At 33.9% G+C, this 123,347-nt stretch overlaps 13 protein-coding genes and 2 pseudogenes across 16 annotated transcripts; 6 read left to right on the top strand and 9 right to left on the bottom strand.

Moving 5' to 3' along the window:
- The first annotated feature begins 5,482 nt into the window (after window positions 1–5,482).
- On the top strand, window positions 5,483–7,303 carry LOC145580611 (AT-hook motif nuclear-localized protein 23 pseudogene; annotated as a pseudogene).
- A 9,578-nt stretch (window positions 7,304–16,881) lies between these two features.
- LOC145567150 (auxin-responsive protein SAUR78-like) lies at window positions 16,882–17,307 on the bottom strand. Its single transcript, XM_081626388.1, has one exon. The coding sequence runs from the start codon at window positions 17,305–17,307 to the stop codon at window positions 16,882–16,884; it is 426 nt and encodes a 141-aa protein (XP_081482514.1).
- A 6,196-nt stretch (window positions 17,308–23,503) lies between these two features.
- LOC145580595 (AT-hook motif nuclear-localized protein 8-like) lies at window positions 23,504–30,436 on the bottom strand. Its single transcript, XM_081637760.1, has 5 exons — window positions 29,521–30,436; window positions 29,362–29,414; window positions 27,270–27,401; window positions 25,085–25,246; window positions 23,504–24,173 (listed from the first exon to the last, which is right to left on the bottom strand). Exons 1-5 carry the CDS (start codon window positions 30,206–30,208, stop codon window positions 23,895–23,897), a joined length of 1,314 nt encoding a protein of 437 aa, XP_081493886.1. The 5' UTR covers window positions 30,209–30,436; the 3' UTR covers window positions 23,504–23,894.
- A 3,595-nt stretch (window positions 30,437–34,031) lies between these two features.
- LOC145580578 (AP-2 complex subunit mu) lies at window positions 34,032–42,210 on the top strand. The gene is made up of 13 exons (XM_081637759.1): window positions 34,032–34,397; window positions 36,138–36,315; window positions 36,815–36,905; window positions 37,584–37,678; window positions 37,825–37,914; window positions 37,996–38,044; window positions 38,151–38,289; window positions 39,745–39,861; window positions 40,313–40,403; window positions 40,488–40,630; window positions 41,239–41,353; window positions 41,630–41,674; window positions 41,758–42,210. Exons 1-13 carry the CDS (start codon window positions 34,315–34,317, stop codon window positions 41,836–41,838), a joined length of 1,317 nt encoding a protein of 438 aa, XP_081493885.1. The 5' UTR covers window positions 34,032–34,314; the 3' UTR covers window positions 41,839–42,210.
- Window positions 42,211–43,820: 1,610 nt separating this feature from the next.
- LOC145580562 (uncharacterized) lies at window positions 43,821–48,585 on the top strand. The gene is made up of 2 exons (XM_081637758.1): window positions 43,821–44,285; window positions 47,829–48,585. The coding sequence occupies exons 1-2, from the start codon at window positions 44,037–44,039 to the stop codon at window positions 48,063–48,065; spliced, it is 486 nt and encodes a 161-aa protein (XP_081493884.1). The 5' UTR covers window positions 43,821–44,036; the 3' UTR covers window positions 48,066–48,585.
- Window positions 48,586–48,794: 209 nt separating this feature from the next.
- On the bottom strand, window positions 48,795–49,806 carry LOC145580546 (uncharacterized). The gene is made up of 2 exons (XM_081637757.1): window positions 49,590–49,806; window positions 48,795–49,254 (listed from the first exon to the last, which is right to left on the bottom strand). Exons 1-2 carry the CDS (start codon window positions 49,674–49,676, stop codon window positions 48,940–48,942), a joined length of 402 nt encoding a protein of 133 aa, XP_081493883.1. The 5' UTR covers window positions 49,677–49,806; the 3' UTR covers window positions 48,795–48,939.
- Window positions 49,807–50,152: 346 nt separating this feature from the next.
- Window positions 50,153–55,745, bottom strand: LOC145580530 (ruvB-like protein 1). Its single transcript, XM_081637756.1, has 12 exons — window positions 55,510–55,745; window positions 54,843–55,031; window positions 54,569–54,700; window positions 54,228–54,377; window positions 53,811–53,966; window positions 52,178–52,312; window positions 51,908–51,973; window positions 51,707–51,813; window positions 50,964–51,063; window positions 50,754–50,845; window positions 50,595–50,664; window positions 50,153–50,502 (listed from the first exon to the last, which is right to left on the bottom strand). The coding sequence occupies exons 1-12, from the start codon at window positions 55,588–55,590 to the stop codon at window positions 50,413–50,415; spliced, it is 1,368 nt and encodes a 455-aa protein (XP_081493882.1). The 5' UTR covers window positions 55,591–55,745; the 3' UTR covers window positions 50,153–50,412.
- A 1,551-nt stretch (window positions 55,746–57,296) lies between these two features.
- Window positions 57,297–61,946, top strand: LOC145580514 (ferredoxin C 2, chloroplastic-like). Its single transcript, XM_081637755.1, has 6 exons — window positions 57,297–57,588; window positions 57,690–57,753; window positions 60,418–60,506; window positions 61,083–61,151; window positions 61,399–61,443; window positions 61,581–61,946. The coding sequence occupies exons 1-6, from the start codon at window positions 57,367–57,369 to the stop codon at window positions 61,623–61,625; spliced, it is 534 nt and encodes a 177-aa protein (XP_081493881.1). The 5' UTR covers window positions 57,297–57,366; the 3' UTR covers window positions 61,626–61,946.
- A 1,921-nt stretch (window positions 61,947–63,867) lies between these two features.
- On the bottom strand, window positions 63,868–65,989 carry LOC145580498 (cytochrome P450 710A11-like). The gene has a single exon (XM_081637754.1). The coding sequence runs from the start codon at window positions 65,674–65,676 to the stop codon at window positions 64,129–64,131; it is 1,548 nt and encodes a 515-aa protein (XP_081493880.1). The 5' UTR covers window positions 65,677–65,989; the 3' UTR covers window positions 63,868–64,128.
- A 3,629-nt stretch (window positions 65,990–69,618) lies between these two features.
- LOC145593857 (protein LSD1-like) lies at window positions 69,619–74,053 on the bottom strand. Of its 3 annotated transcripts, none has more exons than XM_081650224.1 (6): window positions 73,883–74,053; window positions 73,234–73,412; window positions 72,792–72,905; window positions 71,849–71,962; window positions 71,624–71,733; window positions 69,619–70,068 (listed from the first exon to the last, which is right to left on the bottom strand). In XM_081650224.1, exons 2-6 carry the CDS (start codon window positions 73,295–73,297, stop codon window positions 70,018–70,020), a joined length of 453 nt encoding a protein of 150 aa, XP_081506350.1. In that variant the 5' UTR covers window positions 73,298–73,412; window positions 73,883–74,053; the 3' UTR covers window positions 69,619–70,017. The 3 variants fall into 3 exon arrangements, 2 of the variants coding, with proteins under 2 accessions (XP_081506350.1, XP_081506357.1); XM_081650231.1 differs by having other exon boundaries at window positions 73,234–73,409; XR_014102809.1 differs by lacking the exon at window positions 69,619–70,068 and adding an exon at window positions 70,075–71,474 and having other exon boundaries at window positions 71,510–71,733.
- A 7,661-nt stretch (window positions 74,054–81,714) lies between these two features.
- On the bottom strand, window positions 81,715–87,339 carry LOC145580482 (protein phosphatase EYA-like). Its single transcript, XM_081637753.1, has 6 exons — window positions 87,202–87,339; window positions 85,887–86,178; window positions 85,575–85,742; window positions 85,244–85,337; window positions 83,820–83,981; window positions 81,715–82,133 (listed from the first exon to the last, which is right to left on the bottom strand). Exons 2-6 carry the CDS (start codon window positions 86,136–86,138, stop codon window positions 81,853–81,855), a joined length of 957 nt encoding a protein of 318 aa, XP_081493879.1. The 5' UTR covers window positions 86,139–86,178; window positions 87,202–87,339; the 3' UTR covers window positions 81,715–81,852.
- A 1,198-nt stretch (window positions 87,340–88,537) lies between these two features.
- LOC145580455 (uncharacterized) lies at window positions 88,538–90,736 on the bottom strand. Of its 2 annotated transcripts, none has more exons than XM_081637751.1 (3): window positions 90,108–90,736; window positions 88,926–89,842; window positions 88,538–88,835 (listed from the first exon to the last, which is right to left on the bottom strand). In XM_081637751.1, the coding sequence occupies exons 1-3, from the start codon at window positions 90,370–90,372 to the stop codon at window positions 88,695–88,697; spliced, it is 1,323 nt and encodes a 440-aa protein (XP_081493877.1). In that variant the 5' UTR covers window positions 90,373–90,736; the 3' UTR covers window positions 88,538–88,694. The 2 variants fall into 2 exon arrangements, with proteins under 2 accessions (XP_081493877.1, XP_081493878.1); XM_081637752.1 differs by having other exon boundaries at window positions 88,926–89,839.
- Window positions 90,737–98,386: 7,650 nt separating this feature from the next.
- On the top strand, window positions 98,387–101,858 carry LOC145567140 (disease resistance protein RGA2-like; annotated as a pseudogene).
- A 4,770-nt stretch (window positions 101,859–106,628) lies between these two features.
- Window positions 106,629–113,003, top strand: LOC145593846 (pyruvate kinase isozyme G, chloroplastic-like). Its single transcript, XM_081650218.1, has 12 exons — window positions 106,629–107,082; window positions 107,359–107,622; window positions 108,544–108,709; window positions 109,535–109,669; window positions 109,761–109,871; window positions 109,965–110,053; window positions 110,168–110,230; window positions 110,729–110,904; window positions 111,039–111,144; window positions 111,488–111,636; window positions 112,386–112,494; window positions 112,581–113,003. Exons 1-12 carry the CDS (start codon window positions 106,834–106,836, stop codon window positions 112,692–112,694), a joined length of 1,731 nt encoding a protein of 576 aa, XP_081506344.1. The 5' UTR covers window positions 106,629–106,833; the 3' UTR covers window positions 112,695–113,003.
- Window positions 113,004–113,672: 669 nt separating this feature from the next.
- LOC145593840 (protein NRT1/ PTR FAMILY 7.3-like) lies at window positions 113,673–120,951 on the bottom strand. Its single transcript, XM_081650211.1, has 5 exons — window positions 120,801–120,951; window positions 120,106–120,223; window positions 115,822–116,039; window positions 115,023–115,582; window positions 113,673–114,880 (listed from the first exon to the last, which is right to left on the bottom strand). Exons 1-5 carry the CDS (start codon window positions 120,945–120,947, stop codon window positions 114,004–114,006), a joined length of 1,920 nt encoding a protein of 639 aa, XP_081506337.1. The 5' UTR covers window positions 120,948–120,951; the 3' UTR covers window positions 113,673–114,003.
- Between the last annotated feature and the right edge of the window lie 2,396 nt (window positions 120,952–123,347).

Genomic DNA, 123,347 nt, shown 5'->3' with positions numbered 1-123,347 from the left:
CAACAACATCAAAGAATTTGGTAACAATGAATATGATGCATTCGACACATACTCATTGATTCCATTGTTTTGAGTTTTTGTTAAGTGTTTTGGATATTATTCTTAATTATTTGCAAATATATTCTCCGTGGAATCGACCCCTAGCTACTTTCACTAATTACAAGTTAGTAGTTTTAGGGTAATTATTATAAATTTGTCAAATACCCGTCGATAAGGCATTATATCATCTATGCTAGGTGTACACGGATGTATAATAAAAATTTCAAACGTTCATTCATTTACGTTGTACGAAGTATATTTTTTTATTATAAATTTTTTTTTGTTAAATTTATCATTTTGAATGTATGACCATTTATAATTATTGTTTGGAGAGCTATGATTTCTTTTGCATGCAAAGTCATAATTCATCTAAAATCATGATTAAAAATTCTTGTACAATGATTTAAGTTGAGAAATAGTTAATACTCCATAAAAGTTTTATAAAAAAGTTGTAAGCATCATGTCAATAGGTCAAAGCAAAACAAAATCTAAAAAATACGAATCAGAAACGTCAAATCTTCTTAGAAAAATGCCAGTGAAAAAAGAGAGACATGTATAATTATATGTTAAATATAAGAAAAAAATAATGGGGTTTGAATTTCTTGTCTGTATCCAATCAACATTATCCTAGGTCTCACGTAACATTTGCTTTGAGCTCAATTTAATGATGTATTTATATAATATGATATCATATTATATTATATTAATCTATCCCATTACCTTTTTTTAATTTATTTTTGAAAATTATTATAATTTTCTACTACGTATGCTATTTTAAAAATTAAAAAGGAGACAAAAGGGAATTTAGAAGATTATATTGGACCAATCTAATGAAGAAATGGACAAATATTTGTGTATGAAAATATTAACAGGAGCGGACAATATATTGCCTAGTCATAAGGAGATGTGGGTCCATATTTTGCTAGGGACCCCACCCCTTGTTTGGAGGTCACTCCTAATAACTACGGAGTTCCAAGATTGGCCTTGCTTTACAAATAAGTACTCTTACCTCTTTAAATAGTTAAATTAAAAGTTCCATAAAATGTACAAATGGGTGAACAATTAGTACAATAATTAGATTATACGGTAGAGTAGAGGTATATGCACAATAGTAGAGGTATATTGTGCGTCTCTGCATCCAATTAATATCAATTATAAAATCAAAGAACATAAAGAGTAAAACAAATTAATATAGACTCTAATGAATAAAATGGTCCAATGAATATGACATCATCTTAATTTTAGCATTTTTGTTCATTGGGATTAATATTCATGTTCTTTTATTTTAGACTTGATATTCAACGAATTCACAATGTGCATTGTGCATATGCGTCCATCATCTTATTTAACCAATGTATAAGGATTAAAATTTAGCTTTTGACTAAGTGTTGTGTTGCATTATCAATGATTTTAAGTACTAACGTAATTGAAAGTAATAATTTGTTTCATTCAATAAATACTCTAGATAATCTTAGTGAGGGGATTTTTTTTAAGATGAGTATATTATAGCAATAAGACCTTTTATTTTCTTATCTATATCCTTCAAATAATGGTTGATGAAAGAATATTTCCCAAGATTGAACTTGGTTCTAACCATATAACTATGTAAGAAGTATATTGCTAAGATAGTTTCCAAAAATTATAGTGTTTTTATATACTCAATTGTTGAGTCATATTAATCATATAATGATTGGATTTTTTTATTTTTATTTTTTTAAATGATGAATACTGAGTACAATATACAAAGTACTATTCATTAACAATATAGAATGACATATTAGGTTTTTTTTAAGGTAATTAAGGTATAAGAGTAGTATGTAAAGTTTAATTTATTTTACAACGTAGGAAGTAGGAGTATCAGTGTATCACTAATGTAGAAATCACAATAAACATAAAATATATAGCATTCTGAAATCAAATCTCAAATGACACCCAAAATTTTAAGTGGCAATATAATTCAGCAAAGTACAAGGATTATTTATTTTCATATAGCCAAGCTCCAATCCATATACGGAGTATATACTTATCCGTAGTAATTAACAAAATCATCAATGTGTATATAGTAAATAAACCAAGAAAGTACATCCCATTAATTGACAGGTATCTCAAATTTAATAGTGTATGGATTTGTTCTCTTCAACTTATTTTAGATACTTATTACTTCTTCAGTTTTTAAACAAGTGTTTCATTTCTCTATGCACGGAATTCTAGGAGAAATTGGAGAAAATAATAAAATATGGCGGTAGTGGGGGTAGGTGGAAGAATAAAAAATTGTAAAAAAAAAAAAAAGTAGTTGAGAAATTGGAAGAGTGAGAATATGAAATTAATAAAATATGATTTATGTTGGCTCCATTAGTTGAGAGAAATTAATTAAATAATGTAAAAGCTTTCCAAATAAAGAAATAGAGCAAGTATTTAAAAACGACCGAAAATGAAAAGTGGAGCAAGTATTTAAAAACGGATGAATTCCTTAATAAATTCTTAGCAGATTAGACCAAATTAGAAAAAATCAGGCAGATTAGATCAGAATTTATTTATATTATCATTTGCTTATCGTTAAATATCGTTAATCGCGTATTAAAAAATTATAAAAATTACATATTTGAAAAGTTAATAATGAGACGAATTTAAAAAGATCCCTTTTAATACTCCATAATGTTTTTTTTTTCTAATATATAAATTAGTATTAAAATGCGGTTAAAATTTAGTCAAATTGTTAAATAAGATCAGATCGGACCAAATAATAAAAATTTAGATTAGATTAAATCAGACCTTAATAAATCAGACCATATCTACTAGTTTAAGGTAAGGATAAAACGTCCCCGTGTGTGTATTTTTTGCTACAACGGGTACAAACTTTAAAAAAGTAGGTTATTCTTAAATTTTCTAGTCACGGAATTAAATATGATGCATTTCTACTGTCGCATCAGAAATACTCCGTATTACATAGGAGAAAGGACAAATTAATGTTTTGTCAAAAAAAAAAAGGACAAATTAATGTTTAAGGGTTTTTTACCTATGAAAATCAATTTTCCCACCCACTGCTCAGAGTAGTGACATGACATTTAATTAATATATGAGTCATTCATTTATTTAAAGTCCTGTTAGGATTTTCTGCTACTCAGAGTTTTATTATGGCTCTGTCTTTCTTTTTTTTAAGTTGACCAATCCCATCTTCTTCTCTAGATTGACTCACCTTTGTCTTCACAATTTTTCTTTTTTATTTTTAAGTACGTACTGTTTGATTTTTTTGCTTAATTTAAGAGCCGAAAAAGGTTACATATTTAATTAGTGTAACCAACATTATTAAGATGAAAGGATTGAATCTAGCTATTGTATATTTTACTCATAGTTGGAGCTATACTATTATATAATACGATAAGTTAGGGCTAGAAAGAGTATATGATCTTTCCTGAAATACTCTCAATTTTCTATTTTGCATTTTCTCTTAGTAAATAACATGAATGATTCAATTCATCTACACAATTAAAAAATTTAGTGCTACTAGTAACAAACAATTATTTAATGACTAGTATAATATCATCAACGTCTTGTAAGTCTATCTTGATCATATTAAAATTAACTGGTATTATGATTTCTCCGTATCTTTGTCAATGTTACTCTCTGCTAAACTTGAGACAGACATTCTCCTAGACATGATTTAATTGCCACTAACATAATCTTGCATGAGTTTGCACAACATTAAAATCACTTCCTTGTTTAAAAATAGTTATACATTGACCTATTCCCTTAGCTTATACGGAATAGTATTTTGGTTTTACACAAATGAAGTATATTCAATTAATGTAACATTGGCATTTGGTGAATTCAAATTACAAATGTTCATCCTTGCAGAAATTATGCTATTCACATTGACTTTGACCAAACTGAAAGTTAGAATTGCATGCAACCAAGTTTTAGTGATGCTTTAAATGACTTATTAGGTTTTTCAAAAGTTAGTTATATATGAGTAGTACACAAAGTGAAGCTTAGCTTGAATTGGGCTTAACTTAATTAAGTAACTAAGTAAGTAATAAGGCATATCAAGTAGCCTCAGCTCATACTTCCACATTTTCTGCTATGAGTCAAAGCTAAGGTTTTTTAATTATTGATAGACAAACTACATGATCATACCAATCCACGTTTCCTTAAATAATTAATTTCAGCAAACACTAGAGTTAATTAACTACCTTATTAGTTTCAGCTACTACCTTTTTCGTTTTGATTAACTTGTCACTCTCAATCTTATTTCAGTTAGCATTGTCTAGCATAGCCAAAGTGTCTAGCCTTATTAGCCAGCCCCAATTTCCATTTATAGCTACTTTTCAAGATCTTATTCTTATCAAATTAAATCTTAAGCTCAAAATCTCCTTTTATCGCACTTCATATATCACAAATAGTGAGAACTCAAGCCTAGTCATACTTTCAAAGTCATCTTATTAAGGGCTTGTTCACATTATTTATTGAACTTAGTTGAACTGAACTGAATTGAACTGATTAGAGCTGAACTGAACTGAATTTAACTAAACTGAACTGAATAGAGCTGAAATGAATATTTTGTGAGAGAAGAAAATTAGAAGCTGAATTGAACTGATTGGAGCTGAACTGAACTAAACTGAATAGAGCTGAAATGAATATTTTATAAAAGAAGGAAATTAGAAGCTGAATTGAACTGATTGGAGTTGAACTGAATTGAAATTAAGCTGAAGTGAACAGGCCGTAACAACATTGACATGGCTTAACAAATTCCTAAATCTCCATTGGAACCTCTCCTGATATAACCCAAGTACCCAACACATAAAAGGATAACATCAAGCAACCAACTAACCAAAAAGTAGAAAGCTCAACTTCTAGATACCAAGATTAATACTTTACATTACCAAGTAACAAAGTGAAAACTTGATCAACCCCTAACCCAAAAGGAGTTAGATATATATATATATTCCACTTAGTTAATCTAGATTATTGAATGAAATGTATTATTCTTTTTAGGTACATAAGCTAATTGCGATAAAATGAAGTATTTAATACGAGTAGCTACAAACACACAACGTGAGTACAAGATAAACTACAAAGTACGTATATCTTAAAAACAATCTTATCTACCGATACAACTTTCTTTATAATCCGTTATTACTAAAACAACTATTTTCATTAATTATAAAGAAATTTTCTTTATAGTATTCATTTTTTCATATGAAAATAACTAATAATGAATTAAAATACAAACTTAAAAAAAAAAAAAACTATAAGGCCCAAATAGAAGTTCATACTTGAAGAAAGACTACGAAGAACGACTACGCGCTTCTAACACGCGTTGATCCATTGGTAAGAACATTAAACCATAAAATAATGATAAAATTAAAGTAACAAAAGAAATTAAAAAACAAAATAATATAATAATTCTTTTAATAAAACAGAAGCTTTAATTTATAATTTGATGTATATTTAAACTTTTAGAGGGGGATGGTGTATCTGTATGAGAGAAATGACTGCGTCTCTATCTTTCTCTCTCTAAAAAAACTTTCTCTCTCCTCTTTTCCAGCTTAGCTTCTTCCTTTCTCTGTACTCTTACCTCTAATTTTTCTTCTATTTTAATTTTCTTTGTTTTAATTTTTCTTTTTATATAAACTTCGACTTCTGGAGCTCTCCTTTTCCTTTCTTCATAAAATATTCTTCAATCTTAAAAATAATCCCCAACCCACAAAAACAAACATTTTATTTTTATAAAAAATAGAACTGTTCTTCCATCTATCCTCTTGTCTAGGCTATTATAATTTTTTTTATAAGTTAAGTTTACTTTAATTTATTAAAAAAAATTCAAGTCCTAGTACAATTAAGTTATTATTGTGTGTGTTATTGAATGCTGTTGTTGGAATGGCTGGCTTAGATTTAGGCACAGCGAATCGTTATGTTCATCAACTTCATCATCAGGGTCATCACCGGCCCGACCTCCACTTACAGCAGAGGTCGGACCCGTCTGAAGAAGACGATAACAATAACAACAACAACAATATTGATCATGATGACCACGACCACCATGGGTTAGACCTAGTCAACGTTTCCGGGGGAGGCTCAGGGCAATCTGGCCCTGGAGACGTGGTAGGTCGTCGACCCAGGGGTAGACCCCCCGGGTCGAAGAATAAACCTAAACCTCCAGTGATAATAACTCGGGAGAGTGCTAACACTCTACGAGCTCATATCCTGGAGGTAGCTAGTGGTTGTGATATATTCGACTGCGTTGCCTCCTACGCTCGTAGGAGACAACGCGGGATCTGTGTCCTCAGCGGAACTGGGACAGTTACAAATGTTAGTCTCCGCCAACCCGGGGGAGGAGGCGGGACTAGTGCTTCAGCTGTTGTTACACTACACGGTCGGTTCGAGATCCTTTCGCTCTCCGGCTCGTTCTTACCACCACCTGCCCCACCTGGAGCCACCAGCCTAACCATATTCTTGGCTGGTGGTCAGGGGCAGGTGGTCGGGGGGAACGTAGTCGGTGAGCTCGTAGCTGCGGGTCCCGTTATCGTGATCGCCGCCTCATTCACCAACGTCGCTTACGAGCGGCTGCCGTTGGAAGAGGAGGAATCAGCAGCAGGTGGTGGAGGTGGGGCCCTCCAGATGCAAACCGGACCAGCCGGTGGAAACGGGGCCCAGTTTCCAGACCCATCTTCAGGGTTACCTTTCTTAAATTTGCCCCTGAATATGCAAAACTGCCAGTTGCCGGTTGATGGATGGGCAGCTGCTAATAACAATTCAGCTGGTAGACCTCCATTTGGATAATACTACAAATTAATTCAAATTAATCAAACTCAAAACAGCAGTATCAACACCAGAAGCACCTTGTTTTTTTTTTTTTTTTTTTTTCACCTTTTTTTTCTTTTTAGTTTAGAAAGTTGAATTAATTAGCTAGTGTACTTCAACTCAAACTCCATCCATTCCCAGCCATTTGATGTTGATGACAACAACAACGAAGACGATGATGAATGATGATCAAACGGCTGTAAATTCTCGCCTTCGCAACGGCGACATTTGAAGAATCCATCAGCAGGTCAGCCAACAATAATAATAATCCATGGTACTATCATGTAACTCTTTGTACTTTTTTTTTTTTCTTTGTATTTTGGAAATTCTGGAAATAGTCTCTCTCTTTCTTAAGCTCCATTTTTCTTGTATGTTTGATGAAGGAATCAGCTTGTTTGTTTATGTCCATCTTAATTATTATTATTATTTCGGTGAGAATTAAAAAGAAATTGATGTGTGAGGATTGTTGACACAGTTGTAGATGAATCTTAATTTCGATAATTAATATTCATACATACATGTTTTTCTTAATAGCTAATTAATTAGTCTTTACCAATCCACAATCATCCATAACAAAATATATAATCCCTGTTCCTATTGTTAACTAACCAATATATATACATATATAACTTCATTATCTAATCATAATATATAGTTTTTAATGAAATCTTGTATAGTTTAAGAACATGTTCCTTCATATTATATATATGATGAATATTTGGGAAATGAAATCATTACAATTTACAAACATACATCATGTGCATCAACTTTAATTTTATTTTATATATTTTTTTTAAAAAATATTTGCATTGTTTTCAGGGAGAAGTAATAAATACTATAGTAGAGAGTTATATAAAAACAATGGGAAAACAAAATTGGGTTTACTTCTCAGTAAGAAGGATTCTTCTTGTCCTACCAAAAACATAAACATTCACAAGTTTTCACTAAAATTGTTAAGAATTATTTTCTGTTACTTAATTTTTCTCCTGTTTTTTCTACAATTTGGGAACTGTCAATTCTTCTAGAACTTCTGCTCCTCTTCTTTATCCCATTTTTATTTTTATTTTTCTAATTATAATTGCCATTTTTTAGGCAAAGTAATAAAATTATACTTCTATTTTAAGGGGAAGACATATGAGAAAAAATCTATTTTTGTTTACTCTTTTTAGCAAAAATTTTAGGGCTTTTTATAGTTATGTTTTGATTTTTGAAGCATGTGGTTTGTATAATTCTTTGGACTCATATGCATCCATAAATAAAATTGTACTCGCTCTGTCCTTAAATAATAGATCATCTTTATATGATTGAAAATTTCAATAATATGGGTTGAAAATTCGTGATTATCCATTACTAAGTAATAATTTGTATATTTTACAAAGCTAACCAACATTTAACTACATTATTATCGTTATGTGTTGACTTCATTATATTGGATCTATTTTATAGATGTACTGTAAGGTACTTTAATTTGAAGTTTTCTGTGATTTTCCTGAATTAATTAACTACTTCAAGTGTTTTCAATCTAGCTGCTTTACATGTTCTGGATATATACTTGAAATATAAAATATTTTTTGTTATAATGAATTAGATTTAGTACAATCAAAATAATTTATGTTTACATGGATGCTTAATTATATATAGATTACTACAGTAGAACATTATCTTATCTTTCAGCTTACTAGTTTGATACTATTTTATAGAGAAGTTCTATAAATATAAATTAATATGATCTTATTTAATTTTTTTTTCTAATTCCACCTTTTTGTTTTTAAATGGCAGCAACATTTGATAAAAAAAAAGTGTCATATTGTATATTACTAGTACTTATAAATTTCATGCTTAATTATTAAGAAGTAGCTAATGCTTAATATATATGTCTTCCCTATTAAATATTTTCAATCTTTGCCCTATATTTTTTATTTTGTGTTTCGATTTATTGATTCAAAAGACTAATTTAAAACAATGGTTTCGCGAATTTAATTGCATATTTATATCCAAGTTGCCGTCGGATGCGCTAACATGAGGGATTGAGGGAGTTGTTTAATAACTAGCTCCTTTGTCCTTGGCTCCATATCCATGCTAATTGTCAGTTAATTATTTATTAATTATCTTGTTCATCAACTAATCCAGCCAATGTATGGCCGAAACGAATAAACAACATGTCTCTCCGGTATCTCCGATCGATGAAATCGAGTCAATTAGCCAAGAGTAAACTTCCAAAGCAATGATTTATATCCGTTAACTATTGATTTAGCTCAATATATTAAGAAAGCTTTTGCTTAAGTATGGTCACAAATAATTGACATTTAACACCTTAAACTTAATTATTTATGGATGAACTTTACCTTTTGTTTGGTTACATTGATTGTGAAATGACCTAATTTATTTAATTATATTGTTGTAATAAGGTCGATTGTAATGTTCTAATTATATGTAGTGAATATGGAAGTATGATGTATGTCATGGATGAATTAATGTTATCAATAACCTTAATGTGGTTTTTTAATAGAAATTTGTGATCTTACGTATGATCAATCATACAAATTAAGATTCTTTAAGATTTATTTGATGAAATATATGTTTTTATGTATGATATCAAGGTCCACTGAATTAAAGCAAGTTAGGGTTCAATGCTAGGGTAAGCAATGCAAGGGATATATAACTCAAAGCTAGGGACAATATATAATGGAGCAATCTTTTGAGATAGATGTGATGTGATGTGATTGTGTATTTTTTGTCATTTATATATGTTGGAATCATGTACGATGTATTATATCATCAAATGCATCCATGTACTATGTACCTTTGTTTAATTAGCTAGACTAATATTATCAACACAACAATTAATTTTGAATGGGGATATTATAGAAGTTAGCATCTTGAACTGAATTAACATATATCAAACTATGTGATTAACATGTCGATGATCTTGACTAAAGTTATAAGGCAATATATATGTTGTGTGTGCTCGACGTGTTTTCCTAACATATAAATAAATATTCAATAAGTAGAAATAAAGTTTTACATTTTTTTTTAGAGAGCCACAAGGGCGGGGAATGAGAATCGATCCCAAGATCTCTTGGAATAACATATGTGAAATAAGTTTATTAAAACGGGAGTCTAAGTAGCTTTAATATTACAATTTAAAATAAACAACTTCTTCCTAAAAAGAGTAAAACATGTATTTGGACTTTTTGTGAAAACTACCTTATACATTTCATTTTTTATAAATTAAAAAAATGTTGTAAGAAATTACCTTATAAACACTAAATGTTGTAAGAAACAACCTTATAAAACATTTAATGTTGTAAGAAGCTACCTTTTTGTCGGATTATTGCATTGAATAAGGGATGTTTAATTGTTTAATGACCCATATATTTTCAATCAATTAATTTTTCTCCTTTTCCCCTCCAATTTCTCCATAGCCCCCCTTATAACCCCTAATTCCCCTTCTTTTACATTGTTAAATCAAACACATGGTAGAAACTTTTTTTTTTAAAAAAAATGGTAGCAACTTACAACATTTAATTTTTATTAGTTTCTTACAACAAATTTTTTATAAGGAAGTCCTTTATTAAGATATTTTGCATTTATAATAAGACTCAAGAAATACTTTTCTACTGTCAAACAAACAAACAAAAAAAGAAAAAAAAAATTCTGAGCTCATGTGATTTAACAGATGATCATATTGGATTGAATCTAGTGAAAAACTGAAAATACATGCATATATTATCTCACCCTCTTCATTTGGCAATCTTAATAGTTTATGGTTTATTATGCTTTATGGTATGGTCAAGCTGCAATTTTCTCAGGTGTGAATAGTGAAGTTTTATAATTTTAATTTTCTCCCTACCAACTACAAATTGTTCTCTAGATCGAATCCAATCTTTTGTTTCAAACCGTCGATAAGAAGATATCAAAAGCATATAAATGTGCATTTCGAATTCTATTGCAGATATATTTTCCGAGATATTAGAGTATGTTTGATAGAGTTTGTTTATGGTAAATACGTTTATCTTAGGACTGTTTCCTAATTCTAGGTTACCAAAGATAAGGTAACTCTAAGAATAGTTTGTACTCTATATATGTTTTTTCCGTGATTAATGAGAATTAAGCCGAGTATTCACAAAGTTTAGCATGGTATCGGAGCATCTCAAAGTTTAGCAAATTATGTAGTTTACTAGTTTGTACTCTATATATAGTTTTTCCATAATGATTAATGAGCTGAGAATTAAGCAGAGTATTCACAAAGTTCAGAAAATTCCTCTTAGAAATGTAATTTGAAGAAACTTATAATAAGTTAATGAGCTCCTTAAATATATTTTAGTACATGCAAAAGTAAACATAGGAAGCATAATATTCATCACAAGCAATGCAAGGAGAAAGGAGGGGCGATATCTAGACCTATAGATATTGTAGGTTTCAAATTAGAAGACAAGATCTAATTACTTAGTTATAATATCATTGTTATGTATATTATATAATAGATTTTGGTTTAAAGATTCAATCAATTGACCACATTTGTACACTTTCACTCTTTCAGAAGGATTAGGTTTCTTTTAAAATTTGGATTAAAGTGATGAGGATGGCTTTGCTTCATTAGAGGAAAAAGAACAAATTAAAACTTGATTAAATTCTTAAGAATATAGCTAGCTAGGCTAAAAGAGTGAGATGATAATAATTTAATTTAATGACTGTTTAATTGATACCTTGATAGTATTGCACGGAAGTAAAGCATGTTAATGAGTTATTTCAAACTTTGATGTGTAAACACAATTCAGATATACTACTACTTACCATATAAGCCATGGCGCCGTGCATAAGTGTTTTCAAAAATAGGTTTGCTATCTTTAAGTTTCTAAAATAGAATTCATAGAGGATTTAGGCATCTATATATAGTAGCCAAAACCAATACATTTAATTATTTGAAAGTTTGTTGAGATTTGCTTTGCTGAATTTGGGCTCTTTTCTTGCTTTTGCACCAATTCATAATACAAAGTGGTAATTTACTTGGGACTTTCACGAAAATAATAAGCTAATGTTGTTATAGATTTCATGATCATTACCCGTTACCTCTATATAAATTTGTTCCACTAATTTATTTTTAATAAAATGATACATGAATATCTTAGTAATGGACCATACAATAATTATTTAAAATATGTTGACCTAGTGATTCAATTTTCTTAAATTTATTTGGTTGTTAAAGCTAAATATAACTTATTAGTGAAATAATGTAAAATGATGATGAGAGAGAGAGATGTAAAATGATTATTGGAAGGTAAAGTGGAATTAAGAAAAGGTAGTTAGGACATTAAGATATTAGCTTACCAACTTCAAATATGATAAAGCAAAGAAACAACGAATAATGAAAGGCAAACTTGGAATAGAGAATATGTTGACTAAGTCTTGTGTTCTTACAATATTAGATTAAGACATCTATTATATGCATGTTTACACACATTATTTGGACAATAATAATAATGCTGTTATGTTTATCCAAGTTGTCAACAAGTAAACTAATATAATGGTTATACCAAGAAACATCTAAAACTATGTATTATACTAATATAAATAATAAAATTAATATATAAGGAGGAGTCATGTTCATCATGAGCTACATAAGCTAGCTAATGAAATTTTAGCAACTCCGATCCTCCAACCTAAACTTTATGCAAAACATGTTTAATTATACACTAAATATCATTGTGTACAGTAAATGATGATGTTGGCAACAATAATGAAGCCAACTTGTAATTAAGACCCCTTTAATTAATTTAATTTATACTTTTTTTTGCTTTTTGTTAATGGACTTCCTCAATTGATGAACTAGATTAAAGTTACAAATCACAATATTTTTTTTAAATTTCTCCTAACCCCTTTACGCTGTTAAGATCTTCTCATTTGCATTTTGCATGATGCATACCTTTTGACCAATAATATTATCGATCTGTTAATTAATATATTAAAAATATAAATTAAAACAAATTTTAATAAAATCCAGCATGGTAAATAGAAATAGAAATATGAATACACAAATATGGTAATGAGATGAGAAAGTAACATAAACTAACATATGGTCACCATTTTCTAGTAACATAACAAAGTAAATGAAAAGTTTAGTTATCATGTCTCATAAAAGGCAAGGTATGTGTTGAAGAGTACAATTGATGTAACCAGGTTATGTCAATCAAACAGTAGGCATCATGGTATGATGAGAATGATTAGTACATTTTTTACAATATTCATTATGATCATGAGCTAGTATAAAGCGTGAGTAGTAGTATTGAAGAAGCTTCGAATTAATTGAGAGACATAAATTAAAGAAGTTAACTTTCTCTGCATTTGAGAGGAATAAGAACAACATGCTAACTCTACTTGTACTTCAATCTTTCTTTCATTCTTATAACTTTTTTGGTACTTCTTTTCTAGGGCATATACTCTAAAATCTCCTTTCTTATTCATTGGGGGAGTTGGGTGGCAACCTAGTAGGACATGGTAGTTTAAGAGTGTAGACCGATCATCGAATCATTTTGGTCTTCAGAAAGATATGATTAGTAGTGATGTAAAAAAGATTCGATCATAAGCCTTAGCTAGCTTGTACATTTGTTATTTATTAAGATCGAGTTTAGGCATGATTAGTGAAATTAGTTTTTGTGCAAGATAAATATAACAGCCTATTTATTGTAGAAGCTATTGGATCTTTTACTCTTGTAAGTATTGAGATACTGGCTGTTAAAGGTTAATCAATTGCCAAAGTCATTTGATGTATACATACTTATTATAGGTTAGTTTTTGCACAACATAAACTGGATTTATTTTATTATTATTATTATTATTATTATTATTATTATTATTATTATTATTATTATTATTATTATTATTATTTTAACAAGAACATAAACTAAATGTTAAAATAGTGATTAAAGCTAAATATAATACACCGTAGCTTTTACTAACCACTGCTTTAAAGCTAGCTAGTTATATTGATTTTTTATATTGAAACATCAATGTACTACTACTACTACCCTTCACTACTACTACCTCTGGTCCAATTTACTTGCAACACAAGAATATTTTATGTCTCACAAATAATACCCTTTGTTGCGAGTAAATTGGACCGGAGGTAGTATATCAAACAACACGCACTATTAACACGCTCTTGACCAACTAAGTTAGTTAGCATTCGTTAACACTATCATATGATGCAACTAGAGTTGCAGAGCCTAAATAGAAGTTTACACGTACAATGGTGCTTTATTTCCAATTGGGCTGGGCATACGACTAGTTGCATAGGGTCTCTCACCTTGATAACTATTGTGCAGAGTTTACTGTTAAGTTGAGTTCAAGGTCGAACCATCACAACGCTCTCCAATTCCATCTGTGAAATCTACACACTATTAACACCCCCCATCTTTGATTATTAACACAAAAAGTGTAATAACTAACAACATAAATAAACACAATCATCCCCAAAAACCTAGCTATAAAGCGTTTTCTGAACATGAAAGTAGAGGTGTCAAAACCACACTAACCTGACCCGATTCAATCCAAAATCGACCTGAAAAATATCCAATTCAGATTAAGACTCACGTAGACATAATAATTTAACATCACTTTCTTTAAGAACAAATCCATGCTAGCTATGTTTCAAATACAGTAATGGTCTAATGGACTTGGGGTTGATTACATGTAATATAATAAGTTAAAGCTGTCTTGGATAAAGGTTAAAAAAGAATATAACTAAGAGCCCAAATATATGAAGGTCGTGAGGGTTTGAGATACATAGGGCCTTAGCCCAACATAAAGCCCACTAATGGAAGTTCTACTTTTTTCCACATGACAGAAAATAGTAAATGCCATTGTTACTTGCTAGGACGAAAATTCATAAAGGCCTTGGGATGTAAATATTAGGAAATTTTCACATTTGCTACCACTAAAAACACCACGCTTCACATTTGCTACCTGTTTAATTTATTTTTTTTTATTTTTTTACTATCACCTAAAATAGAGTTTGTTAAAAATCACTACCACGTGCCTTATTCTGTTACTATTTCCGTTAGTGGGCCCACTCCACCGTTTAGCCACCCCTCCAACCACCTTGCAGCCACCCCTCCTCCTCACTGCCACCCCTCACCTCCCCCTTCCCCTGCCGGCGCCGGCGCCGCCGCGCGAACCCACCCCCTCCCTTTCCCCCACCCTATGCGCATCCAATCCCCCTTTTCCCTTTCCCGTTCTTGAGCTCCGACCCCCACCCCGAACGAAAACCACCCCCTTTCCCCTTCCCTCCACCGGAAATCGGCCCCCCTCCCCTGAATCCCCCACCGAAATCGACCCTCTCCCCTTCCCCTACCCTTTTCGGCCGTCCCTAACCCGAAACCACCACCCCAAAACCACCCTAAACGAATTAGGATTAGGATTGTCAATTTTGGGTGGTCTGGGTTTGGGGGTGTCGGCTTAGGATTAGGATTGTCAATTTTGGGTGGGGAAAAGGGAGGGGGTGAGGTCGCGGCGCCGACCGAATCTTTAGGCGCCGGCCGCCGGAAGGGGAGAGGGGGAAGGTGGAAGATTAGGGGAGGGAGAGGGTGGCAGATTAGGGGAGGGGGTGGGTGGGGTTGCTGGTTTTTTTTAAATTTTTTAAAAATCTTTTTTATTTTATTTATTTATTTTTTTTAAATAAACGGATTCCGTTAAGTGGTAGTGATTTTTAACAAAGTCTGATTTAGGTGGTAGCAAAGTGAAAAATAAATTTAAATAGGTAGCAAATCTGAAGCGGGGCGTTTTAGGTAGTAGCAAATGTTAAAATTTCCTAAATATTACATGCAATTGGAAATTTCTGTAAGGAAATATCTCTATATTTATTTTCATCTTCTTTTGCAGGTTATTTTTTTAATATGGATCTTGTGGGATATTGTTGAATTTTACTTATACAAAACTAAAGTTTATATGTATAGTTGATTAGTCAATGTGTGACGTGTTTATTGTTTGTGAACACATGCTAAGTTACAAAAATATACTTGTATGTTTATCCCTTCAAGTAAATAATATTTTAATATTGTGTAAGCTTATAAATAAATAAATAAAAAGTTTAAATAACGGTGAACTCTTGTAGGACATATATAAACATAAAATTACCTCAACTATGTATTGCTTTCCAAACAATGTGATTTTATTTTTGTTATCAAATTGAATGTACCCAAATATTACTTGTACATTGATAAAGTGCATTCTAATTTTTTTTTTTTGTAGCTAAGCGTTTGTATCCCAATTCTTTCTATTCTTTAGTTTGTAGCTAAGCGTTTGTATCCCAATTCTTTCTATTCTTTAGTTACAAATTACAAACAAACAACGACAATCTTAGGGTTCGTTTGACATCGTTGTGGTTTTCTGTTTTTTGGTTTTCAAACTCATACGATATATGTCATATAATAAAACAAAAATTAGACAAACCCATTAAAATCATGATAATATTGAAAACTTACAACAGAAAAGTAGAAACACCTTTTTCTTGTTTCCTGTTTTTGGTTTTTTATTTTCAAAAAAACAGAAAACTAAAAACAAAAAATAATGTCAAACAAGCCCTTAACTTTCAAGCCGTCATTGCGAATGAGCATAACAGTCAGTTTTAGGAATATTTTTCCATATGTTTTAGGTGAAATGTTTATTTATACGGCTGAGTTTCTTATTACGGATTGTCTATTTGTTTGAGTGTGTGAAAGTATGTATTTTTAAATCAATGAAAGTCCTTATATCATAATACTTTAAGAATGGAGGGATCGGATTAATTTTAAAATAAATAATAAAGTATACGGAGTACTAAAATTCCAAATACTCAATACTTGTTTTTATTTAATCACAAGGTATACACAATTATGACAAGAAATATATATTAATCACAAGTAATTCAATAATATTCTCAAGATTAATCAAACTTGTTGAGATTAAAGCTGCCTACCCCAAGTTAATTAAGTAGTTAAGTATATATCATACGTAGTATAAGTATATCAATATATATAGTTAATCTACATGCATACATATGTATTAATAATCTTGAGCATAAAATTCTATAATCTCCTTAACGTTAAGCTTGAAAAAAGAGGAGCAATCATTATACATCAACCAAAGCATATGCTCAAACAATATAGCATCCACATCAACAAAAATCACCCTTTTTGTTGTTATAATACCATCCATATAATTCTCCAACTCCCTCTTATTATTCTTATGATCATGTTTATGATGATGACCTTGCATAGCTAACTCAATCAAAACTCGAAACGGGCTCTCTTGTAACACAAATGGATCCACCAAGAATTGCCTTCTTTCTCTTCCAACCACCACCGTGACCAAATCATTATCGGATAGCATAGCATCATCATCCAAGGACCGGTAGCCTAGTCTCGAGCTCGAGTACCTCCCGGAGCATCGCCTCACTAGAACCGAAACTGGCATAACCAAGCAGTCCATAATAACGATCGAGGATAAGGAAAGACGATGCTAAATTTTAAGATTAAAGGATAACTATTATATGTAGGTTCAATTCGTGTATTGATAGAGAATATACGCAGATATAGTAATGATGGAAGAATTGGTAGTGGTGGTATATGTGGTAATGAAGGAGTCAAATGACCAAAAGTGGTGTATTTATGTACATTGTGAAAGTAGTTTGCTTGTTGGATTGAATCATTTAAACGCGGGAGAGAAAATGACATATTGAGGTGCTAGTGTGCTACAAATTGGCCTACCAACGGTTAGTATAATGACTAAATATATGTGTGATGCTGTGTTCCGCGTGTGACCTTGGATATGCAATGCAACTGTATAACTCCGTGTCTACAAATTATTAGGTTATTTCATATTTCATAGAGCATATAAACCGATCATGTACTTCAACCATAAGCTTAATCTTTTGGTTGAGTTAGTCCTTTAATATATGATATTAGAGCTAGAGCTATCAATTCGGGTAAACGGGTCGGGTTAGGGTCGGATAAGAGTGGTCGGGTCAACTCGGGTCGGGTCAATTCGGATTAATTCTTTAACATATGCGGGTCGGGTTTGGGTTGGGTCATGCTTGAGTCAGGTCACGTCGGGTCATATTTCTTATCGGGTTAATAACAGGCCGGGTTACATTCGGGTCGGGTGAACAATAGGTCGGGTTTAATTCGGGTTAAAACGGGTTAGGGTAATTTTTGGGTTCGAGTCGGGTTCGGTTAAGTCAATAATTTGCGGGTTAGAATCAGGTCGGGTCATTCTCGGATTTGAGTCGGGTTCGGTTCAAGTCAATAATTTGCGGGTTATAATCAGGTCGGGTCATTTTCAAGTCGGGTCATTCTCGGGTTCAGTTCAAGTCAATAATTTGCAGGTTATAATCAGGTTGGGTCATTTCCAAATCGGGTCATTCTCGGATTCAAGTCGGGTTATGTTCAATTCAATAATTTGCAGGTTACAATCAATCAAATCGGGTCATTTCCAAGTCAGGTCATATTTGGGTTCAACTAACTATAAATAGATAATTATCATCTTTATCAAGCTAATTATTTCCTTTGACTATAATATATATGGCAATATACTAGAGAACTATACTCTATTATTTAGGAAGATAATTATCTCCTTTGACCATGTATACAACAAATATATACTATATTTAACTCTTGAATTTGAGGATGATGCACCTTTCTTTTGTTGGCTTGGACCGACTTGGTCTCCCTAGACAAAATACTTTGATCAACAATAATAAGGTGGTCTAAATTGCATTTAAGGTGATTTGAAATCGGGTCATCAGGAACAATTTGGATTCAATTTAGGTCGGGTCAATAACAATTCGTGTTAATTTCGAGTCTGGTTAGTTACAGAATGGGTTGAATTTTTGGGTCGGGTAAGTAATAAGTTTGGTAAAATTTGGATCGGGTCAATAACAAGTCGAGTTGAATTTGGGTCAGGTCAATAACAAGTCCTGTTGATTTCAGGTCGGGTTTGTATGTAACGGGTTGGGTTAAATTCGGGTCAGGTTCGAAACATGTTGGGTTGAATTTAGGTCAGGTTAGTAACAAGTCAGGTTAAATTCGGGTTTTAAAGGGTTAAAACGGTTTGGGTCAATTTCGGTGCAAGTTACTTAAATTGTCCGTTTAAAGGCAAATTGGATGGTTCCACCAACCCAATTGGACTCCCGGAGGATATTACGGACCATAGTAAAAATTTCGGCAATTTTTAATTTCGAGCGAAAAAAAGTCAAAAAAATCCAAAATAGAAGGCTAATATCCACGCTTTTTGAGAAATTTGGGAGGTTTCGAGGCCCGGTGTCGAAAAGTCTTAAACTTCTATGGGATACATCTCGGGGTCATATAATGCCGTTAGGAACCATTTATGATCATTATTTAATTTGTTGTCATAAATGTTCGTGGTAGGCTTGAATTAATGAAATCGGTGCAAGTTGTAAACCGGTAAATTGGGCGTTTAAAGGCAAATTGGATGGTTCCACCCACCCAAATGGACTCCCAGAGGGTATTAGGGACCATGGTAAACAATTTGGCATTTTTTATTTCCGGACAAAAAAAAAGTCAAAAAAAATTCAAAATTGAAGGCTAATATCCACGCTTTTTGAGAAATTTAGGAGGTTTCATGGCCCGATATAGAAAAGTCTTGATATTTTAGGGGATACATCTCGGGGTCATATAATGCCGTTTGGAACCATATATGATCATTATTATGTGTTGTCATAAATGTTCGTAGTACGCTTGAATTAATGAAATCCGTACAAGTTGTAAATCGGTAAATTGGTCATTTAAAGGCAAATTGGATGGTTCCACCAACCCAATCGGACTCCCGGAGGGTATTGGGGACCATGGTAAACATTTCGGAAATTTTTATTTTCGGGCGAAAAAAGTCAAAAAAAATTCAAAATTGAAGGTTTTTTGAGAAATTTTGTAGGTTTCGGGGCCCGGTGTAGAAAAGTTTTGATTTTTTAGGGGATACATCTCGGGGTCATATAATGCTGTTTAGAACCATATATGATCATTATATGTTGTCATAAATGTTCGTAGTAGGCTTAAATTAATGAAATCCGTGCAAGTTGTAAATCGGTAAATTGGCCGTTTAAAGGCAAATTGGATGGTTCCACCAACCCAATTGGACCTTCGGAGGATATTAGGGACCATGGTAAACATTTCGGCAATTTTTATTTTCGGGCGAAAAAAAGTCAAAAAATTCCAAAATAGAAGGCTAATATCCACGCTTTTTGAGAAATTTAGGAGGTTTCGGGGCCCGGTGTCGAAAAGTCTTGAAATTCTATGGGGTACATCTCGGGGTCATATAATGCCGTTTGGAACCATTTATGATCATTATTTGTTGTCATAAATGTTCGTGGTAGGCTTGACTTAATAAAATCGGTGCAAGTTGTAAACTGGTAAATTGGGCGTTTAAAGGCAAATTGGATGGTTCCACCCACCCAATTGGACTCCGGGAAGGTATTAGGGACCATGGTAAACATTTTGGCAATTTTTATTAACGGGTGAAGAAAAGTATAAAAATTCCAAAATTGAAGGCTACTTGTTTTTTTAGAAATTTTAGAGGTTTCGGGGCCCAGTGTTGAAATACCTTTAGATTTTAGGGGATACATCTCGAGGTCATATAATGTCGTTTGGAACCATATATGATCATTATATGTTGTCATAAATGTTTGTGATAGGCCTGAGTTAATGAAATAGGCGCAAGTTGTAAACCGGTAAATTGGCCGTTTAAAGGCAAATTGGATGTTTCCACCCACCAAATTGGACTCCCGGAGAATGTTAGATACCATGGTAAACATTTCGGCAATTTTTATTTCCGGGCGAAAAAAGTCAATAAATTCAAATTTTGAAGGCTATATCCATGCGTTTTGAGAATTTTTGGAGTCTTCGGGGCCCGGTGTCGAAAAGTCTTGTAATTTAAGGGAATACATCTCGGGGTCATGTAATGTCGTTTGGAACCATATATGATCATTATTTGTTGTCATAGATGTTCGTGGTAGGCTTAAATTAATGGAATTGGTGCAAGTTGTAAACCGGTAAATTGGTCGTTTAAAGGCAAATTGGATGGTTCCACCCATCCAATTGGACTCCCGGAGGATGTTAGATACCATGGTAAACATGTCGGCAATTTTTATTCCAAGTTGAAAAAAAAGTCAAAAAAAACTCCAAAATTGAAGGCTAATATCCACGGTTTTTGAAAATTTTTGGAGGTTTCGGCCTTAGAGCAGGGGTGGATGAGATTCGAACTCATGATCTTTGTGTCACGCTTGCTCTAATACCATGTTAAAAGACCAAATCAATAAAAGCTTAACTTGATAATTGAAGCCCAAGATCAGTTTATATACTTTATCAATATTCTTGTTAATTTTTATGAGTAATGTAATTAGAATACAAACTTTCCGAGACTAAATAAATACATACGGATCGGAGTAGTAAATATGTTTGATTTGTCTTGATATATAGATTTAAAAAGTAGTAATTTTTTTTTTTAAAAAAAAGTATTACAATTACATATTTAAAAATATCTATGCTTAAAAAGTGTATTGAATGATTTACACAAAAATAAGTACTACGTAAGTAGGAATAACTAAAAGAAACGAGGAATACAATGATTTGTTTTTCAATTTTGTGTTTGGTACATGCACATTAGGTCACTTCCAAGAAAAGAGTCGTTGAAGAAATTGCTAGATAATGGAAGGTACTACTCCATATGAATGATATGATTGATATTCCTTTTCAGACGTTGCATTTTCAACCAAAGTTAGTTGTTTTTTTTCGTTTGGTTGGTTATGATACAGGTATGTGATGATGAAGAAACTCTTAGAGTAGACTACGGTCACTCTAAGAGGTTCGGTAACTTTCACTAACCTCTTGGAGAAGTTAAATAATGGCCCAAGGCGGTGATTTCTTGAAGAATTTGTAGTAGTGGGTACATCACGGGATCTAATTAAGGCGTTACATAATATTTAAAAATAGTCTATCAGTCATTTAATTACTAGTTTATAAGAGTAGATGATTTCAACTTGCTAAGTTGTCTTTCGTGATCTCATAGGATAAATAAATATCAATAGTTGTCAACCTTATCGGTTTAGGAAATATTCAAATGTTCCAAATTCAAAGGTATGTTAAATAAGGTGCTTTATACATACTTAACATAGTTGATTTTCAAGAAGGTAATGGAAAGAAACCTACTTCAAAAAGGGTAGAGGAGAAAAACCTTCCAAAATTGATCCATCAAGGTGTTTCCTTATCCACGAATAGACAATCTCATACGTATGACGTTACTCATTAATATAAAGTATTATTGTATTTTATACATGCATTTTTGGCATGCTTAAATATAATACAACTCCTAATTAAAGTATAAGCTAACTAATTGTCCACATTGATGATTTTGGTAGGTTAGGTGGTAAGGCATTTTCCATTCCCGGTCTTAGATTAAATCTTCCTAAACCCTCTCCGCCATACAATTTTTGAACATGTACTCTTAGACACAGGTTAGGCAAACCGTTTTTGAATTAACAATCCGGCGATCCCACCTTGCTATAGACATGGTTGAGTTGGTTGTTACATATAATGAAAAGGTTAATAATGGTCAATTAATCATGGTCTCAACCATAAATTGAGTTGGCTTGATTATGCATGTCAATGTCACACTTTAGGCACTTAGCTTGAGACAAACAAGCTAAGCTAAGCTAAGGTAGTTGATAAATCACCTACAAACATACAAATACTAATATTGTACGCGTTATGACAGCTTAGCCGACCAAGGTCACCAACGAAGCCCAATTATCATCAAATTCTCTGTTAATTAGGTATTATGTAAGGTCAAAAAATATATATATCTGTTCTTGAGTTTTTGTCAAGTTAAACTTCATCTTGACCTTCGTATATCTTTTCATGATTTCTCTATGTTCAAACAAATAAGTTGACTTGTCCCTTTCTATATGTATATTCTACTTCACAGTTTGGTACATAAATATACGTTGATTCTAAGCTAATATTAGGAATAATTTGACAGTGTTCACAACAGAAAGGAGGGGGAAAAAAAAAATTCAGATTTACATGGTCTCCTCAATTTGTTTTTTCATTTTCAATAGTAGCATTTTAAATTTTAATGATTATCAATGTAAAAATTTGATCATTAATAGAGATAGAATAAATAGAGAGATGATGAATTTAGACGGTGATCTATAGGGTACGAGTGTACGACAGGGCGGTTGCACCCTCATTTCGGGGTAAAACGGACACGGTGTGGTGATGGGCAACTATCAATCCCCAAAATGAGTAAATTTGAGAGAGAATGTCAACCAAGATTTGATCAAAGTTGTGTACACCACTACACCCCTCATTTACAAGTATGCCCAAAAATCCTAATTATAGCCCACGGTCCATTCACTAATTCAGAACATGGCAACTTGCCAACATGTCTTTAACAATGAAATAGACATCTTTTGCAACTTGTATACTATTATCATCATTTTTAATGGTTGTCATCTAGACTAATGGGACTTTTTGGCAGATCTTTACATAATTCTTTTCATTTCAAAAGTGATTTTGGTGGGTCTATAACACCCAAAAAAAATGAAAACAATAAGAATAATGTAAAGGTCTTGACCTTTGAGGGATCGCAATTGGGACCTGATAACACTTGCACAAAACATCCAACACTCCAAATCAAATTCAACTTTGAAACCCATGTTACACAAAATCATTCCTAACAAAAGTTCTACATTTCGAGTCAGGAACCCATGGTGGCATCAGATTGGATAACATAAATTCGATCTCATACTGATGACTATGTGCAAACGATGCCAAAGTGGGTGTGAAAAACTCAGCTTTAACACCAGGGTGATAATTTCATTTACCTACAATGAAAGGGGGAAAGGGAGGGAGGGGGAGAAGACACGAAATCACCTAAATATAATTAACAGATAAAAGAAGACGGAGTTAAAGCCAGTAAGAAAAGCTAATCTAGGATATATGCTTTAGACTCTGCCTGTTAGAATCTGAAATCAGCCATGGAACACCAAGAAGACAATCAGCGCTCTAGTTTTGAAGCATCTTTGAACCGGAGTTAGGCCCCCAGCCCATAGGTGTATACATTTGCATATTATGCATGGGATGATTGGAATTGCCATAGGATCCCATCGTCCTGTCAATGTGATTACTACCATTCTCCTCAGATCCATCACTTGACACCTCCTGTGAGGGGGGACTTTCAGCAGCCGGTAGTGCTGGTGCAGCAAAGTTCAACACATTAGCGTGAGGAACTGAGGGCATGTACTTTGTCTTTTTCCCATTTGCAATGAAGCTACCGACAATTATCTGACAACAGCTTTCGAGTTAGGATGCATAAAAAATGAATTTCTCCAAATGGTTGAAAACATACGAACACAAAAGAAATGGTATATCACTATTATTTAAACACACCCCCGCTGGATGTTGACAAACACAAAATTTCTGAAGTTGAGCTGACAGAAGATGCGTCTACAAGAATCACTCCCCTCAAAGAAAAGATAAGTATAAAAGGGGATATATCTGACACAGCATATCAATTGGTATACTATTGCAACCTAGCATGGCAAGATAGGCAAACTACTTGGTCCTACAATATGCTGTTTAGCAGTCACCACAACTTTATGAGAGAGTGCAACTGTTACATAATAATTATAGGCATTGTCAAACTTCTTGCACTGAGGCAAATCACATATGGAAAAGAAGATATCAAGACATTATTCCTCTACAAGAGTACAGAATTACAAAAGGAAAATTTGAACCAAAAGGTGCTTGAATATAGATTAGGTTTATAAGTTTAACTAATACTTCGTATCATCTTCAAGCATTGAACTAAACTTCACATGGTAAGAAGAATGTGAATATAACCATGTAGCCACAAGGTACAAATCACACACAAGGCACAAGCAAAAGGCCGAATAATATACACGGGAATGCACACCTTCCGTTTCATAATAAATGCCTCAGTTTGACTTTTGCATACAACACTTGTACCAATGTTTGTGGTTCATATAAGATCAGATGTGAGTACTTGTTAGAATCGTCTTAGAGTATAGTTTCTGAATATCAATTTTTACTCATCTATTCTTGTTAATAATTAAAGATATTATTGTTTAAACTTCTGCATAGGCATATGCGCCAGTCAAACTTGGGGACTTATTTAAAAAAGAGTGAGGTGGAGGAACAATGAACATGACAGAGATATAAAAGAATGTGGATACCTGAACAGGAGAGGCAGCCATCAGCATCCCGGCAACACTACCACCTAACACTCGGCCATCTGAGCCAGCAAGAGATACACTCAAGCCACCTGATCGCACTTGGCCACCAGTATTCTCTGAGAACAGGAATGAACCTGACAGAGAAATAATTTCAAACCGTCCCTGCAACACATGTATCACAACTACATCAGTAAGAGAAATAGAAAATGCACCCCAAAACAAGCAGTAAATTACCTGCATAAAGTGTGAGAATATCAATCCTATCTAAACCATGTAAAAATTTTCCCATGAGAGGAGTCTAAACAGTGTAATTAAGTGCAAAATAATCAGTATCAAAAGAACATACAAAGACATTTAAATCAAGAACCCAGAAGATAATCAATATGAAGATCTTCAAGCAGGTCTGGATGTCTATGATGAGCTGAAAACCAGTTTTTACATACTCATAAATCTAAGTAAAATGGGGCGATATGCATTAAATAATTGTAAATTTCTGCTAACCATGAGTTAGCAGTAATCAAAGTTAAACCATGAATTTGAGTAATTTAACAAAAATTGTAATCAAGAGTGTAAATTAGTGTTGATTCATGAATTTGAATAATACAACAGAAACTGAAGAGAACCAACATCAAAGCCTTAAGAATGAAGGAGAGGAAAAAGAAGAAAATGGAAAAAATATCCACGTGCCTGACTGATCAGTGATCACTCGACACCTAAAATGCTAAAAAATGTGTTTGGACATCCAAGATTTACATGGTAGGGAAATTATGTCAAAAAACCTCTTCATTGCAGCAATTATTTTCTTTTCAGCCCATTAAGCACAAGTTAAAAATTAAAAAAAAAATTAAAAAAAAAATCTACACATAAAAATCTGTAAAAGCTACAAAAGATACTAAGCATAAAACTCTCAAGATACAAGAAGAAAATGTCTTGACCACAGAGGTATTTTATCCCAAAATAAAACACTTATGCGTGGATCATGTAGAGATATAAATGCTTCTAAATACATTTAACTTAAAAGAAAAAAGGTACAGCAACATATATCCATGCAGCAAAATACCAGAAACAACGTAAATTCACTTTGCATATCAGTTCACAATCAATCCATGATTAATGTTTTGGGTTTCCAAGAAGGTTCCATAAGAGATAAGAAGAAAAATAGGACATTTCAATTCAATCTCTGTTTACTAGCTTCATTGTAAAATTCCATCCCTTAAAAAGAGTTAATGGACCCTTATATAGTTGTCAACGTTCGTCCTTACTACAATTTTTACCAAAGTTCATCTCAATGTATTAGATATACAACATCCAAAGTGAGCAAAAAGAAAAGAAAGGAGACCAAAGTTTTACTTCTTTAAATTCAAAAGGCCAACCAAGAGCCACTCTGCAACAAACTTTCTACATTGTACCTGAATTCAAATAGATCCCACACACATAAAAAGACCTCCATAGAACATAAAAACCTTAAACTTGAGAATACAAGATTACAAGACACTCAACATTGACCAAGGGAATACTCAAGCAAAGCTCCAGAAAGAGACAAATTTTGATTAAAAGCCATCTTCCTCTATAAATTACCCCAAAATCAAAGAAAAACTGCAAGAGGGACTGGAAGAGGAAAAGGGAAAATATATCGTATATAAAAAAAACTACTCTGTATCAAGAATGCTAACTTGCTAAATGAGGAGCATAAACCTTGGCATAAAAATGATAGACAAAAAAGAATATTTCAAATGCATTCGAGACCAATATGAACATGCCACAACAATGTATCAGAAATAGAAGATAGAAGTTCAGCACAGGTATATGAACAAGATGTAACAAAATTCAATCGAGGAACCAAACTTTTTCATGACTATCTGTAGGGAAGGATATGAAGGGAAAAAGTACAGTCAACTCAAACTATGTTTGAGCATATGAAGTCTCTATCTTCCAGTCAGACCACAAGAACAGAATAGGTATGCTTACTAAAGTCTAAGATACTACAAAATACCAACACTTTCTGATAATTTACTTCAAAGTTCAAAATTAAAAACTTTAAGCACGTTCGTTAAGAACCACAAGAGGTCAAAGTTTCACATAGGAGCCATATGACAGCTACTTAAAATGAGAAGAAATATGTTACAACATGGAAGAGATAAGATTTTTAAAAAAGGGGAAGAAAAAAAAAAGGGTCAGTGCACACCTCATAGTTCACAACACCTCCAGACATTGCAGGTTGTCGAAGGCTCACATTGCAAACGGAGCCATTAGCAGAAAGCACACAAACTGTACGTGGTCCCTGCTTGGAAAAGGCTACAATCTTGGATGCAATATCCTGTGATTGAAAAATAACAAAAATGGTACAATAAATATATAGTGCCAAAGATAAGCATTGCTTCTATTCATGCAATAGTCCATTTTGGACAAACCAAATCCATAAGTTACTGTGGCTTCCGCAGAGTGAAGCAACCTAAAATCATCATTACTTCTGTAGCAGCTGTTTTCTATGAAAGAGCAAACATGCTTAAAAGATGCCATCCAACCAACATAAATTTTCATGTGAATGTTGCAGAAGAATACATGTAGTCATTAAAGTTTGTGTCCTTGCAAAATTGAGTAAATTACAGATAACAAACCATGAACATAATCACAGATTTAAATAGACTGGTCACTGGTGTACTAGAATTAGTACATTGAGTACAAAATTCAGCTAATGTCTTGGTTTTATTATGCTTATCCTAATGTTGCTCTTCTTAAAATAAAGTAAAATGGAAAAGACTCAACAGGAACACCTTTTAGTAGCAATGCATTATTGGCATATTGGCATAGAGTGATAGTCAGCATTTAGGACAACCAATTTAAGACACCAATATAGAGAGAGAACAAACGCTATTAAACAATGTGGACATTTAGAAGAACTGAACAACCAGCCAGTATAAGCTCAATTCATAGATAGACAGTTGGACACAGCAAAAAGAGAGCACCTAAAGAATAACCCATTCAATGAAGCTATCTTTGACTATACAGCATTGTCTGCACATTAGAAATCAACACATAATCTTAATGAGCTCATAATTTAATCTAGTAAATTCACATCTAATGCAGAAGTTTTCAGAATTTTCCAAACAGCCCATAATTTTCAGCCTAATAACCCAAAATAAATGGTACCTTTACCATTTTTTAAGAAGGCCCATTGGAAAGACTTGCTTGGAAGGCAAATTTCTGGATAGTATCGAGTTTCTAAATACCAAGCCACCAATTCATTTATCATTACAGGACGTGGAACTTGGTATATACACACACTTTTAAACATGCAAAAGAAAATAAATAGTACATATAGCATCAATATCAGCATTATCTTAATTCACTATGTCTCTAAAAAAAGGTCTGACCTAGGGCAAGGAAAGGTAACTTAAGTCTACACAGCTTTTTCACCTTATATTTTGAAACAAAGGGAGTAGGAAGTACAAAACAATGCTATAAACCCCAAACAAAAACATTTTAATCACATATCCTCAAACACAATAAATAACCAATTTGAATACACAATGACATGATATGGGGTAGGAAAGACTAGTAAATAATATTCTACCTCCAACCCTTTGTCCCATCAAGGATCACTCAATTTCCATTTTAGTAAGTCCCAAACTTCCAAAGGATTGCCCAATTCCTTTGAAGGTCTTCCACTCAATTAAAACTATGAGCATTTCTCTCTTTCTTTCTTTTTTTTTTAAAAAAAACTCTTTCAATGTCCGCATTCTCTCTCGTCAAAAAAGAATGAAAAAAAAAATAGAAAAACTAATAATTTTATTAGTTTTTCTATCTTCACTCAATGGGCCAACAAACTACATTTCCTTAATCTATGTGCCCAAATGAAATAGGCAATTTTTTTGTGGAATGGAAAGAGTAGTATATAAAATGTTTTCAATATACACTTTGAATGTATGAAATTTGAAGCAGACTAAGGAAGGCTTTAAACATAGCAATTAAACTAAAGTAAGATTCCAACAATTAAGCCTTATACATTCAGTACATACTTTTTAAATGAGAAATAGCACAGATTTATAATTAGATATTGTGACATTTCCGTGCACATAAATCACTATCATTTCCATATAGCATTAATTAACTCAAACTAAGTGAGCCATTGGCATTTAATATGATCATAAAGGGCACAAGATGCATAGAAAACAAGAGTAAGTATACCATGATTAACAACACATTTAACAATCAACAATTCAGATCACAATTCAATAATCACACCCAAATTACCATTTATCAAGTGTCACACATACCTCCCCGGAGTTCACCAAGATAACGTGCGGCGTAAAACCAACCCCACAGTTACCTGCCCAGAAGCAAAAACAAAGGATCAAACAAGTGACAATCATCAAAATCTCACATTAACAATACCACATTATATCAGCAAAAACTCAAAACTAACAAGAACGCACCTAAAGCATCCAATTGCTTCTTACTAGACCCGGGGGGCCGGCCACGATGCCGCTTAGACGGATTATCCGAGGACGGAGCAGTCCCACTCGAATCCGCCTGCCCCCCACCACCTCCACCAGCAGCAACACCACCTCCACTTCCCATAACAGAAGAAGACATTGGAGTAGGAGCCAATCCCAAAGCAATGTTACTCCCCCCACCATCAGGGGAGTACTTTCTTGGTCTACCCCTTTTCTTCTTCTGCGAACCAGACGAATTCGGATCAACCCCGAACCCAGATTGCCTCATGCCAGAAGACCCATCTCCAGAATAAGGTGAATTTAGGGGTTCAAGACTAGTACCAGGGTTCTTCGAAGGAGGTGGGGTAGTTGTAACAACTTGTGAATTGAACGGAAACCTGTTGTTTTGCATCATAGAAGAAGATGAATTTGGGGTTGCGATCATTTGAGGTGGGGGTTGGTTTGAATTGGGACTTTGATAAGAATTCGAAGATGGGTGGTGATGATGTTGTTGATGGTGTTGCATCATCAACCCAGGTGGTGGTTGCGGCGGCGGCTGATGATGGTGATGCTGGTGGTGCTGGTGATGCTGCTGGTGATGCTGCTGGTGGTGCTGCTGCTGATGCGCCGCTTGCTGGTGGTGTTGATGGTGGTGGGAAGGTGGAGCAGAGGGCCCACGAGGCTCCATTTTTGTACAATAAACCTTGCTACAATCAAAGATACAGCCGCAAAAATCACGGATTTTTGGTGGGTTTTTGAAGATAACTGAGATTACCCAGAAAAAAGAAGAAGAAATTGAAGAAATTCAGGTGGGGTGGGGGAGAATTTGGGGAAAAGGGGAAGTCGAAATTTTGGAATTTATTAGTGTGCTACTGCTATCTGTGAAAAAAAGGGTTTTTGGATATTTAGGATTTTAGGGTTTTATATGTTGCTTTTTTTTTTTTTTTTTGGGTTTCTCTCTATCTTTTTCTTTTGCGTGCTTTTCTTTTCCTATTTCTTTCCCACCGTCTTTTTTTACTTTTTTTTTTTTATTGGTCCCACTTAATTGATTTAAATTTTCTGATTTTACGGAGTAGTTTTTTATACGGGGTATCTCATATTGTATAATTCATACGTTATAGAGTACAGAGTATTGTATAAGTTGATATGTTGGTTTGCTCGAATCGGCTAATAAAAGTTATTTAAATTTGTAAATTGTATGTTTTTGGTGAAGAGAATTTGTAAATTATATGCGATAGCCTCTTGTCATCAATAAGCAATTAGTACAAAATCAAGCATTTAATATAACAACGGCCATAAATGAAGCAAACTTGAAAAATATTAAATATTTGCACTTAATATAACTATTAGTCAGTATCTCTTTAAAGTATCATTGTATTCAATGTACTTACATTAGGTAAGGAGAAGATGTCTTATCAAACCATAATCTCACACAAAGTCAAATAAATTCAAATTAGTGAGCAAGACTTGTTATGAGTGTGGAGGGAATCTTCACCCCTAAGAGCAACTCCGATGGTTGCTTTTAGGGACTAGCTTGCAATTTTAATAATTTTTAAGCTAATAGCCAAACCATTGGAGAGTAGTTAAATCAAGCTATTTGTTGCTCCAATGGTTAAGCTAGTTGTAAATTAATTTATTTTTAAATTAATAATATTTTTTATCTAATAAATATTTTCCAAGCTAATTAGCTCTACAAAGCTAATTTGTTTGCCAAAGCTAATCAACAAGATGTGCAACAATGGTGTAGCTACTAGCTGAAGATTTTTAATATTTGCAAGCTAGTCCATTTTCCCAACCATTGGAGTTGCTCTTAGCTTAGCTAAGCTAATTAACTTAGAAATTAATTGTCTCTAATAAAAGACTAATTATTTAAAAAATAAAGCTGAAAAATCTAAATGCTAATTAGCTTAACCATTGTGGCATAAATTAGCTAGAAAGAAGAATAACTTTGCAATCCTAGGTGGCATGGCAAGCTAATTTGGCAATTAGTTTGCTGTTGGAGTTGCTCTAAGGTGTCCACGAAGGTATAAGATACAATTTTACTATTAGACCAAGTACTATATATGTTACTAGAAAGACGAAATATTCTAACATTATGATCGTGAATTCATTCTTCAAATGTATTATATGTTACTCTAATGATAAATAGACCTCTTTTAGTTTTAAAGAGGAATTGTCTATATTGTTGCAAATTCATTTTTTTAAGTGTTTAGAGAAAGGGCGGGGGTGAAAATCGATCCCAATATCTTCTGAATTGGGAAGAAAGCTTTAACCACTTGAGCCCTCGGCCTCAAAAATGTACTTGTAAGATATATACAATAGTAAATAGGAATAAAAAAAATGGGACCTTCATGCTCAAATTCCGATTCAAGCAGTCAATTATTTAGTACCTACATAATAGCAGGAACTACTTCATAACCGTTAGAAGGGCTCATTCAAGACTTATTCAATCTAGCGCTCAACGAAAACAAGAGTTGTGATTTCAATGACCAGAGATAAATGAGGATGTATAGCTCAAAGACACGAAAACGAAATTTGTCAATTTGGATCAACCTTTAAAAGGGCTCACTCAGGACTAGCTCAAACAATTGCTCAACAAAAAACCAAAGTTGTGATGTTATCTCCCGATAAGATAGAGTTAGAATATTGAAGTTTTAAATCATACTTGTCATTTTTTTTACCAATTTGTTGTTATTTATTTATTTTTTTACCAATCTAATCAATTACCCAACGGAATACAACATTTTAAATACGTTTTCATTATACACTAACACAAAGTTGTGAAGAAAGAGTTAAAATATTGAAGTTTTAAATCATACTTATTAAATTTTTTTGGGAAATTCTCTTTGGTAACACTCAATTTTCACTTTTTTTCTTTGGTAAATTAGATAAAAAGTTATTATCAGTGGTAATCTTGTATTATAGCTATTATATTAATTATATCATTAATGACATTAAACCCAATTATTAAACTAACAATTGTTAACCATGGTTAACAATAGATGGAGTTACACAAATACCCTCGAAAAATTTCCCAAACCACCCTAACTAACAGCTCCCTTTTAATAACCCAAAGCTGACACATTTCCACCACCGTGGCCGTCATCATCACCATCATCTTCTTGACTTTAAAGCTTCAACAATGGCGAAATTCCAACATAGAAAAAACAAATGGAGTTCGAAAGGCAAAAAATAAGAAACAAGCACTTATGAAGAACCACAACCCCCTTTCCTAGCAGGCATTTTCATGATAATGAAGAACAATCCAACGATGAAGCCGGAAAACACCACCATAGCAACAAACTCCTACCTCGACCGTCTATTTTCGTCTTTTATCTCGGCGGCCCACCCTCCCTCCTTTCTCTTTGTCCCTCAATTTCCCTTCATCTCCTCCAATTAGGATTAGAACTTAACGCCATTATCATAATTTGGAGGAGAAATTGCAGAAATTAAAAAATTGCAGAAGAAATCAGGCTTTTGGAGGGTCAAATTGGGGAGATTCAGCCAAATTCAGCGGATGTCGTTTGAGGAGGATAGATTGATCAAGGATTTGAGGGATTGTTTGGGGAGGGGGTACAATGGTGGTTCAGGGGGAGGGAGAGGTGCGACAGGGGTGGGGGAGGCCGGCACACGGTGAGGGAGGCGCAGGGCGCGGGCGCCGGCGTGGGTGGGGGCGATGGAGAAGCTGCCGCAACGTTCCAGCCAGTGTAGGAAGTAGCAGCAAGTATTGGTTGGCCTTGTGGTTGCCAGACTAAAATAAAAACGTACCTAACCTTGTCCGATGTATCAGAGTGGCGGCGTTAAAATATGCAAGTTCTCCGAGAAATGCTGGCCGTCAACGAGCGAAGGTGGCAATTGGGTGGCGATTGAGAAAGGTGAGGAAGATGAGGAGGAAGAAAGAGGGGAATATGAAATGATTGAGGGTATTTTAGGAATTTGAGTGTATAAAGTGAGGATATTTTAGGAACTTTTATTTTTTTTAATTAAAAAAAGGGTAATGCTATACATAGCCCTTAGGGCTATATATAAGCATTGAATTTACTCTTGGAAAATGTATAAAGTTAGGAATTCATGACAAAAACACGCGTAAATCGGTGTAATTAGTGTGTTTTTGTCATGATTTTCTAAATTTAAACAATTTTCAAGAGTAAATTAAATGCTTATATGTAGCCCTTAGGGCTATGTATAGCATTTTCCTTAAAAAAATATTAACCACGGTTAAGAATTAAGTAAATCGTTTCATTAAGTTTACCATTGAAAAATTATAACTAATTAAAGTTTACCAAGGATAATAAGAATATTTACAATTTACCACTGACAAAAATAAAAACTATAGTGTTACCAATGAGAATTTTCCAATTTTTTTTACCAAATTGTCTCAATTTTTTTTTTTTTTTTTTTTACCAATCTGATCAATTGTTATGTACTCTGTAGAATACTACATTTTAAATATGTCTGCATTATACACTAGCACTACACCAACCCCTTTGTGAGTTGTGATTGAAACTTCTATTTTCTCCTTGTTTACCTCTTTTTTGTATTACTATGACCTTTCTGTATTTCTGACCTTTTTCTCATTCTCCAGCTCAATTTAATCATAAAAATGTTCTTACAATTACCCAAAAAATGCAAATTTCAAATTTAACTAATTCTTCAAAATTGAATCGATAATCGGTACTTGAATTTTGGGGGATTGGAAACCCTAGATCTCGGCTACATTTCTGCGACCGATTTTTCGAAGTTCATTTTAGGGTTTGATTATTCTTGGTGAACTTTAGATCCACTGGTTCAAATATGCCGGTGGCAGCTTCTGCAATCTACTTCTTGAATCTTCGTGGTGATGTTCTTATCAATCGCCTCTATCGCGACGATGTCGGGTAATTTTTCTATCGATTTCTATCTATTTGCGTTGATTGAATGTGATTATGATGTTGAATTTGTGTATTTGGTGATATTTGAAGTTAAATTTGACTCATATGTGATTTTGTTCAACTTAATTGGTGGATTAGTTCGATTGTTAGTTTAATTGCTTGAATTGTTGCTCCTTTTTGGGTGATTTATGCCGGTGATGGTGTTGATCTACTTGATTTCGAGTGATGGATGTGATTTTACCGATTTAGAAGCTGAAATTACAAATTTAGATTGCTGTTTAGTAATTGCATGGAGTTGTTGAATAAAACAATAGGATTGTATCAAAGTGGATGTGAATGTACATGCTTTGTCTGTTGATGGTGACCTGACCTGGGCTGGCAGTACCGCATATTAATTCGAGACAATGCCGATCAATGAATCGAGTTTTGTTTAGGAGTTGCTTATTTGTTGCTGGGTAGCTATCAATGGATACGTACAGAACCGGGCTGTCTGTTTTAAAAGCTCCTTCATGTGCTTTGTACTTGAGCTAATGATGCCATGACGGAGTGTTTAGGAGTGAAAGATTGGAAGTTTTGGAGTGATGAGAGCTGGAGAATATGAGTACTGTAGTAAAATTTTGAATCAGAGCAGACAAACTTGCTCATATCTCTCATTAGTACCAGTCTGACTCATGACGTCATGTAGGCATTCTGCATTGTTATCCTGTGTCAAGTTTAAGACTAAATCATACTTCATAGTAGTGACTGAGAGGGTGTGCCTGGTTTGGAAGAAATGCAGAGTAGTATTTCAGTGAGGAGGGGGGATGTAGGTTCGTAAGTGTTGGTTGAAATGGGGGTAAAAATGAAGTAAATTAAGCTGCTTTCCCAATAGGGTAACTAGTAGCGTCAACTCTTAAGAGTAAATATACTGCCTGTTACCCTCTGTCCTCTCTAGCTTCGTCATACCATCACTTCCATGATCAATAAACCTTCCTCTACCACAACCGTTTTCACCCCAGGCCCATCACCAATCTTACACCTCTGACCTCACATCTTTCTGATCTATGTCCCTCCCTCCCCCCCCCTTCCCCCCTCTTTCTTCAATAGGTTTGAGATCTAATTATGGTGTTCAAGGCCGTGGTAATCTTTTTTCACCTTCCTCTTCATTCCTAACAATTATTTTCTTAATTGATAAAAGGGTTGAAATAAAAAGGTAAGTGGAGATATATTTCTATCAAGGATGGAGTTGGTGTTGTGGAGGAGAAAGAAAGAGAGGAGTCAGGGAGAATATATTACTATGGGAATCATTTCAAACGTGGATAAAAGAGGAATTATATACCTTGGGTTAATGCCCCCCCCCAACCCAAACTTATACTTTCAATCTAGGCATGCTTTTGGTGTTTAATCTGTCTGTAACCTCAACAGCTGTTTTAGTTGGTCTACATAAAGTGTGATACCTGAAAATTATGGTTTATGTTACTCAATTTCGAAATCTGCAATCTGGTTTATGAACCATCGAACCTTGTAGTTTGATGTATGATTTGCATCTAAAATATTATTGTGTGTCACTGTGAATTCTTACCCCACCCCCTCTTCCCAAAATATTGTTGATTACTACAAGACTCGAGAGATAATGGAATAAATAAGTGTTACTTGATAAATTGGAGTATGCAAACTCACTATTGCCCTGAAGAGTGAGGCTTTTGCATTGTTTCTCCTTGATGCATTTTGTGAATGACTATGAACTGTTTTTCTTTTTTATAACAGGGGCAACATGGTTGATGCATTTCGGATGCATATTATGCAAACGAAGGAACTTGGTACTTGTCCTGTGAGGCAAATAGGAGGCTGCTCCTTCCTTTATATGAGAATCAGCAACGTGTACATTGTAATTGTTGTCAGCAGCAATGCTAATGTTGCTTGTGCTTTCAAGTTTGTTGTTGAGGTAATTCTTTGTTATTTTTGGGATTGAGTTCCTCTCTGATGATGGATTTTCAAAGAGTTGTCCTTCGTATATCACTCTCCTCTTTTATTTGATTTCTACCATCTCTCTTCCGTAATTATCTGTCCAGTCAGCGTTCCTGAAGCTGCTACTAACTCAACGGCATCATCATGAATCATAGTTCACTTACTTCATTCTGATTGTTAATAGATTCAGATTTATCCTGAAAACACCAGCTGCCTCTGATTGGTTGAAAAAATCATGAATTCTGATTGTATATAGATTCAGGCTTACTCATAAAATTAGTCATGCTATCTCACAAGTCAAATTTAGCATTTAACTTGACCCTTCATCTTGTTAGCTAGATGCTATGATTAGTTGAAGTAGGAAGCTACTTTGAGAAACAAGCAAAATACTAAATAAGATGAAGATTTGGCTTAATAGCTCGTTCAGTAATTTGAGTGATAAAGTTGGCTAATCATGAAATTTCAACTCTTCGCAGGCTGTGAATCTTTTCAAATCATACTTTGGCGGTCAATTTGATGAAGATGCTATTCGTAATAATTTTGTCCTCATATACGAGTTGCTAGATGGTATGTAATGCATATTATGTAATTTATTTTTACAGACCTTTCTGAATTTATTCTTATTGTTTGTTGTGTCTAACACATGAATTATGTATGTTATCATGCAGTATGTATTTCTACTGCCAAAAATGATATAGTAGTGAACTAGTGATTAGGCGTGAATGTAAAACAAGAACCATGTATAGTTAGTAATTAAAAATAGATGTAAAGTTGGTCTTCTTTTATTTTCCATTTTTTTTGGGGAAAGGGGTAGGGAGTGTAGAAGTTGTGGATTCTATTCATAGATGTATCATCTTGAAATATTGTGGGGGCACTGTTTTTCATGCTATAGTCGATGACTTCATAGAAACTAGAATGGCAAGATTTAGCAGTGATCATGAATATGATTATAGCTACTTTCTTACCAAGCTAATAATAAGAGCAGCGGTGTATTGCACAGGTTCTCATAAGTATCTTAGCAAATCAACTTAAGCATGGTGGATGGTGGGATGCATGTTGTAGATATGAATGCATTCCTGTGCTCATATATCTGACTTTATACACTGATTTGCTCATTGAATTTTGCAAAATTATCTTACCTTATGCTGTCTTTTTATGGTGTTGCCGTCACCTGTTCTTATATTTCACAAGCCATTGTACAAAATTCATTTATATTATTATGTTCTGTTATTTTCTAAATTGCAGAAATTATGGATTTTGGTTACCCACAAAATCTTTCGCCTGAAATTTTGAAGCTTTACATCACTCAGGAGGGAGTACGTTCACCCTTCTCATCGAAGGTATGTATTTTATCTGTTTGATAATATTATTTGATAGCTATGTTTGACTTTTGCCTTTGACAAAGGCTTATAAAGATTTCCGGATGTTATGTTAATTTTTATTTTTCTTGTTTGATCTTTGTTTCCTGTTGTTTCCATAAATCTAGCCTGCCGATAAACCAGTGCCAAATGCAACGTTGCAAGTTACAGGTGCTGTCGGCTGGAGAAGAGAAGGTCTCATGTACAAAAAGAATGAGGTGATATAAGTTTGTCTTGTCAGTGTGTTAGATATCACAAATTTAGTCTATTGTTTAATTATTTTTAGCATTCCCCTGCAGGTGTTCCTAGATATTGTGGAAAGTGTCAATCTTCTTATGTCTTCGAAAGGTGGGTCAGGGTCCCCCCACTCTTCCTTTTATGTGCATATGTGGGATTGGGGTTTTTGACAGTGTCTGAATATGTAGTGTTTTGTAATCCTTATTGATTTTTACAGGTAGTGTGCTGCGTTGTGATGTTACTGGAAAGATTCTTATGAAGTGTTTTCTCTCTGGAATGCCTGATTTGAAGCTGGGATTAAATGATAAAATTGGTCTTGAAAAGGAGTCCCAGTTGAAAGCACGTCCCGCAAAAAGGTAGCTTCTGTCAATCAGTCTTCTTTCTTATCATTTGTCTGCCTGAGATTACAGTTAATTTTTCACTCTTATTAACAATCTACTGTATTAATTTTGTTTTACACCTTGACCAATCTTATGCTAGTTTTGTCTCTTGTTAGAAATAGATGTTACAACATACCATATTTGCCATGAAATTTTATTACTTTGGTCTTTTTTATTTACTATTCACAAATTCTACTTTAAATAGTTTTTGTGATTTATAAATATTGATAACACATAGTCATGTGGGATAATGTTAGAATCGTCTTAATGTATATTTTCATAATATTAGCTTTTTATAATTTTTACTTGTGATAATTAGAGATTTAATTGTTGAACCTGTGTGTCGGCAAACTTGATGAAAGAAACTTTGTCATTTAAAAAAGAATGGAGGAAGTACTATATTTTCTTAATGTGCCAATTTGCCATTGCCCTAGATCATCATCCCTCCACTTTGCTTACTATATACGCAGTGCGCCAATGCTGGGTTAGATTAGGTCTTGAGAATCATGACTTCTGAAAATTGCTAGCAAGGTCACCAACTTGTTCAAAGTCATATCCAAGCACTAGTATATGTAACTTGAGGAGTAAGTCAAAACCAAAGCTTCTAGGATAAAATTTTGTATTTAGATCTAGGGAAAAAAATTCAAATTTTGGTCCTAATGCAGTTACTGTAAATGCTGATTGGAAAGTTACAAATCATAACATAACTGAAACTATAAAGCTGAAATGATTTAAAATTACCGCCAATTCAGCCAAAGAAAAGCTTTGGTATTGGAAATCCTTCTCCCATCAACATCAGTAAAGTATGTTAGTTCTTCACAAAATTTGCAAGATCCATTTGCATGTATGCATAGTTTGAAATACGTTTTTATGAATGTGCTATATAATACATGTACTTTCTTGCCTAATGTCAGCAACATATATGTTTTTACACTGTTCCTTCATGTGATTTTAGAAGCGTTCCTTTGCTCGTTCTTCTTATAGCTCTTGCATAAGCTTTGGTCCTACTCATAGCTCTTGTGTATTAAAATTTTGATTTATGGGCAGATAATTATCAACTAGTCTTGCTTTTTTGTTGTACAAACTGGGTCTTCTTAAGGTGTAATTGCACATTTGTACATATATTGTTATGGGAGAGCATTGTGTATGGCTGAGTGTCCTGTAGGCATAATCCTACAGTAAATATGTAGCATAACAGTTATGATAGTATGATATTCATGTCTGTCGCACCATGTTGAACAATTGAATCCACATGGGTAGAAGTGTTTATTTGTACCTCAAAGCTCTAGGTCAAGCCCTATTTATTACGAAGTACTTATTAAGCCTTGCTTGTGAGCTCTTATCACAGTACAGGTTTCATAATTCACATGGTTCCGCTCAGATTTAGCTGTAGTTAACTTCTTATATCCTTGTTATGCTTCCTTTTTTCAGTGGGAAGACTATTGAGCTGGATGATGTAACCTTCCACCAATGTGTTAATTTGACGAGGTTCAACTCAGAGAAGACTGTCAGTTTTGTCCCTCCAGATGGTGAATTTGAATTAATGAAGTAAGCCTCACTGCTATTTTAATGAATAGGCTTTTTGGCTAATGTTTGGCTGGTGTGAAATATCTGATGCTGTTTCTTTGTTTGAATTAATGAAGTTTACCGGGTGATCAATTTAAAGAATTAATGATGCAGTCTCTTTATTTGAAGCAGCTTCTTGTCTTTTTTGTTGTTGAATGACACTTGAATCTAATATTATGATGTCTGCCATGATTTTGTTCCCTTAAAGTTTGTGGTTCAATTGATTATAACATTTTGTGTTTATCTAGTTTTTAAAACACCAGGATGCATGATTTGTTGTATATATTGTTCTATTTATGCTCCGGGCTCTCTGGTTCACTCTGTCTTTTGTCCTCTGCGTAAAGTTGTCCTGAAATTTTCATCTGGAATTTCATCTAGTCGTCAGCTTTCGCAAATCTTACTTTTATAATATTCTCTGCTCCTGATATTTCAGGTATCGTATAACTGAGGGTGTGAACCTGCCTTTTCGAGTATTGCCAACAATCAAGGAATTGGGTAGGACACGAATGGAAGTGAACGTCAAGGTTTGTACAGTTTCTCTTGTGAAGCCAAGCATCAATCTTATTATATGTTTTTTGTGACATCTGCTTATAAGTCTTAGTTATCAGGTTAAGAGTGTCTTCGGAGCAAAGATGTTTGCTCTTGGAGTCGTGATTAAAATACCAGTTCCCAAGCAAACTGCTAAAACAAGTTTCCAAGTGACATCTGGTAGAGCTAAGTATAATCCAAGCATCGATAGCTTGGTTTGGAAGTGAGTTTCTTCCTGCCACTTTTTCAATTTTACCTTGTTGATTAGTGCTTCTACCCCCGTATCTGTTTGCATATTGCACGTGCTTTTGTACAGCATATTATCTTTGTTCCTCAACACATGAGAGTTGAATACCTTTAAGGACGTCTTCTGACCTGGAAGTGGTCTTAGATTTTGGATATTGAAAGTGGGGTTGCTGAAACAGCAATATAGGAGTGGAGTGCTACAGACTTTCTGTAATTGTGGTTTTTATAGACTTTATGTAATTGTGCTACAGACTTAGTGACCTTATGTGTTATTATATCATTTATCATATCTTTAACAGCTATGCTAATAATTGCTGTCTCACAAATCTTTTCAATGAGCTCGTGAGTATTTTCTTAACGCATTATAGGCCAATGATACCTTGTTGTTTGGTACCAGATAATACTATGATATAGGTTCGTAAATGTGGGAGGATATTCTTAGTCAGTAAATCCAATGTTTAACTTTTAATTTATTATTGTTCAATTTTTTAAAATTGGGCGTGTTTTGTTATATGTCTCCCCTTTTTGATGCGCCTCCTTGACTTTTCTGGCTGCTCTGTAATAACTCTTGAATTTTGATAACAGAATAAGAAAGTTTCCTGGCCAGACGGAGTCAACCTTAAGTGCTGAGGTAGAGTTGATTTCAACTATGGGTGAGAAAAAGTCCTCAACAAGGCCACCAATTCAAATGGAATTCCAGGTATCTCATAAACTGTTGCAATGTTGCTGGATGTACATTTTTTCTATTTTAAGTAATGGTCTTAGATTACATGTCTTTTTTTTTTCCCCCTGAAATTATGGTGATATTTAGGTTCAAATTAGATAACTAAGTGTTCATCTTTGACTTCATTCATGCTAAACATACAATGTGTGAAGCATGTGCACAGTACTACAGTATATGACTTCATTCTGCACTTAGTGTGGATTGAGAACTAAAATCATTTTACCTGGTTTGGTGTAAATTTTTTTTTGTCAGGTTCCTATGTTCACAGCATCAGGGTTACGTGTTCGTTTTCTTAAGGTATTTTACTTTGATCAAGTCATTCTGCCCTATCATTAATGATCTGTCAATTTTTTTTTTCTCACTTCATCCTGTCTCTGCAGGTGTGGGAGAAAAGTGGGTACAATACTGTTGAATGGGTTCGCTACATAACAAAAGCTGGTTCCTATGAGGTTAGGTGTTAAATTCAATGGAAGTTGGCAGTAGGACTTGGCAAAAGGAGATTTTTTTTCTTTGAGCGCTTTGTAGAGATTTTCAGGAGTTTAGCAGCTGGATGTTCTGAATTAATTCATGGTAACAGTAACTCTCAAGTTCATGTTACCCCTTGTCTGGCTAATCTTCTGCGCGTTGCTCTCCGGGAATGCTTATTATGTTGCCTCTTTGCATCATCGTCAAATCCTTTCCCCCCTGTATTTTTAGTAATTCAGTCTTTGATAGCATAGTATGTTGATATGATTATTTGCATTTTATAGTGTGGAAATGTTGTCTTTTATGTAAAGAATAATCTTCAGATTTATGGTACGTGAAGTGCAGAGTTTTGAATTTGTATCTGTGTACGCGATTCTCTCCACATTGAATTTGATTGCTTAATATCATTTTGAGGTTCAGATTTATGCTGTGTGCAGATATTCTGTTTCACTGAGGGACCGTTTTTGGTTAGTATTGTACTGCTGTGTTTAATATTTGCAGTTTTCTTGTATTGTTTTTATCCAGCTGCAATATAAATAGTTTGGACTATCTAATGGAATTACAACTTTTTTTCCTTTCAATTTCAGAAGTTGCACGAAATTCCTCGCTGACCTCTTTGTCTCTCTTTTCAATAGTATGCCCCAATGTTGGAGAAATAATTATCAGAAAAAACTCCTTTTAATTGATCCTAGAAAAGTTGCGTGTCATAGTTAAGAAAATTGAAATCTAATTAAGTTTTGATTTTAATTGTGATTATGGTACAATCTCAAAAAACTCGGTTCAAGTTGGAATCCATTTCTGTTGTAGGAAAGGAAGATCAAAGGATATTAGATAAATTCCGCACAGATATATTCATGTTACACCAGGCATTGATTATTAGGCGAAATCTCTTTGTATTTTGAAAAATCTTTCGGTTTAGCATTTATGCATATTCGCATTAGGTATGTGATTAGGGATGTCAATGGGGCGGGGCGGATGTTGGCCTTCCCATCCCCACCCCCACCCCCACCTAATATTTTCATCCCCATCCCCACCCTCGCGGCGGGTCCAATTTTCATCCCCATCCCCGCCCCACCGGGTACAACTCCAAAACCATCCCCGCCCCACCCCCCACTTGGATATCCATCCCCGCCCCACCTCCCACTTGGATATCCATCCCCACCAAAGAACCGCCTAATCCCCACCCAAAATCCACCTAATATCCGTATCTCAAATACACAATCTTACATAATTAATACGAATTATAAAATAAAACATTCTATACACATTTTTGTGTTATAATATGTGTCGTACAAAGTATTATAATTAATATTGTATTTTATGTAATTATTTTGTAGAATAAAAGTATGTAATTTTGCTTTAAAAGATATATAGTTGTGGGTATGAGGTGGGGATGGGGCGGGTACGAAGTAGGGCGGGGCGGGGATGGGGCGTGTACAACTTAAAATCCACCCCCGCCCCATCACCCATGGCGGGTATGGTTTTTATCCCCATCCCCGCCCCACCACCCGCCAAATCGAGACCCATCCCCGCCCCATTGGGGTGAGGATGGGGCGGGTCTCCTACTTGACCGGCCCCACTGACATCCCTATATGTGATCTTAAAATGGTGTGTTGCCGTATTGGTGAAATTCGCAATAATTATATAATACACCGCATAATAAGAACTAACAATTTAAGAGATGATAAAGAATGGATGTGCTTTTAACAATCATCCTATACACGCGTGCAATTGTACCGTAAGCTTCTACTAGACTACTACTAGTTTAGATATCAGATACAAAGTAGTTCAGAATTCAGATTACATACAAAGCTCCAAATTATCGTTGTTCAACAAAGATGCAATGTATAAGTGTAATTAGGAAGAATAAAAGCCAATTTGTTGCATGATTACTTAAAAGTACATTTGAAAGTGTGTAATCCATAAATTAAATTTTTAATAATCCCCAAACCCAAAGAGGCAAAGATTATAAAAAGCAACAAACTAAAGACAAACCAACACACAAAACTCACAAAATCCCCTTTTTAAAGCATTCATTCAATCAAATAACCCCCAAATTCAATCACCTTCACTCTTTCTCTCTCCTCTCGATCCATTGAAATTCCCCTAAATTCTTGTTACCCAGAAAAATTCTCTTCAATATCTCGCCATTTTCGCCGTTGCCGGCACCTCTGCGACCTTCTCTCTCTTTTAAATGAGGTTCTTTAAGAGGATCGCCGGATTTCTAGGGTTTACGAAGGATGAAGGGCATGAATCCATGGAAGAAGATGATGATGCTAATAATATTCCGAATAATTCTGAGGATATTCGCCGCAATCGGATGAATGTTGACCCAGTTCATACTGGCCCTCGTAGAGGATTCAGTGTTCCAGTTCAAGTTCCTGTTGAACGTCCTGTTGTGGGTCCTATTTTGGTCCCTTGCAATGGCGATGGTGGAGTTCAGGTCACCAATTTCATCTCTTTTTTGCTAATCTATTTTGGGTTTTGTAATTCTATTGAGCAAATTTGTGATCAGTATAATATTATGTGTTATGTTTGCTTATTTGATGGTGTGAAATTATTGTAGAATTTGTCAAAATGTATCTTTAGAGCAGCATGTTTATGACATTGTGTAAGCAATGGATTAGAATTAGCTGGGAAGCTATGAAATTTGACAACTTTAGTGTCCTTTCGATTAATATAGTGATTTAGAGTTGCTGCTGATAGTAGAGTGACTTGCATATTTAGTAATAAAGAGTTATAAAGTTGGATGGTTTGACTTGGGTTAATCTTCTGTTCTCCTATATAAAATGATTCCTAGCTTTTCCTGGATCTTTTGAGTAATAGAGTACAGGAAATCTCTTTGATCATGAATCATTAGTAGTTTGTGGGGTTTGCAAGCAGTGTCCTTAGGGTGCTTTATTTGAACGATATTCAACCGAGTTTGGAAAGCTATTTTTTTCCCCGCATGGAATGGTTGAAGGATGTGGGTGTGTGGATTTTGGGCAGTTTAGTTGTTGAAGGCATTTGGTGCAAACATAATACATGCTTTCTAAAATGCTTATTTCTCTTCTTTTTGTTGACTATATTGTTTTGAAAGAAAATTTATGCTATCTGTGTGATGACCTAGTTGAACCGTTGAACTTTTCTTGGAGATTAACTTTGGTGAAGAAGTATCGGCCAATCACCTCGATTTTTTGTCAATTGGTGTTGTGGTGCGTAAGTTTAGTTTTGGTTAGAACTTAGAAGTATCTGGGTTTTCCTTCATAAAGTGAATATGCTATGGTTATTGATGAGGACTGGCTTTTTTCTTTTAAGGATTGCTTCTAACTTTCTTTTACTCTCTCTTGAGGGTATGAGCACATGAACCTAGAGTTAGTTTCTGCTTTATATGGTTCTATCTTTGATTATGGACCTTGTCATGCACTCATTATAAGCGTACAACTTTAATTCATTGAGAATTTTGTTGTTAATTTTAAGCACTTTGGTATGATCTAGAGTTTTTTCAATACTACTTTGTAGGTAAGATTGTGCATGATTTCACATGCTGAGGACTATAGTTATTAGGTTTTTGTTGCCTTGGGATTTACTATACAGTTGTAATTATTTTTATCCCTTAAAGCCTTGTCAACCTACTTTAGACTTAGATTGGTGCTTTTATATCTAACTTTTTTGAAATTAGGAATTCTGTATATGCTTAATTTTTGACATAAATCATTGGGATATGTTTGAGGAACTGTTCATCATCTGATGATTGCCATTCTCTATTTTGAAATATCTCATATTTGAAGTTTTAATCATAATTTTTATTGGTAGATAATTGCCTAAGCTTAGTCAACCTATCCTAATTCCTAGATTTGAATAGTTTTGTTATTCTGTACCCCCTGAGAATTTAGAGTTAGAACTGTTTATCTCATTTGCTGCACCTCTTTTTTTTTTTTTCTTTCTTTCTAAAGTCATCTCAAGATATTGGTATATATGTGGGGAACTGTCCATCATCAAATGCCTGTTATATTCTGTTTTGGGACTTCTCATGGAGTCATAGTTGTTGCTAAATTTGTCTAAGGATGTAGTCTAATCCTATCTTCTATTGCAGCATTTTGGCTTTTCTTTTTGTGCTTTAGAAAGTTGTGAAGATTTGAGTACAATTATACTTCTTTCCCTTAATTGCTTTGATTACTGATATTTTGACTTGTACTATAGAATTTTTTTTAAAAGCACAACTTCCCTCCTATACCTATCTTTATCCTGAAACTATTCAATAATTGTAGCTACATACTTAGTAATTGGTTAATTTTCTTGATAAATGACTGCATTAGAAACTAAGGTGTAGTTAGTGTGATACATGGCTAAAGGTCTGCAAACATTTATCTGTGTTTGGTCTGGTTCGTAATGTACATGTCATCACCTACAGGTTTAAGAACTGCTCCTGAGTATATTGCACTCAAGTCTGAACATAGGATTGTGAATTGAGATAGAGCACAATGAGGGTTGAGATTGTGGCAGAGTAGTGCCAATTGAACAAATTTTGTTTGTGGGAAATTGGTCATTTGATGAATGGATGTCGTGTATATCTGAATTGGCTTTACTTTTTATTTTTATCTTATCTGCCTGCTTCAGTAAATTTCCTAAGGGGTTTATTTCTTCCTATGTAGTAGTTAGTTGCCCTCTTTTTTTGTATGAAAGGTATTTCAGCATTGATTGTTTTATCTAATGCATATTTTTTTGTTGAAAAATTAATTCAGATGAGTTTTGGTTGGGCCCAATAAGCTCTGAGTCAATACATATAAAGGTTACCAATATCATTTTAGAATTAACAGTAAGTTCAATTCAGATAATTAGATTTTAGGACTAAGTGAATAACAAACTCTATCAGATCAATGTTTTGCCTTGCTTGACGGGTGGCTTTTTCATTTTTTCTTCTGGCTGTGCTTTTTGCACCCTTGCCGAAACCGTTGCATGATTGAGTTCAACTTATAGTTCATTATGAGAAGTGTATATTTTCTCAGGATCTTTCCCATTCTTTTGTGGGCAAGTTGTAGCAGGCATTTAGACACCATAAACTTGAGGGAGTGTATTGGAAAATAGCAGGAGTGCAGGACCATCATGTCTTGAGAGAGAGGGGTCATTTGCCACAGCAGTGTAATACGCCTGCAAATTTGTTAAGTGTTTTCCGTAGATGAAACTTAAATTTGCCGAGCTAAGTATAATTTGCTGTATATACATGACAGCAAGTTGTCATTCATCTTATATCTCCCTTACTTTCTTGGGTTGTCAGGGCAGTAGATGCAGGGAAAGCTTTCTGTACCTTTTGGAGAATAAAATATTGAATTGGCAGTTCTTATTGTAGACCTCACTTAGATGTGTTATTTTACATATAACTGAGCTGCTTGTCCGAGTTCTTTTAAATTATTGGCATAGAATCTTGCATTAATAGCTTAGCATTACTTCAACCCTTTAGAGGCTTTCAAACTGTACCCCTGGTGATGTCTGATGAGGTTTTCACCCAGGGTGGATGCCCGATAGGGCAGACAATCATTTTATGTAGTCCATTTTAAACTATTGTGTGTTTCTTGGTAGCTGTTTTAGCTGTGGAGCAATATTTTATAAGAGCATACTACTCTTTGTACTTTGCCCTTGGTAGGTGCTGTTATCACACAGTATGAGTGTACGACTATCATATAATCCTAAGTAGTACCTGAGCCAAATAGTATAAATCTTTACATAACTACACTCTATACTCCAATGCTTAAGAGATTTGACCAACAATATAGTAGCATTTATTAAATAATTTAAGCATAAACAAAATATGTAGATGACAGAACTTGCACCAATGACTTGTTTTATTGCTTGTACAATGTATAAATTTATTGAAAGATGTCCTCAGTTGTTTGGATTTTGGTTTATTTACTGTATATAGACAGATATAACTACGCTATTATATCAAAATGTCTGCATTTCCAGCTCCTTCAAGTTCTTATACTAACAGGTTTAACTGTAATCACAGGGTCTTAAATGGTATGCAGAACGTCTGAGAATAGATGAAGATGGGGATGTAGCGGATGAATTTTTCAATGAAGTTTCACGAGAAACATCACACGCCATGCAAGATCAGTCGAAATCATTCCCAAGGTATCAAGTGAAGGCCAATGTAAGACATGCGAAAGTTAAAAATCAGCAAATGACTCCTGATGGTAAGTTTCAACAATTGGTGGACTTTCAAGGTCAGTTGCAGTGGGTCTAGAGTTAAACAGGGTACTTGATCTCACTTGATGCGGAGAAGATAGATGGAGGTAAAATAGAGCTTATAACTTAACTGAAGAAACTGCTTTCTGCTGATAAAGAAGCCGAAATGTTGCCTCATACTCAACAGATGTTTCCCTGCTATTTAGCTGTATGTTTCCTTTTTTTTTCAGTGAGTTTGTGATTATATATAACTGGCGTTAGCGTGTGCCTTATCGTGTAGAAACATTGTAGGCTGGCTGGGCTGGTTAGTGAGATTGATCTGCTTAAACTTATTACGCGTATACATTCTGTTTTCGCCAATCTTGTAAGATTATTGGTCTTTGAAACGTAGATTAGTGTAAGAAACCAAAAGTCTACCCTTTCACTGCATAGAAAAGCTCAGCAATTACACACATTTTGTGATACTCCAGTTAACTAGTGCTTTCTTTTTCTTTTTGGGCGAATAAATGTAAGCATTTGATTTAGAAATTGTCTTCATTGAAAATTTATTCTTACGGCTGCAACTTTGCAGTTTCCTATTTTCATTCTATGCTTGCCTATTATTCTTGTTCATTGTTCGGATAATTGAATGCGTAGGTCCATCATCGGGAGCAGTTGGGTTCGTGCACGAACGTACTCTTAATTGTAATTTGCATTTTGTTTGTTGGAGGCGTTATCATGTAATCTAAACATTTATGCTATGACTGAATTCTAACAAGATGCAAAAGAACTTCTAATAACCCTTGAATTAAACAAAGGCATAAAACCTGCGTATTATATATGAACATTCTCCAAACATTCTTACAACACACTGCTACTGTAATAGAAGATTAAACCATCCTACAAACGTCAAAGAAAGAACGCGAAATGGGATTTTAAACAAGCCATCCAGCTTAGAGATGCTTATTGTAGTGTGGAGGTTGAACATGGTCATGAGTAGTAGTAGTTGTGGTTCTGGTTCCGGGTATATTGCCAGCTGCTCCATAAGCCTGCTGATTGCCAATTTTAACAGGTATATGGTCAGCACCAGTAACTATGCCAGTTCCAGGCATATGGTAATGATGTCCTAGTTGTTTTGCATCTAGTTTCTCTGCTGTGTGCTTCGCTTTTGAGTTGTGCAGATCCGCCTTGGCTTCTGCCTCCTTCACTTTCCTCAACTCCGTCGCTATATCTTTCTCCTCCTTCGTCCTCGCTGTTGCCTGCTGTGCCTGCCAATTCAATATCCAGGTTAGATTTCATAAGTTTGAGTAGTACATACGGGTGAAAGTTTTTTTTTTTTCAATTCCAAGATCTCCTGAAACCGGGAGGCAGCTATCCCTCACTCGGTGGAAGTTAAAACTACTTAGGATCATGTCAGAAACCAGAAATTGGAAACAAATTTAACAAGATTTCACGTAACTATGTTTTGATTTGTTAATTAGTTGGATTTCATTTGGCATTTGCCATGGAATTTTACAAGATTTCAAATGGGACAAACAAAAGGAAACTTTCGTTTATTGGTAATCGTAAAACTCAAATGTTGCAATTAAAAAAGAACGGATACCTCTTCTTCAACTTTGGCCTTGGCAACCTGTATCTTCTCTTTGGCAGCGCTGGCCATGTTGCTAACCTTATGCTTTGCTGATTGCATCTTCACAGATTTCTTGCTTTTCAAATCAAAATAAAATTAACTGCAATATTGAGTTTGATAATGCTTGTCGTTGGATCTCAATTAAAAGTTTGATATATAAACGAGATAACTATCAACTGAAGACAATCTAAAGGACACTAATATACTTTTTATAGAAGATGAAATTTGTGCGGTTCATGCCACGTGTTGGACATGCAGGCTATATAGGTGGTGTTTAACTTGATGAATGAATGAAAGATAAGTTAAATCAATCTGTCATCGATCCTTTGATAGGTTTTATCACATGTCTATTTAGATGGAAGTTTTAGTACATATCTTTGAAAGGCGGTTTAACAGGATGGTCTGAATCTTAGCCAGTTTTAATAATTTCAGATAAGTGAAAATAAAGCGAATTTAACACACCTTAGTGTCAACAGTTTTTTCTGCCCTCATATATATGCACAAAAAGCTCTCAATATCAATTTCAGTACAAACAATTTAAAAGGTCTGGAATCAACCCATGATTATATGCACTGTTTAACCATCAATGGCATGAGATTGTTTGATTTTGATACATGATGCAACATGCCCTAAGTACAGCTCCTACAAGGCAAAAATGCAGTACTGCTCCGAGTGAATCGCAGTGCATATAATTTGCACACCAAAGAAATTAATCATTCAACAAGTCACCCGCCCTCCCAGATCTGAAATATACATTCCAGAGCTAAACTACAGAAATCTAATGGCTTCAAATGCATCATGAAATATATCTGTCCTGTTGCTCCTGCAGAAGCTTTGCTGAAGACTTGGCATCCAGATACAATGAATCGCCTTCCTCAATATCCGCCTAAAAGTTGCACAAATAGTATTGTAAGTACGTGTAACCAGGAAATTTATAAAAGTTACTTGAAATATAAAGGTATTGGAAAGCTGGTATACCTTGCATATATTTTCTCGGCCATTCATCCGGGCAATCACACTTGCTGGTGATAACAGCTGAACTGCATGTCTGTTGAGCCACAGGGCAGAGTTGGTCACACTTGAGATTCGAGAGTGAAAATAAAAGTATATATAAAAGAAGAGAGTAGAAAAGCAAACCTCAAAGATGCTCGCTGCCCTATCTCACCCAAGTAAGCTAGACCTTCTTCTTCTACAACCAGTTCCTCCACTTGAGCACGGATTGCTAAAATCTGGTAAATGGAAACACCAGGAACAAAATACAAAATCAGAGAAAGCAAAATTTGATTGAATGATAAAAATTAGTGATTTGTGCAAAGAGCAATTAAGTACGGATGAAGATTACAGGACCTGGATCATCTCAGCAGGACCGTAAGTTTCTGTTCGTATTATCAATAGCCGGTCTAACAAGTCTACAGGTATTCCATGAGGACTCTTCATTGTTGTTCCTCTGTTTGAAAAAATAAAACCCAGTCAAATCCAAAACAACACAATCCAATTGCTTAATCTTTGTTACAAATCTCTTCACTAAATTTCTTGAAGACAGTATGAAGCAGCACAAGGAGTAAACAAGGCATGACAACCTTATGATAAAACAAATGTTTCCAAAATATCTTTAGGCAGTGCACAAGCTTGTCAACGTTAACAACTTCTGACACCAAAACCAAAAAAATAGGTAATCAGGTACATGTATATCCCATCCTTTCTTGCAAGATTAGGCAAATACGGCAAGTTTCAACATTTATATTCTCTTTTACCAACAAGATGAGCGATTCACTCAATTGGATATATGCCTGAATTTCTCTCATATGGGCAGCATGTGTGTATGAGTGTATCTTTATTAAAGGCAAAAGCAAATCAAAGATTTGTTTTCAGAGCATTAGGACAAGCAAGTCAGAGAAACAAGTGAAATTGTTGCTCACTATGGAGTATGGACTAACTTGGAGGAACCCCGGAAAATTGACAGCCTATGTTCTTAGACAATGTCATAGCATAACACAGTAGTTTACAAATCCTCAATCTTCACAAATTATGCAAAAAATTCTTCACAGATTTCTAGATTTTCCCAGGCATTTGTACTTTAAGATGCATACCTCACATCACATACTCCTCTATTTGTTGCAAAGATCACTATTGGGGATAACGAGCTTTCCAATGCTCGATTCAAATATGAAAAGCATTCGATATCCAGCATGTGCACCTGTCAAGATATCTGTCAAAATCATGGGATACAAATATACAATACAATTGAATTCTGCACAAATCAAGCTATAAGAAAATTTCAAAATAAGCACCTCATCAATAAATAACACTCCAGGTACAAGCTCCGCAATACCTTCATCAATATATCGATTAACAACCTGACAAGGAAGAACTAAGAAATTAAGTCTTCGGTGGAAAATTTTAGATTTAAAAATTCAGCTATACATTAAAATTTATAGGGACATATGCCATAGAATCTAGAAGCACTTACAAAAATATAAAAAATAAAATAGCATTATTATTGCACAGAATTACAAGTATATGAACACAAGACTACAATATAAGCATACAAAAGCTAGTACCTTATTAATTTCTTGACGTAGCTTATCTGTGATTTCTGTTTTCCTAGGCTTCATCATCTGGCCCATCAGAGATAATATGTCTTGTCCACCTTGTGGCCTAGCATTTGCTGCATCAAGATCATGCAGGGTAACATCCTGGCAGGGAAACAAAATTAAGCAAAATGTCACCAAGAACATCCAGCCTATGCAAACCAAGAGAATCTTGGGAAAAGTCTATTAGGATTTTGCAGGCATCATTCTCTTTATGAAGTAAAAAAAATTTATTGTATGGAAATGAAATTTGAACAACAATTTGGGAACATTCCAGAAAGGAAAATTTGATAATTTATACAGGACAGAAGAGTTCACTAATATTACTATCGTAGCATAGTAACAACTCATCATTCATTTTTTTTTTTTTACAGCAGTTCATCAATTTTACAGCAATAATAACAACAGCCCAGTCAAATGAATAAACAATAGCTGGAAGATTAAAGATTAATCTATGGGGGATTTCCGACAGGACTGGGCTGATTTGTAATTAGTTTCTTCATGCTTCTGTACGAGAATACCTTGTCCTCTTGCGATACTTCTCTCTTTATTGTAGTAAAATACAAGTATAAGTAAATAAACAATATAATTCCTTGTTGTTTCAAACTCATATATTCTTCCCTCCAGTTAACGGGAGAGAAGTCCCCCTTCACCAACGTTTCATTTTGTTCTTATTTGCATTTTTCCTAGTCTCCTGCACCTACCCTCTCTTGTGCCCTATTATTCTATCAGATCACCATCTCTCATTTCTCACTCTCAAAAGGGCTAGGGGTAATTATTATCCTTTGGTCTTTTCTATCACTTAGGGTTTCCCATTTGCTGTGACACCAAGAATTTTATACTACTTCTGTTTCATAATTTTTGCAACTTTGGAATATTTTATATCTCACAAATAATACCCCAAAGTTGCAAAAAATATGAAACATAGGTAGTACATATTTCAGTTGGGGTGATGGTGTACGCAATGGTGCTTAGAACAATGATTCAAATCCTTTTAATGATCCTCATATAAGACTTGCTTAGAGCAATGACTCAAATCCATTTAATGATCCTCATATAAGACTTGCTTCCTTGATGAAATTGAGATATTCCTTTTTTTTTTTTCTTTTTTTTTTTGTTGGGGGTGGGGGGCGGCGAAAACATTTCTCCTAGTCAGGCAGACATCAAAATTTGTCTCAACTCTCAATGAAGACATCTCCTATCTTAAAATCAATCCTAGGAAGTAATCATTCTTAGAGGAGAAGCATTGAAACACTGTAAACACAGAAACAGAATCTAGGCTATACAATAGGTTTTCACAAAGATCCAAAATGAAAAAACCTTGAAAAAACTTTTAAAGCCTCATTACATTTAAATCTACTCAAATACCGCATTACAGAAATGCATAATATGTTAATTACGTTGTTATGTATGTGTAATGTGTATGGACCAGGAAAGTTAAACATGTCCCAATTTCACAACTACAGTAAGGACACATTTCACTTCAGTTCTTATAGATCCATTTTGCATTGCCATCGTATCATACAGCTTACGGGTTATGACTTATGACACAGGACTACAAGGAATAAACAGCGGAATCAGAAGCAACCATCACATCACAAACCTGTACAATCTCCTTTTTTTTATGAACTTCTCCTTTAGGAAGTGGGACATACTCCTCTGCCTCAAGGTCAAATTCTGTGGCAAAAGCATCACTTCTCCCCACTCTCTTAACCGCCCCACTGTTCGCTTCAATATAAATAACATCACCGACAGCCACCTGCATCCACAAACAGATATAAGAGATCCAGGTGAGTATTAATCAAAGACAACAAGCAGTGTAGTTTTGCTTAAACCAGTACAGCAATACTCTGCATCTTCTCAACCTCCTCCCCTCTTCCTAAAATTAAACAATTAAAGAGCTAACAAGATTCTCCTTTTTGACTGAGGTTACGGAAGAAATGGAGTATAGAGAAGAACACGCAAAATGACAACATAGACAAGATATGGCAGAATATCCATGAACAAGAGATGGATATACCTTTTCCTTTATCAAAGCATCGTAGATAGTTGGATCCAGCTTCAATTGCTTGGTTCCTTTTACAGTTTTCAGCCCAATGATTACATGACTGATGCTCTTACCATAGCCACCAGTCACACTTTCAGTTTCTTCCGGGGAGAGTTCAGTCACCTAAAATGCAAGTAGGTGAAGTGTAAGAGAATCTCAAACAAATAATTTATCTCAAGAAGTTGAGCATTCACGCCTGGACTATTATATATATTTATGAACGAATGTGAACACAGCAGATACAACCATAAAATCATCACGATAGAAGCTAAAAGTTGAACCAAAATAGAGCTACACTACAAATCAAGACTCACTTCTCCTTCATAAACCTCCTTGTTTTCCTTGATACGTAAACCAATGGCTCTCCTAAAGTTCTCCATTAGGACCTCAGTCTTCTTCACTTCTGATGAGTAAACTTCTGACCCAACCATAGGGCAGAATGGAACCTGCAAGTCAGATATAAACCAAACGATATAATTGTAATGCTTAGCTAGGCCAATTTTCAGAAATTACACATCTACATCCACATTAAAAATGAATCAAATTCTAAACACCCATATGACTGAACTCAGCAATATATGAAATTACCTTGCTCCCAAGTTCCTGAGATATACCAAGGGCCAATGCAGTTTTCCCAGTACCCGGAGGACCAGCAAAAAGCAAAGCTCGACCGGCCATTTTCTTTTGTCGTATCATATCAACTACGAGCCCTCCTGCTTCTCTTGCCTGTGCCTGACCCACAAAGCCAGCAGCCAGCGGAACTGCATTCCCATTGGCCTATACAAAAGATGTTAAACATCCCATTACTCCAACACTAAAAGCACAACACTATACTCATATAAGCTCGTAAAGGAAGCGCAACTGATAATGAACTAACAGATGCTCAAACAAACTTTGCAATAAGCAATTAAGCTCGAATTTCTTAATTTACACATTATCCCCCCTTCCCAGTTTTCATAGACAGCAAATTTGTAAACTTTTTCCTTATTTTGCTTAAATTCAAATGTTTCTTGGTGTAACTAAAAACTTGGTTCAACAATCAGACCATCTAATACAAGAATTAGCGAATAAAAATTAAAAGGACATTAAACCCTGAAAGCAAAAACTGAAGAACTAAAACCCTAAACCCTAAAAACCCCGCCCTAATTCAAATTTTGGAAAAAAAAAAAATGAAGATAAAAAGGGGGAAAAAAACCCATTAAAAAGTATCGAATTCACAGATTGGAAAAGGTTAGGGAAGAGAGAGAAAACGTACATCGAGGCCAAGGCCTTTAATGTGGGTATGAGTGGCAATCCGCTGCTTCTTAGTAGTAGACTGAACCTCTTCTATCTTCATTTTCGACTGCGCCGTTAACCTTCAATACTGCGGCGGCGGTGATGGCGGTTTGGAAGGTTAAGCTCGCCGGAAAAGAGAGAAATGTCAGATTGTCTGAGTTTGTGAGAGGCGTAAGAGGAAAAGAAGAGAAGAGGGAATTTTAGATTTTTTACTTTTTTTTTTTCCTCTTCTTTTTGGTTATGGGCAACAACAAATCCACATTTTTGGGCCTTTATGTTTTTTTTTTTTTTTTTTTTTTTTGGACTCTTGCTCCTTCCATTTTTTTATTTTATTTTTTAAAGAAAATTATAATAATTTTTTTTTTAATGTGTTTGTCCCTTTATATTTTTGTAAATAAACTTTTAGGACTTGTTCTGATTTACTAAAAATAACTAAATTGATTGGGGCTGAACTTAACTGAATAAAGATAAAATGAATTATTTATGAGAGAAGGAAATTAGGAGCTGAACTGAGCTGATTGACTCATTGGAGTTGAATTGAATTAAACTGTAATTAAGCTAAAAAAACAAGTCCTTAGAGGGCGTTTGGTTCAAAATTAGAATAATTAAAATGGAATGGATAGGAGTTATAGGAAATAAATAAGAGGGGATAAAGGAATCATTTAACTATTATCTTTTTATTTGTTGGTTTGATCATGAAAAGAGATCTTATAACTTACTCCCTTTGTTTGTGTTTGAGGAGGGTTAGGGTATTTGTTACCCTAAATCTTTGAGAGGTAACTATTATCATCAGGTAATGATAATTGTTATCAAGCCTTCTAACCAAAACTCTCGGTAACGGCATCAGTTTAATCGAATCCGTTTCCAATATAAAAAAAATACACTAATCAAACAAATTATTATTGATGTATACTCGTTAAATATACTCGTATTATCTCTGTTGCATAGTGATTGTCATAGTTAAATTTGGCATACATATTAATGCATGAATTCAACCATGTATAATTAAACATTATCCAGCAAAGTTTTGTAGAGTTGATAGGGAGCTCACTTTGTTAAGATCATGAGTTAAAACCCTACTAAATACAAAATATTTGATAGTAGGGGATTCCTTTACCTTTCCCTATACTTACGTCCTAATCAACTTCTTTTATTTCTTGGTCCCCTTTCCCTCTAGGTTTTTGTAAACTAAACTTTGATGGCTCTGCTTTACATAACTCGGCGACGGCCAGTGTGGTCCTTCGTGACCACCTATGTAACAACATAGCTAGTCGCACTTATAATTTGGGCTCTTGTCCGACCTTCTTGGCTGAAGCTATTGCTCTTCGTAATAGTTTTATTTTAGCAAGAAACCATAACATCTCCTATATTTTCATTGAAGGAGAAAATGTAACTTTATTAATATTTTGCAAGGAAAATTCTGCTGCCCTTGGAAGTTGCTTCTGCTCATGGATGACATCAAAAGGATTCTAAAGTCTTTCTCAGCTTTTGATTCTCAGCACATCTATTGTGAAGGAAATCGAGTTGCAGATTATGTTGCCTCTCTAAGCTATTCTATCCCGACCCATCAAGATATCGACCCCTTTATGGATGTAAATTTTCTTATTTTTTACTTTTTAATTTTCCTGTATCTTACTTAAAAAAAAAAAAAAAATCAATCAACATTCTTAAGTTGGATAAAAAATTGGGCACTAGCGGACCAGCCCATACAACAGCCCAAATATTAATTTTAAGTTTTTGGTACCAAAAAAAAAAAAAAAAAAAAAAAAAAAAAAAAGATAGAGAATCCGTTACAGTTATCTTAGCGCAATCGTTCACCCACACATTTGAAAAAGAGATGGAACTTCAAGCTCTACTTCCCAGTTTCCGGGTCCCACTTCACCGGAAACCGGCATTCCACCACCAATTCTCTCGCTTTCGCCGCCTCAATACGACGTCGGAACTTCAATCGCCGCCGCAAGTCAACGGAAGAAGTTCAACTTCTGCGTCAATTCCGACTCACAAAATCACCGTCCATGACCGGCAACGTGGATTAACTCACGAGTTCTTAGTTCCCGAGGTAGTTCACTTACTTAAAAATCCATTATCAACAAAATTGAAGTAAAAAAATAAAATTATTATTATTGGATTTATATTTATTCTGTGAATTTAATTTTGCAGGATCAATATATATTGCATACTGCAGAAGATCAGGATATTAAGCTTCCCTTCGCTTGCAGGCACGGTATTGTGTTTTATTCTTTTTAAAAGAATTTTGTCTGATTTTTTAATTGCTTGAATTTGTAGGAATTATCATTAATTAATGCAGTAATTGTGATGAAATGTTGCAACTTTTAGGTTATTTCACCAATTTTGAGTAAAATAAATAAATTATATTGTTCATAGTTAGGAGCTTTCATGTGATTCTCTGGAAATGAGTGTGAAGTTGTGAACTATATGAAGCTATTAAGAACATTCGGCCTAATTGCCTGACACTTTGTTTGGATAGGAAGAAATGGAAGGAAAAGAAGAGAAGAGAAATGGAGGGGGACAAAATATCTTGTTTGGGTAAAAGATTGGGGGAAGGAAGGGGAAGGAGAGGGAGGGATCCATTTTCCCTTTCTTTATAATAACCCTAATCTCTCCAAAATTGGAGAGATTTGGAGGGAAAATGGAGCTCACCTCCCCCTCCCTTTCTTTTCCCTCCCCTTCCTCCATTTTCCCTCCCCTTCTTTTCCTTCCTTCTTTGCTATCCAAACAAAGCGTAAAGTAAACATTAGTCATGTGATTTTGTCACAAGTACCATTCAAGTCTTATACTTGGTAATTAGCCCTTGAGTTGAGCACGCGCTGTAATTCTGTTTATGTGTATCAGTGTATGTCATACTGGGATAAATTGTCTTTGACATAAGCTGCTGTTAAATTTTGCTTTGGTTTGATGAAGTAATGAATTACGTGTCGTTTCAGTTGAGAACTTGAGACCTCAGGAGAGAAACACACACACACACACACACACACACACACATCCAACGACTTGTTGCCAATAAATTAACACTTTCGTCACACTTGTGGGAATTGTCTTGTCCGGTTGATTGGACATTAAGATCGTGTTTGGTAAAGAGACTATTGGAAATTTTTTAGCTTATTGAGCACTTTTAGGGGGCGTTTCGTATAAATTCCGTAAACGGAATGGAAAGGATTTATATAAGTAAGGGTTTCTCAAAAAAAAAAAAAAAAAGTAAGGGAAAGGGTAATGATACACGTTACATTTGATATATGTTTGGTATCTTTATAAAATGGAAACAAATTGAGGAGTTTATGATTGAGGAGGGAAACACATTTTGTTTCCACTAGTTGGATAAGGGTAACAATTTGGGGGATTTTGTTACCCTTTGGAAACGGTATTTGTTACTTATAGCTCATACCAAACTAATAGAAACGGAAACACTTATTTGTTTACGTTTCGTATGTTACAAATTTTCATACCAAACACCCCCTTAGAGGTTTGACCATTTTAAAAAGCTAAATTGGGTGTTTGGTAAATAGTTTATTATGAGAGATTTTTGGGCTCACAAAGCTCTTTTAGATAAAGCTCATTATAAGAGTTTTTTAAAATTAGCTTATTGAACTATTGGCTTTTTGGGTATTTAATACACTGAAACAGCTAACAATAAACAATTATATACCAAACTCTTTTACACAATAAGTTATTTTCAACCTACTAGAGTGCTAGTCAAATAAGTTTATATAACTAGCTAGTCAAACCAGTTACTATATTAATCAACTATATATTAATCACCTAACAACTAGTTACCAAACAAGGTTTAAAGCTAGTTGAGCATTTGACAAAGTTGGTAAATAAGGCTTTATAGTTGTTGATTTATTCCATGCCAAATGCATGTAATAAACTGTTTGTCATGGAGATTTTACGGTAAATAATTCATCAAATATATAAACTTTACTCATTTTAAGATCATACTTCATTACTATTTGTGCATTACTAATCTTCATTGGATGGGCAACCTCCATTGTGGCAATGTAATGTTCAATAAAAAAAACCATGTTGTAGCATAAAAAATGTGTGTGCCGTGTTGGATTGCAGACTAATAGGGAATCTATAAAAGCAAGGAGTCAAAATGCAACTATTCTTGTATTCTTCTATGCAAATGTTTAAAGGCCATCTACTAGAAGAAGTTTATGTAGTTGTTACTACTTAATCAATGAACTAGGCTATGTGAACAAGGGAGTGTTAACAGTACTTCCACTTTTTATGCTTCCCTAAGGTTAAGTTATTGTTCTCATTTTACATTTTTGTTTGCCTTGCAAAACCTTCAATTTAATTGAGATCTATCCTTTCCTTATTAAGTACAGAGTACTGTGTATCTTTTAAGGTTAAGCACATATGTTAAGAATTTTTTAGTTGTTGCTGCATGAATTTGTGACTAGTTAGTAATGTCACACAGTAATTTGAATTGAAAACATTTTATGCGTTGATATTTTAAAAGATAAAACATAAAAATAAGAAAATCCAAAAACTAGTTAAGTGAATAGGTAATTAAAGATGGAGGGAGGAATGTCTTGGTCATTGTACTCAACATATTTTTTTTGAGCAAGCCTTGAATAAAACTAGTGAACTGTAAGATCAAGATGATATTTAAATGAGGTATGGAAATATGTGTGACCTCACAGTCCTATATAAGACTGGCTGAAGACTATAAATGAAGCAGGTAGCACTACTTGAGGTGCCTAATTATAGTTTGATCTTATACAAGAATCCTTTCTTATTCTATATATATAGGATTAGATTATAGTAGAAGGGGTTTACAGTTTATACACACTTGTCTGTTGTAATCTCAGTTATTGTAGCCCTTGCTACTGACAAGCACATTTATCAAATACTTCTGTTGCAGGTTGTTGTACTAGCTGTGCTGTCCGTGTCAAATCTGGACAACTCCGTCAACCTGAGGCACTTGGAATATCTGCTGAATTAAAATCTCAGGTAGTATGTCAAGCTAAGACAAGTTTATTGCTGTACACTTGTATATGTGTCTGTGTGGATTTTCACGTCAACATCGCTGGACTGAATACATTGAACCCATGACAAGCTGTAGGCTTTCTATATAAGTGGAAATATAGTAGGTGAAAAACTTATATATTGAAGGTGTTATATATCTAGTAAAACCGTAAAATGATTGTCTGGGTATAAGTTTGACTTGGAGATAAGGATCCTTTGACTGATAAGAAGCCATAAAATTACTATATGAAAGAATCTCAATCAATTTCTGAATAGTTGCTTTCAATCATATTCTGATGGCTTTGTGAGAAGCAGGGTTGATACTGGATAGGATATATTATACTTATTTTTGACTCAATGAATTCAGCTAGTATATCATTTTTTAGCTTAGGACAGATATAGTATTAGAAACTCCAAGCTTAACTCTTAACTTCCTGATTGAATTTATGAGGCTACATTAGAATTATGTGACAAACCTGTCAGTAACTTGTGTGTTACAGTTATTTAGCCGAAAGAATGAGTTGCTTTTGGATTGTTCATACTTTCCTCCTTTTGTCACAGGGCTATGCACTACTGTGTGTGGGCTTCCCATCATCCGATCTTGAAGTAGAAACACAGGACGAGGATGAGGTAATGGGCAATATTTCAGGAAGGCTATACTTTCCATTCTTTGTCCTTCCCTTTCTCACTTGTAATTGTTCTTTTTTTCTTGTAACTATCCATTTTACTTCCACATTCCTCACCCACTTGTACTATTTTATATGTAAACCAAGTGTTAACAGGGATGTTTATATTTTGTATTGGTAGCTTTAGGCTTCATGCTTGTTCTTGGTAATTACTGAGACAGATTGGACTGAAATATATATCATAATTGCAGGTATATTGGCTTCAGTTTGGGAGATATTTTGCCCGTGGTCCAATTGTAAGTTGTCAAATGTAATCCATTATTACATTGTTGTATACTTGGGGGTGTGGTGGGGTAGAGATGTAAAGCCATAATGGTGGTAGTGATCCTCAACTTTCTACAGCTCGATAATGCTCCTCGTGAATCATGTGCAGGAAAGGGATGATTATGCATTGGAGTTGGCCTTGGCTGATGAATAGAAGGGGTCCTAGTCTCCTCTGGGCTGTCGACATTCCTCAAGTATTAATTCCCTTATCAGCTTGCAGGTGTGTGATATCATCTGACCATCAGTTCAGCAAGTTCACATAAATGCTTAGAGACTTCATACTATCAATATTGTATGCGTGTAATGATAAGGAGTTCATGTCTTGCTGTCTCCAGTGCATAAAAGAAAATCGATAGTTAGAAGTACTTTTCTCACAACAGATTATTCTGATGTAATCCATGTGTAACTTATAAGTGCATGTTCTGCTCTTATTAAAGTGCTTAATGACAATCGTAATTACAATTGTTCAGATTTGCATCACATTGTTTTATTTCGTACTCATCTCTATGTTTTCTTTTGTTTGTCCCATTTTGGAATCTTGAAATATTCTGATGGAAATAGATTCTACGAGTAGTAATTTATTACGTATTACATAGTAAACAAAAATATAGATACTAGCGTTTCCTATGCTGCATCGCAAATCATAAACACGTCTAAATATTGTACTCCCTCCCTATTTTTTTTTTTTCCTTTCCATTTGAAATCTCAATGTTACAGTAGTAAAGGAATTGGGAGGACTAGGAACATCATTCCCTTCCTTCTTTTTATCCTTCAGTCCCTCCTTAAATTGCACCTAGTCTTGAAATGGATGTAAATTGTTGGAGATCACAGTGGTGACATTAGTAGAGACATTGTTCTCTCTATGGAAGAGTGAGTCCTCTCCATGGAAAAGTTGCATTTAAAATTGCTTCAGAAGACACTTCCTCATTCAAACACTTGGCGTCTTAAGCCTCTTCTCAAACTTATGAAGATTGTACTTGCTGCATAAATTAAATCTTTCATAGTCTCTCCTCGAACTTATTCATCTCCTTCGAACTAAAAGATTTTCTATAACGCTTTCACGTATTTCTGGGATCAAATTCCAGCACAAAAGACCAGACCTCCATTACTAGAGCAAACATGTCAAGCTTATATACTCCAGAACACAAAGCAAGGTTAAACTTTAGGGAAGTGGCAAGCTCACAGAAAAAGGTTTCCTTATCCTTACTACCCAATAAAGCAAAACATAAGATTTTGGTGGTTCTAATATAAAATGACAAAGTTTTATCAAACATATTTGCTTAGAAAATAGATTACTTTCATCTTTCAGATTCATGCACCATAGGTAAAATTTCTTCAGGACCCTAAAATGCATAATAAGATCTAGCACATCATTCAACTCCTCTTCACCCCTATCACCTTCTATAGGGAACATGATTAGAGAATATTTAAAACCAGAAGGATCCAAAATTACCAAATAATTTCGAATTCTAACCCCTAAGATATTTAAGCCCCAAACTACAGAAAAAGAATAGAGATTAGCATTGGTGTCAAATACTCTGTATGTAATTTCTAGGCACAGACACACGGCCAAGCCACTAGTACGTAAGGCTTGACGTTGCCCTGCCCATAGAATGACATGTATAATAATTTTAAAAAATTAATTGAAAACTAAAATGACACGACTTTAATTAAAGAATGGTCTTATTCATGTTAAAGCTACAAGTCTACGACTATTTCCATAATGAATAAATGATGTTACTTGTACACTTATACTACGTATAAACTATGATACATAGACACATAGCATATAGGTATATATGTAACAACTACAGAGTATTTAATTACATAAAGTACAATTGTACAATCACAATCCTCTATCATCACACAATCATTCACCATTCACACTTGTAAAGTACTCCGTAGTAAGAAGATATGGTTGTCAAAAAGAAAATGAACTTTTCAAAAAAGTGAGAGTAATGCCAATTAAGTGCCATATGTACTGAAAAGGACTGAACCACTAAATAAATGTTATAAATAACTAAAATGACTTGGCGGGAGATACCAAATAATTTTATTACATTATTAACATTTTTTTAAAAAAAAATTGCCCCCAAAAAACAGCAATATCAATCAATCAATCAATCAATCAAAGCCTTAATCCCAAAAGTGGGGTCGGCTTTCCTCACTCCTTCCAACCAAGTCATTTTTGGTCTCCCTCTTCCTCGTTTAATCCCTCCATGATCCCACTCTTCCACTCTTCGCACCGGTGCACCCACGGGTCTCCGTCTTACATGTCCAAACCAACGCAGACGATTTTCCCTTAATTTATCTGCAATGTCTGCCACACCTACAATAACAGAGGGAAAAAAATAAAAAGAAAAGCAAAGAGCACTCTTTAAAAAAGCAAAATGACATACACCAAAAGACATCCCAACTGTTCCAAATAATATAAAAAAGTAAAAAAAAAAAAAAATTACAAAAAGTCATTTACAGTCTCAATAATAATATTTTTACACATTAATAATCAATTTAAATGCTAAATAGTACTTGACTATTATTATGTAGAGACTGAATCTAATGACATAATGTTCTAGAATTATCTAAAAAAAACATTGAATCTTCCAAAAAAATAATCAAGGAAAAAAGAATCACACGAGGGTAATAATGTCCATTCACTAGTCTTGGTCAAGGGAGAGGGAAAGTGTAGGGAACTTGGAACACCTTTTAGAGAGAGAAACCAAACAATCATCCTTAGGGCAAATAGTGGGACAGAAATTGAGACCATCGCAGCCGTCTGTACGGTGTCGTTTAAAGTCCATCAACGTGGCGAACATCGCGATGAACACCACGAGCAAGTTGAGCGCGTACTTTTGCCCAACGCATTGGTGAGCCCCCGCGCCAAACACTAAAAAATTCCTCTTGAATAGCTGCTCTTCCCTCCTTTCTTCGTTGTAGAAGCGGTCCGGGTCAAACCGGTCCGCTTCGGAAAACCCTTGAAAGGAAGACTCGTAAACAGATGGAAAGACGATTGTACCCTTAGGAATAGTATATTCCTCCGATATATGAAACTCCTCACACGCCACGTGTGGCACGAGCGTAGCGGGGGCGCGGTACCTGACAACCTCACGCGCCACCGCTTGCGTGTATTTCATTGAAATTAACTGATCTGGCGTAATAAACGAATTCAATTCAATATTCCATATTGACTCAACTTCTTCTCGGACCTTCTTGAGAACCTCCGGGTGTGAATCCAGCAATGCGACGGCCCACAATAGCGACGACGTCGACGCATCTTGCGCCGCGAATAAAAAATCAAACACATGAGCACCGATCTCACGGTTGCTGCAATTCGGCGGCGGAGATTGCGACGGCTGTTCCATTTCTCTCTCCTCCCTCACCATCTCCTGCATCCAAAAATCAATCAAACACTCAGGCTCTTCGTTCTTCTCCATCTTCTTCTTACTCTCCTCGACACAACCCGTAAGCGTTTCGACGAGTCGATCCACCGCGAGCCTCGCGTTTCGAAACGCGAAACCCGGGAAATCAAGTGGCAGAGCGATAACACCAACATTGAAGTAGTTATAATCAACCTTAAACCTCTCACGCGCTTCTTTCTTTAAATACGGCCCCGCGAAAACATTCTGAGAAGTTTCTAGATTCATTTCTCTCGCCAACAGTCGCAGCCCAACCGGACAATGCGACTGATTTTCACTCCAATTTATCAAATGCTTGAGTATAACTACCTGCTGGATATTCGAGTAGGTAGCCAGCGCTTTCGGGGTGAAGTTTGGAGCTATCCGACGTCGAAGATCTTTGTGTTCTTGACCGTATAAATAGATCATGTTGTGCTCGCCAAATAGCTTCTTCCCAAATGGATGGCCTACTAGCTGGAATGCATTAGGCCGGACATTGGCGAATATCTTGTGACTCATCTCGGAGTTTCGAATGAAAACGATGAACTTTCCGATTATGTAATTGACGGATATTCCGAGAGGGGTTGATTTGGCGTAGTCCGCTTGCTCGTCCCAGAATTTCTCCGGATCCCGAACTAACCCGACGACATTACCGAGAAATGGGAGCACCAGGGTTGGCCCTGGTAACCTTGATTTCTTTCTCAAGTAGACGATTTGCTCGATTAGAATTATTAATGCGAGTAATGTTGCCAAATATGGAGCCGCCAACCTAAGAACACCCCAAATTTCAGATAAAATGTGGTAGTTCATGGCGGCGTGGGAAGAAGATGATGATAATATGTAAAAGACCAGCAAATTTATTTTGGTTGTTGGGTTAAAAAGGTTTAGCTTTAGCCGTTTGGATACGGGTTTTTACTTATTAGGGCGTGTTCGACAACAATTTTTTTTGTGGGACAGTGTTGGGTGTTGTGGACGGTTTTGAGAGGAGAAAAACAAGGAGAAGGGTGTTAGAAATATTTTTGATTCAAATAGAGAATGTGAATTTGGGGGAGCACTTTTCATTTATTTATAATTATGAAAATAAAAAAAGTTTAATTTAGGAATTTGGACCTTTCTCCTTCTCTCACTAAAGCTGTGGGAAGATGAAGGAGGATTAAGGAGAGAGAAAGTCAGAAGTTTTGAGCTGGAAACGTTTTTCAATGGAATGCCAAAGAAGAATGGTGACTTGACCGACCTTAATTAATTATTATAATTAAGGAATAAATATACACAAGCCTTCCTTTCGTTTGCTGGCACGGGCGCACGGTATTATTTTTGTTTAATTGCTTGATTTAATATGAGTATGAATTTATTAACATTGTTATGTACTACGAAGTATTTTGTAATCCATTTCATGTGTGTTATATTGGAATTAATAATCTTTGACATATGATTTTAGCTGTTCACTTACATTTGATTTGATGTCGTAATTAAGATTTTGTTCGAGTTAAAATCAACCTCATACGGCTCACAGAGTCATAGTACAAATGAGAATCGTCATTGACAGTGAATGATCACATTTCTTGTTGAAATTCTTGTTTTATTGTTTGGACATTAGAGATTATTGTCAAACATTTTATTAAGTCAAAAGAGGAAAGGTTTATAGATTTTTATTACGGAGTATTATGTTTTGTAAATGTCAAATGCGTGAAATTAAGTGCTTGTCGTGGAATTATATGGTACGGAGTAAGGGTCTGTTCTCTTACGTTGAAATTCAACTCAGTTCAGTTCAGCACAGTTCAGCTCAGCTCAGTTCAATTCAGTTCAGTTTAGCTCCTAATTTCCTTCTCTTATAAAATAATCATTTCGGTTCAGTTCAGCTCAGTTCAACTGAGTTCAGTCAATGAAAACAGGCCCTAATATATCATCTAATATAGAAATTAATCATTTCTAGGTTATACTTCAATGCTGAATATCAGTGGATGAGGAAGTGTTAATAGTAGTTCCACTTTCCATGTTTTTCAAAGTTACACGTTATTGTTCTCATTTTACGTACCTAATTGCTTTGCATTTCAGGATAAAAAACCTAGTACTTGATATTTAATTGACGTCTTTTCTACTATTTCTTAATTAAGTGTACTCTCTACATTAAGATTCTGTTAGTTGTTGCCTTGATATTCATTACTACTACTATAAGGTAATGTCACAGTCTTACATTGAATTGGTAACAAACTATTCGTTGGTGCTTTAAAAGACTAAACACAATGAGATAAATTAAAAACACGTTTGGTGGATAGGTTACTAAAGATGGAGTATTGTCTTGGTTATTATTGTCTCATTACATTAGATCTTAGAGATTGGTTTATTAATATGATGACTTACTTGACGCGTCTAATTCTATATACGTTGATTTTATTCAAGAAGCCTTTCTTTTTCTACTACAAATGTTTCTTTTAACTATAGGTATAGTTAATAAGTGGTTTGTGTACCCTTTTTCGTTATAATATGAGTTATTATGTTATTGATGGTATGTTGGGTTCCTTTTTTTGTTTCCCCTTCTTTTGGGAAATTGTTGACATGGTTGGGATTTGGTTGAGGAGGGGTGCAAGCAAGAAGAGGATAATTAAGCTCCATTGAACATTCTTTAAGTACTTTAATCTCGGGTTATTATTGGATTTTTGGAACATTTTCCCCTGCTTGTATCCTGTTCCTACAAATGAAGAATCAATGCAAATATGTTGCAATTGCAGCCCTTGCTATTGACAAGCTTTTTCAATAGATACTTTGTGCTGCAGGTTGCTGTAATAGCTATGCTGTCCGTCAGTCCGTGTCAAATCTGGAAAACTCTGTCAACTTGATGCACTTGGAATATCTGCTGAATTAAAATCTCAGGTAGTTTGGATCAAGCTAAAGCAAGTTTAAAGTTGTGTATTAGAACATCTGTTTGATCATATATATTGAACAAATGAGAACAAGCTGAGGGTCTTCGAAATAGGTTGACATTTAGAAAGTAATGAACTCAACAATCAAATGTATTATATTTCTAACAAAAATCATTCTCAGGGTACAAATTTGAGTTCAAATATGGATTTTGACTGATAAGAAACCATAAATTTTTATGAATGATTTCATGTAAGTACATAATTTTGGCACAATGAATTAGGCTATAATATAACATATTGGATTGGGCCAGTTTGAAAACAAACTGAATGTTAGTAGCTCCTGTAAGCTATCCAGTATTCCTGTTTAACTTTCTAATAGACTTAATAAGAAGGCTACATTGCATCTATATGATGCATGTATTTTCTTGCATTTATCGATTTCATATCCTTATTCTACCCCCCACTTGTGCAATCCTTGATTAAACCAAGTGTTCATAGTTTTTTGTTTTCAAATTCTGTATTGGTAGCTTTAGGCTTCATATATATTCTTATCTATTGTTGAAGCCTTAATAATGACTGAGGCTGAAAGATATATCATAATTGCAGGTATAATGGCTTCACTTTGGGAGATATTTTTCTATAGATGTTAATTAATTGAGCCATAATGATGGTAGTGGTCCTCAACTCTCTACAGCTCGATAATGCTCCTCGTGAATCAAGTGCAGGAAATGGATGATTATGCATTGGAGTTGGCTTTAGATGATGAATAAACGAGGTCCTCATTTCCTCAGGGTTGAAGACATATTCCAGGCCATGAAGTATTGACTCACTTTTCAACTTTCAGGTGTGTATCTTCAGAGCTTCAGTTAACTGTTAACTGTCTAGAGTCTATACTATCAGGATTGTGTACTGACATTAGGAAGTTCCGTCTCTGTTGCGTAAAGAGAATCGAATTTAGGGGTTATTCTGATGTAATCCATGTATAGCTTATAAGTGCATTTCCTGCTCCTTATTAAGTGCTTAATGATCACCGTAGAATAATTGTTCAGAATTTGCAAGTCATCTGCTGTTCTTAGTTTTCCCATTAACTTTGCATTTTTTTACGTTAACTAGGACTTTACATCATCTGCTAATCTGCACTTGAAGTTGTGTTCGAGTAACATAGATCAATCGAGTACAGTCCATCATCAATACCATCTACCAAAACATTATACTAGTAGTATTAAAGGTCAGAATAAAGAGTCTGAATAACATAGATAATGATGTAAATTTCCGAACTGTTGTCCGTTATGAAATGGCCACATTCTAGCTGAATTATTACAATGGAGTATTATCTGATAGTTGACTAAACAAGAGGAATTGGCTATTTCCAAATCTGCAACAAGATATGCAAGAATAAATTCAAGTCAAGTGGAATTTTTTTTTCATGTCCTTATTGTGATAGAGCATTATCAATATAGAAAGGACTTTTTTGCGCTATTTTAATAAGTGTAAGCTTGGTAGAGGAGGGCCTCACAAAATTTGTCCTGCTTTTTGCTACATTTTCAGAGCTTTGTGGGTAAAATGACCCTTTTTTGGCAGTAATCTGGATGTTTCTTTCATTTAGTCCTTACCTCTCAATATATTTTCCACCCATAAATATCTTGATTCGCAATCAGTGAGTAAATCGTGTTTTTAGTTTGTAAGACGGACTTGTAAGGTGAAAATAACCGAGCTTTAGCAACATTGATACGTAATTCCTATGATTTAAAAAATAACTCATGTTTTAAGAATGAAGGTAATAAGCTAAGCTGATTTGATCGAAAATTTTATAATTTAGAACTAGGAGAATGGTGAGTTATTGATGGTGACTTAATTTAGCAACATAATACTACGTACAAGTTAGGAAAAATGAGCAACATAGTATACTATTAATAATAGCTAGAAACTGTTTCATACTACAATTTGAACCCTAATGATGAGCTAGTTGAAGATTAATTTGTATTAACGGAAGCTATAATCACACATCAAAGACAATACAAACCCATTGAAATTGAAGTTTCTTTCACACTGACTAACACCTTTTTTTACCTATCTTAATCTACCCTTTTACAAAACAGTATTAGCCATTGGGCGAAATTCGACGAAAATCGCTTATTTTTTTCCTGGAAAAACCTCAAGGGAAAAACAGGAAAAGAATATTAACCTCTATATACTAGAAGATTTACGCCAATCTCCTTCATTTGGAGATTAAATTGCCGGACAATAATACAAATAAATTTGTACTCATAGTAGTTTTCTCCTTTTTTTATCAGCTATTGTTGAACTTCTGTAAGTTCTGTTCTGGAATACTTGCTGATGCCTGCATTTCATTTAGCAATTAAAACAAATCCACAATATAAAAATATAGTTTTCCTCCAAATATACACCATTGATTTTAAAATTATAGTAAATTTTTTATGATTAATATCTTTGACGATTTATTTGTAAAAATCATTAAAATTTAATATGACGTAGTTTGAAAAATACAAGTAATAGGAATATAAGTTTAATACAAGGGGCATAATTGTTATTAGTAATTGTTGGTTTCTTAGCGACATAATGATTTGATGATTCATGTATAATTGAAAGTAACATTTGAGGATGATGAGATTGTACAAACAACTAAACTGGAAGATTACAAATTTGTGCAAAAAAATTGTCCAAAAATTGGATAATTATATTAATGTGACATTGATGTTATGCTAACTAAAATTTAAATGTATAATTAGAGGTGTAGTTCTTATCACAATATGACGGCATCATGACTTAAGCCTCACTCGAAAATAATTATCAAAATAATAAAATAAGGATGACTCTTATTTTCACCTAAAATTGACACTTAATATTTTGTTTTCAACTTAATTTTCATCTATAGGATAAGATTGGAACAAATCAACAAAAAGACTTCACATGTCATATGTTATGTGTAATCTAAAAAGTTGATTTGACTAGAAAAACTTGACATGATGCCATCAATCCATTATCTTGTGAGTTAGGAATTTGAGCTAGGTACACCAAAAAATTAATTTTGGCCAAAATATTATAAGAGCATAATTTTCAATGCCATTCTTCTAATATTAATGTGTGCCAAAGTTAATTTTTAGTTTGTCTAAATTATTTCCCTTAACTTTATACGAGTATCACGTACTATTTTTAATTCTTAGCTTGTCAAGAATCAAATCAGATAGTAGATTATGCTGTTTTGTTAAATCATTTTAGACAAATTTATTTGGATTTTAACTCATTAATAATCAATACTCCGTATTTTCTTTTCATGATTAGTTAGATTATAGTCTTAAAAGAAAATTTTCTTAACTTTGTGTATCAATCTTAACTTCTGATAAACTAATACTCATACTTGTTGTGATGTATTGGCTTGCATCATTTCTTTAATCGACAATTGAAAATTGCATATGAAGTCTCTTATTTGAAAAATCCTAGCGTCTTATATGAATCAAAATTTCATTTTAATAATTATATAGAATATGTAAGTCAATTCACATTGGATCCATAATTCCACCGTTGATGGTGAAAAAGATAGTATCCATAATTTGAATACTACAATCTACCAAGAAAATGAAGAGTATGATTACAATTTTGACGTTGTTGCTTATATAATTAATTTGACCCTTAAACCTCTTGCTTACAACCCATTCATTTCAAAATTTTTAATTACTACTGCTAGTTTTGATAACTTCCAAAACCAACATTGTTGTACGTGAATCAAAGCTCATTTTTTTTTTTTTGACGGGAATGAATCATAGCTCATTAACATTCATTGACACAACTCTTAAATTGCACGAGATTAAAAACTTGTTACGAGTGTCTAGTTTCTAACTTACTAAAACCATTAAAGGAAAATTGTATCGACTTACCCCAACTGAAGTGACAAAATTACAGACCGCACATTTTACCGATCGTGCTCCATATTGGTACATCAATAGCATCCTACAATTCCCGCAATTCACATGTGCTACTTGATTTGCTACCAGGACAAAAAATTACGATTTGCAATATTAAATTTTATTTCCATAATCCTGCAATTAACCAAGAAATAAAGATCAAATTATCAACTTAATTCAATTTAAATTTAAATTTACCTTCCAAAGCTAGATTAACGGTATGACAACAAGAACATTGTACGCTTGTTGCTCCTCGGATGTACATTAGTAGTGTGTGGCATCCGGCACATACTAGTTGGGCCATCTCTGTCCCTGTTTCATCAACTTACTTTCATCAATTCAACCCTGTACCCATATTTGTATTCATACATGTCTTCGTGACACGTGGATAACTAATTTCCAAACCTATTATTCTCCCTTAAATTTTTTTTTTTTATTAATTTCTTATATGATACATTAATACATACGAAGTACTTCGTATTATACTATGATCACTAGGAAAAGTTTTTTTTGCTAATTTGGGTACCAATTCAAATATACTTTATACTTCGTTCTGAATAAATTGATGATACACATACATTCAAAGTTTTAATACCAAGCAAAACTTGGTCCATAGAAACATTTGCATCTTACAATTAAAAAGTTGTCAAACCTCATTAGAGGCAATTTTTTTTTTTTTTTTTTTTTTTTTTTTTTTTTTTGGGAGGGGGGGGTCTCCCAAGTCCCAAAGTGTCTAGACCGCAAGTGGCGGATCTTGGCCGAAAATATTATAGGGGTCGGGATTTAAATATATTTTACCTCTTGTTCAAAACTGATCACTATACTACAATATTTCATAAGTAAATATTGGTTTTTTAAGTTTATTAACTAATTAATCACCATAATTTTGGCCCAGAATGGCCCCGGTATAAGGTCCCCTTTGATGTTAGTTTATGGCGGGAGGATCTATGAGAGATTTCGATTTGATAGAGCTCTTCTCCTTACCGGTTGAAAAAAATTGCTCAAAGTTTTATCGGAAATAATATTAAAAAATTACATCTAGTCATTATGCATCGCATGGGTCGAATTGAAAGTAGAACCTAATTTAAAATTGCTCATGAAATTAATCATTTAAAAAATTACAAAGGAAAAAAGAAATTACCAGGGGGTGGGACAGCAGTAACAGCATTGCACACAGCACAACACACTGAAGTAGCTCCAGCAGGATATAGTAGAAGATTTCTGCATCCTGAGCATACTAATTGACTCTGTGCTCCTGCTCATCCATCATTCAACACTCATATTATCACAATATTTTCATATGCAATCCCAATTATTCTCATTTCTATGTAGGAAAACCATCACCACCTACTAGTCAAAGAAGCCGATATCAACTTCCTCTGTCGGGATTTAGTTGTTACATTACTAGTTCAAATTATATTATCATCACGACTATTGAATCTAGGCAGAGGAAACAGAAATTTGTAGTTTCATATCCAAACAAAGAATCTCAAGAAAAGTTAAGTATCCAAACCAAAATTTCTCTATTTCTATAAAAAGAATTTCACATTGTTAAGTAAATAATTTTAAGCTAAAGAAATTACCATTTGCAGCAGGTGGAGTGAAAGGTACTGGGGGAGTTGGATATGGAGCAAGAGGAACTGGCATCCTTGGATTTCTTCCTCTTTCTTTTCAATAAAAACAATTCCTCTTTTTAATTTGCCTTGATTCCTCAAGCAACTTCAATCTCAATTAAAAGAAGTTTGAATCACATTTTTACCTGCTAATTTTTCATCATGAATAAAAAAAAATAAGGCATGGATTTTAATGAGGTTATATATGCATATATTTGGAATAATTTTATAGAGAAAAAAGTACACAAATTTTGCTTTTTAGGACATTTTCTCACCACAAATCACAATAAAGAAAAGGTGAAAGCTAAAAAAATGTAGGGGTAGCCGGGTAGTAGTTTGGTGAATTACATAATTACATATTTTACCAAACAACAAATAACAAAATGGCAGCTTTTTGTCCTGTAAAATGCCTAAGAAAGAGGCAACATGAATGGGAAGAAATGAAGAATGAGAGTGATACATAGCACTTAGAAAAAGCAGACATAGGTTTTGAGTCATAATAGCGCGATTTGAACAAGTAACGTGACAACGGATTACAGGCAGAAGTGTTGACAAGAACTACAAAACTTTTCATCATTGTTTTCATGGGAATAACTTCATGAGGAAAATTAAGACATACCCATCATCAATAGTCATAAAGAATCAAGAACAGATTTTGGGGGTGTGGCAGCAGTGGGAGTTGAATTGGTGTGGGGGCAAAAGCATAGCAGAGAATTGATGAAGTTATGGGGAGTGAAGGAGACAGGGAAAGGGGGGATATAAGTGGGCAAGGGTCATATAGTGGGAGGGAGGGAGGGAGGGGGGGAAGGGGAGAGGGGAAAAAAGACGGGCGTAAAAAAGTGGGAGGGTGATTTGATATAAAAGGCGTTACTTTTCACATAACCTTGATAAGCTGTGTTATGTTGCTTCTTACCTAAATTGCTACGTGGCAATAATTAGAAAAATGAACTATAATTTTCAAACTTTTATACAGGTAATCATTCTATTTCAAAGTTGAATTTCAATCGCCACTCTAAAGATAAAATATTAATTATGTTAAATGAGATGATAAAAGTTGAAGTATGGTTATTAATAGTCTTTCTACTAGTCTACTACCGATTGTTTACGATTTTAAAATCTATAATTATTCTAAAAATTTTAGGGTTTTAATTAGTACACTAATAGTATACCTACTAAAGGCTAGTTGTACTAGCTGACATTCATCTTTTTAATTACTTCAATGGAACATATTATTTGTATTGGTTGCATAAGAATCTACCTTGCTTATGTTTTAGGTAGCTTCTATACAATTTTAGGGTGCAAGGTAGCCATCAAATTGGGAGCAATATTCTCAATAATCTTGCCTTCTTTTCGCTCGTATTGGCTGAACTACATAACGGATGAAGTAACTTGCCTTTTGCCTCCATTTTCCTTTTTAAAGTTGAGGGAACTTTACAAATGTCGATTTTCCTTTTAAAATAAATGAATAGAAATGTCAATTAGACCGTACTTTTTCTTAAGAAGCGAAGTACGTAATTTCTGATTTTCTAACCTACTAATTTCGACAAATAAATACACAATGTATTAAAATAAGTGGGACCACATCTATAATATATACCAAGTATATTGATGAGGCAAAGTAGTACAAAATCTGTAGGTTTATTGGCCACCTCCTCTTCTCTTATTGGCCCGCACCCTTTATAATACTACCTCCATTTCTCTATAATTATGTATTATAATATCAGTATTATGCATAATAAATACTCCCTCCGTCTCTAAATTACATTCCTCCTTTCTATTTTTGGTATTCCAAAATTACATTCCTCCTTTCTATTTTTGGTAAGTTTTTTTTAGTAAATTAACTCTCTTTTTCTGTTTTATATTTAATGTTTTCTCACTCATCCATACCTAATCTCACTCATAATCCTTGTGCCAAATTATAATGAATATGATTGGTTAAAAATTTTCAATTAGGAGCATGTGATTGGTCCTTTTTTTTGCAAAGGATTGATGACATGTCATGAGTAATAACTAATCTATCTTTGTACTTCCCATTGCATTATCTAATTATTGTTATTTGTCTTATTCTTTCCTCCTTAATTCCCGTGTAAATTTCCAAAGAGGAATGTAATTTAGGGACGGAGGGAGTACTTTTTTTTAGGCAAAATAAAGGATCAACTTATATGATTATACTAAAAGTATAATAAGTATGTAAAGTAGCTGAAATCACGGATGATCAAGTTTAATTCACAACTACTACGTAAAATAAATTCTACAATAATAAATCCAGTGCATAAAACAAATCAAAAGATAAAATAATAAACTTAGTTCGTGAAAATTAAACTAATTGTACTTTATAGGCACAAATAAGTGAAATTCAAGTGATTGAAAATGTTCCCCCATATGTCCATACCTAATTGACAACCTAGCAATCTTCAATTTAGTACAACTGCAAGGTTTTAATTTCTTGTTAGATGGTAAGATGGTTTTAAATACAAGTATATATGTATATATACTCGTATATAATTGTACCTGTAAACGATGTCAGATTTAACTTCAACATACATTTCCAGCCAACAATTTCTACTAATGGTGGTGCTAGTGGTCCAAACAAAATATATCGATTAATATGCTAATGTTCATAATATAGCTAGTTTGTTTTAGATTGCATCTCATTACATGGTTACTACAAAGTACTCTTGTATATATATGCACATAAGTTACAAATAGGGCACTATTATTGGTTGTCCTGAGATAAAATCATAAAAGTACACAGTTTATTTATTTGTACATTAATATCTTAATTTTTTTGGAGATCTGGAAAAAGCAAACAATAATTGAGGTAGAAGTTATATATTTCAACATTATTTCAACATATAATGGATATATACTTTGTACTAACCAAACAATATTGTGAGACTAAAAATTAACAAGTTTTTGTTCGTTAACTAACTTATAAATGAAGGGTCAAGTAAAATAGCATTGCATATAAAAAGAGTGGCATTTTGATCATTTATATAACTATATATATATTTAAGAACCAACTATAAATGTACTCAATTTTCTAAGATCAAGTTAGTTGTTGGCAAGTTCACACGATTTGCTTAAAAGAAGCATTAATTTTCTCTAGTGTAAAAAAGATTTTAATGAGTATTTTTTACCTCTAATTTAAATACATGTTAGACCCACTTAAGTCATGCTCATGCATTTATATATGATCTCCTTTCTTCTATACTAGTGCAAATTCATGTTAAATATAAATGAGAATTTAATTATAAAATAGATAAAGTAATTAAAATAGTTGACATCTACATAGTACAACTTGTAACAATAACTAAAATGAATCCTTTTAAGGATGCAAAAATTAATGGGCACAAGGCCAGGGATCTCAAGGCCAAAAAAAAAAAAAAAAAAAAAAACAATGGGCACAAACAATCCATAGAATCCACTAAATTAGCTAAAATAGTAGGTAAAGTTTATAATTGAAACAATATAGTCATCCTCACAATAAATTAGAAATGAATAAATCGATTGATAATTTGATATGATATGATATGGTATCATTTATTTTTTGACTGTTGCAAAATGCACTGCATTTGGGATACTAATAGCCCAACCATTTTAGACATTTCTGTATTCCGGGCTCCACTTCCATGAACATGAACAGTTTTAATACATGATCTTTTATTTTTGTTATGTTATTACATGGGTACCGTACCCTAGCTTGCTAGTATGCATGATCTATTTATTTACCATAAACCCTACATTAAACATTTAAACTACAATATATTCGTTTTTTAAAATATCCGTTTCTCTATTTAGATTGTCCGCCAACAATTTCAATTATGTTGCGTTGTTTTATTATTAGTAGACATATGCACTAATCGGTTCTCAAAAAAGTAGACATGTGCACTATATAGTTGTTCTCAAACAAATTGACCTATAATGTAAACACGCTTGTTTGTTATAGCTCATAATATTGTAGATGTCAACTTCGTGAAACTATATTGACCTATAATGTAAACACGCTTGTTTGTTATAGCTCATAATATTGACCTATAATGTTAATCAGTTGGTGAAACTATAAAAGGATATCCTAATTTTAGAATTGATTCTGATCGATCATCAGTCTCCTTTATACACCCAAAATAAATTATCTTACTATGTGCTTATCTTATATTGCTAACTTTGTTTTATTCATCAATGCAATAATAAATGAGCTATTACACGTCGATTTGAGAAGGAAAGACAGAACATTCGCAATCTAAGATAAAGTCAAGTGGAAAAATAGTGAGAAAATTGTATGGTAAAGAACAAAAAAATAAAAAGAAAAAAAATGGAAGCATGGGCAATGGCAAAGAGGGGGGGCTATAAGAGTGTTTGGAAAGACGTATGAGAAACTCGTGGTTTAAATATAGCCATGCACACTTAGGGTCCACTCCCATTGTACTTTTTCGTTTTTCTCTGTATCCCACATTTTTATGCACTATCCCAATTTATCGAATTTATTTTTGGATATTCTTGCCAATTATTTACGCATTATTAGAAACATCCATCGACAAAATGCCATTATCATAAACCATATATTAGTATTACATAATGTCAAAAATCAATCTCATCGTATGCATGACATGATATTGAATCATGTTATAGGGCCGGGAGATCTTCAAACCAGTGTGAAATCGATGAAAATGATAAAGTATAAAACATATTTCTGAGCCTTAATCATACCAAGTGTCATGCTGACTCTGATATTATGTTAATAGACCATCTCAACCAAAAGATTAAGCTTATATAATTGAGGCCCGAAAATATATTTTATACTTTATCAGAAAAGTTATAGCGGACTCTCCTTAATTAGTAGGTAGCTAGAATTTGATCACGCTCATAGCAGTCATAAGATACATAGCTAGCACTGATTAGTTTAATCCGCTCATCAAAATGCACCTATATAGTAATGCATCGAAGCGAACAATACGCAACTATAGTAATGCATTATGCATCAACATTATTTATTACATAAAGATTCAAACTACAAGTAGACCCTTTTGAAAAAAATGGTGAATCTAACAACAAATATCAATCACCACCTACAATTACATCCCCGAGATGTTTCCATGTTGGAAACTCCCCATGTAATTGTCTACATCATTCTTTAATTTCACCATTGTCCACCTCCTCCCTTGAACAATAACAACACTTGTAGAGTTGTAGGTGTCATTACAATTATTGGTTTTGATTTTAATCATACTTCTTAATTACTCATTTTTGTTTAATTTGAATACATATTTCAACTTTGATGATTTTCAAAGATCTTATTGATCACTTTAATAGATAATTTTTAGAAAGATTGTTAATCATGTCAATTCATAAGTTTGAAAAAATTGTTATTGACATGCCATATTTACTTACAAATTCAATGTGATAATTTAAAGAGTAAAGCGCACAAGAGTACAGTGTGACCAAAAAGTTTTGGTATGCATAGTATTTTGTCTAGAAACTACAAAGTAGAAAGATATTTGTGGCATACAAATGTAATACGAAAGTATTTAATTAATTGATGTTCCCTCTAAATTTTCATTAATTAGTTGTGTTTTCTTAATTAACTTTAATTGTCAAGTTCGAGCCTCCATCATCATACATTTTTCTTAAAAATTTAAAGTCATTAGATTAATGAAAAAAAAATGGCATTATAAGCCTATTCAAAAAAAAAAAAAAAAAAAAAAAAAAAAGCATAAGGGAAAGTAGAATTCTAACTCAAGATTCAATGTTGAACATTGTAATTTTTTGTTATTATAATAGTGTACCAAAGAGTAAAGCTTCAATACTTCAAAATTGAAAGAAATAATAATTAGAAAGCTAAAACGACACTTTAAAAAAACTTTATGTATTCACCTATTTACATGAATTTTAACTCATCAACATAGATTTGAATTTGTTTTTCTTAAACTAGACTTCTTAATTGAACATTTTTTTTCCCGAACAGGATAGGAACTTATTTTAATAGTGAGTTATGCATAGTATTAAGTAGTCTAACCTTTATTAAATGACTGAGCTTTTTTGTGTAAAAAAAAAAAAAAAAAAAAAAAGACTGAGCTTTTTCTTTTTCCGAACTTAATTTATTTGAAGCTAATTTTCTAAAGAGGGCACAATATGAACAACAACGTAAAGGCTACACATATAACTATTATATATGGTCCCTACCTACAACCTTATTTTGTCATGTTTTTATTGGCTACAATAATGGGCCTATGTTTCATTAGAATTCAATTTATATTTGAATTCTAATTTTCTCTTTTTTTTAATGATGTGTCAAATTTCTAGTGGTGTTGTATATAGGGACAACATACAATGATTGTATGTGTATCAGCTCTCGAAAAGCAAGAACATTAAAAATGGTTTGGAAATTGGGAGTAATTTAATTGAATATTGACAAATTATAGTTTAGCAATTTGACACTCAATAGCACATTAGTTCCCCATCTTTATCTACAAGATAAAGCAAAAATCTAGCAGCCGAGATAATTGTGGCTTTAATTAGAGAAAACCTTGGATAAGATAATAATAATCCTATTAACGAATTGTGGTTCTGATTAGAGAGGTCATGTACAATATTTGGAGCAAGTCAAATTGTTTGGGTAGAAATCACGATTATTGGATAAGTAATAGAATAGAATCCAGTCCAAAAACGGAAAAAGAAGTAGATGAACAAGATTAGATTTATTTCAACATGTGATACTTGATAGCTACACACCCATATATGACTATGGGATATATGCATATATATATATATATATATATATATATATATATATATATATATATATATATATATATATATATCAATATTATCGTATACAAATTAATGTATCAACATTTGTAATAGTATCCACAATGTATGAAAATGCACTTTTTAAATGCGAAATTTTGAGGTTTTACTTTAACTTGAAAAATCTAACACAACGGAATACAATACCTAATGACACCAACTTATCATAGAATTATGCTTCCAACATGTTCAGCAAAATGTAGTTGTAGCGGTGGTTGTTAATTGTGGTGGTGGATGTTATTTGTGACTTGTGAGAGTATAGTCGTCAACAACAAATGGTTAGTTATAAAGATAGATAACTAAATATCAGTGTTAAGTAAAAAATTATTACCTTTGAAAATATAAGGAATTAAAAAATAAAAATAAAATAAAATAAAAAACAATTACCTTTAATTTCAAAAGCAAATGATTTTAGCTTTTAACTATAGCTAAACCACTATACAACAAAACTTTCATTTTTTTTAACGACTATAAGCTACTTAAAATCTACTACCCAACACGCCCTTTTTATATATAAGTTTAGTGTAAGCTTGCCTCTTATCAAAAAAAAAAAAAATAGAGTCTAGTATAAGCTTGCAAGCAAGGGGGCTGCCTCACATTAAACTTAACACGTTGTAGTACTAAAATCATTGTCAATCAGCACATACATGACACTTCGCTTCCAAAATTCATACAAACTAAAATATTGTAGTAAAACAAAGCAAAGTATTTTATTTTTTTTGGTGCAAACAAAGTTAAGTATTTATACTAAGTCCTTGATAGCTGATACTGATTTGTGAAAATATAGCTTAATTAATCGCAATAAAAGTACACCAGCATGTATAAATGTATACTTTTTTTTTTTTTTTTTTTTTTTTTTTTTTTTTTTGTCATCAATAAAAAATACTCGTACCATAGTTGTCGAAATTGGGCCTCATAAAACTTAAATATGGAAATCAAGACATTGTTTGAGAGATTGGAGCCCTCAAAAACTCAAATTGAGAAAACAAACAATAAAGAACTTTTGATAAGGTTGTTACAGCAACTTTAGACCACAGTTATGCCCCATTAAGCAAACAGAAAATTGTCAAACACATGAATTTTTTCATTAAATTTGCGCTAAAAAAAAATATAAAATAAAAAAAATCTGTTATGGATAAAACTTAAAACAGTGAAATTTCACGTGAAGAGGCCCATTAAAATAAACCAAGTCACATGAATGAATGCCCACAAATAGATAATTGTGGCCAACACAAGCTCAAAGATGGTGACAAGCTTTCATTTGCTTAATTGTCAATTTTTTGGCAGAAGTATGTACTGTAAGTGATTACAAATTTATAATAGGTCGCGTTCTCTCCAACTTATGAATTTTAATTTCGATTTAAGTTTCGAAAAATAATACGTAGTAACTAATTTATATTAAGCATAATGTTATGAGCTTATGACAAATTTGTCCAATGTGAGACTTCAGTGTTGTGTCATTTATAAGGGAGAGCTAATATCAATTAATTGCCAGTGATGACAAGTTATAAATATCTTGCTCAATTGAATTTCTTAATTTCCTTCTTTTTTCTTTTAGAAATTGGCTAATTTCATAAAAATTCAAAATACAAAACAAATCAATGGAAAAGGAAATAATTCCTCCAAAAAAAAAAAAAAAAAACGGAAAAGGAAATATACCCAAATGCTCAATACTGAAAAAATGAAGAAATGTTGGTTGACGAAATCATCAAATTCTTACGTTGTTACAATTTGCTAACACATAGACCTGATCTGTACAAGAATAGATCTCATAAAAGCTTTCTACGTCGTAGAGGATGTGGTGTGTTGATCTTCAGTTTCAGCATCAGGACGTCCATAGACAACAGCGAGATAATGGCCTACGGTTTCTCTAGTGAGGCCAGGAAACCTGTGGTGGCCGTCTGGTTTTGGGTCAATTTTCACAAACGGCCACCTCAGAAACTCGGCAGCTTCACACTCTTCCCATCCATCCCCAATCACACAGAACTGAACATCGGGTCCACCAAAGCGCTCCTTGATCCATGAGAAACAACGAAGCTTCCCTACGTCCCATGCACTATATACTGGGAAAGTTTTATTTATACCCAATATCAGTACTTATCTCAGTACATACAAACAGAAGCAGAAGAGAATAAAAGACTCAGAAAAAACTATATACGACAGGGAACTCGGAAGCTAAGAGGCCCGGCCTGCAAAAAGCCATTTGATTGGTCATTAATACTTGCTTTTGGGCTGGACCAGTTCTTCATCCCTTCCACAGTACTAGTCTAAGTAAGTGGAGAGCTGTACTAAGGTGCTTTCCTCACCTACCTTAGTAGTTAGTTACCTTATCATCTTCGCAGATTAACTAGTACCTATTACCTAAACAGGTCCCATACAGCAATTAGCGTGTTGCCAATTTGCCATGTTCATGAAGATGATAGTGCATATCTATATAGAGAAGTGACATTGGAACGAAAATCCCAACCAAAAAGGCTACAATACATTAAATAAGGTTCTCTCGAAATTGTTATCGTACTCTCTGTCTAATAAGAATTGCTCTTAAAAAAATAAATATATCCCATCCTGGAATATCTCATAATAATTCTCATTACATAGCATCTGGCTCCACCCTCTTCAATGCCATTTCTTTAAAAAACATTGCCATCCACAATAATTAGCGGTGTACAGAGTTGAGCTGGCTTTAAGCCTTACTCTGGACAGGTCCTACGGGTGAACAAAAGCAAAGAATCCTGTCATCAAATGAAGCATTATGCTATGGAACCTTTACATTTGATGTTCAAACTAAGTATAAGCCCCAACAATACCAGTGTTGATAAGACATAAAACAGGTATGAACAAGGGATATGGGACCAACTTGAGGGAGAGAAACGGATGCACCCAGGAAAAAATAAAAGGAATCAGGCTTATCTTCTTTCTCTCTCTCCCAAACAAAGTTTCCATTATTTATAGGCTTATCAGATCTGGGATTATATTCGAAGATCCTTCTTCACTACTTAAACATTCTCAATAATTGGAGCCATCAATCAATGTAAGGATTTATTGTAGATTTAGAGCATTCTACAGAGAGGCAGCCCCAAGGCCCTTAAAGGTGGTATCAATATAATCGATGAAACTACATGAAATGGTGTGGAGGAAGTCCTAGTGTCATTATTACTTTCCCTATGATACTTACTTAGAGCTCGTAGGTAAACAAGTAAAATGGAATTATTGAAGGAATGGATAATTTTAGTTTCAAAGGATGAGACAGAACCATTAAAGTTTCACCCACATTTTTACTATATTAAGATTACATCTGCCAAGCTGAAAAAGAGAACAGGGACTCTTCTATGCAAGGCATTTTCTGCAGCAACTAAGCAGGTTTATGCTAACAAGTCCAGATTAGTTTCCTACATATTTTTCAGTAGAAAGGGATATGCTTCGTACATATTAATAAATTATTAGTGGTCACATCGTAGCCAAAACTTATAAAGATGGTTCCTAAACTAGGAACTAGCGTTTATTTATGAATTGTTTATTACTATCTCATCCACTCAGTATCATAGCCTTATAGGAGCTGTTAGCCAATATCTGACATTTTCCAGGAATGAGCTTTTGACTATCACTATATAGTTGTATAATTCTATGGGCAAACTTTATAGTAGAGATATCAAGAACTACAAGAATAGCATAGAGGCATTATACGCCCAACAGAGTGATAATTTCAGCAGGAAGATGATGAACAAAGCGATAGTTAGAAGGGAACTTACTATTTTCACAAGTTAACAAGCTGTCCAATTTAAATAGTAAACATTTGACTAGGCTCGGAATCAGTGATCCAGCAGTCACTAAGATATTAATGCATTGAAACTCTTCACATCCAGTGGTTACCAATTCCCTATCACCGGAGCAATGCTGCAGCAAGGTCCGTGCTGCATCAAAAAAAGGAGAATGTTTTCATTTATGCTGTCAGAAGTAAAGGCACTATTAAATAAGAGTCCGCAATGCACCAGTGAGGCAGTGACACCAAAGTGCTTCAGCAGTACAGCAAGTATTTAAGCAACAAGAGTATCATTTATTCCCAAGAGACCAAGACTATAGAAGGCAACTAGATATAGAAGTTCCCATCAAAGGCATGATCATACATTTGACAACAGTTTTGGCCCATTATCTCATTTTAGAAAAAAAGTTAAATCAAACCATCTCATTAGTAAAATGATTGAATCAGATTTTTGTACGTTTGTAGAATAGTGAAGACAAGCAAGCACAATATTACTACATTCACAAAACAAGGAAGGTTCATTACATCATAAGAAATAAAATTCTCAAGATAAGAATCCTCAGGATCCACATCAATAGTCAAATTTGAGACAATTCCTACAGTAACTATATCACGTATGCTTTACAGAATAATATTTCCAGGAAAAAAACCTGATGCTAACATGGCTTTTCCCAAACTCTTTCTTTTATTTGTTCTTAGCTGCTCTAGCTTATAATCTATGTCCATGTTGCAGATAAAAGTGGCCCAGAATGACAATGACTTCATGAGAAACACTCACTCTTCTCAAACTTGCATAAATAATGCAGAGTAAACTAATGTTCAACTGCAAATATTGGAAGCAATTGTTGCAACATGCAATGAATTCACGGAAGTGCCCACTGATGACATACACAATTGAATTAAATTCTATCTTCATGCCAAGACAGTGAGAAATGACATTAACCCAAAATTTCAACAAGTAATACAAAAAAACATTATGATTCTATCACAGATGATACAAATCTTAAAAAAGAAACTTGCATGTAACACCAAAAGGTTAATATATAGCAGTTGTCACAAGTTATATACGTATGCAAATTCTTCTCGCATTCGATAGAAATTTTAAGCTTCCTCTCTGTGATTCACTCGTTAATTAGCTCTAATATTAGGTTTGTTGCGGTGCGTGGAGGGGAAGAGGGTGGATGAGGAAGGTTAATTTAATTACATCTTCCACAAGTGTAGTCAGTTCACTAAGCCTTCATGAGAGAGAACAAAAAAACAGTAACCCAGCTTGATGAAGCAACAGTGAAACTCTAGCAGACACTAAGTATAGCTTTTTTTTATTTAATATATGTTTTTCCGTCTTTCAGTTCATATACGGTTCAGAGGGATGCAGTGACCAAGTATGCATTTTACCCAGAGAATTATACATACCAGAGGATAGCCATCCATCAGTGTAACTATCGGTAATCTCATATAGATTATTCCAAAGTTCAATTTTCTTCTGGTCAAGTATAGTATGCAAGCCCTGAAAAAAATCAGAGATTAAGTCATGGGAAGAATAGGAACTAAGAGGTAATAGGAAAAAGAAGGAGACAGCTTAATAAGTTAATAGCTCATAAAAGATGCACAATGTCTGAAACAAGTACATATTGTGCCACGAATCATGTATCTAACAATACAGAAGTGCTACATCCTATACCAATAAGCAAATTATTACAAAGGAAGAAAGCAAACAAAACCAGAAGGAGTCCATAGCGAATACCTGTTTATACTTCTGGGCTATGATCCTATGACGATAAGCAAGCTTTCTTTTGTTGATGTCATCTGTTGGAGAGCCAATGTTGTCTTGGCTAAAATCATAATTAGAGAGATCAGCCCCGTCGTCGTACGGGTTCAAAGCATCAATCACAGGCTCATTGCATTGTTCTATCTGCAAATGGAGATCAAATTAAGCTATCTGAAATCACCAGTATCTCTTTGGATACCTCTAAGCAGTGTATACTAACTTTAAAAAGGAACCATAAGAGCACGGACAATCGTATGATCATTCAATGTCACAAAGCAGCCAACATACTTGTTCATAGAAGAAATAATCATCGCAAACATCAAGGATAAATTTTTCCCACATCTTTCCAATATCAACGCCCTTCTGTACATCCTTCACACCACTAAATGCTACTGCATATGTACCATCCAACAACGACTTCAACAATATTAGTGTCTCATCCATATCCCATATGTAGACAATCTTTTTCCGAACAGCACTACTTTCAGCAACATGATTCTCATTTTCAAGAGCAGATTCACTTTTACTACAATCACTCATAGTGACACTTCTCAGAAACCAGTGGAATCAACACTGTAACCTGAAACACAAAAATAGGGAAACCAACTTCCTAATAACGTAACAAACTCGAAATCAACTTCAAAGCATAAGCAATAGCCAATATCATTGAACAGGATCAACTTCAAAGCATAAGCAATAGCCAATATCATTGAACAGGATCAACTTCAAAGCATAAGCAATAGCCAAAAATCATTGAACAGGTAAAAATGCTCGTGAAACACACTTGATCATTTGGCTATAAACTCAAACATCTGGGAACTCAAAGTATTCCTAATTACTTCATTTCATACCACAAAGGTATCAGATTAAGGGGTTATGTTCTTGAACTCAGCTAACACATAATATTTGGTACCAAGGTTCCAAACCCATATCGCCCTGGTTTCATTCATGATTCCGTACCCATACCACTCGGCAAACCAAACAACACTTCTCAAAATATAAATTACTAAAACATGAGTAATTAGCCACCCCAAAATGCATTAACATAAGATGTGAGAACATTATCAAGTATAATATATCTGTATCAAAGCTGTTTCATCACAATAACACAGAAGTAAAGATTCCCACAAAACCAAGAATAATTCAAATGAGATTCAGGGTATTTTCCTATAATAAGTTCGAAAAAAAAAAAAAAATAATAATAAAAAAAAAAAAAAAAAAAAAAAAAAAAAAAAAAAAAAAAACCTAGTAAAGAATATTGATACCAAATCGCATAAAATTAGAATTTTTATACTCAAATTGAAAAAGAAAGAAAGATGAAAACTTGGCAACAATTTTTTGCATAATGCTAGTGCATTAAATTGAAAATGATCTCCAAATAAGGCGAAAAATTGGAGCAGCCAGTGTGAGATTAGTTAAGCAAATTCTTAAGTAATTAGCAAAAAAAAAAGGATCAAATTAAGTAAGTCAATTAAAACTAATGAAAATTATAATCTCTAATAGAGTAGTAGCAAAGTACCAATTAGCTCAAGCAGTTCAAAGTATTGAAAGTAGATATTACTCGTATTGAATACAAATTCGTCGAATTAAAAGAAAAGCTCACCTGAATATAACAGTTTGATCTGATTTTGCCCAATTTCTGACTTCAACCGTGGAAAAATAACGAGGAGTTTGTTGATGGGGAGAAATAGTTAAACGATGCCGTCTTGACAAAGTTTCAATATTCTCCCTAAATAATAAGCCCACATTTATATTTTTGGAAATTATAAAAAGAAAAAAAATACAGAATTAAGGGTTTATAATGTTTGAGCAAGTTGTTGTCAAAGAAAAAAAAAATGTTTGAGCAAGTTAATTCAAGTTTGAAGTTTGAACTAACTTTTAATATGCTTGTCTAAGGTATTGTTCTAATTTTCTGAACTGACTTGAGCTAAGCTGAACTGAATTGATTGCAGTTGAACTGAACTGAATTGAATATTTTATGAGAGAAAAAAATTAGAAACTGAACAAAACTGAGCTAAACTGAACTGAATAGAATTGAATGGAGCTGAACTGAACTGAACTGATTGGAGCTGGACTAAACTGAAGAACTGAAAATAAGCTGAAGAGAACATGCCCTAATCTTAGGTTGTTAAAATTCTGGCTTTATAAACTTGTTAGATTTTAGTTCCATACTCATGTCAGACTGTATTTTGAGTAAACTCAAGTTTGCAATAATTTAAATAAGACTTGATTAATTTAACAATATAAATTTATTTGTGAATGGGTTTTAACTGATTATAATCAAACATGAATAAGATTATAAATAAACTTAAAAGAGTTGTTCGAACATTATTGAGTTGAAAATGTTGTTTTTCGAACTTTACTCATCATGTACATAATAAAAAGCTGAAGGTTTTTTTATTCTCTTAAAAAACGAGTTTTGACTGATTTTTAGCCGAGCAAACATGGTGCCTGTGTTCTTTTTCCTTTTGAGTTTTCTTTATTTTATGTTGTTACAATAATTGATTGGAATTTGGAGGGAAAAAAAAAAGAAAAAGAAAAAGAAAAAGGAGGTAGCAATATTTAGTATACATCTGTTTCTAAATGTTTCATTTAAAAATGTTCTTTATGCTTTACTCGCGGAGTAATTTCTTTAATGTTTTTTCTTACACTTTACATAAAATTCTCAATTTTGGCAATTATTATGCTACTATTATACCCTCAGTTAACCTATTGATCTTATACCCTTCAAATTTCAAATAATTTTTATGTGAGATTTAACCCAATTGAATTGTTTATTAGCAAATAATTTTCACTTATTTTTCTAGTTTCTACACAAATTTTTTTTTTTTTTTTTTTTTTTGGGGGGGGGGGGGGGGGGGGGGTATTTGCAAACATAGGTCTTTGTAAAGAGTAAAATTAATGAAAACAAAAGGCAGAAAGGGTGAAGACAAAAGGAATGCATTAGAATTTATCACCATGTTTACTCTTTTATTATTCACAATAACATATTTACATTATTAGTTTTAAGTGTTCAAACATTTTAAATATACAGAAGAAAAAGAGAAAACAGATACACATGGAAGTGGCTATTGTACAAGATTTAATGTTTCTTGATTAGTTCCTTTGCGCTGGTACTACTTCATCAAGGCAAAAACAAGACAAGATGCAGGACCATAATCCCCTTCTTCCCTTCAGTATTCGGTTTGGAAACCTGTTTCTTTTATCGGCGAGTTCAGCCATGTGCTGAACAACAGCCTGATCAAGAGAAAGGATGAACATGTTAGAGAATGAACTAAGTACAGGTATTAGTGATAGCTTAATCACAATACTTTACAACAACTTTACCTGAGCTCCCAGTTTAATAATCTCAGGGGGGATTTCAAGTGGTGTTCCATCAGCAAGAAACACCTTCAGCTTTGATAGGAACCTGAAAGAATCTGGCAAAACTCTGATTTGATCATAACTTATGTCCAACTCCTCAAGCATTGAAAAGTTGCCAATTGAGCTTGGCAAGGATTTGAGATCAACAAAGTTGTTCCCAATGTTCAAAACTTTCAAGCTCGACATAGAGCACAAGCAGTCTGGGACTGATTCGAGCTCATTGAAGCTCAAATTGAGTTCCTCTAAGCTTTGAAGATTGCACATTGTTTCTGGCAGGTTCTTTACTCTGTTATAACGGACTGTCAAAATCTCCAAATTCACAAGGTTCCCAATCGCCTCAGGAAGAGAATTTAACCGATTGAAATTTACTTGTAACACCACCAGAGACATACACGAGCCAATTGCACTAGGGAGCTCTTCGATTTCATTTTTGTCAAGATTCAACTTCTCCAATGAGCTAAGGTTGCCAATTGAATCAGGCAATTGAGTGAAGAAATTAGAGCTCAAATCAAGATTGACTAAGCCTACTAACTTCTCAAAGGAAGCTGGCAAAGATTTAAGCCTATTCCCATGAAGATCAAGGTCAGTTAGACTCGTGAGCTCTCCAATCGATCTCGGAAGGTTTATTAGTTGATTCGAGTGGATGTCAAACTTCTTCAACCCCTTAAGCTCACCAACATCCGATGGAAGAGCCATAATTTCGTTTTTCGATATGTCAATTTCAGTTAAATTTGACAATTTCACAAGTGATAAAGGAAGCCACTCAACTTCAGCCATTAGCCTTCCTTGAAGATCAAGGACTGATGCACCAGTTTTATCATAGTTTTCGAAAAGAGTAGCCACCTCCATCAAACTCATCTTCTTTGTGCATCCTCTTCCTACTTTGTAAAAATTCAAATCAAATTAACTTAACATTCTCAAACAACCAAATCAAACAATATGGTAAAATTATCCTCATTTTGTCAAAACTTCATGCTTTTAAAGTCAACCCATGAACTTGAAACCCTAACATCTACCCTAAAACCCTTATAATCTAGTAAATCCAGAAAACAAATATAATTGCAGCATAATTGATGAACAATAATAAATATAACAATACATAATAATTGAAAAAATAAAAATCAAATACAAGTTTTGAAATCGAACCTGCAAATACTTGAGGTATAATTGGAACATCAACAGAATTACTTTGCAAGTTCTCATTTTCTGCGAATTTCATCAAAATCCCATCAATTATTTCACAGTTTTGATCAATTTCTTCATCTGGGTATTCCAAATTAATCAAATTATCCATTTGGGTATCCCCAGAATCGGTCTTTTGAATGAGCTCCTCCAATCTCTGAAACGTTTTTTCAAATTGGATCAATTGAATAGGGTCTTTCCTCTGCTCGCCGCCATTGAAGAAAGACATGGCCTTTCTTAGTGTTTAGAGGAGAGAGAAAAGATCACAGAAGACATAATCTGATGGAGTCTGCTGTTTTTGAAATCTGCTTGAAATTCAATTTAATTTGGGTGTTAAAGATTAGAGGATTGGTAAATGGTACTGGGTATGTATTGACTGTTTCAAATAGTTCAATTGTGGGAATTGAAAATTGGTGACAGTGATTTGTGAAATTTGGTGGTGAGTTCTTACACGGCTGCTGCTGTGTGGGAAGCCTGGATTAGATACGACCGACAGCCTTGGCTAATTTGGCAATGGACCGGCATTCTTGGCTAATTAGAAGAAAACCATTAACTAGACTTGTTACAAATTCACAAAGTAATTCTTATGGAGTATGTAATACGGAGTAACGGACGGACTTAAAACGACTTAAACGAGTATACCTTAAAGGCTTAAATACGGAGTATATTTATCATATACTTTCTTTTTAAATATTAAGTTGAGAATTTAATCCTTTATCAACAATTTACAAGTAAATCGATTTAATAATGTTTATTTAATGTCAATTCTTTCTATTTTTAGCTTTTTATATGCAGCCCTTAGGCTACATATATCTTTTTCCTTTTATATATAGTGAAAATTTTATCCTTATAAATCATTTTCGATTGTATGAAGAAGGGATGGCAATCTAGTCCGGATCCGACCCTACTCCGCCCCGATCCGAGGTAAAATATCCGCTCCGAGTCCGAGAAAAAAGTAATCCGATTTCTACTCCGTTAAAATAATCCAACTCCGAGTCGGAGGAGGGTCGGAGTCGGATCCTACAAAAAATCCGAGAAAAAAATCCGACTCCGACAAATGTCCGACTTTAACGGATTATCCGACTCCGACTCCGACAAATGTCCGACTTTAACGGATTATCCGACTCCGACTCCAATAGATAGTGGATTTTTGTGTGGGTCATGGTGGCATTGGGTGTGGGTTGTAAAGGCCCAAATAGCCCAACATCTCAAAGTATATTGAATAATGAAAAAAAAAAAAAAAAAAAACTCGGATTCGGGTCGGATCGGAGTCGGAGGTCGGATATTGAAGTCGGAGTCGGATGTCGGATTTAACCTCCGACTTCCTGTCGGGTCGGAGTCGGATTTAGCATAATCCGCTCCGAGTCCGACCCGTTGCCATCCCTAGTATGAAGATCATCAAATTAGGCTAAGTCATCCCAAAATCCCAAATCTAGTTAAATACTTAAATCTCTAATACAACTATACAAGCTATGTTAACCGGACTTGGCTGAAATGTCGGACTGTCAGTGTCGACACGACATGACGCGGATTCGGACACGAAATTCGTGACAGATTCGACAGTGTGCACTCTGACACTTCAGAGAGAGGGGAAGGGGAGAAATATAGCTGATTTTTAAAAAAATGCCTAATTTTTCAAGCAAAGGAGAAATATAGCTATGGATAAGTAAGAAATTTGAGGGAGCAGGAGGTTGAAGAAGAAAGATAGTACCAAAAAAAAATCAGAAAGTCAAAGAGATAATGCTTTACAGCTGTATTCCTCCCTTTTATTGGTTTTTTTTATTTATTTTTAAAATCCTTTTTTACTGTTGTGACAGTTGTATCCATCACTTTTTTTACAAATTCTTAAATAAACCTGGTCCACGATAAAGTTATTGTGGACCAAATTTATCACGTGATTACTTCCTCCTTACTACCAGTTTCTTACAAACAAATTAATACAACCATTTATTTCCTTTTCTTTCTCTCGTCAAAAGCGCACCTCACCCTTTCTCTCTCTTCTAAGCCCTCACACTTTCTCACTCTTCCAAGCTTCATTTCTTCCATTTTCTCACTCTTCAAATTTGCTTCAATTCTTCTTGTATGGCTAGAACTCGAGGTGGTGGCATGTTTAACCGGAGAAGAGGCTTCGTTCTTCGGCTATAAAAGTAGATCAACCACTACTTTCAGGTATAATCGATTTTTGATTTTGCTCTTCGTTCTTCATTCTTCATTTTTTGATTTCTGCAATTTTGAGCGATTAATTGTTGTTTTTGAGCGATTACTTGTTGTTTTTGAGCGATTAATTGTTATTTTTGAGCGATTAATAGTTGTTGTTTTTGAGCGATTAATTTTGAGCAATTTTGAGCAATCACCGGTATTCTACTCTATTCTTTAATTTCAACTTTGATTATTCTATAAATTATCATCAATTTTGATTAATTATTTGATTTTGTGGAATTGTTAGTATATTGTAATCTGTTGAACTATATATGAGAATGAAATTGTACTGATCGGTTGATTTTTGGTATTGGATTTTAGAGAGTTGGAGTTTTGGGGATTTTAGCAAAATGTGCTTGTTGTAAGGGATGATGAAATGATGTGAACTTGATTAATATGCATTTTAAGATTCTTCTATGCTAATTGCATATTTTCAATCATGCTCTTTAATTACATTTGCTATTATATTACTCTCTGTCTTCGTTGCGCTTTAAGAATCGAGTTTTTGTTGGCTGGCTTTGGGAGCTATTGTTAAGTGATGAATTGTCACTTGCCTCCTCACCAAATTGTCTCTTGAGTACCATCACTACAACCAGATTAACTAGAGAAAAATCAATAGCAGGGTACTAATTAAAATCTGCTAATAGTTGCATGTTTTATAGAGTACGAGGCAATAATCAACCCCTATGAAAGGTCGTAGAAGCTTCACTCAAATACAAAAGTTTCAAGTATACTAAAAGTAGAGCAAAATTATTATCATTTATATAAAACTAATATATATGCCTCTGTAAATTCTTTACTAAAGATACACATGCTTGATACTACAATAAAGAAAACGGGAAGCCCAAGATCGACAATCCATCATGGAAATTTTAGCTTACATTGTTCTCATTCATAGGCATAATAATTTCATGACTGAATTATAAGCCAATTATGCATATAGGTGATGAATTCTTCATATAAAATCTTGTGGTGTAGCAACTCTTTTTAATCAAAGTGTTTATTTACTCCTTAGTTATAATAGAGCAACTATGATTCCAAAAAGAATTACTATGTATATGAATAAGGTTGTTTAGTTTATTTAAGGGTCACGATGCATATTAGATGACCATTATGCAAATAATAAGGTGAGGTCTATATGCTCCCTTTGTTTTAAGAACTTGAACTTCTATAGGGTTTAGGTTTGAAAATTGTCAAGCAGAGTTATCTAGTTAATACTTTCAATTTAAAGAATATGGTCATTCACCCTAAACAGCTTGACAATAATTAATGTTGTCTATGACTAAGATACTTTGTTTTAAGGGTGTCACAAACTCATGGTCATTCTTATGTTATTGTCGACAAGATGTTCTTTTATTTCAATATTTTGTTAAGCTACCAAGGGACAGATAGAAGGATTGTCCATGTATATATAAATATAGGCTATTAGCTCAAAGGGTAGAGCAATGTACAATAATGTACATGGTGTGGGTTCAAGTCCCACATAGCCTATGCTACAACAATACTTGTGTGTTGCTATCATTGATGAGTTGTGTTTTGGTCATTGTATGTAGTAGCTTGTTAGCATCAAAGTCCATAAATAACTATTTAACTTGCATTGTTATCCTATATTGTAGTATAATGAAGATAACATACGATGATAAGATACTCAAATTCTATTAATAAAGCTGCCTTTTCACATAATACAACCAATAGCCTATGTAGGATTTGAACCTACATCTACTGTGAAATTACACAGTGCTCGACCATTTGAGCTAATAGGCATAACAACACATTAGTTATAATAAAAAGGGTAGCACCAAACATTTAAGCATTGACAATCCATTCTATCAATTGTTATCTCCACGTTGAGCCAATATATGCTTTGAAGAGTCTTAACAAAGGGAATAGATGAAGATTGAAACTTTGAAAGTAGTCTAAGAGCATAATATTATCATAAATATTGAATTATATGCTAAAAAGGTATTTATATGACAAAAAAAAGGTCACTATGTATTAAAAAGGGTAACTCTGATATGGTAATTTAATGCAGCTAAGGGTGATTATGCTTTTTAAAACGGTAAGTATAACAAATAAAAGAGTTACTATATTTAAGAAGGGTGACTTTATGAGATGAAAGGGTCACTATATAGTGTTACACAAAGACAACTATATCATTAATAGGGCTACTATTCCAAATATAAAGGTTACTATATCAAAATAAAGGACTATATGTTAATTAATGGTGAAAAACTGACAATATAGGGCTACTCAAATAAACATTACTATTTAGAAATAAAGATCACTATATTATAAAAAAAAAAGGTTACTATTCCAAAATTTATATATCTCAAAATTAAAGTTACTATGTCAATCATAAAAGACACTATATCATAATAATTAATATTTAAAAGATCATAATAATTAGTATTTAAAAGATTTAAGCGTTTTATTTTCTTGATTTTTTATCTGTTGATCACAGGAAACCTTGATACAAGCAAAGGTGAACAAGAAAGCTTTAACAACAAAAAGTCGCCTTTGATGTAGTAGAGCAAGCTACCAATTATATTTCACACGGCAACAAGCTTCGAGAAGGAGGCTTTGGGTCTCTGTTTATAAGGTATTAGAATACTTTACTAATCTGCCTGCTTTATACTATCACTAAAGGTAACTATATTACTTAAAACTGGATTTGCATGTCATCTCCAACTACAGTAACCCTATATAATTTTCAATTGACATAAATTACATACAATTGGTTACAAATAATACGAAATAATACCTAAATGCCTAATTTAATTTTCCGAACAAACAATTGCAATTGCATAATCGCTTAATTTGCACAATTTGATCAAAATCAAATACAAATAGATGATCAAATTTTTATAATTCTTACCTTCATAGTTGCTGACAATTTGAGCTTCATCGTTCAGATCGAAATCGATGACATTAATATCGAAGTTTTCTACAGTGTCCTACATATTTCGATTTAGATCAATTTCGATTGATTGTATAGAAGAATTTGTCATGAATTTTGCAGAAATTGATTGATGATGGAGAAATTATAAACCCTAGAATTGATTAGAGGGAGAGAGAAAAAAAATTCGAGCTCTGAGATGAAGTTGTTAATGGCGTTGATGATGAAGTAGCAGGAAAGAGATTTCAACGCTTTCTTTTGTTTGGGGTTTTACGGGATTAAGGGTTAGTGGGCTGGGAGTGTGTTTTGCTGCTTGGTGGGTTTGGCACGTGACATTTCTGGTCCACAATAAGTTTATTGTGGACCAGGTCCACCCAAGAACTTTTGCACTTTTTTACCCCTTTATTTAATTTCTTGCAGTGAGTTACTGAGTTACTTTAAGTACTTCATTTTATCTTTATTTTTTTTTAAAAAACCCAAATAATAAGTGTTATTGTCATAGTTTAGGATTACATGGTATAAATTTTTTGAATATTAATGAAATATTTTGTAATGTATAAATTTTTGTAAAAAAATGAAAATGTTGTGTCCCCGCACCCGTGTCAAAATATAGGACAAAGTCCCCGTGTCCTAAAATTTTGGAAATTGGCGAATCGGACACTCGAACACATGTCTGTGTCCAACACACGTACCCGAGTCCATGTAACATACTTCCTCCGTTCTTTTTTACTTGACCCGCTTTGACTTTTACACTATTCATCACCCCTCCTTTGACCGTGTTTTGTGAATAATATATAAGGAAAAACATATTTATGTTGGATCATTTTGAATTCGTCTCAACAAGTACTATCATAATATATAACTTTTATATTTTTTAATTATGGAGAATTAAAATTATTAATCGTTAAAGTTTTGCATTGGCAAGCGTGATAAAAGAAACAGGTTAAGTAAAAAAGAACCGAGGAAGTATTTGTTTAAGTTGAAACAACTCCTTTACTGCCTGATTTAAACTCTTCTTGATTATTCTATACTCTTAATCCTTGTACAGCGTAGTTCCTTCAGTTATATACTTTTACTCTGTTTCTTTGAATGAGTTAAGAGATAAGCTAAAATACGGTCCCTAAACTATGACATTAGTTGCATATTTGGTCCCTCATCTTTCAAATGAGGCAAATTGGTCCCTCTACCACCCCTTGCCTCACCATTTCTGGTGGAAGAACTTATAAGTCAACAAAGTTTGGGGATGTGTGCTGCCAACTAAGCAAAAGTTAAGGGACTTATCCTAGTTAGCATTTGTTCAGGGATTATAAATCATTATTTTTTTTTATTTTTTTTTTCAGCTACTAATATTTATTATTTACTATGTACAAACTTTGATTAAAATGAAAGAAAACATACCCAATTTTTTTTCCTTTTAAAAAATATTAATGACTTTTTAAAAAAAAATAAAAATAAATATATGACTTAAGAATTAAAGAAGAAAATTAAATATGATTTAAAAAATTAAATACTCCAACTTTCTTTCAAAAAAAAAAAATTAAATACTTCAAATTAAAAAAAAAAAGGAAAAGGAAAAATAAAGAAAGAATGGACTAGGAAAAGAAAAATAAAGAAAAATAATTTTTTTTTTCAACCTTCTCATCTTCTCTTTCGGTTTGGCTATTCTAATGGGGGAAACAATTCCCTACTTTGCACCTCATTAACGATCATCAACAATCACCATCTTTTAATTCCAGCCTTTGATTTATTTTGTGATTTAATCTTGGCCTCCTGATTTTATTAATTATATACAAGCTCATGCGCAATATAGTTCGACCGAACCGGAGGTTTGGGTTGCGTGGTTGATTAATTACGGTGATGAGGCTGCAGACTGGTGGAGATGGAGTTGTGTGTTTATGACAGGTTGTTGGTGATGTGGGGGTGAGAAAAGGTGGAAAATCCTATAGGTTTTTTTTTTTTTTTTTGTTCCTGGAAATTCTATAGTTTTATTAATGCAACTCATAACCAAAATATTAATAATGATGAAAAAAAAAATTAATGTCAATTAAAAGATTCCTTTTTAAATAAAAATTGACAAAAAAATATAAAAAAAAAATAATAAATAATGGTCCCTAAACTTTTGCTAACTAAGATAGGTCCCTAAACTTTTTTTAAAATATTTTTTTTTTTTTTGCCACATGGACACTTTGGTCCTTAAACTTTGGTGACTCATCTTTTTTCCACCGGAAAAGTAAGTTATGGGTGGTTGAGGGACCAATTTGCTTCGTTTGAAAGATGAGGGACCAAAATGGTACAAATACTAAAGTTGAGGGACCGTATTTTAGCTTAACTCAATGAGATAATTTCGGTAATCTGTATAATACATTAATACGTACAAGGTATAGCAAAATAATTTTGAAAACAAGATGTTACTTGGTCTTTATAAAACTTTCATAAAGCAGTTTATTTTGATCATTAGGCCAGTAATTTCTATTTTCTCTACTAGGTTTTTTTTAAAATAAAAAAAATCACTCTGATTTCTGACTCTTATTTACAATCCTATTATATGATGGTTATGATCATGTTTTTTTGGCACTGTGTACTTTTTTGGCCTTGTCTGATTCATTCTGTTACAGTCCTTTTAGAGGTTTATATGATTACACTTTGTAGTTTCTAACTTTGTATACTAAATGCAATGTAATTTCCAGGAAAACTTGAATTTCCTCCCTCAGAACATCATACCGTCCAAATGAAATTTTAATCTTTATCAGTCAATAAGGAAATCATTATTCATGACATACATTATGACAATAATTGCAATCTCAAAAATAATTAAATGTTTTCGGATTAGCTGTGTGACGAATCAACCTTTCGTCCTCTCAAGGGCCAACTCAAATTTCAGCTGCTGCTTGCGTCTGTAAGGACGGACTGCTTTCAGTATTGTTTTAGTATGTATATATTTCCAACTAGTATACATTGGAATAATATTAACTTTCCTACTCTCCAATTGTTTATTTCCCTTGAATGATCGGGAAGATTGATCCATTCAAAGTCTACTATACGGCCTTATGGTGTATGTATAACTGTATAAGTAGCAGTAACTCCTTTGGAATATTAACTTTAATCACAAATTAATCCTAACACATTACAAAGAAGTAGAAGAGAGAAAATGGCGGAAATTGTGTTGTCCCCCATTGTGGAAGCACTCGTGAACAAATTGGGATCGAGTGCACTGCAAGAGATTGCATCTGCGTGGAGATTCAAGGAGAGCCTTGATAAGCTCAAGGCTACAATCAACATGGTCAATAAAATGTTGTTGGATGCTGAGGAGAGGCAAATTCATAGCCAAGCCATCCGCACTTGGCTTGAAAACCTTTCTGCTGTTATCTATACTGCAGATGACTTGTTTGATAGATTTTCAACAATGGCATCGAAGAAAGAAGCCATGGGTGGAAACAAACTTGTTAAGGAGGTGCATATTTTTTTTTCTGATTCCAATCAAATTGCTTTTGCCTTCAATGTTGCTCGAAAGACAAAAAAAATTAGGGAATGCCTTGATGACATAGTAAAAGATGGTGATGCATTTGCCTTTAAGCTAAACCCTAATGGAGGTATAGCGCAAAGGAAGAAATTTGAAACTATTTCTTTTGTAGACACAAAAGGTTTAATCGGTAGAGAAGATGATAAGGAAGCCATCTTGAAACTACTGACCTCTACTTCTCAAGAGGGTGGATTGTCTGTTATTCCTATAGTTGGGATTGGAGGTATGGGGAAGACAGCTTTAGCTCAATTCATATATGATGATGATGATGTTAAGAAATCCTTCGATTTAAGGTTATGGGTTTGTGTGTCAGATGTCTTTGATTTTGAGGCATTAGTTGGAAAGATCCTTATGTCTGCAACAAATACTGCTTTGAAACAAAATATAGAGCAGTTACAAGCCCAACTTCAGACAGAAGTTAGAACGAAAAAATATTTGCTTGTTCTGGATGATGTGTGGAATGAGAACAGTGAGAAGTGGCGTATGTTGAGTTCTTTGTTGAAGCTTGGCAAAGAGGGGAGTATAATATTAGTAACTACGCGATCAAGGGAGGTAGCGAGAATTATGGGCACGGTAGCTCCTTATGAATTAAAAGGCTTATCAAATGGGAAAGCATGGAAATTATTTAAAAACATGGCATTTGCATCTGGACAAGCTGAACAAAATCCAGACCAGTGAGAAGTGGCGTGTGTTGACTTGCTACAACTCTTATGGCCAAAGGAACATTTGCACACTTCTTAATGGCAAGGATGAGCGCAAGTGGTTGTCATTCAAGGATAAAAGTTTGGCCAATATATCCAACGGCAAAGATAGCATTATGGAGATTCTCAAGCTTAGCTATCAGCATTTATGTTCACCATTGAAGAAATGTTTCACTTATTGCGTTCTGTTTCCAAAAGATTATGAATTTGACAAGGAAACATTGATGAATCTTTGGATGGCTGAGGGCTTTGTTTTTTCTGAAAATAATGAAGGCCAGAGTCTGGAAGAACTTGCCGAGGAGTATTTTCTTACTTTGTTCCAAAGGTGCTTCTTCCAGGATGTGAAAAAAGATAAATGGGGAGACATTTCGAGCTGCAAAATGCACGACTTGATGCATGATCTTGCTGAACAAGTGGCAGGAGTCAACTGCAAGGTTGCTAAGTTAGGAAAAAGCAATTCAAACAAGGCAAGCTATCACTTGTCCTTGGCTTACCGTTTGACTTCAGAATGGAAGATACCAAGTTGGATACTGAAACTGAAGCATCTACGAACATTTCTTTTGCCGGAGCAATTTGAAGATGGATCGGCTTTCAGCAAATCGATTTGTCAAGAGTTGATATCTGGCTTTGGATGCTTGAGAGTGTTGGATCTACACAACCTTGGAATCAGGAATTTGCCCAGCTCAATAGGTAAGCTAATTCATTTAAGATACCTTAACCTTTCCCATACATCTATTGGAGAACTCCCTAATTCAATCACAATGCTCCAAAATTTGCAAACACTTAATCTATTTAATTGTTTGAGTCTTCAAACGCTGCCTATAAATATGGGATTACTTAAGAATCTTAGGAGTCTTGATGTTGATTTATGTCAAAATTTACAGTATATGCCTTCAGGAATAGAAAATTTGACTTCTCTCAATAAACTACCTCGATTTACAGTCGTTTATAGAAATTGTCCTATGATTGAATACAAGCCCAACACTGCTAAGTTGAGTGATTTAAAGAACCTTAATAACCTGAAAGGAGCCTTGTACATTGAAATTTTCGGAGAGTTAAAAAATACTTTGTTAGAAGCAACTGTGGCAAACTTAGAGGGAAAACGTAGGCTGACTAAGTTACATATAGAATTGGACGGTTGGTTATATGACGATGTTAGTGGTAGTAATCATGATGAACCTATCTTGGAAGGGCTGAAACCACATCCAAATTTAAGGGAGCTAGAGATTTATTGGTATAGAGGTCAGAAATTCCCAAGTTGGGCAATGATGGGTAATTTGTGCAGTACTCTTCCAAATCTTGTTCATGTTGAACTTCTGCGTTGTGGAAGATGTCAGCAAGTGCCTTGTTTTAGTCAACTCCCTTTCTTGAAGCGCCTCACCCTTGTATCTTTGCAAAGTGTGGAATACATGGAAAGCAGTGATCACATTCTTTCCTTGTCATCCAACACACTATTCTTCCCATCTCTTCAAGAACTTACACTGATGAATATGGATAATTTAGAAGGATGGTGGATAGTAAGAGAAAATGCTGACATTAGTACAATAGAATCATCACATGATCAATTACTCATACAACGCCTCCAATCCATGCCATTTTCCAATCTAACAAAATTGGAATTACGAAAATGTCCAAAGCTGATATCTCTGCCACAATGTCCTAATGTGGAGGAATTAACACTAGTGGACACCAACGAGACCATCTCAGTGATAAAGATGGCAACAGCTTCACCATCAACCTCAACTTCAGCAACTGGTTCAAAGTTGAAAAGGTTTACTGTCAGTAACTTGGAAGACCTCATTTCTCTTCCAAGAGAATGTCTGCACCAACTTTCTTCACTTGATGTCCAAGATGAGAAGCTGGTGAACACTGAGGAAATAGGAAAGCAAGTCTACATGAGTATGTCTTCTTCTCTCCGTTGTTTAAGTTTCACTCATTGCCATAGCTTGAGATTTTTCACTCAAGGCCTAGAGCATTTAACAGCGATAGAGAAGTTGGTGCTTTGGAATTGTGAGCAACTTGATCTATCACCAGATGAAGATATACCATGGAAATACTTCAAAAGTCTTCGTTCTTTACAACTTCATATGATCCCTAAGCTGTTGGTTCTTCCTAGTGGACTTCAACACTTGACAAACCTCCGCTCTCTTAAAATAACTTGCAACCGTGGATTTATGGAACTACCAGAATGGATCAGCTGTTTCTCATCTCTTGCATACATGTGTTTAAGTATTTGTCCTAAGCTGACATTTTTGCCAGAAGCCTTCTGCAATCTCACTTCCCTAAATGAACTACAAATCCTTAGTTGTCCAGGATTGACAGATAGATGCCAAGGTCCGAAGGGTAGCGAATGGCCCAAGATTCAGCATATTCCTCTGGTTCAAGTTTTACAGGATTAGATATCATGAATTTACGATATAGGTATGAAATAGACATTATTGATGTAATCAAATTTACAATATGCTCCCTTAAGTTCTATTGTAATAGCTTATTAAATGACAATAGTTCTAGTAGTAGGTGAACATGGTTGTATACTTGTAAGTAGATTAGCATGTAAGTTGATGAAAAACGATTGATTGTAACGGAGACACTAACTGAATTTTCTCTAGTATTTAAGCATTTTGTTAGTAAGTGTACTACTCCGTAGAACAACCATGGCTGGCTGTGGTATTAAAGCAGTTTGTTAGTTTTAAGGTATTCGTAAAGTCCCGTGTAGTTGGGTTTCTCTTGTTCATTGGCTGGGAGCTCGTCGTGGACGTTTTCTTTATTGATCCTTTTATTTGGTCTTTGTTTGGTTTGTTTATTAGCTCTTCTTGTTTTTAAAAAAAAGACATGAAGTTTATCAAAAGGCTACAATTAGTGCTAAGATAGCAGGTCACTTTTAGAGGGCTTCAACATTTCCTAGAGGGCTTCAACATTTGGCAAGCCTCCGTTCTTTAGAAATAAGGTTTATTAAATATTTGAAAGAACTACCAGAATGGATAGGTTGTTTCCAATCTCTAGATAATATGGAGTTGTTTGGTTGCCCAAAATTGACATCTCTACCAGAAAGCTTCCGAAAGCTTACTACCTTAACTCAACTCTGGATTATTGAATGTCCAGGATTAACAGAAAGATGCCGAGGGCCAAATGGCAGGGACTGGTCAAAGATTCAGCATATTCCACTTGTTAGTATTAGAGAGAGCATTTTTTATTGATATTGTATATATTTGAACATCATTGATGCTAAAATTGCACATGTACTTTTCCCTTTGGCTTAGTTCCAGGCTTCTAGGTATATGAAAATACTACAAGAAATTAGAGTACTGGTATTCACTGTACTTCAGTGTTAAGCCTGAAAAATCTCCAAGAATATTCATAAACACTCCTAGCTACTTGTACATTTATAATATGTCATTGTATTTCTGCAGAAAAACATTGTATATGTCTCTCATTTATTCACTAATAGAAACATATGTTCTGTAACATACACAAGCTAATTAACTATGACTACGTAACCACCAGAATAATACTTCGTATGCAGTTAGCAAACACAGAATAGTATTGAGGGTTGGAAGCCTCAATAAAGACATGGTAGGAACTAGGAAGTGCTGCTTTGAATTCCTTTCAATTCGCTTTGCCTAAAGATGTTTTGCGTATGTAGAATTATACGAAATATCATCTATCATTCTTTCTCTGTGTTGGGATTAGTTGTGTGGAACCTAAGATTCCTAACTGACTCACTTTGAAAAGACATGCTATTAGAGTCTTACTCTTAAAGTCTTCAGCTCTCATGTAAAGTAAACAAGCCAATCTAAATTGCATCAATAAACAAAATGAACAAGATAACCAGAAATCATAACCATATTATTTCAACAGTTCTACATTCCAAAAACTCAATTTTTTTTACTACAATGTCAAAATGCCAACCTTGTGACATTACCATATAAACTATAGAACAACAAACCTAAAGTAGGCAAAACTCAATTCATATATATACACAAACAAGAACTACAACTTACAAATTGAAGGGAGAAATATATGCTCCAAACTCTTGCTTAAGATGAAGCAGCTTTGATTGCCTTTTGCAATTCATTTTCCACTTCACTCATTCTACTCGTTGATTTCTTCGATTCTCTATGCCCATTCTCTTCACTCCCACCATTCCCATTTCCATTACCACCACCTTTTTTGCTCCTCCATTTATCAAACTCAGTAGAACTCTCAATACTAGGCAATGGCATCATCCTCTTCCCCACAACATCTCCCTCTTTCCCCTCGCCTCGACTCCTCGAAACCGGAACCTTTCCCCTCATACCCTCCAATGCCTGCTTCATCTCCCTATTCTCCCTCTTCAAATCCTCCACTTCTCTCCCCATCCAACTACACATCCCCTTCAAAAGCTCAAAATCACCCAATTTCGACTCATCAACCCTCTTCCTCTCATCCTCCTTATCCCTCTTCACCTCATCAACCCTCTCAACCGAAATCTTATTCATCAACAACACTGGAAACTGCGGTTTCGCCTCCGAAACGCCACCACCACACTCAGCAGAGGGAAAACTCACACCCCACCTGAAATTAACCATTGCCCTTTTCGTCAAAGGCATAGAAGTCCTTGCCGCAACTAAAATCCCAGACAAAATCGACGAGTTCTTCTTCAAATCACCCCATACCATCGGCTTACCCCTCAAACCCGACCCATCACCCGACCCATCCCTAACCTCAAAATCCGACACCGACCCAGTTGATAATCTCTCATTTGGTGGACCCCCACCAAGCTGATTAGTACTAAAATCATCGGAATTAACAGATTTGAAGAGAGAGAAATTCCCCAATTGGGGTTTAATAAAGAGAGAAAAAGTGGGGGTTAGGGAATTAGGGTTAAAATTGGCGGTGAAAGTGAGAGGAGAATCATGAGGTGAACCAAAGAGGCCGATACCAGATTTGAGAGAAAGAGAGAAAGGGTAATGGGAAGGAGGAGAGAGAGTGGGGTGGTAAGAGAGAGAAAGAGAAGGGCCGGAAGTGAAATTGGAGCGGAGAGAGAAAGAGAGGTCGGAAGAATCTCCGGCAACGATTCCGGTGAGGAAAGGGAAACCGAGGATTGTAACGGGGATTTTAGCCCGTAAAAGTGGGTTTTGATGCCGGGTTTCTTCTCGGAATTTCACGGATAACTTCATCGTTTTTTTTTCTTTCTGGGTTGGTTTGTTTTTCTCTGTCTATCTAAATATGGATGAATGGTTGGTTGGGAGAGGTTCGGGTTTACAAAAGCGACTGAAATTTAGGAATAGTTTTCGCATCTTTGTTACGGAGTAATTAGGAATTGAATTTTTCAAAGGGCACTCGGTAAAAGCTAAATCTTTCTTTTTTAAAAAAAAACACATATTTGTGTCTTTTTTATTTTTGTGTTGCGAATGATTTTTTTTTTTTTTTTTCTTTCTCTAAAACAGTGTAAAACATTAGACATTACATACTACAAAAAGGATTATGTAAAAACTAAAATAATCAATAACAAAAGTTTTCTCTAAAAAAACTTAATAAGTGTTAAATAAACATTTTTTATTATTTGGATAGAACGTGTGAATTAGCATCTGAAATGATGTAAAAGAGATTATTTTAAATTAGAAATTGTATCAATGTTGTAGTAAAAATTGAGCTATTTAACAACAAAAAAGTGTATCAATAATATTCCCCTCAAAAAAAAAAAAAAAAGTGTATCAATAATACAGTAGTAAAATTTGTTCAATTTATTAAAATCTTGTCTAAAATTAATAAGTTAAGAGGTAGGTACTCAAAATGTTTTCAAAAAAAAAAAAAAAAAAAAAAAAAAAGCTAGGTACTCAAAATTCTATTATTTCACCCCGTAAAAAAAATATTCATAAACTCTAATTTAATCCTCGTACATTAGGGTTATGGCTATTCACTTATTCAATAATGTAAGATCCAAATTGCAAATCAAGCCCCTTTTTTAATTTGCGATATTGTGTGGTTAGACATTTTGATCAAACTGCAATTCGTAGTTAAGTTGCGATTTCCAAAAATTATAAAACCAAATTGCACCACAAGCCACAACTGATTAATCACATCGGACCACATTATTTTTCAAAAAATAAAAGGATGGAAAGTAGTGTAAGAAAACCTTTTACTCATACATTAATTATTAGAAGTTAAAACTTTATATAAAGTACTTATCACAAAATAAAATAATTCATAACTAATAGTTGTAGTTATATTCTACAATTAGTAAAAAATATTATATTTAGTTAAATAGCATATTCCATCAAATCAATATATGGTTTGATTTGATAATACTTTTAACGGGTTGGTTTGATTTGAAAATACTTTAACGAGTTGATTTAATTTGAAAATATTTTTAACAGGTTGGTTTGATTTGAGTATCAAACTACACCAAACTGATCCTTCATCACTCACATTAGTCACATACCTCCCCTATATGGCTATATGAGATGATATCGGCACCGGTATGAAACAAGCAAATAAGACCGGGGTTTGACACTTGGAACACCTTTAATATCGCCCAAAACCATCCATATCGACATATCTTATCATCCACGTGGAAAACTGCTTACAAGCATGTGGACATCCACTGCCCACTTGACAAGCCTGCAACTTGGACCGACACATGGCACCAATTTGGGGAATTCTATAAATACCCAAGCATATTTCATTTCTAAGGCAATATTTATGTAAATCTAAACCTCTTTCTTTAGAATTCTCATCCTATCTCTTATCTTACTCCTATAAACATGTTATTGACTTTATCATTGAAGCGGTCATTCTCAAAAAAACCACAAGGATAGCTAATCCACATTGACTAAGTAGATACAAGTTAAATGATAAACCTTTACCGACCATTGGAACTAACCCCATACTAATCAGCTAAAGACATTTGGGTAGAAGTGGCACTTATTGCAAAACAAAAGCAGAGAGAGTTAAGAGTTTAGGAGTGAGGATACTTTAAGAATCTTGAAAGAAAAGATGCCATTACACATTACACTTGCATAGATATTCCTCTTGATATTCCTAAAAAAAGAAAGAGAAAAAAAGTCACGTGCCACGTGGGGTAATACTCCATACTCGATAGTTCGATCAGGTAGGTAGGGCAGATACTTAAATCTGGCCCAACACTTTAGGAGCCGTTCAACCCCCTTCCTTTTGTCTCTCTCTTTCATTCTCAGCATACCCTCTTTCTTCTGTAACACTAAATTATTTCTTTATTATACAACATTAATTAATCTCAATAATTTACACCACAAAAACCCAAATTAATTCCTGTTAAGTAGCTCACAACCTCAGGAGTTCCGCCCCCTCTCTTATACCCTGCATTCATTCAACTATCTCTTTCATCTTTCTCTTTTCTCCAATTCATCATTAATGGCGACCATGAATCTTACGCCGCAAATGTCAATGCTGAAATCCGACGTCGTTTCTGATCGTCGTTTATCTTCTGCTAAAAATGTCAGCGAAGTTTTCTTCAAAGGAAGTCGTTCTACCAACAATGCTAGGATTCTAACCATTAGAAGCGCAAAACGATGTTTTTCGAAGAAGTCCTTCACTGTTCGATCTGTTAAAAGCACTGAACCTGCTACTAGTCTCGATTCTCCCAACGGTCCTATCTCCCCTGTAAGTTTTTACTACCTCCATATCATATTATATGCAACTTTGGGTTATTATTCGTGAAATATAAAAAAATTCCAAAGTTACGTATAATACGATCCGGAGGTAGTATGTAAATTTGTATATGTTTCTCCAATTTAATTGATTGATTCATTGTGATATTTGAATTCATATTTGACTAGAATATCGCATTTAATGAATGATAGTTAAGTGTCTCAGATGTTATTGTTTTGAATTTAATGCATTGTTTTTTGATTGAACTAATTGGCACTATATTTATAGGGTCCATTTGTGCTGCAATCTGTTGATTTACTTTCGGATGCACCGAAATCTAATGCTTGGCGAAAAACTAAAATTGTTTGTACGATTGGTCCTTCGACGAGTAGTCGTGAAATGATATGGAAACTAGCTGAGGAAGGAATGAATGTGGCGCGATTAAATATGTCACATGGTGACCATGCTTCTCATAAGAAAACCATTGATTTGGTTGGAGAATACAATGCTCACTTTGATGACAAGGTTATTTCTATAATGTTGGATACTAAGGTAATATACAATGCTCTTTATTTACCTCATTTAATTTGTTTCAATGCTAGATATTCGTCGTTAGTTTTATGATTTGTGCTCTTGTTTCTTGCCTGATTTTTGCTCTTATGAACTTCTGCTGTGAGGAATTCTAGCTCAACTCTTTCGACACCTCTAGAGTTTGCATAATCTTCACGCTCTTCCATTGGGAATTTATTCGTGCTTTTTAATTGGAGATTTCTAATCCATTATTGTCAGTTAATCTTTGTTAAGAAATAGTTTGCCCTTGAACCACAATCCTTATCTGCATCACAGGTTCATAGGCAACATTAGAATTTTGGCGTTTTAGCTGTTCCATATTTGAAACGGATATAAAAAAGGTAGAACTGTTGGATAGCCGTGTTGCTCAGAAACATCCATTTGGGAAGACTGGGTCTCTGTTGTGATTCATAATGTATAGGATTGTTTGGGTTACCTGAGTGTTAATGGCTGTGTGCTGCTTCTCTTGCAGACTGCAGTGATTACTTTTGATGTTTATTTGGTTGATGTTTTAGCCTGTCCACATGTATTTTAAGCCATATGTTTAAATCATAGACACACCCCAAGTCTCATAAGGTGGGATTTTTTTCTTCCCAACTTAGCCTTAGTGGATGCCTGGACAACCACAGATTCCATTTTGTTATGCAGTGAAGTCTGACGGATTATCTGAGCTTTTAGGGAAGTACAGGAGTGACTTATTATCATACTTTATGTGACTCGGGTCATGCTTTCATTTCTGTTTACTACTCTGTAAAAACAATCCCTTGCTTACAATTATTAGCCTCATGAATTGAATCTCATTCTGTATTTCTACAGAACTTCTCTCTTCTTTCACTCTTGCTTTGATGCTTATTATGCGTGACTTAATGTAGAAGTTGTGCTGTTGTTTTTGTTTTCATATAGGGTCCTGAGGTTAGAAGTGGAGATGTACCTCAACCTATCTTACTAGAAGAGGGGCAAGAATTCAATTTTACTATCAAAAGAGGAGTAAGCACACAAAATACTGTCAGTGTCAATTATGATAATTTTGTGAATGATGTAGGGGCTGGAGATATACTTCTGGTTGATGGTAAGTATTTTAAGTTTATTTTTTTATTTTTTTTATTTTTAATTTTTTTATTATTATTTTTTTTAATAGAGTAAAGATTATATTTTAATAGATGTGATACCCTGTATTTAGTTGCTATAGTAAAGCTACAAATTGTATTATGCTAATTGGCTGAAAGAAAAAGGCTCTTGCTGACCTATAATTGATTGTTTTGTTTGTGAGGTTTTATATCTTTGTTGTTATGCACACAAGAATGTAGGTGCAACTTTTAGATACATTGAACCTTCATTCAATTTGCATCTAAAATCTATGAGTGATGAAGGAATCATGGGACCTATTGGGATATGAGGATGGACCTTGGTGTAATATTATAGGAGGATAATAGATGATTCTAGAAATCACAGTGTGAAACACATTTGGCTTGTAAAAAGCATGCTATGTTTTTGAAAATGGGTCTTATAGTTGATAATGTTAATGATGAATACAGGGTTAAGTTTAATATGGATGTTAGTACTAGCCATCTTTCTATCCGGAACTTGAAATCAAGTGGTTGAAATGCTATACATATATCAGTGTCAGATATCTTATGCGTTACAAATTTTGGTTTCTTAGTTACATATGTGATGTAGTTACTCTAGCCCAGGAAGCAGTATATTTCTCATGGTTCTACAACATAACTCAGCCCATGAGAGTTGGATTCTGCGCTTTTATAGAGTTGTAATCTAACAAGGCTTTATGTGCATTTGGTTGGTCCAAGTAGAGAGAGTTTCTTATCATTCCTAGTGTGGTAGATATATTCTTCAATTCTGGACTCTGGTGTTTATTGAAACTGCTTTATTATGTTAGGTGGAATGATATCACTTGTTGTGAAATCCAAGACAGAAGATACCGTAAAATGCCAGGTAATTGATGGTGGGGAGCTCAAATCTAGGCGGCATTTGAATGTGCGTGGTAAAAGTGCAAATCTCCCATCGATAACAGGTTTGTTTTTCCATCTATGTAATATTTTTCCATGTATCTTCTTTGCATCACTTTATGGGTGACAAATTGTCTTCTTGTGTCATTTTTGCAGACAAAGATTGGGAGGACATTAAATTTGGGGTTGAGAATCAAGTTGATTTCTACGCTGTTTCATTTGTGAAGAATGAAAAAGTTGTTATTGAGTTGAAAAATTACCTTAAAAGTAAAGATGACTTAGCTTTTCTCTCTATAGAATGTAGTAAAATGTACTTTCCGGCACTCCATTGTTGCTGACTTCGTTTTATCTACTTTATAGGTTGCAATGCTGATATTGATGTTATAGTGAAGATTGAAAGTGCAGATTCAATACCAAACCTTCAAGCTATAATTACAGCATCGGATGGGGTAGGTCATTTTTCAATTGTCCTTCTTCATAAGCCTTTTTTGTCATCTATAATGATACCTTTGTCCATATGAAGTCATGATTTTGATGTTCTGGTCATCTATAATGTTGTCCAGGCAATGGTTGCTCGTGGGGATCTTGGAGCTGAGCTTCCTATTGAGGATGTGCCTATATATCAGGTAAATATTTTATAATACATATCGTTGATATTTGATATGGGTGAGTGAGCTATTCGGCTGGGAAGTAGAATTTATGATTTTTAATGTGATTTTCCAATTACAACAATATGTTTGCTTCTCAGTTGAAACTTGTCAGTGTTTTGTAGGATTATCTTGTATGATTTGAAGTTGATTACAGATAAATAAATAATTTATCTTTATAAACTTTCAGGAGTGACTCATCTATATTTGAAGTATAAATCAATGTCCCTTAAGATATCATATAGTAAAGCAGTAAAAATTAAGAATTCTATTAGTTTATACAATTATGGCTATGTAAACGGAATTTAAAACGTATTTTTGTTTCTACTTAGGAGGAGCTAAAGCTATTGAATCTCTTTTGTAGAGTTTTTCTTTTAGCAATGGAAACTTTTTTTTTCCTTGTCCCTCGGGAGATCTTATGTTGTTACTGTAGCTTTTCATAACCACTGATTAAAAAAAAATGTATGCAAATTTCAGGAGGAAATCATTAATTGGTGTCACAGCATGCAGAAACCAGTTATAGTTGCAACTAATATGCTTGAAAGCATGATTGATCATCCGACACCCACCAGGGCAGAGGTTTCTGACATTGCAATTGCTGTTAGAGAAGGTTCTGATGCAGTTATGCTGTCTGGAGAAACTGCTCATGGAAAGTAAGTCAAGGATGTGGCTACTTATATGACAAAACACTTGCTTCAGATTTTTTCTTTGAATGTGTCACATGCATCTTAAAGTCATGTCATTCATATGTTCTAGTTTTGCTCAAGTTGCTCTTTATTGGCCAAAGGTACCCATTGAAGGCTGTTAAGGTGATGCATTCTGTGGCCCTAAGGATGGAGTCAAGTTTGAAACCAACAAATGATTCTCCTCCTGTACCATCTAGTATATACAAGGTGTGTGGTGGCTCTTTCACTATGCCATCTATAATCTATTCATTCATATAATATGGCTGTGTGAAGAGCTTTTACAAGAAATTACCCTTTCTCTTACTTTTCTATGGCTGCTAAACGATTCTATTTAAATTTCGCTTAGATTTTGAATTCCTGTGATTGCTCTATTGTCTCTTCCTATCCTATCTCCTTCGAGTTTTTGGTGCTCACAGGACTTGCCTATGCACCACCAAGCCAGAAGTGGCTTGGAAAAGTGTTTGAGCGTTGGGGTGTTAAACTGTTAATCACAAATGAATAAGAATTTCTGTTTGTGAGGTAATATGATAGTCTCTCTCATCTTTTGCAGAGCCATATGGGCGTGATGTTTGCTTTCCATGCAACTACCATGGCCAACACTCTTGGCACTCCAGTCATTGTATTTACAAAAACAGGATCAATGGCTATTCATCTAAGCCATTTTCGGCCGTCTTCTACAATCTTTGCCTTCACTAATGAGTAAGTGTGCAATTACTTTCACAAAGCACATCTAACAAGCATATAGAATGACATTCTTAAAAATGTATACCAAACTACTGATATTACGGGTTTCAACTTTAAAGTTTTTGTCCTGCTAAGAGATATCAAATGTCATCAAATTTGCTCCCAAATCTAGTCAGTAGAACCATAGTTAAAAATGCTTTATTCCAGCAATAATAATGTTAGTGGGCGCTTACTCGCATAGCATGGTCTTTTTTAGCAGTCTCTAGGCCATTTCTTGTTATGAGGACAATTAACAGAACTAAACAGTTTAACAAAAGGCTATATGTCATGAATGTTGATAGATTAGCACATAATGTTTGAAGTCATTGAGTACTGAAAAATCAAATCAGCTTGTGATGGCAGGATCAGAACCATAATACCATTTTATCTTCAAACACTATGATAACCTTTTTCCACTATCATTTTAGAGCATTAAAAAAATTTCAATTAGTTGATGTGTTTTGGGGCATATATTATTTATTTTTATTTTATTATATATGTTTTTTATGCTTCCATCAAGCTTTTCTAAGACCTTTTCTATGCCTTTTTGATAATCTTGATTCCAAAGGACAGTTATATGCTTAATGTGAGCTAAATAAGTTCATGATTTTTTTGTTGTGCTGCATTCATATGACCTGATGTCTTGTCTATCCTGTATTATATCATATTAGAAACTGGTATTATTACACCTACTGTACTAACCTACTCCTGTTGTTGCTTTCCAGACAAAGGGTAAAGCAGAAGCTCTCTATATATCATGGGGTGATGCCCATTTATATGGAATTTTCAGATGATGCAGAGGAAACATTCTCTCGGGCCCTAAAGATGTTGACTGTGAGTTCTTTTGATGCTTCAAATTTCACAGATTCTTCATTTCGACATTAATTTCTGATTTTTTTTATTTATTTCATGTGTAACAGAGCAAGGCATTAGTAAAGGAGGGACAGCATGTTACTCTGGTCCAAAGTGGAGCACAACCAATCTGGCGTCAAGAATCCAGTCATCACATACAAGTCCGTAAAGTTCAAGGCTAATTTGTTCAATACACATGTTTGTTACATGCTGCTGGAAATTTTGGAGGCACTGGATCTAGATAGTGTAAGGTCTAATTTATCTAATAATGACAATGCTTTTAGTTATTTTAGTTATTGTAGTCCATGTATGCATCAGTTTTTTTTTTTCATACTTAGGTTTCAAAGGAACCTGTACATTGCAAAAACTTCATTAGCTTTGGTTGATTGTTTTGCTTTTGATTTAGAATGTTAAGGTGCTGCCTTATTATACTATACAAGTATACAGCCTTAGCTTGGTTATCTATAAATTTCTTGTAAGCACTGTCACAATTATTGGGTTTTTTTTTGTAACTGTTTTGCCGCTATTTTATTACAAGTGCCTTAAAGCTTATGGTTATACCTGAATGAACTTCTGTGGGCATGGTCTGCAGTGTTCATTTTTGTTCATATATTTGGGTCGGGGCAGTGGCAACTGGTGAGTGGTCAATGTTTTTGACAATGGGAGTGGCTGACATCTCTAAATTTAATGTTAGAAAGGCAACTGAGTGATTGGAACAGGATCCAATTGCTGTTAACTTTGTTGCCCTTCTAACTAATTGTGCACTATTGGTTCGTTGCACAAATGAGTGGGTTTGTTCTTAGCTTGTTCTGGAGACTTTAGTTTTTCTGGTTTGTTTCAAATGCTGGTATACTTTGGAGCCTAAAATGATGACTAGAATTTGCAACTTGGTATACTATGTTAATTGTTCTATATTGCTTTAAGATATTTTTCTTTCTGAGTTACTATGATATCAGTATTCCTTTGTATGAGGTGTCAATTTTTTCTTTTATCACTTCACTTGCTCTGTGGTAACTTGGAGTGTTTCTGGATCTGGATGTGGTTTAATATCTATTTTTCCAATTAATATTATGCTTTTGAAGCTTAATTATAGGTTCAATTATGCTGATGTGCAATAAACTTGTTTGCATATGAAAGTTAAAGGAAAAAAAAAAGACCAATAGAAAACGGGCCGTCTATTAGCACAATTGATTAGTACAATTGAAATACATAGCTCAGTCCCTACAATTAGAGCCCACAGATGAGCATTCAGTTGAAAGAGCTAAAAAACAGCCATTCCCTTGAACTTGTTGCTCAATCCTGGCTCTTTAGGAGAATACAGTGATTCAATGTTATCGTTCAATCATTCATAGGTACGAGTGACAAGTTCTAATGTTCCTGTTACGATCTTCCCCTCTCTCATCCCCTAGAAATCATCTTCAAGGTGTATGGACACTACCTCTTATTCAAGCAAAGCATGAAGGCCTTACCATGCAAACCTTGTTGAAGACATCAAACATCATAACTGATTTGACCATGTTCTTCGCCAGATTTTCCTTCCATCTTAATGCGTTTGTAAGATCTTGCACATAAGATATAGACAACAAAGTCTATTGTTGTGAGAGCTGCTAATAGGAAGTAAAACCTGTCTAAATGACCCTTGTTGAGATTCCCTGGTATCCACCCCGGCATATGATCCTCTGTTGAGATTTTCATAACTATTGAGACGATTAAGCTGCTCACATAGTTTCCCAATGAGATTGATGTCATACACAGAGCACTTCCGAAACTCTTTAGTCCATCAGGTGCTTGGGCATTGAAAAACTCCAGTTGACCAACATACATGAAAACTTCAGATGCTCCGATGAACACATACTGTGGAATTTGCCAGAAAATGCTCAGTGTGCTAGGGTTTGGTGCCTTACAATGAGGGCAATCCTTTATGGCATATTTGAGTCTATAACATTCCACAATTCCTGCTGAGACCATGGCCATTACTGCTATAATTAGACCAATACCCATTCTGTGCAACTCGGTTAGGCCACCAGACTCTGTCTTCCTCAATCTGCTCATTAGTGGATCAAGAACTCTTCTATAGAAGAAAACAAAAACTACGACACTGAGAATGTCGAAGCTGGACATGCTTGCAGCCGGGATTCTAAAGTTTGAGACAGTAGTTTTCATAGCAGCACCCTGCTCAACGAAAAGTGATGCCATTTGAGTAAACACTACTGAGTAGATTATGGTGCACAACCATATGGGAAGTAGTCTTAATATGCACTTCACTTCCTCAACTTGTGTTATGGGGCAAAGACGCCATGGGTTTCGAAGACCTTGCTCCTGGTTGTAGAAATCCCCAGATTTAATATATGCTGCTTTGTCTAAGAATCTGCAAGACATGAACAACTCAGGTTAGTTTTCATGGGTTTTCTAGCGATATGTGTTATGGATCTTAGCCTTGCAGCTTATTAGGAGACTGAATGATGCAGGTAGAAAATTGTATGACAGTACTTGTATGATTGTATACTTACTTGAAACCTTCACTATGGAGCAGCTTTCTGCTTCCTTCTGTGGAACATTCCTTTTCTTCTGCTTCGTACAGTCCCTCTCCTTCTGGCATATCAGTCCTCCATTTCCTGATTGCAGCAATAAGAACTTGGCTTAGCCTTGAAAGGGGGTTGCCTGTGGCCTTGAAATGTCGGTATTTTGGTGTTCTGGCAAGGAATAAAACGAGTGCCAGAAAGGCAGAGGCAGCTGATGCCCAGAATCCTAGAGCCCACATCCCTTCATCTTCAAAGTATCCCAATAAAGTGTTGGAGAAGAGTGAGCCAAGATTCATTGCTAGGTAGAAGTAGCTGAAAAAAGCCACCTTTGCGTGTGATTCCTTCTGATAGTCTTCATCAAACTGGTCGGCCCCAAATGTTGCTATGTTCGGTTGATATCCTCCATATCCCAAGGCCACAAGGTAAATAGAGAGGTAAAACAGTCCCTTCTCCATGTTTGAGTGTTTCCCACATGGAGTGATTCTATCTCCACAACCTTTTGGTCTCAGCAGGAAGAGATATGTGGATAAAGAAAGCGAAGCCAAACCCTGTCATCAAAAGCCATCATGGTAACTTGGTAAGTTCATGTATGAAGCTTTACAAAAAAATAAATTTGGAGAACTTGTAGCTTGTTTTGATCATGTTATGTATGTTTCCTGGGATACAAGTCCCATTAAATGACTTATTCTTTCTTCATCTTATTTCTGAGGTCCTTGCATATAGTTCCTTATTACATGTTAGCCTGTAGGATGAAATCTGAAGTATTCTTATAGTGATGAATACATACCATGACGAATATTATCTGAAAGATTGCACAAGTCTTGAATCTTCCCCAGTATGCATCACTAAGGAAGGCACCAACAAGGGAGAAGATATAGACGGTTCCAGTCCATTTGCTGACAGCGTTTGCAGCATCAGCATTGTTTTCCCCAAGCACTCTTGTCAAGAATAGTACCAAGTTCACTCCAACACCGAAAAATGCCAAGGTAGCCAATCCTTGATTTACTGTTTTTGATTCACCACATGAAGATATATTAGAATTAGAAGATAGAAACCTCAGTAATATGACTGATCATTTTAAGTCTGCTATAAAATTATAAAAGATAAGTGGCCTGTTAATCTGATTGAATTCAGTAAAATTTCAGAATCCCTGAAAAATTATCAGCCAAAGTAGTTCAAACTTGTTCATGAGCTTTGGTCCATGATTAATTTTGTCCCAGTCGCTATAGAACACTGAATGTAGCTAATTTTATTTGTTTTGTCATCTAACCAAGGCTTTCAGATACTGAAGACCGGTCTATTTCTCTCGCCTAACTGTTGGTTAGACGGACTGAACCGATCCCTATCAGACACACATCACAATCAATTAACACGCATACACGGTCCTTGTTGTTTACGTGCATTTGTCGATTTATGTATCATGTTGCTATACACATCTATGATTGAGTTATGTATTCACTATCAACCCATGTTGCTGTCAGTGATGTGCATGTTTCATCTATGTGGCTGTTAAGGCACAATTTGTATGACATACAAGAGAGGAAAACTTATGATCCCTTTTCATTTCTGTATCCATCTACCTGCTATTTATTTCTCTAGGTCACATTCTGAATATGCTAGTCCTTATATTCTTTGTCTTTTATAACACCAAGAATTTACGTTTTATCTTCTCTTTTTGTTATAATAATACTAGGTTCTAAAATTTTGGTATAATGAATTTTAATGTTTACTTTGGATTGTAATCTATTTTGTTTTCATTTTTTATTCTTCTGGTTGGTGTCAAAATCGGACCGAAAATTGGGTAGGTTGTATTTATATGGTTTGCTTTGATCATGATGCTTAATTATGATATGGAAAAGTATGTGATTTTTGAGTTATGAGATGATAAACCTTTTTTTTTTTTTTTTTTTTTTTTTTGGGTGTTTAGAGAGCTATAAGGGCGGGTAGTGAGATCCGATTCCAAGATCACCTGGAAGCGGGAGGAAGCTCTAGCCACTTAAGCTATTCCTCACTCTCAGATGATGATGATTATTAATATGAAGAAAAATCAACTTAATTAGTAATAAGGTAGATACTATATAGTTTTCCACAAACTTATATGAAAATAGAACTTGGCAAAATTTAAGCCAAGTAAAAGTTCCCACAAAATAATTTTATGATGTGACCCATAAAGATTCTTGCTACTCAAATAGGATTTAGATACCACCCCACATTTTATCTATGAATATAGATCATTAAATTTTGGCTTTATGGTTACAACTTCTCAATAAGGTAAATATTTCTTACTATATTTTGCAATTTAATGCAATCTAAGAGTTACTATTAGAAACGAATTTGCCAAGGATGAGATCCAATGAGCATGTTTTGAGTGTAGATCAGTTTGTTATCAATCAATTACCACCTAGACTCAATGTATCCACGTAACATAAGGATACGTAAGACAGTAAAAAAGAGAGGATTAATATAAAACTAGATAATTACTCCATAGTTTTTAAGTCATCAGTTTATCAATTTGTACTCCGAAAAAGAAGAACATGCACATATTATTAAAATTATTTACGATTTAAAACCTCCCTTTATATAGAGTGTTCTTATCGGACAAAATATTAAACTTTTATTTTAATGAGTGACAAAGGAAAACCAAAATATACAAAAGATAATCATAAGTTGGCATTCATATCAACAAATTATAGTTACGAAATGAGTGAACTTTCTATATATATTTTGTAACTATGTCATAAACCTATATGTATATGTTATATGTTGATGTTGTACAAGGCAAAATCATATGTCATGGGAACCCCTAAAATTTGTTTTTATTTGGGTGATGTACTTTTATGTCTTTACTTTCTTCTGCATGCGTTGCTCAGTTACATTCTCCCTATTCTTCAATAATATGGGCTGTCATTTTGTCATCTTTTCCATGTATGTTACTATGTACTTGGGTTGTCTTTCCTAACTTATTTTCTATATCACACAATTGCATCGTACCCAAAAAAAAAAATCTTACCGACCTATAGTTATATCTGTTGCATCATTGATATGGTACAACATAAAATTTCAGCCGATAAAGAAAATCAAAAATTAGACTTACGACGAATTATGGTGACATGGATCAACTATAGTAAATGACTACGAGTTATATGTACTTGTACTTTGTATATGATACGTTTGTGTAGTTTTTTTTTTTTTTTTTTTTTTTTTTTTTTTTTTTTTTTTTTTATACGGAAATATAAGTATAGGTTGATTTTCCTATAAAAACTTAGTTTTGTAAATATCTTTCCTATGCTGCCAAACATAATAAATGTTTCATTTATGATTTACCAATGAAAAATTCTTAGAAGTTGTCTTTTTTCCTGTATATGATGATGAACTGGCAAATAAGCTGAAATCATAGTTATGCTGTAAATACTTTGATTATCTATGATTGGTTCTGTAATACCTTGGATTCTATTCATATCATGAATCTTCAACCATTTTTACAAAAGAAACAACAAGAAAAATGCTTTTGATCTATGGATATAATGAAATCCAACTCAAACACATCTTTCCTAATCTTCAATAAGGACAGAATTTAGGAGCATGGAAAACATTCTTTCACGAGTTTCTATTAACCCTTCCCATGTTTTTATCATTATTATAGTCAGTTTAGCTTTACGTTAAAATCACATATACACGTCTTTTAATATTGATAGACGTTTGAAAAGAGTTAAAATAGATGATTATGATTAAAATTATTACTGACACGACTTAGTTAAATTAGTCTCACCGAATTTTGAATTATCGTTTGTTTAAAAAGTGATTCCTATAATCCAAGCAAAAAGAAAAGGGTAAATAAATAATTGAGACAGGAATAATAATTTCACATATTCCTTCTAAAATAATTAATTTTATATGTCGTCTTTAATCTTTAGGTGGGAGCAAATATCTGTTGCCCTGTTGGGTATGTTCCCCCATTAATAAGGTTAAAAGAATGACATCAAATAAAGTGGAAATAAGACAAGATTAAAGATCCAAATTAACCTAAAAATTATGTACTATACGTATTATATAAGGAAGAATTAATAAAATGGATGTACTTTTTATTAGACAATGGAATTTGAGGTAAGAAGATACTCCACTACTACGATACTATTATTTTGTTGTGAGAAATAGTACACGTCTAAGCAATTAGACCCCATAAGATTTGGGACCTTAATTTTTTAATTAGAAAGGGACCTTAATACCATAATATGACCTTAAAAAAGATTTTGGTACGTATCATGACGTTAACCTTAGAGGATCGAATTTTTTTTTTTAAAAAAAATACTAATGATTCTCATTAATAATAATCTCATTAGCGAAAAGGCCATCACGTATGATTAGGCAAGATCTTTAGAATGCTTATACTATCACTGATTTATGCTTACATCATTTGACAAAAAATTTCAAAGAGGAATAATATCTTATACGTAGTATACGGTTTCATGATTGTAATTATATCGATGTATTTTTTTTATTTGTATAATATACCGTACATGAAAACGAGCTAGACTTGCCTAGTGAATACGGAGTAATACATAGCAAATACTCCGATTTGTATTTGTTAAATTTTAGAATTTAAGTTGATCGTAAGAAATTATTGATCAATTTTATGTAGAGTCATGCTTTAAATTTTTTTTATATCATAGAGACTTGTCTTTATTCTAATATTGTACGAAAATTCTAATTTTATTTGCTATTATTACTATAGTGTCTATAGTTTACAAAATAGTACGTGTAAAATGTGACTCCAAACTACGCAGGACAAACATCCGAAAATTCTAGTTGGGATCTCAAAGCTATTATTTTTTTCAATTATGACAATAATTTCTTTATTAGTGGAATAAGTATGATTAAGCAGAGCACGTGGAACCATATATTCTCGTCGACTTCACATAAATTTTTTAATTGCACTAGAGATTGTTACAAAAATAAATTATTAGCAATTAAAACTGCAAAATTTTAGAGGAGAATAAATTTATTTTGTATGATAATTAGTTATTTATAATTAAAGAATCATATAAATAATAAATAAATACATAATACTTACCAAGAATAATATTGCTTGCAAACCATTTTCCAGTCTCTTGGCGGTTGGCAGGATGGCCTCTGCAGTCCACTGTTCCATCCATTGTGTACACATCATCTTGCTCTTTCTTCATTGTTTTCTGTTTTTTTTTTAACAAAAAATTGAAATAGAAGAAATTATTAAATAATATAAAAACCATATATTATAAGCATTATATAAAAAATAAATGATTAAATCATGAAATCACTCAAAGCAAATTGTTCGAAACTTTTTAACATGACTTTCCGTTATGGACTACTAGCCTACTACCATATTTTTTATGTAGTCACGCTAAAATGCCTCATGCACAACTTTCTTTGCATGATCACCAAAATGATCTCCCTAAAAGGAGAAGTATAGGTTAAAAAAAAAATTAATGTATAATGTATGACTGAAAATATATATGCTTTCATCAGCCTTAATCTTATGGTTAAGCTCGAGTTTTTGGGTAGACAATGTTTGAAACTACTAGTATACAAGAACTTTTCCCTTCTTTTATTTTTTTTTTTCACTGTATGATCTCTTTATTTCAAACTTCATGCATGTTCACCCTCGTGTTTTAGGTTAACCCAAGGCATGTTTTATGTGTGGCCGTTTCTTGTAACAAGAATTGAGCAATAAATAATGAAAGCTAAGAAGATCGAAGATCATTGAAGAACGAAGAAACTAGCTAGTACCTTCTTGGTCACCCCACCAATAGCCATTGATAAAGAATGATGAGGTAGGTCTTTGAGAATGAGAAGATTGATGAAGAGTAAGTTGAAGGAAGCTAAGAAGGATATATAATAGAAGATGGTACTTGGATTACAATTAATAGGAGGCATGAGAATATCCATATATATAGAAGAAATGAACGGTAGAGATTTTAGCTTTAAGAAAATTAAAGTAAGAATAATGGAAGAGACCCACATGCCCAAATTCACCCACATTTCCCATTATATAATTATAATAACACAAAGTTATAATTATAACAATATAACCCAAGATTAAGACTTAACAAATTGTCTCATCTCCCCTCAAACAAAGAAGGCTAGCTACCTAGAAGAAGCAAAAAAGGCAATTCTTTAATTTTATTGAATTATTTATTAACTTTGTTTAATTTTATTGCTAATAATTTATATATATTGCCTAGAGAAAACACCCAAATCAAGTGGTCCTTTAATATCCACATTGGCATCTTATTGGGTGATAATATTATTTAAAAAAAAAAAAAAAGGGAAGGAATAAGGAAAATAGATAAATATTACGTAGTATATATTGTTGAAATTTAGTTCATGATATTGATTGATTTTAGACATATATCATTACCTTAGATTTAATTTGTAAAATTGTTATAAAATTTTGGTCCACTAGTACCAAAAATAGTTTGCTTTGAGAAAGACAATTATAATTGGGTTAGTCTGCTCATTTGTTGCCACAAGTTTGGGTCATGTCCAAAGTGCATCCATGGGAAAATGAAGTGGACTACTAGTAGTAAGTGTAGTCATTTCATATCAATAGTTACCGAATACCTAATTTTTTTAACCTATATACTACCTCCGTTTCTTATACTCCGTAATGTGCAATAAATGGATATTATTTGTGAGACATAAAATATCGTTGTACATAATAAGAAACGGAGGTAGTATTTTTTCTATTCAAGTTTCATTAGGCATATTTCCTTAGTAAGGAGGGTATCCGATCCTAACATTTTACTTGCCATTTCAAATAATTAAAAAACCAAATGAATTGAAGTAATATAAATACTGTGTAAGTATTATCGACACTCTGAATAATACACTCATACTACATACAATATGACTTATCAATTTATCATTGTTTTCATATATTGTGTAGAAGTTTTTCCAATTTTCTATTGCGATTGATAGTTTGAGACACGTGTTGTGTTCTTTTACATCCTACCTATTTTCTAATTGACGTACAAAGAATTTTCTATAAATGAGTTTGATGGGGTTTTTTTATGTATGTTTTCCAAAAATGAATACATATATGGTTACAAATATTATTACTTATAGAAATTACTACGGAGTACTTAGCTTATTAATCCAATTGATTAAGTAACATTCACGAATCACGAGTGCACAATTTAGTGTACATATGCACCTAAAAATTTTCATCATAATCAAAAGAAGCATATATATTATGTCCAATGTTTTATGATATACAAAGTATATACATTTATACATAATGTTTTATGATATAAAGAGTATATACATGTATACATAATTAATTATGTTTACCAATTGATTTCACATGTGAGTTGTCCATAATAACATATATCAATAGTATAAAATTAGTACATGGTCATGTTCTGTTCACATTATTTCTACTTATTTCAGGAAAATAAATTCAGATAAGAGTTAAGAAGTTCAGATAAGATAAATTTAGAATAAATAAGTTCAGATAAGTTGTGATAAGAATGTTCAGATATATATTGAGAGAAACATAAAATTTTACTAGTGCGGGCATTCTTTTTTTATGTCTTGGTGTGCAAGATAAAAATGAAGTTCTTCGTACCGACCAATAACTCTAATGCATACATTTATATATTATATATATCCAGCCAATTTATATATCAAAATACACGACTTAAATTATCTGAATAATTATTTCCTTGATTATTTAAATTACATGAATTAGTTCCTAACATGAAACTTATCAACTTAATAAAAAAATTAAGTTGCGAATTATATACATGTATTTTAAAAAAACCTGGATATAAGGTGAGCAAAATAAATTTAAGTATAAGATTTTTCCAAAATGAAGCGACGTACAAATTAGATTAATGTCTGGATGAGGATAATGAATTGATGTTAGTGGTGAAAAAGGGATTTAATTTTTTTTGGATAATTGTGAAAATGAAGTTTATTAGTACATCATATGAAGTATTTGTTTGTGTTTGTAAACTTTTGGTGGTGGTTCAATTAAGTTAGATAATGATCTCTAAAATGGTTATACAGCTGGATACAAAAGAATGCCAGAATTATTATAAATCTGCTTCGAAACATCTCCATCTAGTAAAAGGATCAATTTTATTTGTCAATTTAATTCTATTCATGACCGATCTAGTTGATGAACTCTTGATTTGATTAAGCTTACGCTCCCAACATATTATTTCGATCAAGTCATATTCACGTCTATTGTCATTAACTAGATTAACTTAAAAATCAAAATTGAATAATAAGGAGTAGTAAATTGATCGAAATAATGTCAATTTTAAATAT

This window comes from Chenopodium album, chromosome 2 (assembly GCF_948465745.1).
Source record: "Chenopodium album chromosome 2, dcCheAlbu1.1, whole genome shotgun sequence".
In the NCBI taxonomy this organism is placed as follows: Eukaryota; Viridiplantae; Streptophyta; class Magnoliopsida; order Caryophyllales; family Amaranthaceae; genus Chenopodium; species Chenopodium album.
Note: the sequence above shows the minus strand (reverse complement) of the source record. Positions and strands in the feature narration are given on the sequence as shown.

What these genes read in the sequence shown, in the direction of transcription:
- LOC145580482 (XM_081637753.1), bottom strand. Translation starts at nt 86,138, where the DNA reads ATGAGTGATTGTAGTAAAAGTGAATCTGCTCTTGAAAATGAGAATCAT. An exon ending in TAGCCCAGAAGTATAAACAG is followed by an intron (nt 85,338 to 85,574) that starts GTATTCGCTATG and finishes GATTTTTTTCAG; the next exon opens with GGCTTGCATACTATACTTGA. An exon ending in TGATGGATGGCTATCCTCTG is followed by an intron (nt 83,982 to 85,243) that starts GTATGTATAATT and finishes TTTTTGATGCAG; the next exon opens with CACGGACCTTGCTGCAGCAT.
- LOC145580498 (XM_081637754.1), bottom strand. Translation starts at nt 65,676, where the DNA reads ATGAACTACCACATTTTATCTGAAATTTGGGGTGTTCTTAGGTTGGCG.
- LOC145567150 (XM_081626388.1), bottom strand. Translation starts at nt 17,307, where the DNA reads ATGGACTGCTTGGTTATGCCAGTTTCGGTTCTAGTGAGGCGATGCTCC.
- LOC145593846 (XM_081650218.1), top strand. Translation starts at nt 106,834, where the DNA reads ATGGCGACCATGAATCTTACGCCGCAAATGTCAATGCTGAAATCCGAC. An exon ending in AAATCTCCCATCGATAACAG is followed by an intron (nt 109,670 to 109,760) that starts GTTTGTTTTTCC and finishes TCATTTTTGCAG; the next exon opens with ACAAAGATTGGGAGGACATT. An exon ending in AGGATGTGCCTATATATCAG is followed by an intron (nt 110,231 to 110,728) that starts GTAAATATTTTA and finishes TGCAAATTTCAG; the next exon opens with GAGGAAATCATTAATTGGTG.
- LOC145580455 (XM_081637751.1), bottom strand. Translation starts at nt 90,372, where the DNA reads ATGTCTTTCTTCAATGGCGGCGAGCAGAGGAAAGACCCTATTCAATTG. An exon ending in TATACCTCAAGTATTTGCAG is followed by an intron (nt 89,843 to 90,107) that starts GTTCGATTTCAA and finishes ATTTTTACAAAG; the next exon opens with TAGGAAGAGGATGCACAAAG. An exon ending in TTATTAAACTGGGAGCTCAG is followed by an intron (nt 88,836 to 88,925) that starts GTAAAGTTGTTG and finishes TCTCTTGATCAG; the next exon opens with GCTGTTGTTCAGCACATGGC.
- LOC145593857 (XM_081650224.1), bottom strand. Translation starts at nt 73,297, where the DNA reads ATGCCAGTTCCTCTTGCTCCATATCCAACTCCCCCAGTACCTTTCACT. An exon ending in CACTCCACCTGCTGCAAATG is followed by an intron (nt 72,906 to 73,233) that starts GTAATTTCTTTA and finishes ATGGATGAGCAG; the next exon opens with GAGCACAGAGTCAATTAGTA. An exon ending in CGTTAATCTAGCTTTGGAAG is followed by an intron (nt 71,734 to 71,848) that starts GTAAATTTAAAT and finishes TTGTCCTGGTAG; the next exon opens with CAAATCAAGTAGCACATGTG.
- LOC145580546 (XM_081637757.1), bottom strand. Translation starts at nt 49,676, where the DNA reads ATGCAATCAGCAAAGCATAAGGTTAGCAACATGGCCAGCGCTGCCAAA. An exon ending in AGGCCAAAGTTGAAGAAGAG is followed by an intron (nt 49,255 to 49,589) that starts GTATCCGTTCTT and finishes TTGAATTGGCAG; the next exon opens with GCACAGCAGGCAACAGCGAG.
- LOC145580595 (XM_081637760.1), bottom strand. Translation starts at nt 30,208, where the DNA reads ATGGAGCCTCGTGGGCCCTCTGCTCCACCTTCCCACCACCATCAACAC. An exon ending in GAAGCAATTGGATGCTTTAG is followed by an intron (nt 29,415 to 29,520) that starts GTGCGTTCTTGT and finishes GCTTCTGGGCAG; the next exon opens with GTAACTGTGGGGTTGGTTTT. An exon ending in GAGGTGTTGTGAACTATGAG is followed by an intron (nt 25,247 to 27,269) that starts GTGTGCACTGAC and finishes CATGTGTTGCAG; the next exon opens with GGACGGTTTGAAATTATTTC.
- LOC145580530 (XM_081637756.1), bottom strand. Translation starts at nt 55,590, where the DNA reads ATGAAGATAGAAGAGGTTCAGTCTACTACTAAGAAGCAGCGGATTGCC. An exon ending in TACGTCAAGAAATTAATAAG is followed by an intron (nt 51,974 to 52,177) that starts GTACTAGCTTTT and finishes CTTCCTTGTCAG; the next exon opens with GTTGTTAATCGATATATTGA. An exon ending in GCCGAGAAAATATATGCAAG is followed by an intron (nt 50,503 to 50,594) that starts GTATACCAGCTT and finishes TGCAACTTTTAG; the next exon opens with GCGGATATTGAGGAAGGCGA.
- LOC145580514 (XM_081637755.1), top strand. Translation starts at nt 57,367, where the DNA reads ATGGAACTTCAAGCTCTACTTCCCAGTTTCCGGGTCCCACTTCACCGG. An exon ending in TCCCTTCGCTTGCAGGCACG is followed by an intron (nt 57,754 to 60,417) that starts GTATTGTGTTTT and finishes CTTCTGTTGCAG; the next exon opens with GTTGTTGTACTAGCTGTGCT. An exon ending in ATTTTGCCCGTGGTCCAATT is followed by an intron (nt 61,444 to 61,580) that starts GTAAGTTGTCAA and finishes AATCATGTGCAG; the next exon opens with GAAAGGGATGATTATGCATT.
- LOC145580562 (XM_081637758.1), top strand. Translation starts at nt 44,037, where the DNA reads ATGAGGTTCTTTAAGAGGATCGCCGGATTTCTAGGGTTTACGAAGGAT. An exon ending in ATGGCGATGGTGGAGTTCAG is followed by an intron (nt 44,286 to 47,828) that starts GTCACCAATTTC and finishes CTGTAATCACAG; the next exon opens with GGTCTTAAATGGTATGCAGA.
- LOC145580578 (XM_081637759.1), top strand. Translation starts at nt 34,315, where the DNA reads ATGCCGGTGGCAGCTTCTGCAATCTACTTCTTGAATCTTCGTGGTGAT. An exon ending in ATCGATAGCTTGGTTTGGAA is followed by an intron (nt 40,631 to 41,238) that starts GTGAGTTTCTTC and finishes TTTTGATAACAG; the next exon opens with AATAAGAAAGTTTCCTGGCC. An exon ending in CAATTCAAATGGAATTCCAG is followed by an intron (nt 41,354 to 41,629) that starts GTATCTCATAAA and finishes TTTTTTTGTCAG; the next exon opens with GTTCCTATGTTCACAGCATC.
- LOC145593840 (XM_081650211.1), bottom strand. Translation starts at nt 120,947, where the DNA reads ATGCCTCCTATTAATTGTAATCCAAGTACCATCTTCTATTATATATCC. An exon ending in TTCAGATAATATTCGTCATG is followed by an intron (nt 115,583 to 115,821) that starts GTATGTATTCAT and finishes TTTTGATGACAG; the next exon opens with GGTTTGGCTTCGCTTTCTTT. An exon ending in CTCCATAGTGAAGGTTTCAA is followed by an intron (nt 114,881 to 115,022) that starts GTAAGTATACAA and finishes CATGTCTTGCAG; the next exon opens with ATTCTTAGACAAAGCAGCAT.